Source organism: Strix uralensis, chromosome 5 (assembly GCF_047716275.1).
Source record: "Strix uralensis isolate ZFMK-TIS-50842 chromosome 5, bStrUra1, whole genome shotgun sequence".
NCBI classification, from domain to species: domain Eukaryota; kingdom Metazoa; phylum Chordata; class Aves; order Strigiformes; family Strigidae; genus Strix; species Strix uralensis.
Window position 1 is genome coordinate 24962416 of NC_133976.1, and position 144179 is coordinate 25106594.

The window sequence follows — 144179 nt, forward strand, 5'->3', positions numbered from 1 at the left end:
AGAAAGGTTGGACCAGATGATCCTTGAGGTCCCTTCCAGCCTGGGATTCTATGATTCTATGATTCATCTTAAAATTCAGCAACTGTCCATTCAAATGTAATACAGGCTGCACAGAAAACATGCCCAACTGCTTTAAACGCACAACAGACAGAACAAGACAGCTCTGAACACCTCCAGAGAGCAGTTTAGAAAGCCCAAATGAGGAGTTTGCATCTCTCAACTTCTCAGTGTACACAAAGACTCAAAGTGCCACTTGTCCCTACACGGCTGAGCAGGCAGCCAGCTAGAACCAATCAATAGCAAGAATTAAGCACAGGCCCTCAGCCCTTCTCTTACCATATGAAATGCAGCAGTGCCACTGTCTGTCCTCCTGCATGGCAGCCTACTGCCCAGGGACCCTTGCCAAGCAAAGGCAAGCCCTGAATCTGGACTGCTCACAGTCTGGAAGAGTTTCTGCCTGAGCTCCCTGGTCTGGAGAGGGTACCCACACATTGGAAGATGAGGCATTCATGGTAGGAATACTCCTCTGCCTCCCTGCTCAGTCCAGACTACTATAAAGCTGGGGAACATGAGGCTTGGGCTGAGAGAATGGCAGCTTCAGAAAGTCTGATTTTTACCTAGAGAATTATACTTTTAGAAGACAGCAGTGTCATGTGATGTCTTGCACTCTGTGTTATTTCTGATTTTGTCCTACAGATGTCAGATCCTTAAATACTCTTACGGGTGGGTATGACTGACCTGCAAGCGTATGCATGAAGTAACCCTATGCATCCAATTGCTTCTGCCCGGTCATTGGTAACATGACTTTCTTTGACATATAACATTACTTCATTGGTTGTATATTTGCAGTATCTGGGTCTGTGTGTCTAAAGATCTTTGTTTATGCTGTGGTACAGCAAGACCAGTAAGGGCATAAAGATCTGATGGCACTACAGAAACCTTTGCTTTGCAAGCAACAGTAGATGAGGTAAAGGCCCTCTATTGCATGACTTTAAATTTTGCTATATTAGCAGCTATTATGAAAATAGTGGATGGAGACACTGTTTTTCCTCTCCTGAACATTGTGGTTCTCCTGCTGAAGGGATTACCCCAATAGATGGAAACATAAAGGAAACCAACACTTGGTTCCTTTTTTTTCCAGACTACTGTAGCATTGTTTTCTTCCCTTTACCACACAGCAGAGAGCAATTCATCTCTTTCAGAGGCTATATTGGTTTTGTTTTCTTTTTTACACACTGTATTGTCGCAGGACTTCAGTTTTAGCAGAGGATGCTCCCTGTTTAACCGGTAGCCATAACACCTCTCTGGAAATATTTCCTTCATGCAACAGAGTGTTTGACTTGCATTTTTAGAAGCTCCACTGAAGATGGAATTGTAAAGAAAGCCACTTTGATAAAATAAACAGTTACTTTCTCATGATCACTGCCATTAAACAGAGAAAAAAACAGCTGTGACTATTGCAGAAGAGCACAGATAGATAACCAGCCATTCCTTAAAAAGTAAAGATGAAAAGTAAAACATACTGGGCCAATTGAACATGAATTGAAAAGGAATCTGGTTGCTTTTCAAAGCAAAGTCAGTACACCTTAACTTGGGGGTTAATATGTATCTATATTTAGAATTCTACAGAATGGCAAAAAACTTACCAGAGAGCCTACCTGATTTTTTTACTGATAAAAAAATATATTCATAAGTTAATAACCACTTGATTAATATAATAAGACTGGAGAACTTCATTTATCCTGTACATCTTTCTCCTGTCATGGGAAACTTTATCTCAAAAGTTACTGCATGCTTCATGCAGTATGGTTCACTTAGTCTAGTTCTTTGATGATATTAGTTTACATAATGGCAAAACTGTGAACTTCGGTGCATACCTTTTTGAAATGAGATTTGTCCCCTCTTGCAACATTAACTTAGTGTCACTGACTTCTCAGCAAAGGCAGAAAAGTTAATTCCTCACTCACAGGACTTTAAAATATCCTCTTCTGTCTGTTGGTACTTCACTGTCAGTTCATCTGGACCAAAAATAACACAGTGGTATATACTGTATTTTCTGGATTGGAGCTTAAGTTATTGGAAACCTGGGAAGACTCAAATCCTATCTGCTAACGTTAATTATTCTGTAAAATATCTTGCTATAATATTAGATTATATGAATTAATTCTGAACAGCAGTTTAGGTTTCGCTTCACTGCACACAACCTGATGTACAGATTAATGAAAAAGGGTGCATGATGATACTTCAATATAAGTCAAAATTTCAGCAGTATTTCTGGCACTGATAGGCTAGCTGATTTTATCTCATAGGCTGATCACTGGATATAACCACCAGTAGAAATTTTTTTTCCCCCAGTTAATTAGCTGTATAAAACAGGAAACATATTTTTTAATATATATGAAAGACTAACTGAAGATGTTTCCCAGATGGAAGCTTCTCAAATTCTCTGATGTCTCTTAGTTATTGGCAACTTGTCCATTTTCCATTTTAGAACAATTTCATGTCTTCCCACCCACAGCAAAGAACTGATCTCATTTTGCCACAGATTATTAAAGATGTTGTGGATGAAATCCTGGCTTTATGGAAGTCAGCAGGCATTTTGCCAGTGATTTAAGCAGAGTCAGGATATTACCTGCCTGTCTATAATGTCTGGAGCTTTATAGCAAAACTAAAGTTGTTCATTTCTCCCATCAGAGATAAATCTGCTCCCCTACTCAACAGTCCAGGTCTTTGAACCATGCAGTAACTTTTGAGATAAAGCTTCCCATGACAGGAGAGAGATATACAGGTTTTTAAGGGCCCTTCCACATACAACGTTAGTTTGTGGAACTTAACCTTACAAGGCTTTGCTGAAATTAAGGAACTTACTGAATAATTATGAAGTCAATATGAATGTCCATAATAATTTTAATTAAATAAGAAAAGTGTGGAAGAATCGAAGCTTTCAGGCTGTGGATTACAAAGAATATTGGCAAGGGTTATTTGATCACAGTATAATGCTGGGTTTCATTGCATCTTCTTGAGAATCTGCACAACTGGGAGGATTGTAAGTAATTGAAAAAAGTACTAGAATTTAAATCTACAACAATTATTCACCTATATCCCTATTGTTCTTACTTACCCCTTTGAGGTTTAATATCCTTCACTGGTTTCTTGAAACAACACACTGGAAACACACAGATTTGAAATACGTACTGGTCTCCTGAAACATGATAATGACACAGTTGCCATTACTATTCCTAATAATATATTTTTTACTTCTAATAAAAACATAAGGAGATGCAAAAGCTCTTGGCCTGTAGGGGAGATTGTCAGGTAGAGGGGGTTGGAAAATGGTTGACTAAAGCAACAAAAGAAATATGCCTAAAACAGCTGAGTTTCCTCCCTTCTTCAGTCTCCATGCAGGGTTTATGTGGCAGGGTTTTTGGTAGCAGGGGAGGGGGCTACAGTGGTGGCTCCCTGTGAGAAACTTCTTGAAGTTCCTTCGGCTCCATGCCGGACCCTCTCTGGCCAAGGCTGAGCCGATTATCGATGGTGGCTGTGCCTCTGTGATAATGTATCTAAGAAGGGGAATCTGGGAGGGGGTTGGGAGTTGTGAGGAGGAGTTGCAAGGAGGACATGCATACAAACACTGAAATCAATGGAAGGAAGGAGGAGGAAGGGGGGAAGTGCACCGGAGCAGAGACTCCCTGTATCCCATGGTGAGACAGCAGGGCCACCAATCCCAGCCACCCATGGAGATCACCGGTGGAGCAGAGATCCGCCTGTGGCCTGTGGAGGACTCCACACTGGAACAGGCAGCTGCACCCAAAGAAAGCCAGGATCCTATGGGAAGAAAGCCCTGCTGTTGTAGCTCGGCGCTGGGAGGACTGCAGCACGTGGGGGTGACCCATGCCAGAGCATCTCGGGAAGAGCTGAAGCCTGCGGGGAGGACTTACAACAGAGAAAGTTTGTGGAGAACTGTCTCCCGTGAGAGGGACACCATGCAGAGCAGGGAGAAGAATGCAGAAGAGTGCTTCCCCCCTGAGGTGGAAGAAGCAGCAGACTGACTGCACGCCTCATCCCCTGCCCCCTGCGCCACTGGGAGAAGGAAGTAGAGATATCAGGAATAAAACTGAGCCCAGGAAGAAGGAGGGGTAGAGGGGAGGTGTTTTTAAGATGTAGTAACACCTCCCACTGTCCCATTCTGTCTGTTAAGTGGTGTTGTTAGTGTTTTGAATTAAAGTGATGTTCTTTTTTTAATTCCCCTAATTAGTCTGTCTTTTGCCCATGACCATAATGGGTGAGGCATCCCTCTCTGTCCTTATCTCAATTCCTGAGCCTTTTTCTTCATTTTCTCCTTCCCAGCCCCAGGGAAAAAGATTGAGTGAACGGCTGCATGGTACTCAGTTGCCCTCTGGACTCAAACCATGACAGTCTCTGAATAAAACAACGATCCCTAGGAGAAGACTTGTAGAAAGAGACACTGAGGCCAGGCTCCCATGACCAGGTAACTTTCAAGAATGTCTGAATATAAATTGGTATTTCCCTCTATCATGTTAACATCAGTTAACCTGGCTCAGGGTGCCTATTATGCTAGACATCATATACACAGATAAGAGAATGCTAATGCTCTCTTTCGATATAAAGCTGAATGCCTGCTTGGAATGGTCACCAGGACACATTAATCAGTACCAGAATGGCTGTTCATCCCATCTAGCATCTTACATGTAATTCCATGGCCATACTCACTCTGGTGCATCTCAGAAGCGGCTGCTGCACATGAACAGATAAATCACCCCATTCGCTCCATCTGTGCAGGCAGACAGTTGTTGCTATGCCATATGTTCAAAGACTCTGACTGGATTTTACTGTGGATGTTGCATAACCATCCTGTGCACATATAGGGTACCTATCTGGGATGATGGAGACCTCTCCAGAAGTATTGTGCCCAGGGCCTCCAAAATCCTGAATGCAGTCCTGACAGCTATTCAGAGAATCTACAGCTCTCTGTGCGTAGTCAAAAAAAAAAAAAAAAAAAAAAAAAAGATGATATGATGGGGTAGGGAGCTGAAATTTTTAAAAAAGCAATGGAATTTAACAGAAAAATGAATCTTTGTCCAACTTGTTTCCAAGTAAAGGATGCCAATTTTAACATGATACAACAGGTGGAGGGAAGGTTGTTAGCTTGAATACATTGGTGACTATTGTCTGCAAAATGGCAATAAAGAAGATACCCAACACTTTTTATTTGTGTTTATCCAAAATGTGTTAGAGGTATTCTAAATAAATTATTAACTGCTTTGTCTGACACAGCGTGAGCAGAGACAGTATTGATCCATCCCAAACCTGTGGGCTTTTTCATCCCATTATGCCTGAAGCACCAGCAGGATCAGCCTGGTACCTGCTCTATAAAGTCTGTCTCACAATCAGTTACATCCTACACCAAACTTGTGTGTTGCTCTCACACTGCAAACAAAGCCAGCTCTATTGAAAGCTATTCTCTTTCCCTTTTGTGGGATGATCCTAGTTAGTGTTGCAAGAAGGGACATCTTGCATTTTATAAAGGTATTTCCTAAAAGCCACCATTCTAAGATCACGTATCAAAAAAAATCTATTTTCATGGAATTGTGAAGAACTAACAAAGTCCTTGTTTTCACTGCTTTTATCCAATTCAGTTAAGAGAGAAATAGACTTTCCATAGAGTGAAGAGTTAAAATTTTTCTCTGTTTTTTCCAAAATTTTAAACACAGGACTACAGAATGCTGGTTCCTGTTCTTTTCTCTGAAGAGGCAGCATTTCAGTAAACTTACTGGTCTGTCCAATGTTGGACATAACGTACACTCTAACAAACTGCCAAGCAGAGTCCAGGAAAGCCTACAGAAAAAAAAAAAACACCACCTAGCCCCCAGTCTTACCACAGATTTATGTTGTTTTAAATAGATTTATCTTGTTGCAGTACCTGAAATTCAGCTCAGGGTCTTTCACAAACACAAAAGCAGTGGCAAATCTCACTATTAGTCTCAGGGAAGAACAATGAAGGTACATCATCTGGTGGTGAACAGAACAAGTGAATAATTCTCGATAACCAGTTTATCTTTCTGCCACTCAACCCTTCTAGCTTGCAAATATATAGCTGTTGTATCCATTCTCAATGCTGACTGTATTATCAAGAGCAGGATGAAATTTCTTTTGGCACCTATATATATATGTATCTCTCAAAACACCTTAGATTATTCTCCTCCTGAAAGAAGAACAGGGCACACATTGTATTGCTACTGGTTTTGGTATAGTGCATTTATCAGGAGAATTTCTTCAGATTACGTTTTGCATTACATTTTTCAAATATTCAGCTTCTAATAGAAAGTGGAAAATAAAAACAAGCAATAACACTAGCAGTCATTGACTTAAAAGGCAAATTTCATTTCTCTGTGACTGCAAAATAATATCTACTGAGTTTTCTTTGATCTGCTGTCTCTACGTGTAACCCCAGCTAGAGCAAATGAGTGCTAAAAAATATCTTTGGTACATATCCCCTTGTTACCCCAAATCTATCTATTTCAGTAATATCTAGGCCATCAGTTTAATAAACACAGCAGGACATAAATGTCTCTAGGTGCCAATGAAAATAAGTTTCTCCAACAGACAGAAAAGAGTTCTTCTTGGCTATATCAGCTCCATGTTATATGCATGTTGAAAGGATTATCACTTGTTGAAAAAGAGACTAAGTGGATAATATTCATGGGACTGTCAGATAACAACCCAAATGTATAAATAACAGCTTATGTTGAGTTGCTGAAGCTTCCAAAGCCAAACAATTATTTGATTGTAAAAAGCATGTGTAATTTATGCACATTTTGGTTTTGTAATCTGCAGATTCTGAAGTCTTTTTTCCTTGAGGTAGACGTCCCAAGGACGCAGGTAAATGTTTTTCCAGACATGCAGATTGTTAATGTTTCTGTTTCTAGGAGAAAAAACTGTGAATTTGTTGAGATTAATGACAGAGATCTTTTTTCTGTGGACGGGTGGGTTGGTTTTTTTTGCACCCACTCAGTATTTACAGAAGTCTTTGCAAAGAGAGTGGACACAAGTCCATAGAAGAGTTTGGAGGTCTTTACTGTAGACCATGGCAACATTCGCTTAAAATATTTTTCACATTCCCAAATCTTTTGTGAACATGGACAAACTCTTGAAGTTTTTTCAATAGAGGATTTCACAAGCCTTCTCGAACATCTAGTGGTATGATTGCCACAATACCTTGAAAACTCTTGCACTTTACATGCATGCCTCACACACTGCTATAGGTCAGCCAGCTTCCTTATGCTCTGCCCGTGACAGGAAGACACATCTAACTGTTGGATTTCCACATCAGTAATTTTCAAACCAACCTATGCAGCTAATATGAAAACATGTCCATCATTCTTAAACACTTCCCAATCTGGAGTAATGCTCTGAGGAGTCAGGGAGTTAGGTTTCCCAGTCTCCTACTTCAAAAGGCGGTAACATACACAGGGAAGGGATGGCTCGACATTTGAAAGTGACCTTAAAAACAGCTTTATCTCATGGCAGGCTAAGGTGAAAGCAAGTAAAAGTGCTTATTTGCTGAACACAAAGCAGAAAACACCATTTGCAAAATACAAAGCCACAAATGTACAGAAATTAAAATAAATGTGCACTTATTTGTAAGTTATCCCATATTTGAGTAAGGAATTTAGCAAGTTATCTAATTATGATGTTTTTCACCTGTGGCAGATGCATCCGCCCAGTGAAAACAGAGCTTCCTGGCTGTTGAAACGTGGCAGCTTTTGGCTGTCTTTGTTTTCAGGGTCTCGCGGTAGCTGAGACCTTTTGACCAATGGGAGCCGCTATTGACTACAGGTCAGATTCGGCCTGGGTATAAACGGAGTCCCCTGGGGGAGCCATTTTGAGCTCGTCCCCTGGAGCTGCACGCTGCGGTCAGAGGACTCTCCCCTTGGGTCAGGACGCTGCCCAAGGAAACTCCTCGAGGTACTTTGGGTCGGGACGCTGCCCTGAGCAGGTCCTCGAGGTTGAGAGCCCTCACTTTCTAGGTGAGTGATAGAGCGTTCTGGGTTGTCGTTAAACCCTAGGTAGTGAAGTTTTGTTTACGTTTGTGGTTGTCGTTAAACCCCTAGGCTGTGAAGCTTTGTTTTACGTTTTGGGTTCTCGTTAAACCCACGAAGTGAAGTTTTCGTTTGGGGTTGTCGTTAAACCCCTGGGGTGTGAGGCTTTGTTTTACGTTTCGGGTTCCCGTTAAACCCCAGGAAGTGAAGTTTTCGTTTGGGGTTGTCGTTAAACCCCCGGGGAGTGGGGCTTTGTAAAGTATTTCGGGTTATTGTTAAACCCCAGAAAGTTATTCTGTTCTCCTCTTGTGGACATCCGGATCTGTAATCTATGGAGAGCTGACTGGTGGTTTTATGGAAAAAATAAATCTATTTATTTTTTTAAATTGGTGGTGGGTTGCTTATTTGGAAGCCTCCGTAACATCACCATAACAGCTCTTCACACTGTGCTGTGAATAGCTCAAACTTCAGGCAGAAGTTAACTAATACATTATATATTATATTTAAATAAAAAGTGCATCAACTATCATACTATATATATGTGTGTGCATGTGTGTGTGTGTGTGTGCCTGCACATGTATTTTTTACGTATGTTCTGCCGCTTTAGATTAAGAGCAGATAGGACAGTAACCAATCACTTTGGAACAACATTTGGGGTGAGCTGTCCCTGAACCCCGTCTGAGTGGCAAGGGGACAGTCCTCAGTTCTTTTCCCTTTCCCTCCCTTCTGCTTCATTCTTTTCTCAAACAGGCCCGGCTCAGTATCATTATCTTCAGAAAAATCCACCATCCATCTCACTTCATCAAGTAGGCTGCCTGTTGCCAACTGCCTCTCATACTCAGGGAGTAGCTGATGGTACCATTCCCGGAAGGAAAGAAAAAGCTCTAGAATTAAAAACTCTCCAGTTAAGTGCAGAAAACACATCTTCTGTGACATACTTATTATCTCACAACATTCAAAAAGGCTAACATCCTGCACTATAAATGGAAACCCAGGAGCTCTATTCTAAGAAGCTGGAATCTCTTTTCAGATGCAGTAGAGAGGAGATGATTGGGAAGGACTGTAAGAAGGAAGATGGAAGTAGAGAAAGGTGATCACATCATTTCTCGGCAGAGATTTGTGTACAATGTGGCAGGACAGAAGTGAGGGCTTGACCCATGTTTTGATCAAGTGGATCTCTTTATTCTTTGTAATTATCACAGCAGAATTGAGTCTTGTGGATAATGTAAAGCCAATGTCCTGTTTTCATTAAAAGCAGTAGGAATCTTCCCGCTGATCTCCATAGACTTGGGCTGAAGCTTCATCATCTTGGCTCTGCCTCACCATTTCTGTCAGGTTTAAGCCTGGAAGGCAGAGGCTAGCCAAAGAGGCAGTAAAACAGTTCACCGATGTCTCAGTCACCTCACATCCTGGTACATTAACTTAAATTGCCGCCCATTTCTGTTGAAGGCAACATCGAGACTGGCAGAGCAGTGGCATGAAGAGATGGGCAAAAGACCTTCCTCAGCTGCAAAAGCTCAACTGCCATCAAAAAAAAAAACCAGTGGGCATTGAGAATGAGAGGCCAGGAAGGGGTAGCCCTGTGTGAGCCTGGCATACAGGAGCGGCATCGGGGGAAGGGCAGGCAGTGGTAAGCGAAGCAGACAAATGAGCATCATTAGGGAACTGTACATATAAAGGAAGCCAGATGAAAGGGATGAGGGAAACAGTGACATAAATCTTCACCCCCTTTGTGTATCATATTAATTTGCATGGTTGTTATTTTTGTGAGGAGATATTTTTTTCCTCGAGGAGTATTCTGTCAGTTTCCATTAGCCCCTGGACCAGCAAACCTCAGCCAGCAATGATGACCTTCAGTTCTCCTCCCCGAAAAGTGCCATTCCCACACTTCAGGTTTTACGCAGCATGTTTTGTTGTTTACACTGTCTCATAGACCAGATTGGCTGCACTTAACACAAAATAAGGGACTTGAGCCTCAAACAGTATATCTATGACTCCAGTGAGTTCAGTGGTGTTTCACTGATTTATAACAACTTGGCATCAGGCATTGTATTGCATTAAAAACTAATGGCAAAGATTTTACTGTGCCCATTAAAAATCCTCTGTTAAAGGCTTAAAGTACAACAATTAAATGTAATTAAAACTATCCACTACATCAATGCGTTTTGTTCTGTACAGTGTGTAAATATCTCTTGTTGTCCCCTCATCTTTCATCTCTTGTTTTAAAGACATTGATTTATTAGTTTACAGCTTCAGTAAACTGAGAAAGCCTGATGCTCAGACATCTTACATGTGACTCCTAAGCCTCATTTCTCAAATGTACTGCATAGTTTTTTTGACAGTTTTGCTAGATTTAATCAGGAATCAGTTTTCCAACAGTTATGCAACATTATTTTGTTAGTGTTTCCCTTTTCTATGCTGAGTTCAACATAGACTGAACTACAACTTTGAATTTTGTTTTGGTACACGTAAGGCAGTGTGACAGCTTTGACTTTATTCTCAATAAAAAACAATTAATATGCATTAGTAAGAAAATTCTTAGAAAAACAAAGTCTTTTTGAATTATAAACCCTCCCCTCAATAAAGTCTTCCTTGTTCCCTAATTAATTTAATTCTTCTTCTTCACAGAGACCTATAAAGATACTTGTAAAATATTTCATGATGATCATATAAACATAAAGGCAAAAAGAGCTGTAATGACCTTACTATAACTTGACTTCAAACAAATAACTCAAAAGGAAGTTTATAAGCAACAAAATTGCAAATGTGTGTAGGATTAATTGCTAATCTCTTTAGTAGTATCTTTAAAATGTAAGTCATAAACGTATTCCACGCTCTTTGTCCATTCCTGCACCCTCGGTAAGTTTGCAGATGACACCAAGTTGGGTGGGAGTGTTGATCTGCTCGAGGGTAGGGAGGCTCTGCAGAGAGATCTGGACAGGCTGGAGCGATGGGCTAAGGCCAACTGTAGGAGTTTCAATAAGGCCAAATGCCGGGTGCTGCACTTCGGCCACAACAACCCCCAGCAGCGCTACAGGCTTGGGGAGGAGTGGCTGGAGAGCTGCCAGTCAGAGAGGGACCTGGGGGTGTTGATTGACAGCCGGATGAACATGAGCCAGCAGTGTGCCCAGGTGGCCAAGAAGGCCAATGGCATCCTGTCTTGTATCAGAAATAGCGTGGCCAGCAGGGACAGGGAAGTGATCTCACCCCTGTACTTGGCACTGGTGAGGCCGCACCTCGATTCCTGTGTTCAGTTTTGGGCCCCTCACTACAAAAAGGACATTGAATTACTCGAGCGTGTCCAAAGAAGGTCAACGAAGCTGGTGAAGGGTCTGGAGCACATGTCGTACGAGGAGCGGCTGAGGGAACTGGGGTTGTTTAATCTGGAGAAGAGGAGGCTGAGGGGAGACTTCATCGCCCTCTACAACTACCTGAAAGGAGGTTGGAGAGAGCTGGGGATGAGTGTCTTTAACCAAGTAACAAGCGATAGGACAAGAGGTAATGGCCTCAAGTTGTACCAGGGAAGGTTTAGACTGGATATTAGGAAGCATTTCTTTACAGAACAGGTTGTCAGGCGTTGGAATGGGCTGCCCAGGGCAGTGGTGGAGTCCCCATCCCTGGAGGTGTTTAAGAGTTGGGTTGACATAGCGCTGAGGGATATGGTGTAGTTGGGAACTGTCAGTGTTAGGTTAATGTTTGGACTAGATGATCTTCAAGGTCTTTTCCAACCTAGATGATTCTGTGATTCTGTGAAAGTAGCTGCATAGGAGTTTGGAGTTGTGCCTGGATCAAGATCTAGTGTGTGGATTTGGGTTAAAGGTTTAAAAATAAACGTAAAATCTAAGTCTTCAAACCCCAGTTTGCTTCTCTCTTGAGACTGAAAGTAAATTATTGTTTTCCTAAAGGTATCTTTTTGGCTATATTTTGAAGAATCCACTTACATATTGACCAACAGACATCAAGAAATCCTTTTTGCCTATAACTGATCTACATTCTGTCACATCATGCACTTGTATATACCCTTCTGTGCTGCCTTCTGAACTGAAGAGGCATCATATCAGTTCTTCATTAGCCAGAAAATTGTGTTTCTGGGTACAGAAGCAGCTCTTTATGTGAAATGTACTTACTCCTAGGATTTCTGTGTCCATATGCAAGTAAAAAAGGGGAAGAAAAGCAAGCACACAGTATCTCTCCACTAGGCTTCACCATACCTGTCAAAACCAAAATGCAGCTACTTGACTGTTTTAAAACTTTCCATTCAAGTCCTACTGCCATAAACTTGAGGGAGAAGGTGGCAGCTGAAGGAAGGTACAAGATGCTGCATCAAGGCTTGACTGCCTTGGGATCTACTCCAGTCTTCTACAGATTGGAGGACAACCCCTCCGTAGCATGTAAGGGAAAGAACCTTGCTTAGGAATTACTTGTAATGCTATCAGAATTAGGGTGGACAGTCTGATTCAAAACATGGAAACTCTTTTATCCTTGAATCTCTGTAACAAGGCCTTGGTCCAATATGGCTGTACTGTGAAGCCTCCAAATAAAGTGACATGCTGGAAACTTGCATTCCTTGTCCTTTAATTGATAAATAACTTTAAATATCGGCAGTGCATGTGTCTGCTTTTACAGTGAAGGATGGGTTAGGAAAATGTATTGACTTGTTTTCCACATCAGTAAAAACACTTTCCACACAATCTGTAGATAACAGTGAGCAGAGTCTGGAAATGCTGCTTAACAAACCCACTTACTTTAAGTGCACTTATCTGTAAATACTTTATTCCTGTTAAAGTATACTGCCTACATAGATGTATCACAGTGCTTCAATTTTTGAAACTGGAAGGCAGATGAGCTACCCTCCTTAGGGACCATTTTGTAAAATTATGTGCAGTAGGTGCAATCTGGTCCACTCAGTCAAAAAACAAAAGCATTTTCTAAATGCCTGTCTGTGAGCCCCAGGGATGACTTGTCTCTGGCAACAAGTATTAGGTATTCAGAGAAGACAGAGAAATCATCTCTCTCTTTCTTCAACTCATGAGCGTGGAGCTTTGACTCCATCACAGGACGTGCTGGACCCCGCGGCACAGCCCATGAAAAGCAGAATCATGCAAAGCAGCAGTTCTCAAATGAAGGCTTAGGTGCCTGAAGAAATATTTGAATTGATACAAGGTCTCATACCCTGTCTACACTATCATGGCCTTGGAGAGCCACCGAGAAAATCTATGCAGAGGCAGTTAACGCTTCTGATTTTTTCAATGCAAATTATAACGCTTATGCTGACACAGCCGCCTCTGGAGGGGCCAAGGGCACAGACCACAACCAACAGCAGCAGGGAAAAGCCTGTACCACTGGATACCACAGGACTGTTTGACCACCCCCTTAAAATCTGTGCTTCTGCAAAATCTCTCAGACACAAGCAGTGGTCCCAGACCTTTCCTTCACCAGCTTGAGCATGCTCCCATGCCAGCAACAGGCACCTGCAAGATTACCAAACCATGCCATGAAGAGCCTGGTACCCGTCTCACCCCAGGGGAGACTATATATCAGGGCAATAGCCTTCCTCATCCTGCTCCCTTTTTCCCTCCCAAGTGAAGAGCAGAGACCCACAGATGGCTGCCATGAGCTCCGCATCTCCTGACCTTTTGCCTTTTCAAGCCAGCAGGCCTGAAAGTCTCAGCAAGCCTTAAGCCTTTGTCCTGGTTTAACCAGGATAGGGTTGTTTCCCCAGCAGTTGGGGGGGGGAGCTCTAGCCGGGTTATTCAGATACCATGCGGACATCACATCCTGGGTACGTCACATTTCCTGGCGCGGGAGCGCGGTGCACTCGTGGTTTTGTACATCTGCTCCTCTCACTGCTGTATTTGGTAGCTATTTTGCTCTGTTCATTGCTATCACTATTACTGTTATTGTTGTTGTTTGTTGTGTTGCTATTGCATTATTGTATTAAACCTTTCCTTATTTCAGTCTTGGGGCTTTGTATTTCACTCCCTTTGTGGGGGAGGGGTAGTGGCCGGGCTAAACCACCACAGCCTTGAAGGGCCAGCTGGCCCCAGTCCTCTTAGCTGTCATATGGCTGTGGTGGCATCAGCCTCCTTCCCTTTCCCACTGACCAGAAGACACCTGCTCAGCAGGCACAACTGGAAAGGCAAGAGAGGCAGCATTTGCCAGAGCCAGTTGGCACAGAAGACACAATCACACAGGTAAAGAAAAGGCTAAGAGAAGTGGTGGGTTTGGACACTGTATGCAGCACACAGGAGCTGCTATTGCCTGCTGCTTGGCTTTGCCCCAGCTCTCAGTCTGTTCTTCCCACCCTGCTCCCACTGTTCTCCTCCAGGCCAAAGTTGCTGACATGCTGGGCACTGGCTACAAAGACCATGACCATGAACAACCCCCACAGAAGTGCTCTGTTTCCAGTCCAGTTTCAGACCACATCAGAAAGAGAGGGCAGAACAGTTCAGGTCATCAGTGGATGGCTTTATGTCCCTTTTAGAGGAACTCAAGGGATGGGAGCCAGCATAAGACACCTCTTCACCTCAAACATTCTGCCTGCTGCCTTGCACCTACCTCCCCCCTGGCTTATCCCAGGCTGATTTATGAGAGTCTTCCTCCACAGAAAGTCCACTTTCTAAGAAACATTTGGCTACTCAGCTTGAAAATGCTCATACTGCATGAATAGCTCTTGAAATGCATCTTCTTGTTCAACTGATCATGCTGACCAAGTCAAAGGAGACAAAGAAGTGCTCTGTATTCAGGCTGAGAACATCCATAATCATCAGTTCATGCCATGGGTCAGCTGTGTTTCTCTTGCTTACCCATTCTGAGATTGCTGTGACAAAATAGTGCTACTAAAACAGATCTGTCGCCTGCCCAATCTTCACATTCTTCTATGGTAGATGTATCTGCAAAATACTCATGTAATAACCTTTCCAGCATAATGCTCACGTTCTGGAAGAGAGCTAAATTGCTGCAGGCCATGTCATGAAGTACATCAATAGTCTTCGCAGAACTGAGGGCCTTAAAGAAGTGGGACATGACGTTTTCTTTCAAGGAGACGTTAGTGCTGAGAAGACTCTGTGGACTATGCTCATTTTGCCAGGAAATAGTTAAGTGCAGAGAGAATGAGAACAACAGAACAGACTGTTCATTTTGCGCAAAAACCACACCAAAATGAGTCCAAGACCTTCCCAGACCTACCTTGGAATTGACTAAGTCTGAATCTGGCTCTCACATGTGAAATGTGCTAGATCCTGCTAGTGCTGCAAACAGCTCCTGAACAAGGGTTAAAGTCAGAATGAACAAATATGAGGTCACTTGCCTGAGTTGCAAGAGAAGATGGCTGTCTTGGCAGGGGGCTAATCAAGAAAGGCAGAGCTCAGTATTTTTGAGGGTAACACCATTGCCAGTAGGTCACAAGTAATCTGGAAAGGCTTCTGTTGAAAGCTGAAAACAGGACAGCATCCAGTCTGTCCAGACTTGACATGGAGTCCATGAGAAGCTTCATCTTTCATGGAGACTTTGTGTCTGTGCTGAGGAAGCAGTGTGTGACTCCTCACAGATGTCCCCTTTCAGTGTCTTCTACAGTGGAGGAAGAAAGTTTTTCTACCCTGTCCCATGACCTGATGGCTTTCAGATGACCAAAGCTTCCAAGAATCTGGAATACTGTTTTCTTCTTGTTTACCAATGATGGTCAGTCTATGCATCCAGCCTGACTGCATGATGACGTGAATCATTTGATTTGGACCATAATGCAACACCACCTCTTGTCAGGGACAAAATTTGATCATATCACATTTGATGACACATGATGTTGTTCTCATTCATTGCCCCACAGATCTTAAAACTATCCTTCCCCATAAGTAAGGAGGATGTAAAGACATCTCTCCTCATACTTCTTTGCTTTCAACAGCCTGTCCTGCAACACTCTACACCCATGACCTCTGGCTCTAGGCCAGGTTTGCAGGCACTCCCTGTAAGAGAGTGTGTCAGTGTCTTAGGTCCCAAGCACAAAAATATAATGGAGAGATACCACGTCTCCTGTCAGTGTACCCCAGGATCTTTGAAGGGAAAAGTATAAATGTGTCTTGCTCTTTTGAAGGCATTTGAGTAAGACAAATTCATGGAAGAAGTGCTGCACAGACATACTGTATAGACTGCCACATATTTACTCCAAGGCACGGACTGGCCTGGAAACCATGGTGCAGAAAACTAACAGCCAAAACCCAGTCCTTCACCCATATCCCACTTTCCTCACATGCTTTTAAGCCACTACTTTATGGCCTGAGCTAGGCAGAGTTTGTTAGGCAGGCCCTTGCAGGATCACAGTGTGCATGCTACAAAACAGACTGGGTCATAGCAAGAGGTAGATGAACCTTGCTGGAGACGCCAGCCAAGGGTACAATCTGTTCTGTTTCACAAGCTTTAAAATTTTGGAGTCACTATACACAATTCTTGTATATGTTCCATCAGTCTACTCAAAAGTCCCGTGACAGCCGGTATGTACACCCTGTCCTAAAGCATGGAACAGAGGCATTCCATTTAGTATGCTGCACAGGTGACTGAAGTACCAGCATTTTACAAAATAGCTTATTCAGGAAAAAATTATGTATGTGTCACTGCTCTCTGCAATAAATGTAGAAAGTTTTATAGTGCATTTGATAAAAAACTTGACTTTGATTTGGGTTCTTTTATATAATTTAACTAAACTCTTATGTTTGTGATTGCTTTTTACAATACATAATGCAAATGGAAAAGAAATATGGGGAAAATTAAATTGCTAGCAGAAAAAAAATTAATAAATAAATTACGCTGGAAGTAAAACAGATGGTTGGCACCTGGTGGTTCTGTATAGCCCTGGGTGACAGCTAAGCTGTTCCTATGCTTGGAGAAGGAAAAAAGGGAAGGGAAACATATCTGTATCACTGTTGCACTCATGCTATTTTATGCCTCTTGACGTTGGAGAGTCTGGGGTTACAAGCTGTGCCTAAACTGAAGGTTAGTCTTAGAGTTCTAGTTCCTCCACTGTCCACGTGCCCCAACACTGCTGTCTTCCCATAGCCTGGAGGATGTGGTGCACATAGGCCAGATTACCACCATCACAGGTGCCTCGGGATCAGGGCGGCTGAGCACACCATTGCACTTGCCACCTCCCAGCAAAGCCAGAGCACAACAGCAGCCTTTGCTGCTCTGTCCTGCAGTCAGCTTCTCAGGGGTCCTGAGAAGAAGAAAACAATCACAGTGTGGTCACTCCACTTATCTCCATGCCCTCCCTGCTTCTGAAACACATCTAATGTGAATCCATGCAAGGCACTGCACTATATATTGCTGTCTGAGCAAGGGGACGCTCCCTGCACAAGAGGCTCCTCTGCAGAGAAAATCTGTGTCCTCTCCAAATAACGTTGCTGCAATACTGTCTCCAGAGGACAAGGCTTCTGTAATGCTTATGGCCATATGGAGTCTCAGAAATAGGACGTTGGAGTTGTCAGTCAGCTACAATTCATCTTTCCCACAAAGCTATTGAGTGTGACAGTAAACACTCATCTTCAGCTAAGCCTGTTTTGAAAAATTACTTGAAGGCAAGCTGTTGAAAAACAGGCTGTTTCAAATGGGAACAGTGAGGCCAATGCCTGTGCTGATTTGCCTTAGGTTTGGATACAAGGTCACATAGTAGGAGAAACAAGGAGAAAAAGCAGAATATGCTGTATAATGGAATAATTTTAATAACAAAATTGCTCATTCTCATCTCTTATTCACATAGATTCATTCAGCCAACCTGGAACCTAACCTCCTCCCTCCACAGCTTGTCTTTAGCTTGCATTGGTATTTGGTGATGTGTATACCACATACATGAAGTTAACTTTTCTGGCTGTCTCCCAGTCAGCCTGCAAAGAGGCTGCATCCACCCCCACAAACTGCCTGCAGCAAAGGTGCAGGAGAGGTCCAGGTTAGGAGTGATGAAGTAAGATTTAATATGGAGCTCCTATGTCAGAAGCATGACCGTGCATGCCATGATAGTAGGTTGGAAGGATTGAGGCCCTACTGTCAAAAAGTACAACTGCAGGAAGGACATTGAGACCACTGGTACAGAAGTGGCTCCTCTCTTGTGTTGTATGCATAACGATTGCAATTCCAGTAGCTTTTACAATGGCTTTACTACTTCAGAAGTGAGCAAGAACAGTGTTCAAAATTCATCACCTTAGCCATCTAATACTGTTTTTTCCGCATAAAAAAATGTCACTAGATGGATTGTCAGATTTTGGAAGAACATTTCCAACATCTCAGTTCAGGAACATCCACTATTTACTTATTTACTGAGCACTCAGCACTTAACACAATCAGATTATTTTCATGTACCCACAGAAAAATTAGCCCCTCTAGCTTGACTTCTGTAGGTGATACTGAAAACACTTATGAATAAGTGCTATGACCTGAGACTATCATCCTTGTAGTAGCATTCCCGTGACTCTTGAGAAAGATTTTACTGTGTCTGTTCAGCATGTTTTAAGCAGCTTACCAGAGCCACTAGCCGAAAAGCATCCTCAGACTTGACAAAAAATGTTGCTATCTTTATAGTTCACATACTTAGTTGCTAGAACTGCATAAACTACTTATAACTTTCTTAATACTATAGCAATCAGTTCATTTACCATAGCTTTAGACCAGCATCCCAGAACTTCTCCCTCCTAGATCTGCAAACGTCCTTGAAACACTTGGCCACTAAGCATCTATTCTGCATAAGTTTTAAGTCTCTCTACTATTTCTTGACATGAACTTTTGATATTTAATAGAATTTCCAAACTCTCAGAAGAATTCCCATCAGAGTGTTTCTAAGTGAAGCACTTGGAAGCAGCTATCTGTAAGATGTTAGCAATGCATCAAAATTTAAAAAGTGAATTGCTCCTTTAATCTGTTTCAAAAGAATTAATCCTACTTCAGAGTTCAGCTATATTAGGCTGCACACTCAAAAATTCTGAAGGTTCAGGAATGGAAGTAGTCCAGAAGCACCATGAAAATTATTTCATTCACAAAAATACTTAGGAAATCCATGAATTTTGGGGGTAATAATGTCAGAAAGGATGCACATGTTCTCACCTGCTCTCTCTCTGTATTTCCCTCTCTGTTTAAGAGAGAAAAACATCCACTACAATTCCAGACTCTTTCCTCTCCCAACAGAGAAGGACAGGATTGTCTAGAATTTGTTTTATTTTTGAATTCCCAAAGAATATTCATATAAATTATTTACATTAGTGACTAGAAATACTAGGTAACTACAGATACATGACTTTGGAAATAACTTCTCACCAACCAGAATATTTGAAAGTGTTGTGGTTAACAGCATTTTGTTCAAACAAGATGCTTTTATAATTATGGTTTTAATTGACTATTGATAATTAACTATTGGTGTTTACAGGGAAAACATTCTGTATGAAAAATTATATGATACGTGCAAAAAAACCAGTCATATCCATTTCCACTGTGCAGTTTATTCAGTTTCAAATTAGAAAAAAAAAAAGTACTAAGTATTTGACAATTCACATGCATAAACTCAAACATTTCAGCCCAAAAAAGAGTATTGATTTCTTTCAGTCTTGTATTAAGGCATTCAGGAATTTCACCTAGGCAGACAAGTATCGGAATTTTTAAAAAAAGAACCAAGATAGAGGGACAAGCTATAACTTAGTTTTACTTCTGTTAACAAATACAATCAAAGTGAGTCCTGGTAGTATGCCGCTGCATTCTTTATCTTTTCACACTTGTGTATAGCTGATAGGAGTCAAAGTGATTGGGAAAGAGTTATCTTCAGCAAAAGTTTTCTTCAACAGTGTCTTGATTTGGAGTGCTGAATAAGCCATTGTAGTGTTATGTCTGCCAGGATAGATAAAACAAAATTAAAAACTCAACAGGCTATTTGCAGAGTGTAAAGGGACAACAGACCAGCAGGTTAATACAAATAAAAACCCTCAAACAAACACAACCCAGAAACCACAGGTTCTCACACCTAATTAAAAATTCAGTACTTGAGACTCCAAGCGGGCTTTTTTTCCTGTTGTTTTTTGTTGTTTTTAAATTATGTGCATTTTGTATCCTTGAAATATGATGACTGACATCAAATTCTCTAAGCCACAGATGAAGAACTGTTGGAAGAGCAATGATTTAAGATGACCATAAAATGAACTGTAAAATCCAGACTGGAATCAAATGCAGTGTGAGAACAAAGGCAGAAATACCGACCAGAAGGAAAAAGAAGGACAAACATCTGACAAAGCATTAAGAAGCTGTTTAGGTAGGTTGTAGGGAGTCCAAGGTCTCTGAAAGACATGCAACACTAGACTAAAATTTGGTAGCTGTAATTGGTACCCCTCCTGATACAATCTAATGCATTGGGCTGAAAACTGCAGCACTTCACAAACTGATTCATGAGCAGATTAGATGCTTTTGCCTCAAGCCAGTAACATCTGTCAGGGAGGTAGGAAGGTTGTCAGGGGGCAGCAATAGCTCTAGCCCTCAAATTTAAATTTGTTGCCACATTTATCCTAAGTTCAAGACGGCACTTCGATGAGTATCTTGGCAGACCAGCTAAGGCACTGAGACAAAAGTAGGATGCAGACAAAAGCATTCCACAGCATCTAAAGCAAAGCTAATAACTATATGCTAATCTTCCACAGTTTCTCAAGACACAGAAACTGACAACCTTACACCTACACCTCCTGGTGAGACCAGTTAGCTGGGCTGTGGTTTGCACTGAAAAATGACTATCATTTCGTTCAACTGCATTGACATCAATCAAAAATGCAAAGAAGACAGCTCCCAGTCTTCTCCTTAACAGCCTAGTAGTTTCATCACTTTAATAAGCTAAATATATTTTCATTATAGTTTTTCATTATAAATTATATTTTCCAGTCCTTTGATCTCCCTAGGTTCTTGCCCAACTTCTTTTTAGTTTCTCAAGGTCCTCCTCAAAATATGGCACACAGTGCTCTAGTAATGCCCACACAGTGCCAAACACATGTGATATACACAGTCTGTTCCCATTTGTTATTTCTTTGGGCAAACATTCAGGAACCAGGTTACCCTTTCTAGGCACAATGTTACACTGGAAGATACTTGACTGATTCTCAAGTTAGGATTTGAGTCTTTTTCATCACTACTCCCAGGACTTCTACAAGGCAAGTGATCTACATGGTTCTGCATTAGTGATCATTCTTTTCATTATTTTCCCATTTGCAAATTTTAGCATGCTTTTTCTGCATGCCTTTTTCCTCCAGGCCATCCACACAAATGAACCAGGATCAAAACCTACTTTCTCCAGGATTCTTCCAGAAATTAAGCTGGTTTTACCAGTTTCTAGTTATAACATCACTTTTGAGATGCTCCACTGCCGATTTGATGAGAATCAAGCACTGCATTTCTAAAACCTCAATCACCTTCATTGCCCTTCACCTACACAGATTATCCTGACTATGTTGTCTTCCTCAGTCCTTATACCCCAGTCTGATCTTCCCCAGTATTTCCCTCACTCAGAAATAATTGCTGCACTCCAAGCTGCAGCAAACTTAGGTCTGGCCTCCTTCAAAGCAACATACCCAAATGCTGTACACCATTTCTAAGAGAAGCCCTCACTGCCTAACACATCCCTGCACACAGCTGACATCTCCTCCAGCCTCCTGAAGCCCAGGTGTAACGGTATAGTCTCCTCACCACCTCCCCTACCTGGTCCTCTCAGCCTGGGATGGAAATTTCCCCTGCTGCTGGGAGAAACTGGCTTTCCTCCCATCCCCTCACACTGTCTCTCATTCAGCTGAGCCCTACAGAGCTATCTAGCTCTTCTAATGAGTCTGACTTCCTCAAGAAGCAGCTATAAATATCTACCCAGGCTGTACCCCTCCTATTCAGCACCCCTTGTCTTAGCAGTGTGCAGGGAAGAAGGGTGGCACAGAGGCAGCATGTCCCCAGGCAACTGCTGCTGCTGGCTCAGCCTGTGCATTACCCCTTTCTCCTGCCCTGTGGAGGGAATGGAAGGGGAGAACATGTTAGAGGAAAGGGACGGGAAAGTGAAAGAAAGAGGGGACAGAGAGGAAAGGGCAAAAAGCAAAGACAGATGGCAGACAATTCCATAGGTCCTCACTGACTACAGGATACACTCTGTGCATCTCCAGTATCTCCCGCATCTCCAGCAAAACACTTAGCAAAATTTTTTAAGTATCACCTAATAATTGGAAGGCCTTCCTATTCAGTTACTATTTTTTTCAGAAGTAACACAGTTTTTGTGAGGGATTCCTTTATTTTAGGTTTTAAATATGCTTTTCCAAGGCCCCAAAGAATTAATTACTTAACTTCTCATGGAACTAAATAATTCTACAAGTGATTTTTAAATCACCTATAATTCTATATTAAAACAAATATTATTGCATGCAATATTTGCAACAAAAACTTACAACGTAAATTGAGATTTCCAGTTATATGTTAGAGTTAGATATTCAAACCTCATTAAAATTTTTAACATCTGATCTAAAGTACGAAGTATACATTGATGATGCTGTAAGAAAAAGCAGCTTACCGATGTTATCCTTCTCTTTACAAGAAATAGAATAGCAACAGATTTCTCTGTCTTGAATAGCCGAAAGGTTTCTACAGAAAACAAACAAACAAAAAAGTAGTGTTACAACTCCCCAAAAACTGACAACAGAAATTTCCATTAAATTACATCTTCTCTGCTTTTTACTCAGTGGGTTCAATTCTATCCTCAGATATTGAATTTTTAAAATATGCTTTCTACTGCACACAAAAAAACCCACGTTTCTTAAACTATAAGGATTATAAAGCCATTTCACAAAAATTAGAATTTCTCATTAAGTCATAGTAATGTGTAATAGTGAATAATAAGACCAAAGAAATCCATGAGCTGAAAATAACATTTTGTAGTGACAACCAAGTAACATTACCATGTCTTAGCATTCACCTTTTACTCTTTTCACTTAGAATTCACTTGGAATTCTTATAATCAAATAACAGTATTCAAATGATCACAGCATTAATCTTCAGGATTTTTATTATATCATACTTAAATACACCAGATCTCATTCCTACTGAAAGGACACCTCTACATTTAGAAAGAAACTGATTCTTAATTAACTTCTGTTTCTTTCTGGGAATTTTCCTATCCCCCTCAGAGTTTCTGAGCACTTTGTTTTTTCATTTATTCATCCTCCCACAAGTGACACAGACATGCGGGAGACAGATTACGTTCCTGGAGCAGATGGGGAGAGGAGGCAATGAGAAGGAAAGAGTCCTGAGGTCACATAAGAGACTCTAATATAAAGAAGGGAACTAAATAGTGACCTCCCTGGACTTCAGGAGAGCAGGGCTTCCTTCAGGGATCTGAAGGGAGAGTACCATGGGATAAGGCTCTGTAGCAAAGAAGGGCCCAAGAAAGCTAGTTAATAATCAAAGATCATCTCCAAGCTCAAGAGCAGCCCATCCTAACAAGTCTGGAAAAAAAGCCAGGAGGCATAAGTGGATGAATGACAAGCTCCTGATAAAACCAGTCTGAAAAAGGAAGCATACAGAAGGTAGAAGCAGGGACAGGTAACCTGGGAGTAGTACAGAAACACTGTCCAAGCATGCAGAGACACAGGTAGGACAGCCAAAGCCCAACTAAAATTGGATCTCTTGAGGGATGTCAAAGGCAACAAGAAGGGCTTCTATAAATACGTGACAAATGGAAGACAAGGGAAAATGGGGGCCCACTGCTCAATGAGATGGAGGACCTGGTTACAGAGGACATTTCCATACACATGGAAGAGGCAGATGTACTGAATGCTGCCTTTGCCTCCATCTTCACTAGCAAGGTTAGCCTTCAGGAATCCCAGGCCCCAGAGACCAGGGGTAAAGTCTTGAGCAAGGAAGTGGCACCTTTGAGGGAAGAGGATCAGGTCAGGGATACATAAGCAAACTGGACATAGAGAATTTCATGGGTGCTGATGGGATGCACCTACAAGTGATGAGGGAGCTGGCTGATGTCATTGTGAGACCATTCTTGATAACCTTTGAACGATCATGGTCATTGGGAGAACGATCATGGCCTGAAGAGTGGAGGAAAGCAAACCACTCCTATCTTCAGAAAGAACAGGAATAAGAACCCAGGGCCTCACCCTGGCCCCTGGGAAGGTGATAGCGAAACCAATCCTGGAAACCATTTCTATGCATGTGATGGACAAGAAGGTGATCAGTAGTCAGCATGGATTCACAAAGGGGAAATCATGCTTGACCAACTCAATAACCTTCTACAACAAAATCTACAGCTTGGTAGATGAGAGGAGAGCAGTGGATATTGTGTACCTTGACTTCAGTGAGGTTTTTGACACTGTCTCCCATAATATCCTCATAGATAAGTTGAGGAAATATGGGTTGGATGAGCAGTGATGTGGATTGAAAACTGGTTGAACAGTCAGTCCCAGAGGGTGGTGATCAGTGGCACGAAGGCCAGTTGGGAGGCCAGTAACTAGCAGTGTATCCCAGGGATCAATACTGGGTCCAATCCTGTTCAACATCTTCATCATGAATGAAGACCAGTATAAAGGTATTTCTAATGAATATATCAATATCTTCATAATGATCTGGATGATGGGGCAGACCGTACCCTCAGCATGTTTGCTGATGACATAAAACTGGGAGGAGTGGCTGATAGACCAGAGGCTGCGCTGCCATCCAGAGGGACCTCCACAGGCTGTAGAAATGGCTTGACAGGAACCTCATCCAGTTCAACACAGGGAAATGCAAAGGCCTGCCCCCGGGGAGGAACACCAGTACATGCTGGGGGCTGACCGTCTGGGGAAGCAGCTTTGCAGAAAAGGACCTGGGGGTCCTCGTGGACACCAAGTTGAACATGATCTAGCAGTGTGGCAAAAAAGGCTAATGGTATCCTGGTCTGCATTAGAAGGAGTGTTGCCAGCCAGTTGAGGGAGGTGATCCTTCCCCTCTACTCAGCCCTGGTGAGGCCATACCTGGAGTGCTGTGTCCACTTCTGGGCTCCTAGTACAAGAGGGATGTGGAGCTACTGGAGAGAGTCCAGTGAAGAGCCACTAAAATGATTAGGGGACTGGAAAATCTCACATATTAGGAAAGACTGAAAGCGCTGGGACTGTTTAGCCTAGAGAAGAAAAGGCTCAGGGGGGATGTTATTAATGTGTACAAATATCTGAAGGGAGGCTGTAAAGAAGATGGAGCCCAGTGACAGGACAAGAGGCAATGGGCACAAACTGAAACCTAGGAGGCCCCCTCTGGACATAAAGAAACACCTTTTACCTCTGAGGGTGACTGAGCACTAGCACAGGTTGCCCAGAGTGATTGCAGAGTCTCCATCCTAGGAGATACTCAAAAGTCGTCTGGACATGATCCAGGGCAATGAACTCTAGGTGGTTCTGCCTGAGCAGGTGGGTGACAAGATGACCTCCACAGGTCCCTTCCAACTTCAGCCGTTCTGCAATTCTGTGTTTCCTAAGTCCCGGTTTAAATGCTTAGCCTTTGGACCATCCTTCTACACTGAAACCTCACTTCACTTCACTTGCACCTCCTACTGATTAAAATTATGTGATTTGCGACAAAGAATCCTATTCTGCAAAATTATTGCTATACTGGCCATTTTTACAAAATTGTGTATTTTCTTTACAACTACCCTCACAATGCATCAACTTAAGTTAGTTTCAGTAACCTATAAATATATGCTTTGGATATATGCCAAAAATATCTGAATTGCTTAAATTTACAGACAGTAGTTTGAAATGGTTCTGTTCTAATATCATTCGAGCATTTAACTGCCACTACAATGTATTCTGAAATATGTAAGTGAGCCTATTGCTGTCTATAGTAGTTGGATCTTCATTGATGGGAAAACAGGATTATCTGAAACAACTTTATACAACTGAAATAATAATCAAGAGAAATTCAAATCTACTGCAGTCAGTTATCAGCCTAGATTACTATTTCAACTGTCAGCATAGCTTGAAGTGGAGTATCTGAGAATGTAAAATGGAATCTGTTATAGCTGGTTATTGCCATAGGCTACCAACGATTTTCTCTTACATATCGATTTTTACAGTGTTTCAGCTTTTTACACAGGCCAGCTACTTACAATTTCTCAATTAACTGTTTTTCATCCAGTGCACCTGGGAGGTCTCTTTTATTTCCAAGGACTAACACCTGAAAGAAATGATTCATATTCATGTTAAATCCAGTAGCAATAAAAGTTTATTTTTGTCTTTAACCATTTGTTGGCATTATTTTGGATCTTGCAAACAAGTATTCAGAATGCAATAGCAGACATATTCAAAATGACCAATGATGAAATTCCACTCCTACCTAGGGTCAGATGCTGGATGCACACCCTCTGAAAACTGGATCAAATTATTTCTGAGTGTATCAGCATCAGAAGTCTCCTCTGGAAGTGAATCTCTCCATTCCGGATGGCATTATGGGATGGTGTCAGACTGCACTAAGTGGATTCCTTTTTCATGCAACTAAACCTAGAGGACAGCATGCACCAGGTGCCCTAAAGTCACCAACAGACATTCAATTCATAGGACCAGACTAACGTTAATCAAAAGTAGGCCCCAGAAGTAGAGGCTCAGTCCTCAAGATCCAGACATGCTTCTCTCTACAGTTTTGCTTCCCTGCTTCTTAACGTTGACATACTAAACAGCCAGGCATCCAAAACATATATCACCCAACCACCAGCCAAATGGTTGATTCCTCTCCCTCGCCTTTGAACATCCCTGGTGGAAATCAGAAGGGCAGCCATTAGGAATTAAGTCTGAGAAATGCAGAAAATTTAATGAATAGATGCTGGAACTTAAGAGTTCCTACGCAATACTTAAGGCTTAAAGTGTAAATTGAGATGAATGGGTTGAGCACATTCTAACATAAAGTAAGCAATGGAAGGTTTTTCTAATTATGACTGCATTATTGTTTTCCAGATGCACTACAATTCTGAGTCAAGATTGTCCCATTATTTCCCGTGACTCTGGAACACATTAAAACTCATTACTTGCAGTCTCAGATTAATAAAGCTACCTTAAAATCTATAATGCCAAAGCCTGAGTACAATAAATTGAAGGAAGATCAATAGTAGTTACTACCTATGAAATAAAAATAAGTAAAAAATACATTACTGCACCTTGGAAATTACTCTGCTGGTCAGGCTGAGCAATTGGAATGTGATATTATAACATATAAAAGGAAAGGAACTCAATTAAATACTTCTGAAGATATGAGCGACCTATCATTTCAGGAAGGAAAAGTGCAAAGTAAAACAGGATATGAAGACAGTACAAAGGACAGACAATATCACTTGCTGTGAATAGTGTGACTGTAGATTTCCATAGGATTTGTTCAACATGTACTTAAAAAAATACAACAGCAAACCTTATAAAAAAGGAGAGTCACTTGAAAAATTTTCCTTCGAGAATGCATCTCTGAGAACTTTATTCTCACAATGATTTCATGTTGGCTGTCTGTCTACTCATCCTCAGATGACTTTGATCACTTACACTGGCCAAACGTCCAAATATCTGCTTATAAAAAAAGGGGCCAAGCAAGAGCCATCAAGTTGTGAGTAACTTCCTCCTAGTTTGTATATATCATTGTTTTCTTTCTTATGATCAAAGATACATACTCTTGCTTGGTGATCTCAGCATCAAAGATCAATGCTAACTCGATTGATTCCTGCTAGCTCTAAATTGGCAGATTACATTTAATTAAACAACATTAGTCTCCTACTCCATAATTCTGCGCTAGATTTTCAGCAGAATATACTGTTCTTTGACACTTCCTACTGGAGAACAGATGTGTATTTATGTTTTTTCCATACAGTTTAGTTTGAAAAACTAAAAAGTCAAGAAAAAGAAAAAGTCAGGACACAGAAAAAGTCAAGCTCCTCCACAATCTCTGGAAGCAGAGGACACTACTTGATGTTAGTGTTCTGACAGCCTTCAGAAAGACAAATCTCACATGCCTTAAGATACTGACAGAAACAGATCTAGGTCACTGGTTCAAACCCAGTCAACAAGGGGACTGACTGGAAGTAATTACTGTCTGATAATGCCACATGTGAAAATTATTTTTTTCCAAATCTATTCTGACCTTTAGACTAGAAAACATACAAACACACTGAAGCACTAATAAGATGTTGAGTACTCTGAAAAAATGTCACAATAATTTTTGCAAGAGAGCTCAATGTATCAAGGCTGCATCATATTAAAACTAGTATTTTCAAGAGTCCAGAGGAACAAATTCATGAGGATTTAGGCTACACTGTCTACATTCAGGTAAGAATAATAATCAAAATACTTACTGGAATTCCATGCAATTGTGGCTTATCTATCAAACTGTGTAGCTCATTCTTTGAAGCTTCGACTTTCTCTAAGTCTGCTGCATCTACCATGTAACTGCAATGGGAATATAGTTATTTATGGTATTGTCTATTACTTGCAGAAAGTTGCATTAAAACATCTGAAATGTGAAAAATGTGTTCACATTGATAACAGCATTAAAACAGTCCTGAGTTGTATAAGCCCTGCATTTATTAATACAGGAAGATACACAATTAAATACAGGCAGTGGGGAAAAAGTGGCCTGGAACATGTAATTACTTAGATACCTGAGTTGCTGGATGTGTAAAACACACTACTTTTATTGTGCTGCATCTTCTTATGTGATGCAGATGGACAGAAAGAAAAGCATATCTATATTAATAATACATATTTTAAAATACATTTTCTATGGGCATACACGAGAAAACTTACACAACTGCATTGACTCCTCTGCAATAACGCTCCCACATGCTTCGAAACCTTGGCTGCCCTCCAATGTCCCATACCTGGAAAAGGTAAGAACACCCCAATCCCAAAACATTTTTGAACTACACAGTACTAACAGAACAGAACAAAAGAACTCTTACATGCAGCATGCAGGTTGTGTTGACAATGCCTAAATGTAGGCAGTTTTTAAAGTGACCTTCCTCAAAAGACTGGTCTTCTCAGCCCCTTCCAGTCAATGGAGGGGGAAAGGCATATTCACAGAGCAAGTCAGTCCTGTGTCCTTAGCAGCTGCAAATGTCCATTTGGAGAACTGTACCCTTTCCCACTCACTGCAAGAAAAGCCTCACTCAGATACCAAAGTGAATTCTGCAAAAACACAGTCTAAAACCCAGAAAGAATAGCATCATTGTATGAAAAGTTATGAAGCTGCATTTTTTATAGGGCTAGGGAGCCCTGAGTTAAGAATGCATCAGGCCTTCAGCTGGATAAAGATGGCTATTAAGTAAACAAAGAGTTGGTCAGAGAGCAGACTGAGTCCATGTAAAGACTTATATACTCTAGGGAGCTCCAATACCTCCACAGCTCTCCCATTTGTTCATCAAATGTGCCTTAAAAGCCACATGGATTAAATGATCAGAACCAGAAAGGAAACAACAGTGTAGGGTAGGCCTGAAGTGATTAATCAGTGAATCTTAAGGAAAGGAAACTCAAATTCTGCTTGGGATTTTATAAAGCTCCAATCCTGCAAATATTTATGCATGCTATTAGTGTCCGGCAATTCCACTGAATTCCTTATCGTTAAAAGGCTGACACATTATTTCTCTGTATAGGAGTTACTTGCTCTGCTTTGCTTGCAAAAAATTCAGTATTTTTGGTGGATGACAATAATCTTGTTTCAAAACTGTTTACAAGATCAAAATACCAGGGAAAGGATCTAAAATATGCAGGCAAGGGCCCTGTGATGATGTAGCTCTTGCAGCTACATCTAAAGACAGTTGTGTTACAAGTAACACACCTATTAAAATAGTGATGAACACTGAAAAATAGAAGGAACTGATTTGTTCTTATGTCAAAGACAAAGAGAAGTAATTATTTCTTATTTTAATCTCATTTAGCTGTCAAAACAATAGGTACTGTATACCAAGATCTAGGAGGCATATCCATTACAGCACAAACTAAATTTGGAATTAACATATACAGAAGCAAAATTTTCTTAAGAGTTGTTTTCATTTTTGTAAATCCAAACATATTAAACCTGCTGTGGCAACAAAGACTTGCACAAAAGAGCAAGACTTATAGACCCTTGGGATAAGGCCTTTTTCAACTAATGTGGACTATATTTTTAATTCCACAAGCCATAAATCATATTTATGTATCAATTTCTCTATCATTTTCAACACCTTTTGTTAATATTTTAGAAATAAATATTTCCCAATTCACCATTAAAATCAAGCTCTGATTGATATCTTACTGTTCCTTCTGCCATAAAATTACTATATCACCTAGATGTAGATTGCTTTTGATCCCCTTTAGAAGATCAAGAATTTTACACATTAAAGACAGTTGAGTGAACTACTGACCATGAACTGGGTATCAATTATTATCTGCACTGACATTCGAAGAGCTGTTTCAAAAGTCTTAATAAAATAAACCTTTTATTTTAAAAGCTTGAAAGAGATGAGTAGACAGTTCAGTATTATAGTTAGATGACAAACCTCACACCAACACTAATTATTCCAATAACTCATCAGGACCTTGAAACTATCAGTAACCATCTGGTGCACATCTGTGTGTCTGGAAAAAGAAACCAAATTATTTTCTTGGTAGATCAGAGAAGAAAGAAGGGGAAAGAAGACAGGGAAGGCCAATAGTAAGGTTAGATTTTTGGAGACTAACAACAATTATTCCTGGTAGCCAGAAAAACCTACAAGATGATGTAGCCTGGACTAATCACAAAATAAGTAATACAAGATAAAGAAATACTGGTTTTGTCCTTGTTTGATGATATACTATATCTATACTATATTAAATTGCACTGCAGAACAAGTATTATTCTCATTAGCAGAATCACCTTGAAACAATGGAAAGATAAGTCATTTCCAGTCAGTTTCTCTAATAAGGATTACAGCTATTCATTAAAGTACAGCACAAAGGACACAAGATAGACTAGGTGTTTTTAATAGTGCTTGGGAACACAGTTTACATCAATATATTAAGTTATAATTATCTGAAACAGGGAAAGAAAATAAATGCATTAAATAAAAAAAATCTTCACCTCTTTGCCTATGAAATTAAAATGATGCTAGTAGTAACTTTCTAATACTCTTTATTATATTGAAAAGCCAATGACAAAGTTAACTACTTTATCCAAAACACAAATCTCTGCCCCAATCCATTTGTGCTGTAAATAACTGAACAGAGAGAACTGCGAGAATACAAGAGGCACCCAGGAAGGAAAGCAGAGAGGTCTTAGCATTAAGGAAGTTTTCTTGCCTTCCATGTTTTGTACATCACCTATTTTTGTACCTCAGTATTTAATACACAGGTAAACAGTATATTCTGGGTGTGAACTGGGAGAGGCAGGAGACTAAACCTTAACAGCAGAATATACAGCTAGCTATAAAAAGTTTGCTTTGTCTGGGTGTTTTTAAAAAGAGACTGGACTTCAAATTGCTCTCATGGCTTTTGCTGCTCCCTCAGGAATAAAATTTTTTAGTATTTAAGTGGTAATTTTATCTCCAGAAGACCAGCTGATCTTAAGAATCAGAAAATGCATACAGAATGACCAAACCAGAGAAAGTTTTTTAGATGTACAGTACCATTGCCTCAGAGATTAAAATCTCAAGGAGCTGTTGTTTAGGCTCAATTTCAAAGGCATGCATCTTATTCCTCCTGCATTTTATAAATCACTGTTTTATTTGTTCCTCTCTAGCCCTATAGAGTAGTAATTCTTATCATGCTTGCCCATCCACACTCACATGAAACAATGCAATGTTTTAATTTGTAAACTAGATTAATCACTATACTTTGGAATCATCATTTATCATACCTGTTAAATCAAATTCTTCTAAAACAAGAATCTCTCTGGATATGTCTCTTGTGCAATTTTCATACTTCATGTGGCTCTAAGGGTCCTTCTTTAGACTGCAGCTATCAGCTATGTTTAAGGAGCAAATCTTTTTCTTTTGCACAGAGGTATCATGACAGTTGAGCAAAAATGCAGCTGGGGAATACGTTCAAAGGTCTTCAAAAGCTTTCAGTTACAGGAAGGCTCATTAACACTCTAGTTGCATTTCTTTTAATTAGCTTATATTGTGGGAGGGCTTGACAGTAAGAAAGCTGCAGGAAGGGAAAAGTAGTATTTTCTAGATGTCAGTTTTACATGGGGTTTTTTTCAGACATGCTGGGTAGGATATTTCTTGTGGACAGAGATGTGTACAATGACACATTTGTATCTCAATGTCAATGCATGGGTGCAGTACCTAAGATCTCACCATAGTCAGTGAAGCCTAAACAGCTATTCAGCTGACCAGATATAACATCTTCTTTAGGATGACAGCATTATCCTCTAGGCTTGATGGTATGGACTAGAGCTCCTCTGACTGTTATTAAAGAAGTTTAACCCTCACTGCAGACATATAGCTGTTTACATTTAAGCATCTTAACTTGCAAGCAAAATCCAACACTACAAATACCTGGACTCAGAAATATATCTTTCTGGTTAGAAATATTCAGAAAATACCAACCATAAAACCTAACCTGAACAAACACATGAGGAAATTCTAAATACAGAAAAATATCTGGGCAGAATAAGGCAGCACCAGCAACGTCCAACACCATGTTCTACACAGACAAGTCTACATACACTGAGATATGACTAACAAGCTCATGCATACACAGCAAGCACAGTCATAGCATTCATAGCCAACTCAATCTGTAATGACAGGGAGTAACTGGAAAGCATGGGATTTATTTCCCTCAACTTCAGCCACCTAAAATGCAGGCATCTGATCCAAGTGATTAAAATTTCTCTGTGGCTACTGAAGAGCTCAGAGGGCACCCACAGCAGGAAATAATTCCATCTGTCTTACCCACCTTGTCTACCAGGTGAACCATTCTTGCAAAGCACGCACTGCTCTCCACCGAATTCAGACAACTGGCTCAGGCTGGCTTCCTCATTTTCACCTTGCTAAGCTCAGGGGAGACAAATCCTAAGTAGTCACCTATTCTAGACTGGAATCTTCAACCACTAATGTTCTGCTTCCCCATCTAATAAACTGGAATAATAAAAAGCGCTAAATCAAATAACCTTACATTTTTTAATAAACTGCCCTGTGGATACAAAACTATAGAGCCTTACTTGTAGTACCAGTCATGTAACCTATTATGGAAGTCAGAAAACCTTACTACCTTAGAATACTTACTACCTATCTTTATCCTATATTTTGGAAATGGCTTTACAGTTGCTCTTAAAGCTGAAAAAAATATGCCATATGGCTAAATTTTCTGCAGGTAATACTTCCCAGATCACTATGTTCTTTGAAATCAGTCTTTGTCCTTTAAAGAACCTGTTGTTACCCCTTACTGGTGATAAAGTCCAACTTTCAAACATTTTTGCAACTAGGTATATTATTTTAGACATGACAGACAAAAAAAAATACTATATGCACACTTCACCGTTTATAATTATTTAATTTAATCATAGAACTTTCCCTGAAGAACAGGAAATGGACTTAGATGTGCAACACAAAATGGCTGAGTATCTTCAACTCCCAAAAACAAGCCCAGAGGCTTTTTAATGGGAGGGGTTATTTCTCAATGACCAGGGTATACCTGTCATTTTGTCAGAGACACAAGGTACAATGTTGAAAGGATCAACACGTGGATTTTAAACATGACACAAAAGCAAAGTCTGCTCTCAGAAACCATTTTCTGAACCTTGTGCTGCTTACCTCCACATTGTGTTCTAAGGCAGAAGAGTACCAGGGAACCCATCCTTCAGTTGAGACATAACACACCTCTAAACAGAAGAAGCCAATCTACCCTAGCCTCAATATTGTGTCCTCCCCAAAGTAGAATGCTCTGATTCTTCATGACCACGTGCAATCCTCTGTACTCTCTTTTCATATGATCATGAATCAGTCTCTAGACATCAAAATCCAAGAGATTCTGGTGAAAGCAGGTATATAGAAGTTGTAGGCAGAACTTGCATTTGGAAGACTGAAGGCAAAGAGACAGAGGCAAGGACACTGATAGTTCAAAACAGACAATCAATAACTGTAGTGATTACTAATTTTGCTTGTCCTTGAAGAACATATAACCTTGAAAGCAAAAATTAGTATTTGCTCAATAGCAGAGAAAAGCCAGGAGGATGTGCAACAGTGTGTATGCTGGGAAAAAAAAATCTAATACTGGTAGATTAGACAAGAAAAGGACATTCTCCCATGACAGATTTAACCCCACAGAGCAGCTCCCTGGCATTCTTCCCATGTGTCCCCCTTGGCCTCTACCTCTCAAGTCTGGGCAATCCTGACAGATTCCCAGTATGTATCAATGAGGCAATGCTGCTGAGGACAGAGCTACCCAGGGGCAGCATTTATGGTTCCCAGGTGGCCCAACAGGATATTGGAATAGAACATATGTTTATATAAGCTGCAGATAACTTCAAGCTAGGAGTGGATAAAAAGAAAAGATCAGAATCCTGAAGTATCTAGACCAACTAGAGGGATGGTCTGAAATAAGGCAGCTGAAATTTAACACACCCAAGTTCAGAATGCTACATTTGGATAGAGGGAGCCAAATGCATTAGCACAAAACGGATAATAACCAGGTGGAGATGCAGGACAAAAAACATGAGCAGTTCACAGACTAAATATGTGTTTCAACAGTGCTGCATATCTTAAATCAGTATGTACTAGCAGAAGCATCTTATGTACTATTCCGGAAGTATTGTACTGCCCTGTCCTCAATGTTAGGGAGGCTCCTACATTGGTTTTGAGCATTACTCTAGAGAACAGACACAGGCAAATCTGAAAAAGTCCAGATGAGAAAAGAGAGGGTGAGATGTTTAAAATATGACCTATAAAGAGGGGAGAGGGGAGAAAAACCATGTTTCCCAGGAAATGGCTGCGAGATATAGAAGAGAAAAAAAAAAAGCATCTCAATTTGTGATGACAGCAACTCATGTCAGATATTAGGAAAAAAGCTTTCTAACACTTAGAGTGAAAGAACAATGTACAAAACAAGGGATATTGTAAAACCTTCTTCATGGAAAAACAAATTTTAAAAAACAATTACCCAAGATATTTGGGTAAATATCTGATTCACCTCAGAGCACAAGTTTGGTTTAGACGACTCCTTGAGATCAACTCCTGGGCCTCATTTTTAGGAGTCCCAAGAGTTACTCCGAATGACCAGTGAGACACTCAGCACTGACTGTTCTGACTGAGGACACTGGCTTCTGGTCCCATGTTTTTGGCCTGACCGCTGTAGAGGTTCCTATCTAATGCACGATCCTTACACTGCAGCACACAACTCCCAGCACAGATACAGTCTCCAAGGCTTCTCTTCCCAAGCTATCAGATGGGAGAGTGCTTTCATACTTTTCCTTCTTAGTTAATCATTGGTAATTCTGAGTATGCTCCATACTTACTCTCTGAGCCACTTTGTAACCCCAATTTAACTCCTTTTCACAGAATCACAGAACCACTGAGGCTAGCAGGGGCCTTTGGAGTTGCATAGTCCAACTCACACTGCTCAAAGCTGGGTCACCTAGAGCAGACTGTGCCAAGGATTGAGACTCCAGAACCTGCCTGGTCAATCTGTTCCAATGTTCAATCACCCTCACAATAAAAACAGTTTTTCTTATGGTTTAAATAGAACTTCTCATATTTCAGTTTGTGCCCATTGCCACTTGTCCTGTCACTGGGCACCAGTGAGAAAAGTTTGGCTACATCTTCTGGCTACGTTGATGAGCTCCCTGAGCCTTCTTTTCTCTCAGCTAAACAGTCTCAGATATCTCAGCATCTCCTCATATCAGAGATGCTCCAGTACCTTAATCATCTTCATGGCCCTTCACTGGACTCTCTCCAGTTGCTCCACACCCCTCTTGACTGGGGAGCCTAGAACTGGACACAGTACTCCAGGTATGGCCCTACTAGTGCTGAGTAAAAGGGAGGGATCACCTCCCTTGACTTGGTGTCGGAGCTCTTCATAATGCAGCTCAGGATGCCATTGGTCTCTCTGCTGCACAGGTACACTGTTCACCAACAGTCAACTTGGTGTCCACAAGGACCCCCAGGTCCTTTTCTGCAAAGCTGCTTTCCAGCCAGTCAGCCTGCGGTGGTGCCTGGGGTTGATTCTTCTCAGGTGTGGGACTTCGTACTTACCTTTCTTTAACTTCATACAGGTCCTGTCAGCCTGTTTCTCCAGTCTGTCAAGGTCCCTCTGGATGGCAGCATAATCCCCTGCTGTATCACAGCCACTCCTCCCAGTTTTGTATTATCAGCAAACTTGTTGAGGGCGCACCCTGTCTCATCATCCAGGTCACTAATGAGGATGCTAAACAATCCCTGGGGTATATCACCAGTAACTGGACTTCCTGCTGTGGATCACAGCCCTTTTGAATACAGCAGTACAGCTTTTCCTTACAGACAACTATCATAAATTACTTGGACATCCCACAAAAATTCTTCTTTATAGAAATAATCACTTTGACTTGAAGTCCAGATACGGCACAGCCTTTTCAGAGTGAACCAAGCCATATGGACTACCCAGTACTTGCTGAAACACTGCTGGAGCTATAGAGGCCATACAGAAAGAGGCTTGTATTGCTGCACGACACATGAGATGACATGACAGGTAGGATGGTTTTTAATTGCTGCTGAATGGCAGGATGAAGCATTACAAAGCAGGAGATTTCTGATTCTATGCCGATGTTTGGAGACTTGGAAACTCTACTGTCCAGAGGAGGGAGGAGTGCTGCAACGAAGGAAGCTGGAAGAGGAACGCAAGAGCCGGGATCCTCCTTCTCGCTCTCTGCCACATCAGAGCAAATAGCAATTAGCTCGGCTTCGCCCCCCCGGCAGACTGGCCTGCGCTGGCCGGGCCGCAGCTCCCGTGGAGGGACGCTGGCCTCTAGTGGTGACAGTCGGGGTGACCGCAGTCCGACCTCGGCAGCTCCAGCCCCAGAGCTGCTCCCTCCGGACTGCAATATCCAGGGGGGTGCACAAACTGGCCGGCGGGACTATTTTAGGAAAACGAAGTGCAAGAGCAACGAAAACGGAGCTGCTGCATTGCCTGTGCATATGCGTGTCTTGTGTTGCTCTGTTGCTTTTTTATACCTGAGACTATCCTAAAACCATCACTGCAAGTATCAAAGGTTGATTAGTTGGAGCTTCACAATCATTTAAAATAACAGTTGGCGATGCAGGTCTTCGGAGGCTCTCAAAGTCTGGTTTGTTAAAAATAAATTTTTTAGCGACTGTCTTAACTTTCCTAACAGTAAATCTCGCTAAAGCAAGACAACTACCAATACTGAGCTGGATCCAAAAATAGAGAAATTCCATCAAAATCAAATCACTCAGCAAACAACAAAACTTGCTTGGAATTAAACCCCCAAATTAATTCAGTCATAGATTTTTTTGCCAGAAAAAAAGTGATAGCCATCAGTTTTGTTATGAACTTCATCAATATAGTTTTAACAGATCCCTAAGTTGTAGTACATTAGATATTTTGATGCTGGAAATCATACTGTAATTTAATACCTCAACCACAACCTCTAAATCCATAAAGCTTCCTGTTTAGATTTCAAATACTGCCTGGTAAAATCTTTCCTCTTTGCCTCCTCTTTTTTTGGAAATAACAGGTGACAGGTTTTATTAAATACATTGACAAGCCAAATTTGACAATTCATGGTTAAAGCTTTACATTTCTGATCATGCTCAACTTCAGTTAAAGAGCATGTGAAATCATCATCTTCCTACAAAATGTTTTGGCTTCCATAAATCAGTGTTTTTCTTTCAGAGTGGTTCAGACAAATATTCATACACACAGGCATGCCAGTAACCATACTTTTACACACTAGGATTAGAGACTAAACATGAGAATAAATCCACTGGCTTCTGGAAATGACTGCCAAAATTGGAAGATAGTAAAGAAGACTGTGGGATCCTCAGTTCTTGTTGCCTTCTCGAATTGTATGGAATCTAGAGATAGAACTGTAGTAAAGAAACCAGGTGGTGATGCTGCACTAGCATAGTACCTTCTTCTCAGCGGCCTACTCCAAAATACAGAAAAAAACAGATAAAGGATTAGTATCACCTACTTCCTGTTGTAACTTAGTATGCCTAAGGTCATCAGTCTTATACTTCTGGAATTCTGTTTTCTCACTTGATGACTTTTTGATCCAGATGGTTTCTCAGCCTCGCTCTACTAGTAAGTTTAACCAATTCTGTTTCACAGCGTCCTCTGAGACCTTTGAAAAAGGTCAGACACAAGACCTATCTGCTTAATATGAAGATCATTCCTGCCATGTTTGAAGGACTTCACAGGTTCAGTAATATAACACTTTATCCAGGAATTTTAATAACAGCTGACAGTTGGATATCATATATTTCTATGATAAAGGTAACCTGCTTTGTTGGATAGAAAGGTTAAAGAAAATTTCTCTCTAAATCCTTTTTGACTAGGCTGCAAATAATCATCAAAGGATTCTAGCCAGAGGCATCCACTTCACCACTCTTCAGTCATCAATGTGTCAACAAATGATGTCATTCTTCCCACAGTAAAATAATTTTGGAAACTTTACCTAGAAATTAGGCTGTAAGATTTTAACAGCTTACCTTCAGGAATAGTGACATACAAGTATTTCATCTTGACAAGCTTTTAAGGGAATAAGCATCTATACATAAGAGCCACATTCCCCTACACCTCTTACTTTCACTGTATGCTGTTGTAGCAGAGAGACCATGAGAACTGGTTAAGATAAATTATCTTCCCGTGCAGACTGGCTTCCAAACCAAGTATCATTTTTGAAACTAATAAACATACTAATAATGTTAGCATTATCCCCTTATTCTTAACAACTCTGTTGTAACTAGAGTATAACATGACTTTTGAGATCAAAGCATAAAACATGGCACAGTTCCACAGAAACTCACACACCTCCTCCCTGCATGAACTCGATCTTGCAGTATCATTTGTGCAGACAACTCCAGTACAAACTTATTAGTAATTTCCTTCACCTACTTGAACTATCCCGGCTCAAAAAGTACTTTTGAAGACTCTGTCTACTTGCAAATGACTTTTGTTTGTCTAGGTGAATGAACCATCAATAGCTTTCTCATTTTCTTCCACATCTGAAAATTCTGGAGCAACATCAGTATAGCACTCCAACTATCCTTATGACTTCTCTATATATAGTCTAAATCATGGCCTCATTGTTTCTATGCAAAAGACAGAAAACAAGGGAACTGAAAGGTAGTTCCTATTCCTGTGGATTATTTATGAACTGTGGTTGAATGTAGTAACTTTTTTATTGCCTGTGGCATTGTCCTGGGTTTGGCTGGGATAGAGTTAATTTTCACAAGAAGTTGGGAGGAAGCACAGCCAGGGCAGCTGCCCCAAACTAACCAAGGGGATGTTTGGTACCATATGACGTCATGCTCAGTATATATCTGGGGGAGCTGGCCAGGGATTGTGGCTCGGGAACAACAGGCTGGGCATTGCATTCCAGGTGGTGAGCAATTGCATTGTGCATCACTCACCTGATATATTCTTTTACTAGCATTATTGTTATTATTATTTCTTCACTCCTTGTGTTGTCCTAATAAACTTAACTCATTTTTTTCTTCTGATTCTCCTCCCCTGCCCACCAGGGCAGGGAGGACTGAGAGAGCGGGCTGCATGGTGCTTAGTTGCCGGCTGGGCTTACACCACGACAGGCATCTATGGACTTCTTTGATCAGTAGTAAACTAAGGCAGATGCAATGAAAAGTGAAGTTTAGGAGTAACTACAATAGAATCCTCTCCTGTATAAATTAGGAAGCATTGCTAAAGCTCAAGTGGAAGGTACTGCTTCAGTACAAATGTACTCTTCTGAAAGAGAAGGGAAAGCTCAGGCAGGAGGACACAGAACACCTGCATGCTGAAATAACAATAAGAAAAAAATACCCATTTGCATAAGTGAAAACTTACGACAGTTTGACTATTTAAACTGAAACAAACAGCTTTTGCTTGTGAGTCTGCATTTGCTGCTTCATAACACAATGGTAATCACAATTTTGTCACTGGTCCTGTTCTACACACCTACCATTGATGTATCAGAGGTCAAGAAAGCATGGGATAGCCTTAGGATGCATTTACACTTGCAAGGCAGTACCTCTGATGTCCTTGTGGTAAATAAACTATTTGATTTGCTGTCACAGCTAGTGTACATGTTAATTTCGGTATAATAAACAGAATCTTGGGGGAGAAAATCTATACAATTAGCACATCAATCAGACTGTTCCAGTATCAATGCCTATTGACTTCTCCATAAATTCTCTTTCATAACTAATATCAATCATGAATTAATCATAAAGGCTAGAAAACTTAACACCATCCAAAGTTCATAAATCCTAATAATATAGCATTAAACATTTATTGTTTTTAAATATTGTCACTGGTCCATCCGAATCTAAAAGCAGCCTATGTGTGCATACTGAACACGTAATTCTGGCAGCCCTCTAGCAACAGGCAAGGGTAGTTGTGCTTAAAAGTTTGCAGCTACCAGAGTGGAAGGATGAAGGAAACTTTTTTTTTCATCAAATAGAGACTGCTTACTTCCTGGCCAGATTCTGTCCTCTAAATACAGTGTTTTGTAGCTAAGTCAATCTACCCAGGCTTCCCCCAAAATGCATCATTTTGCCTGTGTCTGTATCCTGCTTTCCCACACTGTGGTGGCACCTGCAATCACACAGCTGTTTTGGGAGCACACTGCTTAGGTAATTTGACTGGGGAGAAACTATCATGGGGGCAGGTTTGGTTTGGTTGGTTGCTGGGTTTTTTTAAGAGGATGCTTTCATCTAGATTGGCTGGCTGATCTGACCACCACTTTGCCATGGGATCACTGGCGCTGACGGAAAAGGGGTGCACGGGTGCACAGCCAGGCTTAAAGCAGACTGTAAAACCTCGCACCATGATCTACTTAAGCTGACTGTAAAAGCTGATCTTTAATCTCTGCCACCCTCACTAGGATGACCTGATTCCCTCTCAGGTTTTCCAGAACTTAAGTCTAGTTTGCCCCTAGCATGAGGAACATCATATTGAGGTTTAGAAGTGCTACCATGGGCAGTTTTGGGTTTTTTTTAAGAGGGGCTGGTTTTATTTCCCTTTACAAGAAAGATTCTGTTTGGAAAGCAGAATTTGGACCCCAAAGAAAAAAAATATTCAGAAATTCTGATTTTGATTAAAAAGGCACTCTTTTGGAAGAAGATAAACAGGCATGTACCAAGCTACTGCCAGGGTGAAGTATGTCCTTTCTATAGCGGAGTTCAGCTCTTTGCTCAGCCACATATGGATGACTGTTGAGACACATTCAAGAGAGGGACCCAAGACTAGAATTTCTTTTTTTTTTTCCTCATTCACTGGCAAACTCACTCCTGTACTAAGCAAGGACATTTGTTGCTTCCTCTTTAAGGGACAGGAGTGGGTATTTTGAGGAATGAGGTGTTCAAGGTTTGGCCTTTGTGTGTATATGCAAATGGATGAGGCACAAAGAAACTTCGCAGTGGAAGAGGGGACGCAGTGGAAGAGGGGAACGAAGAGGAGAGGCTATGGGCATGAGGAGAGTTGGAGGGAAACTCTATAGCAAGGAAAGAGAGGAAACAGATCTCTGTTCATCAGTATACCTTCTTGTTATGCAGCATGAATACTGCCCTATGGCAATCAAAGCAGATGTTCTCATAAATTCAGATTTCCCCTAACCAGCCTTACCTTATATGTAGTGGACACACTACCACAAGCAGAGCTGGACACGGAGAAATGAACCAGCAGAGATGAGGGAGAGCTTGGATGATCTTGTATATACTGAGAAAAGAGGTGAAGAGGGGCCACGACCAGAAGTGAAACCTCATCATCAATGAAACTGTGTTTTTTCACCAGTTTCAAACATCGCACTCATAAGAACTAACAGAGAGCATCATGAAATAACAGTCTCCATTTACAAGAAAAAGCTGCGTAACTGTTACTCAGCAGAATATGCACCTTGTGTGCTACTTTGGTCTCCCGAAAGACCACTGCAGTTACCTTTTACTCTTTCTGATTCCTGGGTCTCCAAAATAAACTGAGCATACAGAGTTGGCTGAAAGAATTAATGCTGACAGGCTTTTGATTCTGGTCACCTACATTTTTTCCTGGATAAAGTCCAACTGATGCAGGCTTACTAATATTGCCATATAAATTCGTCTGTATTTTCAGAAAGCTGCCCACTGTGTAAAGCAATGCTAGTCTTGACTTTTTACTTCAAAGAAGAGTTCAGACATGTTGCATTGAGTATTGCAGTGATCATCATGTGACAGTTTGGTTTTTTAAACACACACACACCTTCTACACTGAAAAGTTTAGGCTTCTATCAAACAATTACTTCTCAGGAAATGTGTGAATTAAAAACGCGATATGATGCTACTTTGTCTTCTTGCTCATCTGCTCTGTGATAAGAGGTCAGATTCTCTCCCGAAGTAGGCTCTAATCATATACAGAATCACAGAATCATCTAGGTTGGAAAAGACCTTGAAGATCATCTAGTCCAACAATTAACCTAACACTGACAGTTCCCAACTACACCATATCCCTCAGCACTATGTCGACTCTACTCTTAAACACCTCCAGGGATGGGGACTCCACCACCTCCCTGGGCAGCCCATTCCAACGCCTAACGACCCATTCTGTAAAGAAATACTTCCTAATATCTAGTCTAAACCTTCCCTGGTACAACTTGAGGCCATTCCCTCTTGTCCTATCGCTTGTTACTTGGTTAAAGAGACTCATCCCCAGCTCTCTGCAACCTCCTTTCAGGTAGTTGTAGAGGGTGATGAGGTCTCCCCTCAGCCTCCTCTTCTCCAGACTAAACAACCCCAGTTCCCTCAGCCACTCCTCCTACGACATGTGCTCCAGACCCTTCACCAGCTTCGTTGCCCTTCTCTGGACACGCTTGAGTAATTCAATGTCCTTTTTGTAGTGAGGGGCCCAAAACTGAACACAGGAATCGAGGTGTGGCCTCACCAGTGCTGAGTACAGGGGTGAGATCACTTCCCTGTCCCTGCTAGCCATGCTATTTCTGATGCAAGTCAGGATGCCATTGGCCTTCTTGCCCACGTGGGCACACTGCTGGCTCATGTTCAGCCGGCTGATCCCTCTCTGACTGGCAGCTCTCCAGCCACTCCTCCCCAAGCCTGTAGCACTGCTGGGGGTTGTTGTGGCCCAAGTGCAGCACCCAGCATTTGGCCTTATTGAAACTCATCCAGTTGGCCTTAGCCCATCGCTCCAGCCTGTCCAGATCTCTCTGCAGAGCCTCCCTACCCTCGAGCAGATCAACACTCCCACCCAACTTGGTGTCATCTGCAAACTTACTGAGGGTGCACTCGATCCCCTTGTCTAGATCATCAATAAAGATGTTAAACAGGAGTGGCCCCAAAATCAAGCCCTGGTCGACACCACTCATGACCGGCTGCCAACTGGATTTAACTCCATTCACCACAACTCTTTGGGCCCGGCCATCCAGCCAGTTTTTTACCCAGTAAAGTGTGTGCCCATCCAAGCCGTGAGCAGCCAGTTTCGCCAGAAGAATGCTGTGGGAAATGGTGTCAAAGGCCTTACTGAAGTCAAGGTAAACAACATCCACAGCCTTTTCTTCATCCAATAAGCAGGTCACCCTGTCATAGAAGGAGATCAGGTTTGTCAAGCAGGACCTGCCTTTCATATACCCATGCTGACTGGGCCTGATCATCTGGTTGTCCATTATATGACTTTTAATGGCACTAGAGATGACCTGCTCCATGACCTTCTCTGGCACCGAGGTCAGACTGACAGGTCTATAGTTTCCTGGATCCTCCTTTCTGCTTTTCTTGTAGATGGGTGTCACATTTGCCACCCTCCAGTCCAATGGGACCTCCCCACTTAGCCATGACTTCAGGTAAATTATGGAAAGCAGCTTGGCGAGCACATCTGCCAACTCTTTCAGCACCCTTGGGTGTAACCCATCCGGTCCCACAGACTTGTGTGCATCCAAGTGGTGTAGCAGGTCTCTGACCACCTCCTCTTCAACTGTGCTGACCTCAATCTGCTTCCCCTTCCCATCTCCCAGCTCATGGGGCTGGGTGTCCAGGGAACGGCCAGTTCCACTGCTAAAGACTGAGGCAAAGTAGGCATTGAGCACCTCAGCCTTTTCCTCATCCTTAGTTACCATGTTTCCCTCTGCATCCAGTAAAGGAGGGAGATTTTCCCTAATCCTCCTTTTGTTGTTAACGAATTTATAGAAACATTTTTTATTATCCTTAACAGCTGTAGCCAAGTTGAGCTCTAGCTGTCCTTTGGCTCTCCTAATGTTCTCCCTGCATAACTTCACTACATCTTTATAGTATTCATGAGAGACCTGGCCCCTCTTCCAGAGGCAATAGATTCTCCTTTTGTTCTTGAGATCCAGCCAAAGGTCCCTGTTTAGCCAGGCCGGTCTCCTTCCCCACCTGCTTGTTTTTCGGCACACGGGAACAGCCTGGTCCTGTGCCTTTAAGACTTCTCTCTTGAAGTATGAAGCCTTCCTGGTCTCCCATACCCTTCAAGGCAGCCTCCCAAGGGATTTTGTTAATCAGTCCTTTGAACAGGTCAAAGTTTGCCCTCTGGAAGTCTAAGGTGGCAGTTTTACTAACCCCTCCCTTTGTTTCTCCAAGGATCGAAAACTCAATCATCTCATGATCACTGCACCCTAGACAGCCTCCAACCTTTACTTCCCCCACAAGCTCTTCCCTGTTCACAAGAAGCAGGTCCAGGAGGGCACCTTCCCTGGTCGGCTCACTCACCAGCTGTGTGAGGAAGTTATCCTCCACACATTCCAGGAACTTCCTGGAAATATAAATGATCATGCACAAAGTCACAAAGCTGAGGTTACCAAGGAAAGAATAATTCTCCTCCACTTTACTTCTACTCCATTTTACATTTTATTCCATCTTCCTTTTAAGCCTTTTACAGTCTTTACCGTAGACCTAGTTTTAAGATACTCACCATCATTTATTTTTGGCAATGTGCCAAAATTTCCTGGGAAACTAAAATCAGACCAAATCATGGGTAATGTCAAGAGTTTTTATTTCAGCCAAACCTGACATGAATTTCAAGAGGGTATACAGGAAGGAGGGTTGGGGTGATGAGAGGAAATAGTTGGGTGACATTAGACTTTCCATTTCAATAGATTTCAAAAGACTGGTTTATTAGGCACTGTAACATATAAGTAGTTGTAGAGGAACCTACTGATTATTCTGCAAGTTTAGAACACAGAAGTAGATACACAACTGAAACATACAGCTGAAGGCCCTATAGTCATGTGGAATTTTGAGAAAGTATAGGAAGATACTAAGACCAGAAACAAACAGGCAGTCATAGTATTTATACCGCTGTGGTCATTTTAGGTTTAGGGTTTTTTAGTCCAGCTTTAACATCTCCCAACCAACAGAAGTCAAGTATCCCTTTTACCACCCCTTACCTGCTCACTGTTTAGAGAGAATAGGTAGACTGTTAACAACTGCTTATATTCACATTACAGGTAATTTCAGATAATCCTCCCTAGGTTTAGGAGTCACACCAAAGCAGAGGAAAAAAATATCTTTAGAACTAAGGCAGAAAGGAGAGAAAATGAAGGAAAAGGAGGGAAAAGTCAAGATAAAGGCAAAAACCTATATTCCCTTCACCTAATTTTAGATAAAGTTATGAATTCAATTTAGACTAATCAACCAGGCTCCCTTCATAATCAAACAACAGAGAGACCTTTAACAGCACTGGAGTGATTTATCTCCATTTTGATGACTACGGAAAGAATCACAACCAAACTGGCATCATCTATATTTCTCTATAGGCCTAAGAGACAGTTCCCTGACTACTGATTTACATTAGCTGTTCTATTTCCGTATAGCTAACATTATGCCAGCTAAACCGCACTCTCTGCTGAGATAAGTAAGTTAGTAGTGACATTACCTCAGATTTCACTTACAGTTGTGAGGGAGAGAGAGAGAAGAGAGGCACCTCCAGGAGTCAACTCAGCTCCCTTAATACCTCAGAATTTTATGACCTTTCTAACCCAAAAAAAGTGCAACAAAGCTTCTGCTTGGTATGGATCTAACGAAATCAAATAGATTAATGTAACAGAGAAATACATGACTATATGCTTTTAAAAAGTTATTTTTGAGCTAGAAAAACAGATAAATGATCCTATCATCTTAAAAGAAATTACCTACACTTTTACATTCCAAGTTAAAATCACTTTGTCTACTCCGTATTAATTCAAACATGCATACCTACCTTTATGGTAACGTTTCCTTTTGTTATTTTTCTCATATTGAAGCCTACTGTAGGAATCATATCTTCTGTGAACTGCCCTGACTAGAATACAAAAAAAAAAAAAAAAAAAAATTATAAAGTAGTTGATACACAGCAGATAAGTTTCTCAATTGCAATCTTTATTTTTGTTTTTTATTTTACAACACTAAAATATCACATTAATTTTCTGCAAGAGCACTGGTCAGCACTTCAACTAAGGAAGACCATTTCAGCCCCTTTAAACAATCTTTTATTCTCCTCCGTGACAAAGATCACCCCAGAAAACACGAGACTTTGGACAATTCTTCATGTGATCCTTCAGCAAACCAGAAAGCAGCAGTCAAAATACAGAATCATAGAATGGTTTGGTTTGGAAGGGACCTTTAAAGGTCATTTAGTCCAACTCCCAATATGACTGTATAAGAATTTTTCACTGTAGTTTCTCACTATCATTATCAGTGGTTTAACTACAAATATAATAAACAGTGAAGGAGTACGCATGTAGAGAGTGTTACGTGCAGACCCTTTCCTTCTGAGTAGGTGACTGCACAGAAGTCTCACTGTGGAAGCTTAGAGAACGCCATGAAGACAGAAAAATACAAGGTACTAACTCAACACACCATAAACCCAAAACATAAAACCAAAGTGCTGACTCCTCCCCTAGTTCACAGAAATAGTTTTACAAGACAGACACTTGTCATCATGCCAGTGGGAACCTTACACACATCTACCCACTACAGAAGACAGCTTTTGAGGAGAAAGGTGAAACTCAGATCCAAGTAGATAACTCATTATTCATTCTTCATTTTCAAAATGTATTATTTATAAGGAATTGTGTCTCCTAGATGTGGTGCATTAAGACAGGCAGATGGCTACTTAACAGTTATGTCTACACAGAGGCCCAGGCACTCTCTGCAACATATACAGTAGTCCTGGTTTTCCAGTCACCCAGAAAGGAGAGCAGGACCTTCCGTATCTATCTGCCCGTATTCCCTTCACCCACCTCATCATCCCATGTGCCCTGTGGTTTCTTTGGAAGAAAATATGGGTGTGTGGACAAGGAGGGAAGCAGCCATGCTCCAATAGGTCCCTCCCATCTGAGAAGTGGATGATCAGAGCTGCAGGGTGCACTGGAGCAGCTACATGCCTCACAGTGCACACACTGCCACCAGCTATCCCTAGTGCTATCATTTGTACATTTTCTGCAACTTTTCTCTTCGCTGTTCATGACAGAGTGAGAATACACTATGGCCTCCAGTTTGTGTTCACAAACTAAGATTAATTATTTTTAATCTGGGACTTTAAAAGCTGTATAATCTTTGACATTTACTATATCCTCTCACAGGATTTGGGGGTTTGGAATTAGATCCTTCAGGCAAGAAACATCTTCCATCAATTACCTGTTCAACTTCACCTATGGGAACCTACTTGCTAAATTCTGTACTATACAACTTCCCCATCTTTTGTTTCTGAAAGTCTTTTTTTCCCCTCTTCTTTCCTTGCTTCAGTGACTTGTCAACAGCAGTAGGAAAAAACAGTGAAGACAAATGCACCTGCAGTCTCACACAGATACATGTACCCAGCAGTGACAGAAGTTTTTAATTTGATGGAGTAAGACAAAGCCAATCCATAATGATCTCCTGTAGCAGGTCCTGGCCTAATTTGTTAAAATATATAGTACATTTATTTGTGAAGGACAGACATATAAACACATAGGAACACATAAATCTTGAGAATGCAGCATCATTACTCAAGCACGTGAATGCCTGGAAAACCAGCCAGACAACTCAGGAGGCTATTGTTTAAACAAACTCACAGAAAGTCAGGATTCCACTTTTGCCAACAAAGTATATACTATATGCAATATGCTCAACTGGAAGACAGAAATAAAAAAACCCAACACCATAATTGCTCTGGTATTGGGGATAGAACAATCAGCACTCCCTTTATTGTTCTTCAGTCATTTCCTCTAAAAATTTTCCATTCTCCTTGAACAGAATCAGCTACAAAGAAAGCATTATGTTTACAGCTCTTTATTTTCCTACACAATGAAGAAAAGAAAGTAATATGTTGAATCTTTTGCCCACATTCATCCAAAAGCTCCGATTACTCTGGTTTAAGTGCTGTAAGCACCATAAAGTAAAAAAATCTGTTCCATTTTGCTTGCTAAAGAAGTTTACATGACAAATTGCCTATTTTTGTGAATATACAAGATGTACAACAAGTTTATTGTTGCATCTCAGTAAAAAAGAGATTACATCCTGACACAGATGAAAATAACTGATGCGAAGGAGTCTGTAATGCCCTCTTTAAATGATGCTGAATATTGAGCTGACAATGAATACTGTCATTACCCCCTACCATATCAACAACCATGGGCCAGATTCTACTTTATTACATCAGTGCACATCCATAGTAAAAGGCCATTATCTAAGGTTTCCACTGTTAACAGAGGACTAAATGTGGCTTAAACTCTTCAAGGAAGAGACTGTCTCAAAGGGTGTTTAATCAGTGTTAGCATGATAGGATCTCTGAATACTACTGCAAAGTGGAAAAAAATACTAATTTCCTACCATTTGTTTTTACGATCCATTACAGTTTGCATTTTAAGTAGCCCCTATTTTGCAACCGTTATTTTCATCTTGTTACAGTCTAGCCACATACACACAAACGAACCTAGAGTTCCCAATCTATTTGCCAGCCTGGTATCAACTGTATTCAAGAGCAAGATATAATCCATTGCCTTACCCTACATTGTTTACTCCCAAATTCTCCAACCACCCTTCTTTGGTAATTATCATGGCGTGTCATCTCCAGACTGAAAGATCCAAAAGCTACAAAACCTGCAATGTGTGCCACTCCCCAAGTCAGAAAACATGGATGCCTTGCAGAACATTCTTAAGCAACACATTTGCTGGCAAAATCAAACCTGCAGTTAACAGCAGTGCTCTGGTATTCAAGATATTAGCATGAGAGACAAACACATATGATGCCATTCCACTGGTGGTGTAGTATAAGCGAGTGGACAGTTACACGGACAAAGTCTAATACCACACACTACTGTTACTGAGGTCTCTGAACTGCTGCGTTCTTTACTCCATTTATGAATCCAAGAATCGATATAATTTGAAGATTCAATCAATAACCCAAGCACCATGCCATGCCTTTTCCCCCTTCCTCAGCAAAGCTCGCCTGTGGGAGAGGAACACTTCCAATGGGCCTGAGGAGTGCTGAGGCCCGTGTTACCAAGACCGCCCGAGTGCCAACGAACTAAACTACCAGTCCCAGGTATTTTCTGTTTATTAATTGCTGATGTCCCCCAAAACATACTTTCATTGTACACTTTCCCCACCCCATTCCTTTTTCTCCTGCTCTCCCTCCACCTCTTCACTCACACTAATTCACAATCTCCTATTTTCCCCTTAATCCACAACTGTATGCAAAAGCAAGTAATGAATACTATGTACCCATGTCATCATTGCCTCAATCTCTTTGACTTTAGGCCATACGCCTCCCAGTCTGGTGTTGATTTGTGATCTAGTTAACTTTTCAGGATAAGGACTCAAGAACATCAGGAAACCTTTATCTTGTGGCAGGTGAAGCTGCAATACATCTCACAACAGCACTCACCTTACACAAAAGGGTATGCACTAGGCTTTATGATTAGCAGCAACCACATTTACAACACATTGTTTTCATCTTCCGATGGGAAGTAAATCTTTGGGATCCACCCAAATGCAGAAGGCATAGCAAACAAGGATGAGGAACATAACTCAGCATGGCGACAAAATGGAAAACGTCACGGTAGGTGTTAGCGTTACAGAGGTACAAGGCTGCAAGGCCATCACCCCAGTGGGAAGGGAATGCCAAAATCAGCCTTGAATTCTGGGAAAGAGCTATCAAGGAATTGTGGGAGGCATTGACATTGATGCAACTGATGGGAGGGCAGAATTCAGCGACAGAGGAGTTGTGGCCTTGGAGGATGGACAATCTATTCCGAGTTATTTTGGGATACGTTGGCCGTGAAAAGCCAACTCTGAATCACGGGCGAGAGCCCATGCCCAGGAATCTGCTTCGAGATGGGCACGCTTTGCAGTCAGACACGGGAGACATTTTCCTTCTCCCTCTTCAAACAGTTTCACACCCACCTGAGCCTGCTGTGAAATTCTCGAGGTTGCAAAAGATACAAGAGCTGCCTGCCTCATGCCCCCGCCCGCCACCCTCCCTCCCTCCCTCCCTGACTCCGCAGCGCACCGCCGCGCCGCGGGACCTCATAACAAGAGGCGGATTCGCCGCAGGCCCCGGAGGCAAAGCCCGCACTTGTTGCCGGGGGAGCTGCCGGCTCGGGACGGACGGCCGCCTCCAGCCCAGCCTGACTGCCGGGCCGCCGCCCGCCGCCTCACCGCCCGCCGCGAAGCCCTCGCCCGCGGGCCGCCGCCCTGGGCGCCCCCCACCCCGCCCCGCCCTGCCCCTGCCCCTGGCCGGCCGGGCGGCGGCAGCGTACCGCCAGCACGGTGAGCAGCGTGGTCTTGCCCGAGTACTGCAGCCCCACCAGGGTGAGCTCCATCTCCTCCTTCCAGAACAGCGAGCGCAGCCACTCCAACAGCCGCGCCACCAGCGCCAGCATCCCGGCCAGCGCCCCCGACCTGCGGCAGGCGCCCAGCCCCAGCGGCACCGCCTCGCTGCTGGGCATGGGAGCGCGGGGCGCGGCGAGGCGGCGGCGGCGGGGCTCGGGACGGGGCCGGCGGCGGCGAGGCTGCGCGGGGAGCCGAGCGCCAGGCAGGGCCCTCACGTGATGGCGCCGCCGCCGCCCTTCTGCCGCTGCCACTTGCTGCAGACAGGGGAGGGGTTTGGGCTGGCTTGGCGCGGCCCGGGGCGGGGGAGCGGCGGGGGCGCCCGGCGCGGGGCCCGGGCGGGCGACCGTGAGTCGGGGCCGGGGCGAGCGGCGAGGCGTCTGCGGGGGAGGTGACGGAGCCGCGTCCGCAGCGGGGGGCGGGCGGGGCGGCTCCCACATGAAATGGCGGGCGGGGCCGGGGCGGACTAGGGCCCGGGGCGGCAGGCGAAGGGCCTCCCTCCAGTCCCGCGGGCCTGAGGTGGCCGCTTGGAGGCACCGCACGCCCCAGGGAGCAGCAGGGCGGTGCCGGGCACCGCGACGGACAGGTCGGGCACCGCGGGGATCGCCTGAGGTGAACTGCTGGTCCCTGGCGGAGTGTGGCAGGAGGGGGCGGCCCGGCGTCGGTCTGCCGCCCTGGGCTGGCTGCCTAGCACCCCGCGCCCGGCAAGGGGTGGCCCAGGGCCGCATTTGCGGCACTGGCTTGTGAGAGTTGGTGGACTTAAGTCTCCTTGACAGGATCGATTTTGTAGGTCCTTCACCTCCAGTGATGGCGGTTCTCATGCCCCTAGAACCTCACTCCTCTCTTCTTGAATGTTCATCTCTTTTTTTCAGATCCAGGGCTTACCGTGGTTTTATTTGGGTTCTTCTTTGGCAGTTTTTGGAGAGTCTCCCTTGGCATGCTTCCTCGCCTCAACAGGAGATGCTTGTGACAGTGGTTTTCTATGGTGAGCACTGACAGGACATGCCGCTTCACCAGGAATCATCCTCTGCCTGCACTGGATAAGCAACATTTAGCATACAGTCTTGCCACAGCACATTAGAGAAAGGCTTGTTTTCCCCATAAATACAGAGTTAACGCTTAACCTGGATCTATCTACCATCTACGTCTCTGAAGTTGTCACTGAAATTATACATGATGCTCTAGAAGGTTGCAGTGTTGGTGGTATTGATTGATGCAGGACTTTCACACAGGTATAACCCAGGCACTTCAAAAATTTAGTATGGCTACTTCTACTACCGAAACATAGCAAATTCATCAAAACATTTTGAAATTTGTTTTTCATGCTCTTTTTAGAAACATAATTCAGCATTTTAGAGAATGCAATTTGTGACAAATCTCACTGGCTATGTCAGTCATACCACAAAAACTGGAAGGTCTTGTGAGTTTGCTGTCAAGAGCGATTGGTTCTGGGCTAGCTGTAGTGAAAAAGTTTATGCTTTTTCATGTCCTGGTTGTAGATACAGTCAAAATGACTCATAGTGTAATTCTAAGATTTTTTTTTTACAGATACTAATTTATTTACTCATGTAAATTTAATTGAACATTTCCAGAAGGAAATTGAATGCTGGAGCTGGCCCTGCTACACAATGGTAACATTAGGGAATTAGTTTTTGGTGCTTCTCTTAAGATAAAATCTGGAGGAAAGAGACAAATGTAAGTGGTGAGTTCCAAACAGGCACCTCCCACCCCCCCACCCACCCACCCCACCCCCAATAGCATAAGGTGCTTCCCTTGATACAGGTAGTCCCTTTGTCCTAATGCTATTCCCTAGCGTTGGTATTTTGGGTTAGAATCGGAATTTTGGATGCCACTCTGAGGCAATGATGGTGTCTTCAGCAGTTTCAGAGCATGGTACAGCTCTCGAAGTTTCTTGAAAATTGGTGGCACAGTGAAAGAGGAACTTCATGAGATCCTGCATTGAGGTAGAGTGTACCAGAACTCTGCTGTTCTGTTTGCCTCTTAGTAGCAGCCAGATGGCCATTCAGTACATATGTAAAGCCTTGCCTCAGCCAGCAGTCACAAATTTACCAGCCAGTTACCATTTACGCTAAACGTAACTAGTGGAATCACTGGAGACATGGGTGTAAAGTAGACATTGAGGAACTGGGTTGTTCAGGTTGAATGGGTCATAGGACCAGGAAATAATTCACAGGCAAAACACGATTCTTTATTTTTCTGCTATGTATCTTGTTATTTTTAAAAACTGGTTTAAGCCAAAGCAATTATCAAATTTTGAGTGAATAGGTGAAATGTTTCTGACTGCCTTAAAACTGAAAAATGTAAGAATTTCTCCCGTTACCACATATCACCCAGCTGGTGATGTGTGGAATAGAGACAGCCCATTTGTGAGAGTGGTTTCTGGGAATAAAGTGGTTCTGATTACTGCATGGGGGAAAACTCACATAAAATTGAGCAGTCTCTATTTTTGCAAGAATTTTTGAATTCTGCAGTAGCACTTAAGGCTCATAGTGTTGGAAGCTTAAAGAAACAATGCATTGCAGATACAGTAACTTATTCTGAAGAAATACATTTCAGTCATATCCTCCTAAAAGGCCAGCAGGTAAGTTCTAAAACATTAGTTCAGCTGTATGCTGACTGAAGTATTTTACAGTGTCTAGGGGGTCAAAATACAGTGTATGAAAAAGTCTTGGAGGGTTTGTCCAAGTTCAAAGATCTGTTACATTGTTCTAAAATCTGTTATATGTTTTGTGCAACTGTATGATTATGAAAGGCAATTCTTTATTTTGCAGACAGTTTGCTAATAGAATATTGTATGTAAAAGTATTGCTACCTTGCTACAATTAGCAGCTCAGAGGACATTTGTTCTTGCAGCTAAAAGCCTGAGTTGCGGCACAGAAGGCCACAATTCATTATCCCGTGTGGCTGTAGACAAGCCACTTAATCTTTCTGGGAAACATTTAACCACTGATAAAGTATTTCACTTTTCTGTCTTGTCTATTGAGATTTACACACTTCAGGACCAGTTTAGCATTTAGCAGTATTACGGGGCCGTGCAGCACGTAGCACATTGAGTCTCTGAAGTGACAATAAAGCAGCTTACTCCATTGCAGAGACTTATTTGTGCTATAAAAATTTATAACAGTGGATCTTAAGTTTCAGATTACGATGGTGGTGATGCTATAAATGGTCAGCAAAGCTTGACCTGAACTAACACTGCATATCCAGATATTTCCACATTTGGGAAGAAACAAGCTGTTTGGGACCCACAGCTCTAGTTCAGAGTACTACCAAAGAGCTCAGATCACATTATCTGTAGTTTAAGCATGGATTTTAGTGATAGCTGAAGATCTTAATGAGAAGAAACCTTCAGCTGAGTGAAATCTCTAGAGAGGAGAGCATGAGAATAGATGATGTCTCTCTCTGGTATTTTCAGATTTGTCCTGATATACCAGATGTTTGGAAAAAAAACCCTGTAGAATAAGCCGTACATCTTCTCTGCTAATGAGGTACCACATTAGTGAGAGACTGGTCGTCTTTTCTGTTTGTAGGCCAGAGTTAAGCAGCTGCTTTGCTAAAGAGAATAGAAAGACTGTATTGAACTTTTCAGTGAAAGCATTGTAATGTACCCGCCAGTGGCTGTGTGCGTCATCCGTGCCCTCTGCTGGCTGGTGCATCAGAGACTCTTTAGTATGTAGCTTAAATTTTTGTCACGCTCCAGTGAGAGAAGAGGTAAAAAAGGATTTCTGTAAGGATTGTTACACTGGCAGAGTGGGGGAGACTAAGAACTCTGTGCTTTGGATACCTACATTTGGTATATGCAGCATGTACTGCAACAATGCAGAGGATTTACAGACAGCCTAAGTCTATTATTAGTCCAGTGCCCTTAATTACTAGCTGTCCCAGCAGTAAGGTACTTCGTACTTTGTTGTGACATTAACAATATTATTGTTATGGGACTGCAGGGTGCCCTTAGCCTCCCTTTAAATGGCTGGTTGTTAGGTCCCTGCCTCAGGAAATCATCACTTGACACTGTCAAGCTATCATCTTGTCTCAACCTGCTAGTAGCCTGAGGGAGCAGTGCACACCAGAAGGAGACTGCTAACATATGGTATATTTCTTCTGCAGGATCTTGAAGTTCTGTTGAATAAATATATTTTCTGAGATGAAAACAAAGGCAGAGAAGGGTAACTGCATATTGTCTGATGTCTATATATATATATGCTGCTGAACACGACACTTTGGATTTGTGTGGACAGAAACAAAATGTGTCTGAATGGATAAAGTAGTGATTCACATTAATTTTCATACTGTCTGTTTGTGTCAATTACTAATCAGTAAATACCTTATCAGTTATAAACTAACGGTTATACACACATACACTGAAAAATATCTAATTACTACTGGTCAAGGAGAACTATAACCAGTATACCATGATGGTAGTAACACATTAGTGAACATAATGGAATCCAAAGTTGCTCCCTTAAGGATGCTAATATTGATAGGTGCCCTTTAGGTCTTTACCCTTTACTTTCTGATACGTAACAAGGGGACAACAAACAGGCAAATTTTGCAGTCCTGAGTACTACTGATAGGAAAGAGAAAAGTAACTGTGAAAGGTTCAGAACTCCTACATGAAAGAATGTTCTCTAAAGACTCTGATCCTTGACTGGTATACATAAACACTTAGGATTGATCTTGAATACTGCATGTTTACAGGACTATCAGCATAAAGAAAAATACCGTGATTCTGGGTGAAATTTCCATGGAGTCTTTGCAGAAAAACAGACAGAAGGGTCTGGAATAGCCACACACTGGGAAACATCTAGAAGTGTTAAGCGATGAAGTTAGACTAATAAGCTTTTTGAATCTGTTTCCAGCCACCTGTACAATGGTTTTCAGTGGGAAAGGAAAAAAAACTGCCAAGAAATAACAACAAAAAATAATTTCTTTAAGAAAGATGAAATTGTTAAATAAGGCTGTAATTTATTTTTTTTAAGCCATGCAATAAACATTGTTTTGTATCGATGTTATTCTTTAGAATTAAACTCGTGACTGTCTTGAAATCTCAGACCCTAATTTTGCAGGCTGTTTTGCTTTGGCAGAACGGGTATCTGCCAATGCCAAGGGGCTTGCACAAGCACACTGTGAAAAACCTTCCAAGTTTTAAGTATGTATTCTTGAAGGATGGAATTTACTTGTCTTCTTAAAAAGGTCATCAATGCTCCATAACTGAATATGTTTTAAAATTATGTAACTGTCTTTGCTGTCTTGTTGTTTGTATTGAAAAGTGATGGATAGGTACATGTACAAATCCAATCTGTGTCTGGGAGTTGTCTGGTGCATATTGCACAGGTATGAAATCTTCCACGCAATTCCTTGTTGATATATATACAACAGGGTGTCCCAGTGTGATGCAGGGATCAAAGCATATATTGCTGGACTCCTTGGGATGCTAGTCACATCCTAGGCTGTCTACAAAGTGGTCTTATTGACCTGCCTCTCAAAATCTCTCTCCATGTTGTCATATTTAATACAGAGAAGCAAGAAACTGCAAGGCAGGGACTAGACTATGATTTCACTTCTGTTCAGATTCTGTAAGTGCCAAAAGGCATCTCTCTTTAAAGTACCAGTATCTTTGGGTGACCCAGAATAAACAACTCAATAAACCAGGTCCAGATTCTGCAGATAGAGAAGCAGAATTTCAATTGAAATTTTAGCAAACTTTCTAGACATTGAAGAAGGGCACTCAAGGTAGTTAAATGACTTTCATTTAGATCATTTCATCACACCCATTTTAGTATTTCCCAGGCCCTGAGTATTGCCAGCCTGAATTCTGCCTAGAAGGGAGAAGTACAAAATAATGTCAAAGCGAAATCAACGTTCCTCTACTATTTAATCTTTTGGAAAAATACAAGAACATAAGAAACTGAAACTGTAAGGCTACAGAGACAACTAATGTTTATAGGAAATGAAGTGAATGCAAGGTGAATTTTTCGGGGGGGGGGGATAGGGGGGATCTGCTTTAGGAGAATACAGGCTTGGCTTTGAACATAAGATAGTCACCAGCAATGCAAGGCATAGAACCCCTTTTCCTTCTTTTCTCTTTTCTTACTCCATGAAGACTGGCTGACTCCATGGTGACTCTTTAGCGTAGAATATAGGCAAGACAAATACAATACAGAGCAAAATAATGTATTTGGAAAATAGTGTAATTTTACACAGCACGTAGCTGGCCTGAATCTCACTCTGGCAAGAAGTTTGTAGGATTTAAAGTATGAATTCCAGATACATGCAGGTAATATAAGTATCTCAAATGAGCACTCGAAAGGTGGTTGGTAAAGCATTATGCATCAGAGCACAAAATAGATAGCTATTCAGGTGTGCAGCTTAGGAAGACACATTTCTGTGGAAAGTTTATTGCAAGAGTGCTTTCCTCTCACCTTCCTTTTACTTTTCTGATCCCGGGCCGCTCTCAAGAAAAAAAGAGATCGGATCGGATGGATAGGTCTAATCTAACATATCAGTTACTGTGTTCCTTTATCTTTACAGTGGGCCTCAGGGAAGGGTTGTTGATATTAAATGCCAGGTAGATAAAAACTGTTGAATGGGAAGAGACTGGTCTGTCCACATTCCCCACTGCTTCACACTTCCTCTGCATCCACTGGGAGGTCCTGGGTGTTCTGTCTCAACTCTTCTGTGATTTTAAACTTCTCATTCCTCCTTTTCTGGTGATTCCATGCTTTCCCCATCACAAATGCTCTGCCTGCTATTACTTGACTGATAGTCAAAAACATTTATGGCAAGACTTCTAGATTTTGTGAACCTGTGAGCTCTCATATCACAAAGTGCTACAGATCCAGTGTCTGAATTTCAGGGCACTAGATACAAACAAGCAAACCTCTGGAAACTTTGCCAAACATTTAATAAAGCAGTGTAGCCTTTGACCTGGAACTCTATGTGCCAATGTAAAATTTTAGCTGTGTGTCCTGGTTTAGCCAGGATAGGGTTAAGTTTCCCCAGCAGTGGGGGGGAGCTCTAGCCGGGTTATTCAGATACCATGCAGATGTCACATCCTGGCACCGAAGCGGGACAGTCGGTTACCGCGTGTACTGTGGGATTTGCTCTGTTCTCACTGCTGTATTGGTAGATATTTTGCTCTGTTCATTGTTATTACTGTTATTGTTATTGTTGTTGTTTGTTGTGTTGCACTGTTGTATTAAACCTGTCCTTATCTCAGCCTCGGGGCTTTGTATCTCACTCCCTTTGTGGGGGAGGGGCAGCGGCCGCATGGTCTCAGACCCTGGCAGGGACTAAACCACCACACCGTGTTAAAATGTTCTGCTGAAAAAAATAAAACTTCATGTAAGTCATACAACATATGCTAAGGCATTACCAGTGATGTTTCCAGTTTTTAGAAACTCTTTGACAGGTATCACAACTGCAGTGTGAAAGGGAGGGACCTCAGGTACAGGAATTATGATACCATGGCTTTTGCTTACACAAGATCAAATAACCAATATCAAAGCTGCAGTTAAAAAACCATGTTTTTACAGAGGTGATCAAAACCAGCTGGATTCTTCTGTGCCGGACAGTCTGCTACATACTTATTTTTTATTCATGATTCTACTTGGAACATTAATGGCAGAAATAGCTTTGACTTATGGACTCAACACCGTAACTGCAATGAGAAAATTGTCACTTCCTCTTGATAACTTGCTTTCCAAAAGCCATAAAACATTATTTCTCCATGTTAAGTCTAAAGGCTTCATCTATTTTTCTGCATGTCTGCTATGACTGACAACCTGAAAATTCAAAGGCAATGGATATAATATGTTTTCTGCTAGATTAAGACAAGAACTTTTCATAAATAAAGGGCTACTATATTGAAATCCCAGGTATTTCCATTAGTGAGGCGGGTTGTATCTGTGGGAGGTGGTGATTTATTTATGTAGATCATGTCTAGCTCTAGGGAGGCTTTTTTAATGTATCCATGCCAGCAGCCACTCTTCACCCATCAGAAGCCCAACTGTCTATTAAGCATCTGACATAATAATTTGAGAAGGTTATTTTATCAAATAAACTGCAGTTAATTGCTTCTAAATGCTTAAACTGACTATATGTAAATCATTACTAGAATCCTGATATGATACTGGGAGTAGTTTTCTTCTGGGGTATTCTGCTACTTTCACACCGCTTTTGGCAATGGAATAATATTAAGCAAATAGTGTTAGTTTTGTCAGCAGACTGGATCAAAAAGGTGGTCCTGAGATTGGGGATCACAGGCACTGTAAGTGAAGAAAGGGACTCCCAAGTCCTCAGTGCCACTCATTTGCAGCCTCTACTGCTGGGTCTCCCTGAGGAGCAAACTGATTTTCACCAAAGAGATTGCTCAGGAAATAGTCAGGCATAGTGAAAGTCCCACACTCACAGACTTTTGTCCAAATGGCACGGACAGCCCTATACAGGGCTGGCTGGATGGAGAAACTAGTACTGGTGACCAGTGCCAGTAGGGAGTACAGAGGCAGATCAGATGAGTTGTGAGTATTGTCCAGACAAAACATCTGAAAGCGAAGGAGGGGACATCTGAAATAAGGGGGAGGGCTTGGGAGAAGTAGGAAAGAAGGATAAATCACTGCAGCTCAAATTTTAAATAATGAAGCTGTAATATTTGAAGTCAACATTTACATTAAAGTTAGAACCTTCTGAAGAGTTGTGAATATATTTAATTAAAAGAAAAACCACAGTGTCCCTGAAGATTTTGTGGAAATAGAGAAACATTACATCAATCAGATAAATGTTATGCTGTGAAGTCCCACAGATCAAAAGTTAAGCCAAATATTTTTAAGAGCTAATTTTCATATGGAATTAAATTAATTTCTGCATAGAGCATCAAACCTGTTGAGTGCTGAGACTCGATGAAATCCAGGTTGAGATGTATTTAACTGGCTTAACTTGAAGAATACAAAATGGTATTATCAACATTTTTTTTTCCCCAGATATAACTGTTAAAAATGTAAACTGTAAAAAAAAGTTTCTTATTCTGGACTATCCTTTTGTATGATATAACCAGTATATACAGACCACTATATCTTTGGCACAAATAGTTTACAGAACTAAACTGAAGAAATACGTTCAAGCTGAAGTGTCACCTATGGAATAGAAAAGGTTACCTGATACAGATAAGGCCACATGCCTTTCAGGAATGATTTTTCTTTGTAAATAAAATCTTTAGAATTTCAGACAAAGCCAGGGAGAAGAATATTCTCACTTTCATGGGTCACTTGTATTAAGGTTCTCAAAATTAGAATTAAACAAAACAGATTAAACATCCTTACTGTATAGGATGAAGAACAACTGAAAGTACGAGTATCATTTGCTTCTAAATCATATCTAGTGGCAGCTGTGTCAGTGTTATATTCTGCAGTTGTTATGTTAAGTTTATTATTTCCAAAGGTAGATGGGAAATCTTCTATTTCAGTATGTGTAGGTGTCACCTTACTCTGAGAGGTAAATGAAAATACAGTTCTGTTAGACAGGATCTTTTCTTCAGAGGCTTCTATATTAGAAAGTGAATTTGAGGATATCTGAATGCAAATATCTTCTGAAATGCAAACATGGAGGTAATGGATGTCATTTATATCAGCTCTAGGTTCACAACTGTGCCCTTCATAACAGTGGCAATCAAATTTTTCTATGAAAGTTTGCAGATCCTGAAATGCTGGTTGCCCTTGTAGAGTGTATTTTCCATCCTTTGTCATTTGAATGACAATATTCTCAGGATTCAGGTGAAGATAGTCACTGGAATTCCATTTTTTCCGTGCGCAAGCACCAGAGTCTTGGCATAACACTTGGCTACAGATTCTGGCTGCCATCGTGACATTGATGAGGTATGGGGTCAAAGTCTTCCGAAGATAGTTGTCCAGAGCTCTACAGGTGTTCTGCGAAAAGAACATCATACCTGCATAATTTAGTTTTTAATTAGTAATTAATTTTAATTTTAATTTAGGTTTTGGGTTTTTTTTAATTTTAAAATGCTGTCATTGTAATAACAGTACCGTAGTGGGTATCTATGAATGTTTCTCCTATGGTTTTGATAATAATTATAACTGGTTGTTGGAAGCAAGTTTACCTGAGAAGTTGCTATGTAGTTCAAGGATCACAGAAAATTTATGTTGGGTAGTTGCTGGAGATGTTATGAAAAGCACTTATATCAGAAAGCAGACAACTTTCAGCTTTCATTTTATCTGTATATTTCATTTCGAATCAGATGCATCTAAACAAGTTGCATGAAGGATTGAAGTTCCTTTTTGTCTTGAATGTTTTGAAGGGATCTTGGAAAAAAAGCTCACTTCTTCAGCCTGAACAAAGAATTTTTCTATCAAATCATCTGTGTGAGACTTCAATTTTCCCCTGACCTAAATAGCTAGGCTGCAGGCATAGGGAACTTTCACAGCATTTTTGAATGGAAACCATTTTGGGAGGATGATCAAATTGAAAATATACTAAGAGAATTGACCATTCTAATTGATCATGAATTTGGCATATGTTGTGTGTGTGCTTGGCGCAGTTTATTAACCAGAGGCTTTGGGAACTCTTTCTTTGCTTCTGATGCTATGTCTCCTTAGGGCATTTGCCTAATACCGTGTGTAGATACAGCTAATATTTACACCCGTGGAGATCACTTTGGTGAATCTGAGGTATATGTTTTTCTTTTAGGTATATATAAAAACCCACCTAGAAATTTTGGTTGATGCAATTCTCACAGAAGTGAGGCTCACAGTAATATTTCATTGCTGAAAGGCTACTGACTGTGATAGCTGTAAAAAACAAAAGGTGCAATTAATGCACATAGTCTGACTGGGCTGTGGAAACTTTTATTTGCTCACACAAATCTCAAAATTCAAGCAATAAAAGTTTTTGCTCATCTATGTTCTGGTATTGGGGTAATGAGCAAAAAAGCTTCATGTGCAATTGATATCCTTTCTCAAAGGCAGGCACATACAAAAAGTGGGATGCTTTTGGGAATTTGACCCTTACAGAGCTGTGAAGGTTTATTTGGCCATGCTTTCTGTGAAAGCAGGCCCAGCAGTGCTGAAGAGTTTCAGTTCTTTGCTCTTAGAAGACTTCAGAAAGGTCTTCCCATACAGTAGTTTATTAGATCTAGTTTGCCTGGGTATGAATGAGCTAGTTTGAAAGATTTATTTGAACATCCTTGTAACAATGTTTCTCAAACTATGTATTTGACCTTCCTAAAACAAATTGGATTTTTTTTCCTCTTCTGACTCAGATCTTTCTTAAAATGAAATCAATCAAATTACTACTTACAACACACAGAACACGCTAGAGCTGAAATTTCAGACTGACTCCTCCTAGTGCTTTAAATATTATTGCTAAGTGCCCCACTTTAAAAAGCAGAAAGGTCTTTTAAAAATTGTTCTGGACAAGCACAAGTAATTTTTTCTGTAGCTCATGACTGGAATGTAATGAAGGTATAGGAATTCTTTCCTTAAATTAACTAAACAAGTGCTAACTTGCCTACAGTTATCATGGTAGCTTGTCCAGTTACTCAGAGCCAACACTGATACTTTGAAAGATTGAACTCTTATTCTGTGTAGTCAATTACAATCTTCATAAGCCTCAAATAAGTAATCAGAATGCTTTATATCCTTTTCATTTTATTGCTCTTTAAAAATGTCATGTAATAATTAATCTGGCATACCTTATTTTGCGTTAAATTCATATCACCCCAGATCACAATTCCAGAAGCACCCAGTGCAGCAGATTCCCCAATGGTATTTACCAGATCATCCTGAGGGGAAATGGGCAAAGAATCATACTAATGTAAGTAAGCTATAACATAAGGGCAAAAGGTATAATGCATATAGTAAATTACATATCCAAAAAACCTGCTTTGAAGACAGCAAGCAATTATACACATTGCAAACATTCTGGTTTCAATTACACTTTTATTCTGGGATTGGGTTGCACAGGTGATGCCAGAAAATGTTGCCAACTATATGCAATTTATATGTCATCTGGTTAGAAAAACAAGGCTGTAAAACTGAGCCAGTGGTTAGGCATATGACATACAGTCCTCCAACCATTTTAAGTTTTTATTTGCTGCATTGCCTCCTGGTTGCTCAGAGTTGGTAGTAACCAGCTTCAGTAACGCTGCCTGAAGCAGAGAAGCAGAGGCTGGAAAGCACAGCTATTTTATTTTTTTTTTTAATTTAATTACAGTTACCAGAAAGCGCTAAAGCAGAAAAGTACCAAGAGAAAGAGCTTTCACCAACAGGAATCTCTTTTCTCCAGAGAATGGCTCTGACCTTTTACAGAGATTGATTTGGGAAATTTGTTTCTGTTCAGTTCTCCTTTTAGGGTCAGCTATTAGCCCAGCCCTAACAAAATCTTAATGCCCATCTGGAATGTGAGAGAACAATGGGTAGAAAAAGAACAAGGGAAAAACAATTTACTGCAGGGCACAACACATGAAAAGGAAGAATGTAAGGATTACAGAATTTAAATTATTACCTAGAAACCCAACAGGGACCTTGACAGCACCCTTTGCTCCTTGAAGGTATCCACGGAGCTGAGAGCAATGCCTGGTGGTGCTCTATCCAGAATGTGAGAAGACACCAGGCACAATGCAGTCACCAGGACCACAACCTGTAACTTCCTCTTCCTCATGTCCTAGATGACCAGGAAAAGATTCCCGAGATTGGTGGTATCTCTGATAGGGTGGGTGTATATAAAACTGTGAAGGGAAAAGTGTATCCAGAACTGCAATAAGATGATCATCTTTACTGATGATCTTGATAAGGACATAGAGTGTATTATCAGTAAGTTCGCAGATGACACCAAGTTAAGCGGGAGTGTCGATCTGCATGAAGATAGGGAGGCTCTACAGAGAGACTTGGATAGATTGGATCGGTGGGCCAACGTTAACGGGATGAGCTTCAACAAGGCCAAGTGACAGGTCCTGCGCTTGGGCCACAACAACCCCATGCATCACCACAGGCTTGGGGAGGTGTGGCTGGAGAGCTGTCTGGAAGAGAAGGATCTGGGGGTTCTAACTGACAAGCAGCTGAACATGAGCCAGCAGTGTGCCCGGATGGCCAAGAAAGCCAACGGCATCCTGGCTTGTATTAGAACTAGTGTGACCAGCAGAAGTAGGGAGGTGATAGTCCCCCTGTACTCTGCACTGGTGAGGCCACACCTGGAGTATTGTGTCCAGTTTTGGGCACCTCAATACGAGAGAGATATCGAGGTGCTGGAGCGAGTGCAGAGGAGGGCAACGAAGCTGGTGAAGGGCCTGGAGAACAGATCCTATGAGGAGAGATTGAGGGAGCTGGGACTGTTCAGTTTGAGGAAGAGAGGGCTAAGGGGAGACCTTATCACTCTCTGCCTGAAAGGACATTGTAGGGAGGTTGGTGCTGGTCTCTTCTCACAGGTAATTAGCGATAGAACAAGAGGGAATGGCTTTAAACTGCAACAGAAGAGGTTTATACTGAACATTATGAAAAAAATTTTCACAGAAAGAGTGGTCAGACAGTGGAATAGGCTGCCCAGGGAGGTGGTGAAGTCACCATCCCTGGATGTGTTTAAGGGTCGTTTAGATGAGATGTTTGGGAATATGGTGTAGGGGAGAACTTTGTAGAGTAGGGCTGATGGTTGGACTTGATGATCCCAAGGGTCTTTTCCAGCCTGAATGATTCTGTGATTCTGTGATTCGACCTTAATTAGAGCCTAGCCTTGACTACCCCATGAGATGCTGAAATACCATTTAGAAAGCTACTTGAGTACAACTAAGGACAGAATTTTCTCACTAACTCTTAAACCCTTTTTTTAAGGAAAAGAAAGACTTCCTTTTATTGTTTTTCCTTATAACCTAAAAAGCAGACATTAAGCCAGCCTAGTTTTACTAAATCTCTTTGGAAGAAGTTACTCATACTTCTTTCTTCTGACCTGATGTACTAAATATGCTTTCTAGTTTTGCGATATTTTGCTACATGTGAGGACTACTCAGAGAATAAAACACTATTTGATAAATATCATGAGGAAGGTTTGACAATGTGTTCTGTTTGGTGAAATTTCTTTGGTGGATTAATTTAATATTTTAGACAAAATCTACACACTTTTTTTCTGATACAAGTTAGCATATTTGCTAAATAAGTGTCACCTGGTAATCTCTTTCCACTTAAATGTGAAATATTTAAGGTCTAGCTCCACTCACCTGGGAGAGATACTCCTCATAGACATCTGTGAATACTGGACGTGTATATACAAAAACTGGAAGGGGATGAGTAGAGTTAGAGACATATGAAATTCTAATGGCTTCTTGAACTCTGTTGCGAACAAAGAGCTGGGCATTTCTGGAAGATCTTAAGGCTGTCTCTAGATAGACAGATGGATAAAGTGCTGTGCTTTTCTCCCACAACCAATTAAGCTCATTATTTCTTTCTATTTCAATAGCTAAACAGGTTCCTGTATAATTATGTGGGTTTTGTTTGTAATCATAGTTATAACAGTCTGGATAAAGGTAATATCCCCACAGACGATTTGGCTTCATTTCTATGCCCAGCTTTAAAGATTCCAACATAATTGATTTTGCTGCAGCTTCAAATTCCATTTTAGCTATAGTCCTGGCTTCAGCTTCTGATAGACTCAGGTCTCTCTGCTGAACCAGTTCAATGGATTCCTGTCTATAAATGTCTTTTGATCCCCAGTTCCTTATCCACACAGGTCTCCAGTTTTCCCAGTCAATGACAGCTAATCCAAACTGTTCATCTGAAGGAATATAGAACTGGATGTCCTCTTTGGCTTTTTTTAAATGATTCTCCAGCAGTGAAAGTTGAGGGAGTCCTCCATTGAATGCCTCTCCTGTGACTTCATTTTTGTAAGGATAGTAGCCAAGCCTGTCTGGATAGAAAAGAGTGATGTTTTGCCCAATGGATGTCTTCAGTGTGCTTCCAATGAGAGAAAAAAATTTCATGTCCAGCTGCACTCCAGTCCTTTCAGTACAAAGTTCTGTAGGAGCATTCCAGATAGAAAGGAAAGGTGAATTAGAAACAAGTGGACGAGCTCTTATGTTCAGAGATGAGCAGCAAGAAACTAGAAGAGTGGCGAACACCATACTGGATGCTATAGGATATGTACAGGTAATACACATACCAAAACTTCGTATTTGTCTTAGAGTTTTCATTGTAGCATGTGCAGTGACATTAGGTGCTTCTGATCAGACAAAAATTGAATAATCTCTGGGTGTCCAGAAGGTTGGTAGTCTGTCAAAAGCTTTACTATACAATATATTTCTTCAGATTAATACCTATTAAGCAATATTCCTTAGGTCTAAAATAGGGATGTCCTTTATACGGGGTTCTCTCTCATTTCAGGCTGCAGGAAACCTTTCAACAACTTCTGAGACCTAATACAGAAAAAGAGGCAAAGTAGATAAAGTAAGAGATGATAAATATTTCATTTCTAACCATGAAACAAATACCATTTGTGATTTTGAATATATTGTAATCTTCGAATAAAATTCTCCTTTGAAGGAAAACCACAATGTACAATCATAAAGGAAATAAACTGTATATAAAATTGTATATATATATAAGACAAATAAAAAACTGATAGCAGAACGGTATCCAGTGACTCACGGATCAGAATGAGTATGCCCTGTAGTAGTCTGGGTGCCAGTGACTGATGTCTGTAAACATGAGCAGTCTCACAATGTTTTCTCTTAATCAACAAAAATCTATATGTAATATTTCTCACCTATCTCAGAATAAAGTTCTAGGTCTTAATTCATTAATTTTGTAGAGCACTTAAGGGAAGATGCAAGATAACACAAAATTGGAACCCAGACTGTTGTACACACACAAGAAAACAATCCATGTATACTCATTTAACTCAGTGAGATATCTGAAATATTATAGGCACTCTATCTTCTGTCCAGAGCTCTTTTAAACAGTCTCAGAAGCTGAATATCATCTTCGTATATAGCTATCTGTATGTGGGTGGACGCCATTTGAGACAGGTTAAATGACCCCAAGTCTAAGTCTCCCCAGGTGTGTAATTCTTTAGGAAAGCTGAGGTGGTCCATACACCCTCAGTGAGCAGTCACATCTTTTTTTTCCAAGAACATCATGGTAGTGGTGGTAGTCATGGTGCGGTCATCAGCTTTTACATAGTAGCACAGTAGCTAAAGCATTCCTCTGTGCAGTAACTCACCTGAATCCACTTTCCTCCTGGTTTTGAAAGGGTTCAAACCTGGATCTGTCACTTTTCATAGAGGCCTCATGATAAGGCTGTAGGGTATCTAAGGAGTATATAAGAGTGTGCATGAAAATACAGGAGTCACCATGAAGTGGGCCACAGGGTGTCTGGCAATGTAAAATCTCTAAGCACAGAGATTTTGGGTTGTATTTACTGAATTCAGCTAGGACTGGAAACTGCAAATCTCTGGTCCCTACCCCTTGAACTATCTCTCTCCCTCTGTCTTTTCCATGACTACTTAGTGTAAAATTTATTAGCTGTATGGGCACAGAATCATAAATCTCTTTTTCCCAGCAGTGCATACAGACAACAGGTTGCAGTTATTACCCATTTTCATTTTTTTCATCATCCTTCTGGCTGCATGATTATATTTTTAATTTGTTTCAATAAAATGGCAAAACACTTCCATCCATCAAATTGTTGCATACCCAGAAAAGTTTGACAGTATAATGAGAGGTTGATGGAGACTTTAACCTTCCTAAATCGAGCCTCAAACCAGATTCACAGCAGAGACTGTTGTAGTAGTAGTACAATGAGATTCCCTGTGTATGTTCACATAGTTTCATCATTTTTGAATCTACCGAAAACTCCAGATTTGCTATGACTGTGGGAGAAAACCATGTGTGAAAGGAACTGTCATGGGCAAGAGGGGAGACAGAGCAGCGTGACTGAAATCTAGGCCTTAGGGGGATCAAAACAATGAAGGAACCTATGTCAACAAATGGACTAGATCCTGCCCCTGGTCACAGACATCACAGTCTCTAGAGGTGATTCTGGGATTCTTCACTTGAACATGACAGAGGGTAATTTGCCTCTTCTGAAAACTAGGAGGAAGTAAAGGACAAATGCAAAAGTTGTACTGAAGGAGGAGATCTCTAGGACTTGAGTTGCCCAGAGGAGGGGTTTTGCATTACAGGGATCTTTAAGAAATGCCAGCACCTAGACATTTAGGTTCCCAGATTAGCAAGTCTATTTTGCAGACCCCACTTTGCTTCTTCTGCATCCATCATTTCTGATGCCAACAGGCAGTAGGGATATTTTCCCTTTTATTCTTTTCCTTCCTGGGCATGCTGCCAGCTCTTGGTCATTGTGTCAGTGGAGAAGCATAGAGCTGCTAGCCATTCTTTTTGCCGGGTGCCCAACCTACCTGAGGAGGGAACAAGAGCCAGTTCAGTTTTCTTTGCTTAGAGGTGACAGCACATGTGAGTGAAACCAACTACTTAAAGACACAAGCGTGCACAGCTGAAAGACTGGCAAACAAGCACCAATAGCAAGGACTCCTCAAAGAGGGTTTGGCTGTACAGGTGGAATTTTTTTTCAAAACAGAAGCTTATGCTCCTGGAGTAGGAAGTGCAAGTAGAAGGGGCAGAAAGTACACCCATGCAATATCAGACATCCCTTCAGAACTCATCTGCAGGTATATGAAAGACAGGTAAGGAAGGGAAGTAAAATGTAGAATAGGCGGTGAGGTGCAATGTACAGCAGAGCTAGAACTGCAACAGCTTCCTCCCACCAGCCATGACAGCACCTCTGTCTTCTCAGTGGCACTGCCACCAAGTCTCTAGGGCCCAGTTTCTGACTATAAGTTAAGGGACTTAAAAGCACATTCTATGTTCTCTACCAGGAATGTCATCAGCACCTTTCTTCAACAGACCAGCACAAACTTTCAGCTAGGATTTTGGCCCTGTCATCCTCTTTCCCTCAACATAATGCAAATGGGTTTTGCGCCACACTGAGTGTCCACAGTGCTATGCACATACCTGCAAAGAGTTGTCCGTGTCCTTTCACGAATAGCTGAGCTCTGCTCAGATGTAGTTCTGCACTTTTTTCTTTAGTTTAACTATTTTTTTTCTCCTTTACAGGAAAGCTTTTAATTCTTTCTTCAATGGACAAGTTTTCATCAACATTTTGGAAGAAATGGAAACCAATGGTTTCAAAGCTAAACTACCAGTCAGAAAGGCCAGCCAGAAAGGAGAAGTGAAACCACAGATACCTGAGACCCTGGAATCAAGAGGTATATATGATGACTGCTTATTGCTTTCATATTAATTTTTTTTAAAAAAAAAAAAAAGTTGGATTCCCTTTCATGATCAAGCTCTTTGGTTTTCTTGGGATGATGAACAAGCAGCAGTAGACAGAAGTTCTAACAGTTCTGATTTGGATTCCCTCAACTAGTCTTCAATTGTCCATTTCACTTTTATCTTACAAAAACCTTATCAATCACAGGAGGCAAACAAGTTCTTAGTATAGAAGCACCAGATGGACTGAAGTCTAAACATCCATACAGATATTTCATCATTTCACAGCTGCCAATGTGATAACTAAAGAAACCCTGCCAAGAAGCAGTTTCATAAGCTAGACTTAGATCATAGATCCAATCACCAGGAAAAAAGGTATGGCTCTGTTCATTTAAAATGCGCTAAGAGCAGTACCTCATTTGCATGGCATCTGCTTGATGGGACTTGTAGAAAAGAGGGCTTCATGCACTTGCCCAACTGCCTAGAGTTGACAGCAGGAAAAAGCCATCTCTCTTCTGAGCTAAACAATCTCAGTTCTCTCAGCCTCTCCTTATATGACAAATGCTATAATCCCTTATCATTGTGGCAATTTGCTGGACTTGCTCCAGTATGTCCATTTCTTTCTTGAACTGGGGAGCCCAGGGGTGGACACAGCACTCCAGGTGTGGCATCACCAGTGCTAAATAGAGGGGAATAAACACATTCCTTGACCTGTTGGTGACAGACACTCTTGTTAATGCCACCCAGGAGGCTGTTGGTTTTCATTGCTGCAAAGACGCATTGCTCACTCTAGTCAACTTGGTGTCCACCATGACCTTCTAGAGCCTTTTTTGCAACTGCTTTCCAGCCAGTTGGCTCACAAGCCTGTACATGGGGTTATTTCTTTCCAGGTGTGAGACTTTGCATTTGCTTTTGTTGAACTTCATGAGGTTCCTGTCAGCCTGTTTTTCCAGCCTGTGGAGGCCCCTCTAAATGGCTTATCATCCTCTGGCATATCAGCCACTCCTTCCAAGTCTGCATTGTTTGCAAACTTGCCAAGGGAGCGCTCTGTCCCATTGTTCAGGTAATCAATCAAGATGTTAAATAGTATTGGACCCAGTATGAACCCTTAGTGTACATCACTAGAAACAGGCTTCCAGCTGGACTTTGATGGGCCTCCAGCTGGACTTCCTGGCACTGATCACAACCCTTTGAGCCTGGCAGTTCAACCAGTTTTCAGTTTCACTGTCCATTTATCTAGCTTGTACTTAATCAGTGACACTGTTACGGGAGCCAATGTTGAAAGCCTCACTAAAATCAAGATCAACAATATTCACTGCTCTCCCATTGTCCACCAAGCCAGTCATCCCTTTGTAGAAAACTGTCAGATTGGGCAGGCATGATTTCCTCTTTGTTAATCCATGTGGACTACTTCCAATCACATTCTTGTCCTTAATGTTTGGAAATGTTTTCCAGAATTATTTGCTTTGTCAGCGTCCCAGGGATTGAGATGTGGCTGTGCTGACCAGCCTATAGATCCTTGGATCTTCTTTTTTTTACCTTTTTTAAGACAGAAGTGACTTTTGCTTTCTTCTAATCCTCAGAACCCTCCCCCAGTCACCATGATCTTTCAAAGACTATCAAGAGTGACCTTACAATGACATCAGCCAGCTTCTTCAGCACATACATTGTGCCCCATAGACTTTTGTATGTCCAGTTTCTTTAAATGCTCCCTAAACTGATTCTTCTCCATTGAAGGTAAGTCTTCCTCCTTCCAGTCTTTCCCATGGGTCTTAGGAGCCTGGGATCCCAAAAAGCTGGTCTTTCCAATACAGACTGAGGTGGAAAAGCGATTGAGTACTTCTGCCTCTTCCATATCCTTTGGCACTGGATCTCCTGCCTGCCTCATTCAGCACTGGGCCCACATTTTCCCTCATCTTCTGCTGCTAATAGACCTGTAGAAGCTCTTCATGTTGCCCTTCACATTTCTTGCCGGATTCAACCCCAAGTGTGCTTTGGCTTTTTGAACCCCATCCTTACACCTCAGACAGTGTCTCTGTATTCCTCCCAGTTCACTTATCCCTGCTTCCACCTCATGTGCTTCCTTTTTATGTCTGGGTTTTGTCAGGAGCTCCTCCTGCCTTTTTTTTTTTATTTCCTGCATATGGAGATGGACCATTTCTGAGCTTGAAAAAAGTGATTCTTGAAAATCAACCAGCTCCTGGATCCATCTTCTCTCCAGGGCTGTCTTCCATGGGATTCTTTCAAGCTGATGCCTGAAGATGCCAGTGTGTGCTCTGCTGAAGTCAGTGGTTGTGATCCTGCCATTTGCCTCATTCCCTCTTTTCAGGATCCTGAACTCCACCATCTCATAGTCACTGCAGCCAACGCTGCCCCCAGCCTTCACCCTCCTTGTTTGTAACTATGAGTCCAACAGACCATCTCCCCCTCCTGGCTCCTACATTATCCAGAGTGACATTTCCTAAGATGGTACAGACTGAGATTTCCAGGGCAAACTAAAAGAATTCCATACAGAAATGCTGGGGGAAAATACTTTCCACTTATGCAAATACAGCTTATTAAAATTAAATAAAATTATTGTACATAAAGAGCTGAGATGCACTAGCATTTGCCAGGACAGTGATCCTTTATGTAATTGATTTTGTAATAACAAAGTGAGATCACCTCAGAAACGAGCTGTAGGAGTAGTTCAGCTTTTACTGTGCCTCTGGCTCTAGTTATGAAAGATTTCTTGCCCCCATCAAAGTCAGAAAACTACAGGACACAAATGTTATTCTTTGTTCCTGTAAGCTTTTTTTATAAGTGGATTTCAGTAATAGGCTGATTTGATGTAGAGGGAAAGAGGAAAGCAGTGTTTTGAATACTACATTTACTGTTTTAGCTTGAACTCATTTATTATTGGCTAATCTTTCAAAGTTTGATTTAACTGATTGTTGGGAAATGGTTCTCCAAATTTTGCTGTAATGTACTCTGCTGGGTATAAGTTAATAGATTATTTTATGTGATAGTTTCCAGTTAAAACGATCGCCTTTGGCCCAACCTAACGATGACAGCTCTGATAAATGTTACTCTTTTCAGTCTCCTTGAATGTAAGTCTAAGTGAGCTGAGTCATAAAGCTGCCCTTGTCTTTGTCAAAAAGTCAATATCTTTACAATATATTAACACTAATTGCTCTGGGACTACCTGACTAGAAGTACATACTGATGGTTCTAAATGCCCTTAGTCTAGGGAAATAGCTTCTGCTTTAGATTTTCCCAAATTTGGCATTTGTAAAGGTTAAATATTAGAGGAAATCATAAGGATCTTCTTAGTTTAATTATTTCATCATTTTTTCACAGCATACACTGGACTACAGAAACACACATGTTTGAAAATGCAAGTATGTTCCTGTATTTTGGTAGCTACATGGTCACAGATCTGGGCCATGCCATGTGACCCTGAAAAAAAATGCTCCACTTGGCCAAAGACAGTTAGAAAATAAAAGGGAGAGGAGTACTGTACGTACCCTTGAACTTCACACAGATGTTATGCACCACAGCCAGATGATGTGTCCCATCAAAAATCATCTATTACGCCATTTGGCTTATATTCAGGAAGTGCCACTAAATGTTAGAAGAATTCAGCTTGGGATTTTTTATGAAAATTAGACATGAGAGTCCATATTTAGCCTTGAAATAATTAGACATCACTTAGGCAAGTCAGATCTGCTAACATTAAAAATAAACTTAAGCTAATAAGCACAACCAGTATCTGACATTCTTATGTTAATAGTCTTAACCACACTTCTCAAATTTCAAGCAAAAGTCCATAAAATCTCACACTTTCCCTGTTTTAGTTTGTACACCGAGAAAGCAGGGGTACTCTTTATGATTTCTAAGGGAGAAGATGAGTGTTACTGAGCTGCGGTATCTGGTTAAAACACTTCCAAGCCTGAGATCATCAATATAATTACCATTTTAGATTACAGATGACATAGTTTTCAAGTGTTTATTAACTGTTTCTTGCATTGCAAACAGCGTGTGTGTTACTGCCTATTAATTAATGACATAAAATAATAAGAGAAAATACTGATGTGAAAATTGATTGGTCTTTTCCCTGTGCTGAGGAAAATACGGATACAGAAGTTTGCACGTGGAACTGCTTTTTTTGAAGCAGCAGAAGAATCTAACTCTTTAAACCTATACATTCAAGTCTTTAAATCCCTGTAAAGCTGTGGTGTAAGATACATGGTCAAATACGCAGTTGAGACCAGAATATTGAGGACTTAGTCCCTATTCTTTCATTTTCATATAAACACTAGCTACGTTAGTGTAAAAATAACTCCCAACATTGCAGACAAAATATGGTACTAGACAGTGTAACTTTATAAGTTCTTGAAACGAGTTGCTTTGTATCTTCCTATATCTGAAGGCTATGAAAATACAAAGTTGTGAAAGATGTCTAAAGACTCAACTCCAGCTTCTGTGAAGAGATCAGCACTGATTCATTTCTAAGGAGAAATAGAATAGACTCCTAAGGAGCAGAGGAACGGACTAAGGATATGTTTAAGTGTTAACATATTTAAACTTGGAACCTGAAGCAGAATCCAAAGGGGTTTTTTTTTAAAAAGGTATCAGCAATACTGATACAGTCCATAGACTTAGTTTCTCTGAATGGGATCAAAGCAGCCCGCACTGCTAGGAGAGAGCTGTCTGAGGTCAACGTTTATATTTTTCATGAGTCAGTGGAAAATACTTAATGTGTGTGACATCCCCCTGCCCTGTCCTTGGGTGGTGCTGTTGTGAGAAATGGCCCCATTCTCTTCCATTCTGTTCTGAAGGGGTCCTTCTTCTGAATGAAGGGAACAGCATCACTGCTGGAACTTCAATTTAGAGAGGATTTAAACCCTCCTGTTCTTTTTAGAGAGGAATGTCCTGGGCTAGAGGCTGTTTGTTCATTACAAACTGGTGTCAGAGTCATGAAACAGCCACAGAAGAAAGGGAAGAATAAGCTTGTACTTATATTGCATTCCCCCTTGGGTCATTTTTGCATTTCTAAAAGAGAAGGCAAAGATAGTCAATTAACAAAACACACATGGGTGTTGTGAGGATAACATTAACACTTGTGAGGAATAGGAAGCTCCTCAGAAAGAAGGTCCACCTCTGGAAGTATGGACCATCTGTGCTGCACAGCTCATGGCAAGTTTAACCTGACCAGACATCAAGTGTGAAGGATGGTCTTTGCGTAGTAGGATGTAGCCTCGTTGTTATGAATGTGTTAAACTGCACTTGCCTGTAAAGTCAGAATTTGGCAAGCACTTATTTTGGCAGGGGTTTCTAAAACTCCACCCTTACTTGAGTATAATCTTCTCAATTGGGCTAGGGCAACTGTTTATGAGGCCACATAATGAGTTGTTCAGGTTAAAAATACCTCAGCCAAAAGAAAAGAGAGGAAGGGCTTTTTTATGACTAAGGACATGAACCAGCGAAACTGGCTAGTTTAGCCAGCCTGTCTGACTTAAGAAATGCTTGTCAAACAACACCCCAGTGCTGTGGCTGTTCTTATCGTCAAGAACTGCCAAACCATCTCTTTCATCATTGCTTACTCCCATTCTTGAGTTCTGTTTCTGAGTACAGGGCAATGAGTGCATGAGGACCTGAAGCCTGAGAAAAACTCCAAACAAATTTCTGTGCTAGCATTCCTGATGGTTGCCTGTGGAGGAAATCAAAATATGCCAATGATGGTCAGGAACTGAGCATCCAGGTTGTAGACAGCCCCCCTTAAAAAGATGTATACAAAAGATTTAGTCAAACTACTGTTCAGTTATTTAAATGTGAGTCCACTATATGTTTTTACTAATATGTCCCAATTATTTTTTTATAGTCTTATGATGACTACTGCAATGTTCCGATGTTCCATGACTAATTTCAAGTGTTAGGAAAACCTCTATCATCTTCATTCTCATTTTTTTCTCTTGCAAGTTCTAATTCTCAATTTTATAAAAATTCTTAATATCCTAACAGCCTGTTTATTGATGTTCTATTTTGTTTTTTAGCAAGTTAACCAAATAAACTGTCTGAACACATTTCCAAGAGTATTTGGAAAATTTCCTTTGCTGTATTGTGTATAATTAGGCTTGGCAGAACTCAGATTCCGTAATGACAATTTCCATTGCAGAGGAATCAGGGACAAGATAAAGAGCCCATCACACGTCACTTTGCAGAGTATTCCATCTTGCTAAGATTTTTCTGCAGAATGTTCACTGTCTGCTGAATCTCTAGTGCTTTATGGCAAAACAAGTCCAAACATTCTCTATAGCAAGAAATATGCATTACTAGTCAATATAATATTAGAAAAATATAATCCTATATCTACCACTAATATTAATTAATATACAGCTAATTAAATCACATACCAATTCGGGAGTATATGTGGATCACATTTCTGTACTGCACTACTACTGCCCTAATGTAGAATATTGGGCAAATCACAGCCCATTTTTTAAAAGCAACTAATTGTTTTCTTTGGTTTGTTTTTAGTTAAATACTTTTCACTGTATTATACTGAACCCTCTTGAATAATTCTAATTAGAAGCCTTAAAAAAATCCCAAAAAACAACCCTGATTTTCTTTGGTTCAGCCTGTATATTCAACCTGTTCTTTCTTCTGACTACTTGACAAAGTTGTAGATAAAATTTTCATAGAATGGTTTGGGTTGGGAGGGACCTTTAAAGGTCATTTAGTCCAAACCCCAACTGGGGACATCAAGTGATTAAATAATCACCCCAAATTATCTTTGAATAGTTTCATCAAGGTAATGCTTTGAAATTCCACCTAAGATGCCCAATGTCAGCTTTTTTGCAGCAATATCTTGTATTCCAGTATCATTTTAAACTCTTTTGGACACCAGTTTTTACAAAGGACTGTAGTGCAGATCACTGTACACTTGGAGTTGCAGTACAAGACCAGGCTTCCTAAGCAGTTTACTAGATCTCCTCAGTTAAGCTCTTCCAAACAAGACATTGTTATACCTACAAGTGTATAAACAGTATCAAAGGAAGCCCATAAAATGATTATAAATATGCTATTAATAAACAAGTATGATCATCATCTCCCATAGGAATATTATTTTGAAAACCAGAAGTTTGAAGTCAACATAAAAATATACAATATTCTTTCTTTCTAAACCTTCATGCAGCACCGAAATAACTGCAATACATTTTTGGACAAAGCAGGTGGCATTTGTCATCTGTGTTAAAAAATACATTTTTCCCCCAGCAAATCATTACCCTAGTCTAGGGATAAATATGAAAAAGTGATCTACACTGTACAAAAGTAGCTGTGCCTTTGGAAAAGGTGAGATTGCTCCGGAGAACATCTGCAGAAGAGACAGAACAGGCTTTTACTTAATCCTTGGAAGTAATGCAGTGTTAAAATTAACACAGCAACCAGTTCTGAACATGAAACATTTCAGTCACAAAATTATGTCCTCTTTTTTTGAAAAAATGGGATCTTTCAAGAAAGATGATTGTGGCATTCCTTTTAAAAGTAGGGGAGCAGGTATACCCCAGGAGTAAACCCAACATGCATGGATGAAATTATTCCTGGATTTTCAGTAGCAATGCTTCATAGCTAGAGCAACAGGAGGCGGAGGTTGGGGGAGGGTCCTCAAAGGGAATTATCCTTGGAAATAAATATGTATTATTAACCTCAGTACCAGATTATATATTAACATCTGTCTTCACAGTATGTGGTTTCAAGTTCTCTTGTGCTATACCTGAATGCTCTTTTAAACTTCCTCCCCTGGGACTGTAATTCTTTCCGTATTCCTTTCTTCCACATGACTATATATAAATAAATACAATCTGAGGAAAATATGAAACTGCAGTAAAGAAATGAACCTTCCCTCAAGAATAATTTCTCTTTCCTGCCGTGTTCCTTTTCACCTGCTGTTTCTTCACAATCCTCATAGTCTTTTGTTATTTTGATAAACCTACTAATACCGAGGAGCCGGTGTAATTGCCACCCATCCCTGGAGATAAGTGAGAGAGATGGGTAAGCAGATGTCAAAGTCTCAAAACAAAGGTGAATACAAAGCTATGCAGAACACTGGTGATTTATAAAGGAGACATTAGCATTATCGAGCACTGTTTTGGGAAACAGTTATGCAAAGAATCAACAGTTTCAACTGAAAAGAAGAAAGGAGCTCAGTTGGACCTTCCTGAGCAAGCATATTAGCATAACCCTTTGAGTAAGCCTAAGGAAAAGGATTTACAGTAAGAGAGCTGAAAGCAGAGGCTTGCAGCTCTGAGCAAACAGCAATTTCTGTTTGTTTGGACGTGCCACTGCTAGGGAGGCAAAGCTGGTGTAGTCCTTGCGAACAAACAGCCAGGATACCTGACCTCATCACATGTCTTCTTACTGAAATAACCTGCAAACCCTCACAAATTTTGACTAAACAGCAAAGCTGAGAGACACAATGAAGTCATCAAGTTTTAAGGATAAGAGACCTTAACATCTAGTGTGTTGAGAGAGTGAGTTTGGACCACCTGCCATGGGAGCTGGGACTCACACAGCATGTGCCATTCAGGCCTGGCTCTCACTGCCCACACCCTCACCCTCTCTCAGATTTCTCCTCCTTGGAGGATTCAGTAGAGACCCATGCCAACCCACACTTGTGCAGTGACTGCCCAGCACGCACTCGATTGTTTATAAGCAACTCTGACTCAAACCTCTTGCCTCAGATATTTTGTGGATTGCCTTGCCCATCTGTGGCTTCATATAAAAAATAACTATTACACTGCAACATATCGTTTACCTGAGTTGAAAGGTTGAAATCAATCAGGTATCTTTTCTTTCATCCTGACTAAAAGCATTCACTAGGTACAAATAAGTTATTAAACTTCCCCAAGTATAAGTTTATTCCAATAGACTCCTAAAGAAACAAAAATCCCTATTAGCCTACTCTTACCTGTAAATGCAGACTATTCCCACCTCCCTAGAAGAGTTGCCTAGATTAACAACTTAACCTAAAAAGCTTGAAACAAGTCTTATTTAAAGTGAGATTGTTTTAGCAATTTTATTAGTATGGAGACACAGATTTTACTCAATACCTGTGACAGCTGTGTATTTGCAGTTTATAAGTAATCTTTTGTGTGTGCAATAGTTCAATGAATCACTTGCCTTTGAAAAAAAAAAACCATGCTGAGAGAGAAGAGTGATAGTATCACACATGGTTCATAACAGCGGTTGTTACACCTCATGATTCCTGACAATCTTTCTGGAAAGTCCTACCAAAATTTACCTTCCCTCTCTGAGATTTAAATTTCAAAATAGTAAAAATTTAAGCAACATAAAAATAAGCAGTAAATACTTACCTACATGAATCCACAGGTCAGGGCTTGCTGGAGTGAATGAACGGGTGAGTGGACAAAATAATTAGCCTTGTCTGGAAAGGCAGGGCTCCGGCCCGGCCAATTGGGATTTGTCATTTGGTTAAAACTTTAGCATAATTATAGGGTAGCTGACGAAAGGTGTCTCCTGTCACAGCTGATTGCAGTAAGTAGTATAACAACACATTACCTGTCAGAGGTCTTACACCATGTTTTATAGTCTACTGAACAAATGCTTTGAAAGAGTTTTTTTCTTAAGTAAGAAATATTTTATAGTTTGACTTAATTTTGCTTTTTGATGCAGCAGTGGTTTGACCAATGGAGATAAAAGTTATTTTCATGGCTGTGCAGAAATGGGGTAAGGGGAAGCAAAACTGCGTTCTGTGTTGCCGGAACGTAGAGTACCCCCAGGCGGTGCATCCACGCTGGGCAGGAAACAAGGCCGCAGGAGGAGATAGATCCTCCACTGGCAAGCAGATGCTGAGGTTGTTGTGCATGGAGACCACTGAACTAAGCACCACATTTGGCCCTCTGACTGCTCTCACAGAGACTAGGGCAGGACCGTTGGAGCATCCCTAGTGGATGCTGATGTAGGGTATGTTAACACCCACATAAAGATAATTAAACAATCTTCCACTAACTGCCATTAAACTCCTAGCTCTAATTATGCTCACACAGCACTTTGGGTTCAGGGCTTTCCACAGTAGTGGGATGGCAGGCAGTGCCACAGGTTAGAGCTGTTTGGAGCTGTGGACACTCTGTTATACTTGAAAAGTGGCAATTTAAAAATTGTTTCTTTTCTCCCTCAGCATAAAAACAATTTTGTCTTTGGAATCAATTTCAGTTTCAAGACTTTCATTTCAATATTGAAATGTTTTTGTCAAATGTCATACATCATGTTTTCTTTGTGTAATATTTTTACTAAGTTTTTGGTATTCCGTGACTTATCCTTCTTAAATGTATATAGTGATAAATCCCCAAAATGACAAAATAGTCAAAATATTATCCTATTTTTTAAGGTCAGCTGTAGAACAATGATTTTAAATTATTTAGAATAAAAAATTAGGAAAAAAATGATTTTAAAAATAATAGTTTATAAAACTATTCTAAAATTATGAGAAAAAATACTCTAATGCAGTTTGCTATGATAAAGAAGATGGAATAGAATTTTTCAAAAAATGTATTTTCGCATTATCATTCCTCAGTAGTACACTACTGTATGTTACTCTTTTTTTACATAAGAATTTTAATACAATATTGATTAGTAAAAGTCTAGAAAAAATGAAAATAAAGCTTTGGAATTTGAAATGTTAATGCTAAAATTTGTTTTGCCTGGACTGAATTCTTCCACCTGCTATTTTTGTAAAAGAAAATACTGTCCTTCTTCATGGAAAATATGGAACCAGCTCTCTGTGTCAGAAGAACAGGAAAATCAGATGAACAATAATGAGACTACGTAGGTCAAATTACTGTTGAGAGACTTATGGTAGCAAAGGCCATTGCTGTTTCAGCCCAAGTTAGACGACAAGGCTTTTCCACTTCACCTGTAGAGCGGTTTTCTCTCCTGTAGCATTGCATCTTTATGGTGCAGGATCCACTCCACAGGACTCTTGGAGACAGAATCCCACCTGGCATCTTTACCACTCAGTTTGTGGTCTAGCATTCAATTCCCTAGTCAAATAGGAATTTCCTTCCAGAATAAGCCAGCTCTTGCTAGCTGCAGTATTAAATAAGTGAAATAATTCTCAATGTTTGAAGGAAGCATTACTGTGCTTGGTGGAAGTGATGGCATGGAATAGAATGAAATCAAGGAGCCTCAGGAGATATGAAAATGAGTCTGCAGTGGTATGGGAAACAAAAGAAAAAGAAGAGGTGCAGAGAACTATGACCAAACCATTCTTCACACCTCATTAACCTACTAATTTGTCTCAGACGTCTAGCAACATCCCCTCTGGCTTCTATCATCAAACTATTTTTTCAAAACAAGACTTGCAGTCACTGGTACAGAAGGTTTCCATCCCCAGAACAACCCCAACAGGGGGGTGGTCTGCAAATTATTCACTCCAGTACTCTTAGGCATCTCTGTGGGCACTGCTCAGTGTTAAGAGGCGGCTCACTGCCTGCTGAATGTGTCCCCTGCTGAGGCTGCCAGAAAAAGCGTTAATTTTGTGTTTTTAGGATGTGGACATCTGTCCATTAGCAACTGGAGAACAGCCACCAGTGTCACACCCCACAGCTGCCAGCCCATCAGCAGACAGAAACAATTTCCAGTTGCTACTGAATGAGCTGGATTCAACCCAATAACCTGGTGCTAAATGTTTCTGTGCTCCTCCAAATCTTAAGAGTATGGCTGTTGGGTGGCTCCGGATTTCACTTTGATATAACACAAATCGGAAGATGTTCCTGCTGGCTGTGGGGCAACAGGAGAAGATGAAAAAATAGAAAAGCCACATCTGGCAGTTAATAAGAGAGGAGATGTCTTCCCAGCTGGGAAGAGAAGCTGTTAAAGATATGCAAATACCACTCAGTTTATATCACTGAACACTACAAATAAAAAAAATAAGGGTGTGTAACGTGCAAAGGCAGAGGTGGCCCAAAGCTCCTAAGCAGTGTAGGCAAAAATTGAATTCTGCTCTCCCAAGAATAAAGCATGGAAGAATTGATCCCATTATGGCAAAAGTCAACGCTGTGATTTTGGCAGAACCGGTGGCAAGGCTAAGGGCACCCGCTAGAGTGTAGGCAGGCAGAGGGCTGAGTTGAGGGTGTGGTATCTCCCTTCCCTTCTCTCCACACATCCCCTGCTCTCCTGCCGCTCTGATTCCACTGAGATGAATCCCGCCTCCCTGGCACTTCTCCGTCTCTCAGCAGAGCAAGGCATTAAGGCACCTGTAGCCTGTTTCTCAGCAGCTGTCCTCTAAGCCTCAATCATGTGTGTCAGATCCTACCCTGCACACACCATATCCCCTTCTCTAAGCCCAAGAGAAAAGAGTTCTTTTTCTCTTCCTCAATTCCAGCAGAGTTCGGGACACCCCCACCTCCAACCTTCATTTCTCCGAAGTGCCCATCTTAACCTCCACATCGCCTAGGCAGAAGGACCTAGTCTATAGTACACTCACCCACCATGTCTATGGGACAGAGCCTGTCCTCCAATTTACATCCCTCAGGATGCTCTGTTCCTTCAGCCCTTCACAATAGGGGGCTGACTCCCCTCACTCCCAGGATTCTTGATGTTGGTGTGCACTGCCCTCACTGGTAGCCACAATATCCCTTGCAGGTAAGCTATGGGAGCTCAGGCCGCACTGATAGTTTTGGTTAGCACCATGTATGTTTGGCATGCCCTGTGTGCATCTGGGAATTGCTTTCCCCATTTAGACATGACTTTGTCATGTGCCTTTGTCACGACTTGCTTCATTCTCTTCAGTCAAGATTTTCTACATATATTCCACAGTACTTTGTCAGCTCCAGCCTAAAGAATTCAAACTGCTTTTTGGAGAACTGTGGCTTAACTCCACCCAGCCCCTCCATCTGGTACAGGATTCAGCTACCCACAGAGGTGGACCATCATAAGCAACTATCACCTGTGTCCTCTTTTGCTTGAAGGAGCTATTCTAGGTGCGAGTGAAGCTATAAGTCTTACTTTTTCTAGGACTGAGATCCTAGATCAACAAGTATGTGCTATGGACATCCTCAAATCTTGCTCTCTGAGCATCTGTGGCAGGGATCTGACCTGAATTCACATGGTTTCATTCTGGTCTTTGTCACCAGGTTTCCCTACAGTAGAAACCAGGGCACTGGGGAAGAGATGTGGAAATCAGTGCACTCCCATGCCTGCCCTCAGGATTCAGGTTAAGCGTGTAACAGACCCGGGGAACTTGGGAGGATACTGTCATTTAACTTGAGAGAATATTTTCCATCCTATATGTTCATAAACTTTCTAGGTGAAAGTATTTCCTGAATGCACCAGAGTCCTGTATTGTACTAGAGCAGTTCAAGTCACTCTGAAAACTACCACTGTCCACTGTGGCACTTGACTTCTCAGTGGGTATGTCTGTATCATGTAATGGAGCCGAGTTTCCTCTTATTTCCAAATAAGGCAGTTTACCAGCACGGTACAATGAAATGCAGAGACACCAGCCTGGATCTTGAAAGTGATAAAGCATGAAAAATTGCAGCGTATTTATTCAGCACAGAACATTTTTAGTTCGCCTGGACTACTTTTAGGGCCCGAGCTGGTCTCTGTGGATAGTTCTGCACTGCACCTTCTAAGCCTAAAAGCCCACATGGATCAAACAGGCAGGTTTCAGTCCCACACTCAGTTCTGCAGAGCAGCTATGCTGTTGCTGTCTCTGCAGAGCTTTTCGTTTGGACACAACACCACACTCCTGCTGTTATGATTTTTCCTGTTCTGGCACGTTTGCTTATGCAAGGCTACCTCTGCCTTGTGCTCCTCCGTGAAAGCTAAAGAAACCCTACGATGGGCAGCATAGCTCTCCCCTGGGAAGCTTCCTACAATGTGGCTTGCACTCAGTGCCTTTCAGGACTCAGATCTAAGCTTTTAAAGGCAACATAGAAGGCTCTTTTGACTTTTTTTTTTTTCCCCTACCATTTTGAATAACTAACTCATTTTAGTTTTGAGAATGACAGATCTAATTTACATTTAAATCTTTTGAATCCCTTGCCAAGCTGCATGACAATAGGCACTGCAAAAATTAGTACATAAGAATTTTCTTATTTACCTGATTGCCTTTCATGTCTCATTGTCTTTTATGTCAATCTATGCCAAAGCACTTTCAAGTTATATCTTCAAATGTGAAAGCTAAAAGCAATCTGAGCGAAATGGCTTTATGTCAAGAAAGATATATTCTGGCGTGTCATGTGTACACATTGAAAGCAGCAGCTTTAATAAAGGAGAGACACCCTTCCCTCACCCAGACCAAGTACAAAAAGATTTGGGAAACTAAACTCCAGCTTAAACCAACAGCAATAGCACAGGATGCTTCTGAAGCTTATCTAGTCCCAGATTCTCACCAGTGAAAATCCATACAGTGCAGGTAGCTCTGGTGCATCTATGAAAATTTATACCAATGAGCCTACATTCATTAATCTAGTGGACATTTGGGATTGTGCCTTTAGCAAGAGTAAGTCCACTGGCCTATGCATGTGCACTGATGTGGATGTCTAGAAAAGGATCCTTTCCACAGGGACAGGTTCGAAGCACACATCCTCGCCACAGCAGCATAGAAAGGAACTAAACCACCCTGCATCCTCACCATTGTAAATACTGGAGAGTACAAGGAGCACTTACCAGTCTTCCCTGTACTCCTAAATTCTTGCCTTTTAGGATACCAGGACCACTGGATCTCAGCAAATCCCGCTTCTTGTTCTCAGCTGCCAGACTTCACTTTTTTGTGCCAGAATGTGTCTTATGAGCCAGAAGCTTTCTTTTCTGTTATGGAAATATAATCCACCTGAACATTATTCATGTGGTAGACATGCAAAATCCATGCTAATGTTCTCCACCCAATTAGTATTTTTGAAAATACTATTATTTTTATTAACCATAGTCACTGAGAATAGTATGGGGTAGAAAATATGACATATAATACTAACGATCTAAAAATACTAACGATACTAAAGAATAAACGATCTTTAGTAAATAATCTTGAGCTTCACCCCAAACACAGAGACACATCACTGCCCCAAGCAACAACATGCAAGGCTCATGAGGGAGGAGGCTTTGTTTCCTGGCTGTTGCTTTGCGACAGGTTGCGTACGTGTGTAAAAGCAGGCAGACAAGGGAGCAGGAGAGGAGGAAGGAGGGTTCCTGGAAATAAGCTTTCACAGCTCTGGCTGGGGTGACTGAAGGTCTTACAGTCACCTCCTGCCCTCCTGTCTCTGAGCTGGAAGCTCTCTACCTGTGCAGTGGAGACAGGTGACACAGCTGTGGGCAGCACTCCTTGGCCAAAACCACCTTCAGTTCGATCTTACCCCACACAGCAGGCCCTGGACTGCAGCAGCCAGGAGCAGGCATGCAGTGCCTCTTCTGCTGCAGGTACACGTTTCCAACTATGAAAAACAGTACTTGACTAGTCAAAGTGGACTTACTTGAATTTATTTGAGAAGCCTATATTCCCTGCTAGTTTCTGTTTGTTCCTCTGCTTTTCCTTTTTTTTTTTCTTTTCCCTTTTTTAAAACCAATTGGCATTTTCTGTCAAAAAAATAGTTTTATCAAACAGTTCCCATCCAACAATACTTTACAATGCATTTGATTGATAGGTTTTTGTTCTCCTCACCTCTGCATGTTTTGAACTTGATTTGGACTTTGATCTCAAGGATTTTCTTCTGAGACCTTCATGCAATTAAATTAGCTCTTTCTCCTGAGCATTCAAAACTTCTCTGCTGAGTTTGCTTTTTTCTTCCCCCCACACCGCTTGTTAAGTCAACAAGAGTAAAAAATCATTACAGCTTTGCCATAACTATTTGTACACTGGAAGGAAGTTCTAAAATGTAGGTACTTGAAGGTTACGATCAATCTTTGCCATTTTACAAGAAATTCAAGGGCTCCGGAGGGTTCTCTCAGGTTTTTTTTTTTATTTACCTGTTGCTGGCTTACATATCAATTCTGCAGAAATCAGAAATAGATTAGTATCTATTTCTAACTAGATCTATCTAGAAATAGCCTGTCCATCTTGTACAAGCTATCAGAGTGTATTCCTTATTTGTTTCTGCCAGAGTGATAGGGGAATGAGACCCGGGGAATTTTGCTTGTGATTTCCATATTAAGAACAATAATACAAATAACTGTAAATCCACTTGAACAAAGTCTTTATGGACTTCTAAAATATCTTTGAAAAAATTCATTATTTAAATAAATAGGAACCTCAGTTTATTAGAATTCTTGAAGAAACAGATCCTACTATCTGTTACCTTCAAAAAATGAGTCCAATTTATTAAGCCTACAGAGAAAAGTGCTAATTAAAGTAGGTCATAAACATTCTGTGTGAAGGTGACTACCTGAATTTGAATTAAAACCAAAAAAAGTCAATACTTTGCACAGTAGCTGGGGTAGGCAGTTGCTTACCAGCTAGCTCCCATACCAGTGAGTTTCAACACCTAACACAGCTGGAATGTGGCCTCAAGGAAAATCTGCATTATAAACTGCCTCTGAACTGCTTCACCTGCTTGTGAAACGAATTTAAATATCTTCTGAAAGCTGCAGAGGTAGCAGTTAATTTGGATTGCAAAGCAGCATAGAAAAGGTAAGTGTCTTCCCAGGCTAGCAATCTACATATTAAAGACATAAAAAGAACTACTTGGAGTCATAAAGACCAGTGCCAAAATAAATTCAGGAAGACCCATGGCAAGTGAAATCATGATTCTGGGCAGCAGCGTCAGTATTCATGGGTTATTTATCTCACATAGTCTTAAAATGTTGTTGTACATTATAAAAATTACACTATGTTTCAACATGGCATTACCCAATATTTTTAGGCCCTAAAGGAATAGCTTTGGGAAATGACAATTTCCATGACAATTTCATATCTAAAGTACATTTGATTTTCAACAGTTTAATTCTTTGCAATATAGGAATAGAATTTCTGGAGGGTATTTTTTTATACTCTTCAACTAGTCATTTGAGAACCATTACACTTACTTCTGTGCTTGACTCTACTTGGAAACTGTCTATATAAAGATGATATATGAACTTCTGGAACACCCATATAAAAGAAAGTGAATTATTTATTTCTGATTCTATCTTTCAGACCCCAACTACAAGTATTTGAACTTGCTAACAAAACCACCTGTGATCAGTTCATTATGAAACAAATAGAATGTGAGAGCAAGACAGAGATTTAAAAAATGCAATTTTTTATGTAGGATTGCTTTAGATGGTGGGGGGTTTTTGCTTTTTTCTTGCTTCTATGTTGAGCAAACAGTAAATCATCTAGGACAGGTGTTTCTCTGAACATAAAGGAAACTATTAGTTTAATGAAAAAGGGGAAAGCTCTTGCAAGCTGGGGAGATCCTGCAAATGTAGGAATTCCACTCTGAGTATTATATCAGCAATGAAAAAATGTTAAGAAGCATCTCTTTCTCTCCTGATATATTACTTCTGAATTCACATGCTCCCAGATAAAAGAGAAACCTAATAATGAATTAGATACTAGTTAGTCTCCTATTTCTTAAATGGCGATTTTATCATACTTATTATTTAAGGAAATCTGAGAGAAATAATAATTGATTTTCAAAATCAATTTTCAAAGAAGTCAATCACTTCCAGTTACCACAGGATACACAACCATTTTGCAACCATATTTAGTAGATCATCTTTTATTTGCCACTTCAAGCAGCTTTATAATGTGTAATTATCTATAAAGCACTGCCAGGTATCTCAGGAATAGGTTGAGAGTCAATTAATATACATATTCCTCTGATCCCGCTCTAAATGCCTGCTGCACCTTCACACAGGAGGAAGTGTTTATGTGATTAATCCTAAAGCATATAGCATCTATCCATAGCAGAGGGAGAAAGCTGAGTCTTGCTCATGGCCATTTTATAAGAACTTGTCCAGAGCTACTGATTTACTTTTTGTAGACTCAGTCTGTGTCACCATCTTTGGGCCAGAGTAATTGCCATGAATCCAAAACATGTCACTCATTTGAATGACGAGATTATTCATTTTTATCTTTCCTTTGGCATAAAACAGCTGCTTCTTGCTTGTAAATATTTCCATAGTGGTTAGATATGAGCAGAAAGATTATGCTGAAGTAATTTGTTACCAAGAGGGTACAGAAAAATTATCAGGAAAACATACTAGTGTAAAAAAAGATGTAAAAAAGCCCCCAAATGGTAACTTTTGTTTGCTAGAGGCATGTAGCAATGTGACTCTTCATTAGTGTGACATGTACACATGTGCCTCACAGGTAAAACTGCAGAAAGTTGTACATATTTATATGTGTGTGTGTTGATGTGCACTAAAATTATGTGCCAGCTCAGCATGCACAACCTCTTCAAAATCCTACTAGAGTCTTATCTCTATCTTTAGACAGGTGGTTTTTTTTTGCTTAGCACGGCCTATTACATGGATGGCCTACAGATCTGCCAGAAGTATGGCCTGGGATGAAAAAAAAAAAATTCATATTGAAGGAATTACAGGAAAAAGTTGGATTCAACCTGGTAGAGACATATGCAAAAATTTATACTGAGGTAAAAGAAATCAACTGAGTAGAATACTAAAGATGCAGCAGAACACAGAAATCAATAGAAACCTAGGAAATACAGCATGGTAGGACTGAAAGAAAGAAGGACATTTCTTTAAAGGAGATTATTAGGAAAATAGATTTTTATAGGCATGAAATGGGAAAAGGATTAAAAGGGTTGAAGGAATGCTTACATTCTCCATGTCCACTAGGGGTTGGACAAGGACTAATGAATCTCATTAACAAAGACTTAAATTGAATATTAGAAAACTTTGTAGTAGTAAGAGCAGATATAGAGTAGAAAACTGTGTCTAGGAGAGTTGGGAAATCTTTCAGGGAAGACATAGGTATAATTAATCCTAACTTTGAAAAGCAAGGGATAATTAGATGATCTCCAGAGGACCCTTTCAGGATTGTATTCTTTGAATTCTGCAGTATTCAAATGTCTCTTTGACTTAGAATTATTTTCTTTAGTTTGGTTGATACATAATATGTAATAATTTTTGGCTGCAGATATGTCAGACAACATTATAATTCAAGAGATGAGACACATTGCAGGATTGTTTGCTAGATAAAACCTTTAAAGGCTGCTCACGTTTTCACTCCAAACCAGTGTAGAAATATGAGAACCAAAGTAATTTTGAAAACTCCTTCCAGCTTCTGGTGCCACATATTTGTCTCCAGAGGCATTAAAAGCTCCTTACACTGCCTTAGCCAATGTAAGGCTAATTCAGAAATTTTAACTCATAAAGCCTCAACATAGTTACCTAGACATTGCACCACTCAAGATTAATGACTATGATTAAAAATATGGGCCCTTTTTTTTTTTTTTTCCAGTTGCTCAGATGAAAAAAAATCAGGTTTAGGCTCATTTATTTCTTCCTTGAGCAAAACCAAACTTTGAATTTCTGTACACTGCAGCCAGTAACACTAGAATAAGTTAAACTTCAGCCTCACACTTGATCTTGCTTCTGCACTGCAGAACTCATCCAAGACCACACAAGCCAATACTAAGAAACTTGTCCAAGGCTGGTCTTTGTAGCCTTGCGAGGAATTTTTCAGTGTAGCAGCCAGTTGTTCACACTTGCATGCAATATGATTACAGAATTATTAGAATTTTTCAAGGATTTTAAACTCTAGAAACATAAGATATAAAAAACCCACTAAAAATTCATTGCAGGCATTGTTATCAAAAATAGGTGATCAGGACTTGAGAACATTAAAATCTTCCTGAAACCTACAATGTTTATTCCATACTTAAACAATACTGGTCTTTTCTCCATTCCTCTCTTAATGAATTCTAAGTATCTACAGTAAAATCTGGGTTTTTTTTTTTCCCTCTATCATGGCATCAGAACTAAGTTGAAAGTTCAGTTCCAATCTATCCAGTTAGTATCTTGGCTACCTGCTGCATTCACATAAAATTGGTATAGTGACTGTTCAGACCTCTGTCGTAAAATTTGCAGTACGTCTGAAAGTAACTGAGTTAATGGCCATGAAGACTAAGCTATTTTCCAACTCTTCAGGCAAATCAGAGCCTAATAACCTTGAATGATACTCACAGAATGTTACAGGGAACTTTGCATCCTGCTGCCTATTTTATCCTACTGGATAACCTAAATATAACTACTAAGCTGCCAAACTGATATTTCCTTTATCACTTAGGATGGAATTTCTTTCATCTGTCTAAAAGTCAGGTCCCTGCTCCAAGGTAGTTATTCGAGACACGTTTTATCATTGACAGAAAAAGACATAAACCCCTAGAGCATGACTCATCCCATCTATGTACAACATCTATCTAGTAGAGTTATCCTTGGCAGGAAATACCTTCTGCCTCTGTTGACTGAGTAAATCATGGACACATAGCTGTGTCCACAGACCTACCACCTGAATGGTTACAGTTGTAAGCATTGAATGTCATGGTACAGTTTACCCAGATAACTTCAGGCATTTAGCTGAGGTGCCTACTTTAGGAATGCAGTTGTCATAGACTCGCTCTGCAGGAACCTCTCAAGTTCATCTCAAGTCCTGAACGGTGGGTGAGGGAGGAGGAACCACCCTGCAGAAGTGCCTGTCTCTCTCCATTGTCTGCAGATGGTACCTAATGAGAGCAGGCCTCTAATTAGTGCGTGAAAGGTAAGGTATGTAGATGAATTCAAGACCTAACTAGTCAGTTATTCACACAGAAAATGAAAAGTAATTTCTCTCCCTAGGAGCTGGAAGCACTTTCTGCACTATATTGCACTACTCAGGATGTGATAAAGGACAATGTGAATATCATAATACAAAATTACTCAATTTGAAAGTCAGTGAACAGTCTGAAGGCATGCTAGGGACACACTGGGGCAGCAGCTCTCTGGTTTAGAGGCTTATCTACATTTTCTCCAAGATACTGCATAACTGAATGCTTGATGTTTAGCCTAATTTTCAATAAAATTATATAAAGATAAATTCTAACAATTAGCTACTTAAAAGGAAAAAAAAGACAAAAAGTAAAACATGGATATCAATAACTTTTCCAAAGAGCATTCAGCATTAGACAGTTTAATCAAAGCATTACCTGGACCAAGTTAGCTCTAAAGATGCCCACTGTATAAACAATTCTTATCAAATTGCCGCAGTAATACACTGGAAAAGTTATTTTTATAAAGAACAAATATAGGACATCACTACGGTTACCAATAGGGTCTGAGCAGCAACCGGGGCAGATTCAATAATGGTGTCTCAAAGAAAATGAATGGAGACACCAGTAGCTGAAGGAGTTCATACGTACAAGCACACACACATTCAAACCCTTTGGTTTTATGAGTTACAACAGGGGGGCTACAAATATAATGTTAGAACATCAGGAATGTTAACAGATCCTGAGTGCTTCATGAGTGCCATCACCAAGCACTCCCCATAACATAAACAAAAGAAACGGCTAAAAATTAATTTTTATTACAGATTAATTACCCAAAGATTGGCCTAAAATACTTTGCAAGCAGAGGAACCACCCTCTTAAATTAATTTGCTTTCAAAAACAGGTGTTAAAGCAAGCCAAAGTAAAGGAATTGCCCTGTAGAAACCCAGTATAAGATACTGTCCTATTCTACGTGGGGTGGCTGCCCTTCCAGGTGACATGTGAATGAATGCATGTTGTATCAGCCAGCCATAAAGCAGGAGGGGGATGAAAAGAGCTGGCATTTCTTCAGTCCCTTCTCTGCATCACCGTAGGTAAAAGTGTGCCTGGGAAAAATCACCCTAGTGTACTGCCCATGCCTTTTCAGCAGCACTTGAAAACACAAAATACATTTGCTGTGAGATACATTGCATATCAAAATGAAAGAATATATCTGCAAAACAGGAAGAAAAATTGCCCTTTTTTTTTTAATTCAGCTAAATTATAAATTGCCATCTGGAAGCAGGATTCATGAAATGTAGCAAAATAGGTAGTGACAATAGACAACCTCAGGAAGAAAAATTGTTTGCACCATCCTCACCACTGCTCCCAGGCTGGGTTCCATATCCCAGCAATGTGTCTGGGAGCTGTGGGAGCAGGCACAACTCTCTTACAGCAACTTCTTCCTTTAAAAATTAACTCACTATCCTGGATTAACAGTTGGCACTTAGCAAATAGTGTCTATGCTCTACTGATTTTACCTCCTTTATAGCTTTCTCTGTGACTGCCCTTGAGTTAATGGTTACATCATGTATTGCTAGGGTAGTGATCGTCATTCATTTCCCAACACAGTGAGCATTGTCACATGCTGGATCCTAAACAGGTCTAAACCAGCCTAAATCCTGTGTAATTAACTTTGGCCCAGCACATGGAAGCATGTTTGACAATGAGCATCATTCTCCCCATCGGTTCTGCAAAGGGAGGATGGGAGAATTCAGCTGGACGGTATTAAACAACGTGGCACCTTTTTGAAGAGAATAGTGCTAGGGTTGCAAGCGAGTGTCTCTGCATTGCACTGCAGGGATTGGAAATCTGCAGAATGAGTTGTGATGGCCTATAGTGCTTCAGTTCTTTTAGTTATCACCCAAAATAATTCAGGCAGTGATAATTTACATAATAAATATTTTATATTTTTCTGATACAAGGTGCCAGATTAACTTCTTTTATTGAAAATATCAATGATATTGAGTTTGATCTCATTCTCTGAATATAGCTGTCAGAATCTTCCAGGTGATCTAAAGTTTAATAGTTCACTTGGATTGTTCTTGAAAAATATATGTATATCCCCTATTTTACATATTCTTTCAAATACTTTCCATAGAACAAAATAATCTTACAAGTTTAATTTTACCCTAATATTCACTAGACTTTCCCTCTTTTCCTAGGTTTAATCCATTGTTTTTATTTATACCCTTTGACATCAGACAAGGTAGATTCCCCCCTTTTATTGTATCACAGCAATTTTTATTATGGCCTATGATTTTGTCTTCTTTTACCAGGAATAATTGTGTAATTAGTCTTTTTTTTTTTTTTTTAAGTGTATATAGTGGTCTCTTCAGTTCCTGTTCATGTTCTTTTTCCCTAAATTGCTTATAATGCTTAACATATTTCTGAGGTAGGGTCCTGCTCAGATCAATGTGCAATATTGCAAATGCAGGGATACTGCTTCAGGATGTCCCACCACTACATAAAATTTAATTGGTATTTTTTTGCAGTTAGCTGAAGCCACTAGTTTGTCAGCCACTGATATTTATTATTCCCTTTTAGCATTTCTTTTCCTAGATACAACTCTTTCACTGAACAAATGCTTTATATTACTTTTCTTCAACTATCTTTCTTTCCTTGAGGGAGAAAGATTTTTCCTTCTCTGATTGTTACTACTAAGTTTACCCTATGCCCACTGGCCTGTGAAACTTGAGCAATTTACCACAACTAATTCCCTGAGAACTGCTACTAACTCAGAAAATGTACTTTTGTTCCCAGTGAATACAATTTACTTATTCAGTGGCTCTTCTTGTCTCTGAGGGAAAATCAAGCAGAGATAGTTCTTTTCTTGCTTTTACTTGTGAATAATTCTGAGTTTGTTCATGCAAGATAAAACTAAAACACTGCAGAATGGAAATACAGGTTGAAAAGAATCAACACTATCTTACACAACAAATTTTCTTAAGAAAGGGGAGAAAGGAAGAGGACTTGGCCTAACATGAGAGAATTAAGAAGCAATTCAGAAATAGGATGGAAGGGTAAAAAAGGCAACCAAATGCTAAAAAATTATAGGTTGCTAATAGAAAGGAACAAAGAAAAGAGAATAAATGTATATTGGCTGAGGAGGTCAAGTAAATATATTTACTGCATACATTTGCAGTTCTAAACAAAAAGCTGATTAAATGCCTTGCCTAAGGATGTGATCCTGTGCCATCAAAATGAATGTACTTTTTTTTTTTTTTTTTTCATTGACTGTACTATGAGTAGGACCAGGCTCTAGAGTTACCTAAAGATTTAGAATGGAAAGAGTTTAGTGGAATAGGACTGTTAAATTGCCATGAGCTGAGAGAGAGGATTACTTTGTAAATGCATCACACACAGGAACAACTGCTCTGCAGTGATGCATTTCTATGGTGAAACTTGGAGTGAAAATGTTTTCAGGAGCCACAGGAAGGCAGTGTGTAACAACTTCATTGTAGTTTTGAAAGCTTCATGTTCGATATCTGAGGAAAGGATGTATGATATCTATCAATCGTACTATGTAAACTCAGCTTAGAGCTGGTCGAATATTTTTCAGTGGTACATTATTTACAGGCAGAAAATGCTGACTTTTGACCTTTTACTTAATTCTGACCTTATCGTTTTGATTGCTATAATGTAAATGACTGATAAAATGTAAATCTGCATGTAAATAATCACAGGGGTGTTTGACATTTATAACATTTCCATCTTCAAAGTGGAGTCAGCCTTCTGTGAATGCCCTGAAGCGACTGCAAAAACCTGAATTTAGGTCAGTAAAAGATGAGATGTGGCAAGCAGCAAAATGCCTAAAGCCACAAACATTCAACTGTATTTCACAGTCCACCCTGGCCAGCTGCCCCTGGGTGGGGAGACAGGATGCTCTTTGAAGTTTCTTTACCGCAAGGAGGCCACCCAGGACCCAGGAGTACCAATTTCAGAGACAACTAATGCAGGCAGTAGGCAAAGAGCCCCTCACTCTCCTTTTTGGCTGCCATGTTTTAATGGCCCAGATGCTCAGATCAGGTAGCCAGGGTAAACGGTGCAACCCAACCTGTAATTGCATTTCTTCGTGTCCCTTCAGAGGAACTGACAGGCAGAGGGCGTAAACCCACACCTCCTCACATGTTAACATACAAAAGGGCTGCAGTCAAAATCCCTGCTCTTTCAGGGTCCAAAGTGTAAGATATGAAGGGAATCACTCCAAACCTGCTTGAACTCCTCTTTTCTGGTTCCACTCCTCCTCTAATCTTGTCATTATTCCATCTTTGTCCTTGTGGACAATTGCAAGAGTAATAGCAACTATTAAACCACTGGTGAATAGTGTGTGAATTACATTTATGAAGGGAAGTGATGGGATACTGGTGTATAAAATCCCTCAAATATAGGTACTGAGTGGCTGTCATGTCCTGGTGCAAGGGACTAATCTAGTTGTCCTGTCCCCAGTGCTCACTCTGTGCTTTCTCCATCTTTAGAAATCTGGCCCTACCAGCCTGCGGTCCTGTGTAAGCTGAATTCCCTGCACAGTTGATAACCATGTTTCTGACATGTCTGTATGGAAAATAAAAGTTTAAAGATTTCTTCACAAATCGTTCACAATATTACTGGATTCACTGTAAAATTTTCCTAACATTTGACCGACATTTTTCTTTTGGATCCCTACCTTTAGCTCATACTCGGCCTTTTTGGCAATAAAATGATCATATGAACCTTCCACATATTTTACTATTTTCCAAAGGGAAGAATGTATTTTCTTTCAAAGATCATTTTTCAAGTTAATTAGTTAACATTAATACAGATTTTTCATTATGCAAATCACTTACAAGCCCGTTAGCTATTGGGGCTGTTGTTGGTATTCTTATCTAGCTTAGTCCTGCAGGACGATGTGAAACAGACTCACGCAAAGGTTTTGCTACAAGAAAGAAAAACTTATTATCCCTCTCACCTCACAGGGATATATTTCAGCAAAGCAGAATTTCAGAAGCAGCTGTGTTTGCCAATGGGTGAATGTCTATCATTGAACTTGGATGGATATAACCTCCTGATAGGGGATATAGGGAATTCGTCCAGAAGTAAAGCAGAAATTTGAGGAGGAAGAATAGTTTTGCTGAAGCAATAGCAAATACAACAGTAGCAGAGGATAGCAATGTTTTGTTGAGCTTTGCAGCTTGTATGTGGTAGAAAGGAACAGCTGCCTTGTGACCCTTAGAGGAGAAGTTTTTTGAGGTATTTGCTCTTTGCAGTGTGCAAACCTAACAACATTCAAGACCCAAAGGGGAGAACCTTCAATTCTGCCCAAAGCCAGTAAACTCGGTGTCTGGTTTTGTGACCTTTTTACATGCTAGACTTTCTATGTTGCCTAAATTGTTGGTTATAATATAAAATCTGATGTTCATATACATAACTATAAATATTAAAAACAATGTTTTCATAAATAAGAGGAAATTCAGAGACCTGAATATTCAGAAGCTTTGTTCAGCTTACAAAAAGCTGTCCAGCTGAAACTCATCTAAGTTTCCTGAACCAGGCAACTTTCCTAGGTGACGTTTTATAATGCAACTACCAGTAATTTATCTGTTCTTGATTTTGGTAGGACCATCAGAGCAGGATATGTTCTTGCATTTTTTTGCTATTTCTATTTCCATTAAAAAAAAAAAAAAAAATTATTGCAAGGAGCATGGACTGTGAAAGAAAACTCTCTTTTTTTTTCCTAAGAGTTCAAACTTAGTTTTCTTTAGGTTTTGGGGTAAGGCTCACTGAAAGGTGCAGGTGACTGTTACTAAACCTGCTTCTTTAGCTCCAGTTCTCACTCAAATTTGGGTCATATTTCTTGTTCCTATTTTCAGTGGTGTAATCCCTGAATTACCAATATCAATATAAATTAAACAAGAGGGAGTAAGTTTTAAGCCCACTGAACCCTTAAGCATTTAAAGGATTTCAAAGCCTGAATTCTATTTAAATCAGTTGGAGCTGGTTGGTAAAATACGTTCTTAAACACAGATCATAGAGTTCGAAGTGTAAATGTTAGAAGAAATATCTCCATCGTGTTTATTTGCATTCTAAACATCTCTGGCTTTGAGATGTTAAAGACCCCCTGCATGGGTGGAAATGACCAAATGATATGTAGCATTCTGCAGAATGCATTGAGCAAATGTTTTAAAGAGTAGTTTGACTTTAGTATTTAAAGTGCATGAGGTAGATATGCTAGAAAAGCTGGTTTGCATTAAAAAGAACACTACTTTTAATTAAGCATATTTCTGAGACTCTTTAAATTGTTTACTTTTTCTCCAACATAAACTCTCAGTAAAAAAGGGAAAGTTGTAACAATATAAAAATATTCTGGAAAAAAAAAAGTTTGTCATTTCAAATTATTTTTTATTTTCATTTTGATTTTATTTTTACTTATAAGTTAAAAAGCTGAAGGCAAAATCATTTGCTGAAAATGAAACAGCTATAAAAGGATTTTTTCATTTCCTGACTGAAAAAAATTTTGAGTCTTTAAAGTGATAGCCAGAGAAGCATCTGGGTTGTATTATCTGAATCTCTTGGAAATAAGAGAACATAACTGCTGGAAAATGCAGACGAAAATTAAGATCTCTCACAGTCATTCCAAATATTTTCTTTTTTCCCCCAAGCCTTGTCTTTTGCCTGCAGGTTACTTTCGGAAGCCCTGATGCTGCCCTGGCTCTGAGGGTCAAACCTGGCCCAGGGCACCGGCACCTCACCCTTAGCAGAAGGAGGATGAACTCCTCCTCTGGGTTACTCCTCTACAGCTGGTGGGTGTCCTGAGCTGGGGTCATGCCATGGCCAGAGCCTTTCACTTCAGGGCAATAATCCAGGGGAAAAGAGATAGAATTCCTGACCCATTGCCTGCATTTCTACCTTACCTGTTGCACTTTTTTCTTTTTTCTACGTATCTCCCTAGGAAAAGGAGAAGATGTATTTTGATAAGTGACATTTTATTTATGATTTAATAAAAAAACAAAACAAAACAAAACCTTGCATTCTTATTTCTAAAATCTTGTTTTGTTGATTTGTCTTATGGGCTGCTTTGTGCTGTTGAAGTAATGGTAAAAACAGATTTATCATAACCTACGCGCCCCGCCAATGTATTGATAAACAGAAAGACAGCAGGCCCTGCTCAGGCTGTAACATGTTTTCTTATGTCAAAAACATGTTTTAACAGCTGAAAAACTATTCTATTTCATACATTGCTCAACTGCATAAAAGATGATTGTATTACCTTGATATAAATACTTCCAAATGACAGCACTTTCTTTATTGCCATTAGCATGTGCAAACACAATGAGCTGGCAAAGATTAACAGGCTCTACCATTTTGTACCAACAGAGTTTGTCTACCTGCCAGCATCATGTTCTTTCATTAATTGTGTCTCTCTAGGAGAAGAACATGACTTTTTGAAATCTCGCTACCGTTACTATTGTCATTAATTTAGTAGAAAGACACCATCTTGACTATGCGTCAATTCTGAGAGTTATTTTTGGTATTGTATCCCCTACTTATGGTCTCTTAAATAGATACTTTAATGCATACAGTGCCAGACTGGTGGGAATTAATGTACACAATAAAACTCTAACACAGTGTTGTTATCAACACTAACACTGTTAAGAGCAGTAACCAATGCTGTAACGTTTATAGCAGGCCTGTCTGTGTACTTTTAAGTAAATTTGACAGACTAAGCAATATATTTGTGAAATGATGCTCAGTATCCTCCAGAACATCTTTTAGTAGATATTCCTCACATAGTTCAGCTATTTTTTTCCCAAAAGAAACAATTTATTTTCAGTTGCTTGCTATATCTGTGCATAAAGCTCTTGATTTTGATTAGAAGCTTTGTGCTAAAATGTGCTAAAATGAGGGGACTGTACATAAACAAATGCAATTTCATGGTTTTTAGATGCTAAGTGATTTGGAGGGGTTTCCAAACTTGTCAGCAGAGAATCTGTGTGGTAGAGCTACTCTTTTCCTTCATTTCGCTTGTTACTGAAGGAACCATCAAATCTGTTTTCATTTTCCTTGTACTTCTATTTCTCTACATTCCTGACCTCTCTCTGTGCAATCCTAAGGTTAAATGAGGCAGACAATGCTTTAATAAATATGTAAATTCCAGTCAGAAAAATAAATTGTATTAGGAGTAATTGGTGCTAATATTTCCAAAGCAGATCTTATGAAGATGATGAGTTAAGAACATTTTTGAAGGTGAAAAACAATCATAGACTTTTGTATGGCCACAAAATATGTTAAGGACCGAAGCTGTTTCCAAGATGTTTTAATCCAACACTTCATCCATGGCCTGCAGAGCTCTCACCTTACAGGGAGGGACCTGGTTTTAAATTTACTACTTGTAAGCTTCAAAAAAACTCTCTTGCCCTGCCTTTCTTAAAATAAACACCCAGCTAGGGCACACTGCTGGGAGTTCAGGGAATTTGAGCCTTTTTCCTGCTGCACCAAAGTGTTAGGAAAAGTACCTATGTCACAGTGTTCAAAGCTTCTCATGGATATGGCTCATCTCATGCCTGGAGCCCTTATCTTCCACGTTTTGGTGATTGTTCGACAAAAGGGGTTCAAACAGATCTCTGTCATGGCCCAGAAGGCACTGATGGCCTTTCTATCCCTGCTCAGCCTCCCCTGGGGCCTCCGTCCACCCCAGCCTATGGCCCAGGAGCCCCATTTCAGCTCAGCCTGGGGCTCTTGGCCCTTCCCCCAGAGATGTTGCAGGGGTTCCCAGCTCTAGCCCTGTTTCTGGCCCTGTCTCCTGGGTCTAAAGATTCACCTAGCTTTGTTAGAAGATGCAGGAGGCCTGGGTTTAAGTCTCTGCTCCCAAACAGGATCACCAAAAGGTCTTTCAGACACATTTCCTACAATACTAGCCTGTTGAATAAAATGAGATAGAGTTGGGGTTTATCAGTATTAGCTGACTCTCCCTCAGATGTCCTGGAGATACGCTTTAAGGACACTTATCAAATCACCGTTTGGCAGTCAGACAGATGAGACTTCCAGAGAATCCCACCAAGACGCAAGTGTGAAATAGGTCTCCAGGTAACCAGGCTGCAAGAGGGGTCAGGTGATGATGATACATTACTAGGAAAGCCTCATGGGCTGAAGGAATGTAGAGGTCTATAGAGAGCTAGGAAATACCTGAGCAGAGGTTTTTTAGGAGTTCAGTAATATCTGCATGCTAAATGTAAGCATCTTAGCACACTGTGGTTGCTACCAGTGCACATCTATTAATAAGCATAGCAAAACAAACCACCTTTGTGAGTGTCCCTATGCATTAGGACATACATTTATTTTCTAAATGCAAATTTATGGAGACTAAACCCCCCCAAAACCAGTGGAAACACTTGGTGATGTTTCACTTGTTTATATATAGTACATTATAACTGCCCTGTTCTTTCACAGGTATCTCCATGGGGTTGACAGGTATGACACAGGATGCACAGGAGTCCCATGTCCCTCTGGGACAGCAGCTGGAGGCCATGTGGGATATACCTGAATCCCACCCTTAGCTTAGGAATGACCCAGCTCAAATAGTAGCAGGCTTAAACCAAAATAAGCAAATTCATACAGAGTTTTTTTACCTGGTTCTGATGAGATCTGCTGCTTACAAGGCTCTACAGGACACAGCTACCAGAACTGCCTGTTCCCAGGCTACCTTACCTTTATACTGGCTGGCAGAAATCCAGTTCGTCCAGTCCTTCCCTAAGTGGCACAGAGTGAAGTTTGTGGCACACCACTTATGCCCACATTCACTTGTTACAGCATGTACTCTTTGGCACGGTAAACAAAGCGATCCCAACCTCCTCCCAGTGTTTGAAATCAGGAGGGGTGAGGGCTCTTGGTATGCAGGCGGAAGCATTCAGTGCTTTGTAAAAACTCAAGTCCCTGATCAGGTGTAAAGAGATGTAAAGAGAATGAAAACAGGCCACTGGAAAAGCTGCAAGCTTCTGAAACGTTGGCATGTGTCAGAAGTGTGACAGACAGCTGGAGGCCTGAAGTGAGTGTGTTTGTACCTTTCACTGGACTCTTCTTGAACCAGTGCACCAGGCCTCCTCAGCCAAGCAAGACATAGCTCACTAGTAAGCAATGATATGTAACAGCAGGCTATGGGGATGCTTGGGCAGCCCTAGCACATTTATGAAAGCCCTGCCCGAATGCCAGTGTGCTGCTGCAGACCCAGAAATGTTCTTTTCTGGTTACTCTGAAACCCCGTCCAGCAGAAGCAGGGCAAAGCTGCAAAGGACCTGTACAAATCCTGCTCCTCACAAGCAGGAGTGAAGCAAACGGATGCCCACATCTGCCAGTGTAAATGGCCTGCATTTCTGATTCCCTTGCCCTGTGTGGCCAGGCTAATCGCATGGAGGAGTTTGTTGACCCTGTTGCTGTGTGGCTTCACCAGCTGCCCAGGCTTTGCTCACAGCATTGCAGCACAGGAAGGGACTTGGAACCATCCAGAAAGCAGAGCCCTGGAAACCAGAAATGGGACACAGAGTTAGCAAGGCAAATACAGTCAGAAAACATCTTTTTTTTTTTTTCCTATCTCTTGAGTCATCCTGGAAAAAGATTTGGATTGCTTTGTCTAAAAATACATACTCAATAACAAAGTCTGGAATAAGGAAAGGTGATGTCACTCTTCTATTTTCAATCACCAGAAAGGTTTGCCTTATTTTGGAAGTGGTCCTTTCCCAGGAAATAATATGAAAAAGTCATAACTCTCGCTATATTTGTTCATTTCTACACCATCAAATCTTCTGCTGAGCAAAGAGAAGATTAGAAATGTTATCTTGCCATGTTTTTCAAAGCAATGAATTGATCAGTGCTACAAAGTCTATTTGAGAAACTAGGTAATCACATTCCTCTAGGCAGATTTCAATAGATATGTGACTCTGTTCATGACCCTTTTTTGTCTGTTTCCAATTAATATTTTAATGAGCAAGTTTTCTTTGAACAACCTCTTGAGGAAACCACAAATTTTATTTGAAAGGAGAGAAAATTTCTAAAAAGTAAATTTTACATTTTTGCCCATTAACACTTGCCTTGAAGCTTGATTGAAAGAATTTGATTGATCTGGTCAGAGAGATCAGGTCACTCAGATAACATGATAAAACTGTGGCTATTATTCATTAACCTATCCCAAAAAAGGACAGAACATAAAAATGTAAAGATTTTAATGTAAAATTCAGGTACTGCATTGTATTCAAGAAGTAGGCAAACCATGTAAATAAAGCTAATCTACTACAGCTAAAGGAGATTTCTATTTCATAGGTTTGGTGGCAATATAAAGAAATACCTTTTCACAGACTGTAGTTCCTTTATGTTGAATTCTGTATATGCAATAACATTTTCAGCAAGTAGACAAGACAGTTCTCAGAGTGCTTACATGTCTGTAACTCATGTTTTAATACTGTGAACGAAATAAACATTAACCAGACACCACACGGGAGGTTCACAGCTCTCCTCCCAGTGGTGCCATACTCCCGAAGGTGTGTGCCCAGGGAGGTTTTGTTCCCACCGCTGGCGAGCGGGCTGTACAAGATCAGTGCTGGTCCGTGAACAGGCTGTGGCAGTGAGACTGGTCACCAGAGCTGCTCACTTTACAGACATTTTAGAGACGCTTTTCAGTTGAGTTCCTTCTTGCTTTCTAGATCTTGAGCCTGGGGACCATCTTTTGCAGCTTGCTTCCACAGGCTCAGGATTTAGTAATTTAGGACTTTTCTATTCAGCAGCTGGAACTGGGAGCAGGCAGATGGGGAGAGCTGGGAATGGTGCTGTGAACTAGGCAAAGGTGTGCATTTAAAGTGAGTGGGACTGACTATATTAAAACCCTCATGTAGCACTTCTATTCAAAAGTAAGGGGCCCTTGCTCAAGTTGCTTTAAGAGTAAAGGGAGACAGGATGAATTAAAGCTACTTTTACAAATTAAAAAGCATTTAAGAAAGGATATGATGTTTATTTAAACCAGTTAAGACAGATAAACTGCTCAGAGCTTCACTTGGCAAACTCTGAAAAGCCCTGCTGATTGGAATTCACATTTTTCGTTCTTTTTATTCAAGTCTGTTTGTGATTTTTTTTTTTTTTTAATGAATGAAAGCACCAAGGAGAGATAGACCATAGGTCGTTTTTAGTACCATTCCTCATGTTTACCTGCTTTTGCTGGGAACAGATAGGATCAGGAGTTCAAGAGATGTACGCTGCCATAACTGCACTGACTTGGCAAGAACTATGCCAGTGATTTTAACCACAAGCACTGAAAAAAGCATGAGAAAGACCCCAGAGGAAACATAGATTTCTGAGGCAAAGAAAGGACCACTTGTCCATTGGGGCCTCCCTGTGCTGTTCTCGGGGATGTCTTCTTTTGCAGGACATACAGTTGCAATAGTTTGTGGTAAGGTGGGATCCTGTTCATCCTTTGGCTTTGGGGGTAGCACATTCATTTGGCATCCAGGGGCTCTTGTCCTGTTCTTGGCTCAGACATCAGCCAGCTGCAAGACTGTCTCTTTGGACTACAGTTTGACTACCTGTAACTATGGTTGTTTATGACCTTTGTAAAGCATTTCAAGATTCATAGGCTGGACATGGTATAAAAGAGCAGGTATTTATTGTAATAATTATGCGAGTGACTTAAAAGCCTACAACTATTACAAACAATAGGCATTAAACTCTTACTGACATTTGGCTTTATGAGTTTTCAGTCATTTCTCCACACCACATAGGTTAAACCTTGTGTGGCTTGAGCAGTGGTCCAGCACTTCTAGGAGATGTTTGCTTTCTGGGGCAAAAGTTTTGTAGCTGATCTGCAGAGAACTTCTACTCTGTCTGAGATAGATACATTGGATCTGCAGCATGCACAGAATAGACATGTTGTTTCTTGACAGGGTCAGATTCAACGCTCAAATGTTACTTATCTGATCTCATCTGTAGCCATGAACATGAATAGAAATGCCAGACAAAATTTTCAGTCAGAAAACGTGGGCATGCCTGGAGAAACCAATCTACAAGCTAACCCCAGCCAAATGCTCTCCTTCAGAAATGAAAACCATTATTTCTTCTGAACTCTATATTTTGCCAGCCAGCACTGGAGAAAATCCTTCGGGTATTGAAAAGCAGTGATAAATGTGCAGGGGTTAGTTAGCAATGCTGGCCAAGCCAAGGAGTTATCTGATGGCAACCAACAAGTAGCCCAGTAACTCACCTGCCAGTGCTTCACCCCACTGCAGAGCACATGCAGCCCTAGAGCCCAGAAGCCACATCTCACCCTCACCTTCCCCTTTCCTCCAGAGCTTTGCACTGTTCAGACATTCCATCTGGACACAGCTCGGATGCATGTCATGGCCATTCCTTTCCCTGCCCAGGAGATCACTGACATGTGGAGGGTGGCAATGTCGTGGGCCAGGGTGCAGGCAGCCCAGGGTGCAGGCAGCCCCAGAGAACGTGACCTGCTTGCAGCACTGCACCCAGGGCCTGACTCCACAGTGATGTTTGTCACTGCCCTTGCTGATCTGCCTTCAAATCCCACCACAGAGTACAGTCCCAGCACTACAAAGCTGAGAAGTGAATGTGTTCCTCTAAAACTCTGTCTGCCATCATTGCACAGGGCCAGTCATGCTGATAGTTCATTATGAAGCTCTAATATGTATTTAATGACACCAAATTTTGTGCAATGCCGGTTGGTATTTTAATATCCTTAATAATAGCACATATTAGTAGCATTATTACTTGCTTGTGTAACACTCCACCTTCACTGTGCTATGCCAGCAGTAACTAAAGTATGCACATTCTAGGAAATTCATCCACCTGAAGCTGATTTTTCTGACTAAAGCTTTAACTTCAGGGAAATAGGATGTGAGCTCAGTGTGGGAGTGGGTATAAGAGAGATTTCATGATCTTTTGGAGTTACAGACCAGCTTCCAATTTCTGCTAATGCAGAAATCAGTTTAAAAATAGATAATTCCACCTGGGCCATTTGTGTGCCTGCTGCTCCAGACCCAGCCAAGAACAGCAGACCCATTGCACAAGCCAAGATGCCAAGAGGTAGGAATCCAAGATGGGGAGATGCCAATGTACCATCTTTCAAACAGTCTTCTCCATCCATCCTCCACATGACTAAAAAATTATTAGCAAGAACAGATGAAATGAACAATATTTCTGGGTTACTAGATCAGTTTTGGGGTGTCTGATGAGAGCAGCTCACCAGCAGCCTCATATATGCAGACACTGGGGAAAAGTAGAAAACCAGGCCTAAGATTATTTTAGGTCTTCTGTTTGGCCTTGAATGTTCTGCTTTACCCAAAATACCATGCAATCATAGGCCTAATCTATCAAGTCAGAAAGATAAAAAGTTAGGACTACAGCCAACAGAAGCAAGAAGAAAGCTAAATTCTACAGCTTTCTACTGAAATTGGCCCCAGCCCCTGGGCAAATGCTGTAACTATTTATAGCAAATGCTACAAATGCTTTTGAGGCGATTACTCAAAAGGTGGTTGGCAGCACTTCTGATAGAAGCCTGTACTCGGATGGTGCTGTGGACCCTCAGTGGGGGCAGATGTTGGCCAGACTTGTGCTGAGTACTTGTCCAGGTTGGGTATTTGACTTTTGCTATCTTTTATATACTTGGTCCACACACTGAGCATCAATACCTTGACATCCTACACAGATCATCTTTTACTGGCACCACCCTTCTTCCTGTGCCTATTTAGGAATCTGGTTAGCATCAGAGAGCTGGTGCTAATTTTAGACACACTGTTATGCTAAGCAGGACCTGTGTTGTCTCATAGCAGCTCCCAGGATGACGTGTATGGGATATCAGTTTGACACAGTCACCTGGGCTCCTTCCTTTGGCTCCACATTGATAGCCAATCCTTTGCCTTTCCCTGCCCATGTGCTGAGAGAAATGATTCCAGCACACAAGTCCCATATGGCTGTATTCCCATTTCTCCCCCTTTCACATCCTTCCTGGCTACTTCCCTCCCTGCCCCAAAAGCATGTGAGGCCATAGCAGCTGCTTTGAGAAGAACCTGTAACTGCTACCTGGGCAGCCACTAAAAAAGTTAAGACAATTTTCTTTGCAAAAAGGACCTACCAGAAAAGCCAGGGACTGAACTGCCAGTTGAATGTTTTTTTTCACATACTGACTGAAAGTTTTTCCTATTGATTGGCAATTAGCCTGTTCTAAAAGACTCAGGGTCAAATTCCCAGCTGGTGTAAATCAGAGAAGTGTCACTGAAGTCTCTGATTTATTTTCCAAATAGTTTAAAAATTCAGCAGGAGCTTTAAACTGCCAATGTTATACATCAAACAGCTGGCTAAAATTCAGAAAGACAGCATATTTTCTGTAATGCTCTTTGACGTTAAGTATTCCTAATGGACCAGATATAATCAATATAAGTGCTAGAGCAAACATTTTGAAGGTTTAAAAAATCAAACAAACAAAAAACTGTGGACCTGAGCAACATAAGTTTTAGGAATAAGAGTTAAAATGTGGTATAAAATTTTGCATTTTGAGCCTTTGCTAGCCTTTACAGATGTATGTTAGTTATCATAATGAATAAAACTTAAGTTTTAAGAGTCCCACACTTCTCTTGGATGGAAGTTTGACACTCCTGTCAAAGTGAGTGGAAGGATTTTACTAGCTTTTGGTGGGAGTGGATTGCATCCCTTGTGAAGCCCAGTTCCCCAGCAGGTGTAGATATTGCCTATGTGCATAGCACAGTTGTTGCATTTTTGTTTCCTTTCTCTTTTCAGTTCTACTTTTCAAAACATTTAACGTGTTGCTGTTCCAGACAAAAGTTCTAATGAAACTAAAGGCCTGGGATCTGAAAGGCCTTGGGAGAATTAGGCAAAAAAAGGCAAAGGAAGCTGCAGAATCTGCCTTTTATCTGGTAACAGACAAAAACTTTGTCTTAGGCGATAATAAATATTGCCTGGACTTGTTTCATAACTTCTGGGAAGTCTAATGTCAAGCCTGCCTCTAACATCTATATATTTTAGGAAACTTTTGTGAACCTGGTAATTCTGACTGCAATTTGTTTCCTTCAGTTGCCTGACGAAAGAGAACTGGTTTGGGGCTACTGTTCTTCAGTGTACACATCTTATTTCTGGACATGAGTACAGCCATACTAAGTTTTCTCCATCTGCTCCACATTGCTGTTCAAGCAAGCTGCTGCTACTGAAGTCTATATTGTATCAAGATAAGATCATGATGTATGTGATATAGGGTGGTGATATTTCATTTTACCAGACAGAAACTCTAATAACCATTTAGATAAAGGCAAGACTAGGCTGTAAATTACACATTTTTTTATCCTGTATTTATTTAAAACATAACCAAAGTGTTTTCTGACTATAATAGAATCAGATCCTTTTTTATATTTAAATACAATAAATTACAATGCAGAATACAAAAATGTGTAAGGAAATGTGTGTTATTAAAATAAAAGCAATATACTCAGAAAGTGGAGAAAATTATTTTTATCACCTATAGAAATCCCCACTTCTTCCCTCCCAGCAATTACAAGTAAATTTTTGTATTCATGTTGCCTTAACTGAATGCTAGTTAAGTCTGTGTTGCTTTCTGATAAAGAGTGAATTTCTTGGTAGTAGAGGTGTGTAGTAGTCTTTATTTCAGAAAGCCAGTCTTTTAATCAAAGGACTTTTCCCTAAATGCTCAGCTGCAATCCCTTCTCCCACTCTCTGGAAGAAACAAGCCAGAGTCCTGTTTGTTTAAAGTAGATGGCTCTGATAGATACAGCCATGATGACTAGGAAAGCCTTTGCCTTCAGTACTGTGATCGTTTCAATGACCTGTGCCTGAAGATTTGGAAAAAGGCTAGGCTTTTCTTTGCCAAAAGCAAATTCCCCACGTAGCAGGAAACTGCAGAGCTGCTCCAGCTCTAAACAAATCTTCAAAGAATCAGTGGTCAAGCCTTCGCCGACCACATCCAGTGAGGGTTAAAGAAAGAGCCACATTTTCTGCAGTCGCATCTAAGGTGTAACTGCAGCCAGACCCAGCAGATTTCAACATAATCTTGCTTGTCCGCTGAGACAGAAACTTTACAGAAACACGGATTTCAGGAAGAGCTAATAAGATCCTGCTTTCAAGAACTACTGTTTACCCAGAATCCTACCAGAAAATAGATTCATTGCCATCATTAAGGCATATGGTTATACTATCCTTGGAATAGCAGAGTGTTGACTTTCTGTTCAGGAGGCTTACCTTTACTTTAGAGAAGCATGGGCTGAATCTTGTTTGAATAAGGATCTGAAACATCTTTTTTGGATAGGATGGTGTTGTGACACTTCTGTCAAAACAAGGACATAACTTGAATCCAAATCTCCTGCTACATGTTAATAGGTGATTATCAGCTGTTTTAGTTCATACTGTATTCCTCCTTTCCCACTCTCTCAAAACATTTGTAGACAAAACACATACACAAATTCTCAAAGAATCAGAAGAACAGAAAAGTCTGTAACAACAGCTAATATCTCACTTTTAAATACTGAGAAAGCCAAGTGTAGCTGAGACTTCATTTTCTGTAGGGAGTTTGTAGGGTATACCAGTCTGTGAACAGTGATCTGAGTAAGGAATCTCGCTGGCTAAGTTCACATAGCAGAGGAAAGCCACAACACCTCTGAACATTTTTTCAAAGACAGACCTGTTCAGAAATCCTGCATTAAAGTGGGAGCCCAGTAGAAAATTCAGGTACTAATTCAACTGGTTAGGATTCAAGATAAATAAATATTTAACTGTAATTCTGAAATTTTCAGAAAATTACATAACCAAACTTTCACCAGTGGAGCACAAGGTGGAAGTATATGTAACAAGATACAAGAGATCTGTAATTTGTTCTACTATTCTCAATACAATGACAGTGATGATTAAATTATTCAATATAAGCATAAAATAATCTGTCATAACTGAGAGTACTAGGGCTCAGATAGGTAGTTACTCTTTAGTGCTGTCTACATGGAAATGAGAATAGAAACAAACTCCTAACTACTAATCTGACTCATTAAGTGTATTTAGGAGCCATATTCCCATCAATTTCAGTACAGAATACAATTAAAAATGAATGTGCAATGCAATCTGTACAATGTTTAAAATGCTGTATTTAACAGTGATATTGCTGAGTTTAGCCATCATTTGAGGGAGCTATGCACCTGAATTATGCCAAGGCAAATCTATTTTGCACTTGACTGTCAAACTGATTTGCAGCAAAGCCCAAGCCTGGGATTAAGATCAACAGCCAGACATCTGGAACTGGTTGAGTGATAGAGAAAAATCCCTGTCTGTAAGACCAAGCAGCAGAAATGGGCAAGAAGGTGCAGCATTACCCTTCAGCTGCCTCAAGGCTAATGGGAGGAAAATAGTTTAGTACTGAATAAGTTAGGATGACTGGGACAAGGACTGCCTATACCAGATCAGAATTTCTGGTTTCATTTGAAACACTACTTTAACCTTGCTGTCACTTGGATCTGTACCTCCTAACCAGCTACACATGCAGATGGGGTTTGCCTGATTGGATCTAGATGAAGGAACAAGGCCACGAATTTTACTGCCACTTCATGGTATGACTACAACCAGGTGCCAGCTTCAAACATCTGTCCTTTACCAGGATGACAGTAAATAGAAGCAAAAAGAGAAGATATCTTTGTCAACATAAAGCCAGTGGGAAATGTGGTAAAATATGCCAATGCCAGAGAATTACTACAAATGGAAGTTCCAAATAACCTGAAATCCAGAATTAGTACCAGTTTTCCCATTTCAAAGTGACTCATAAAAGAGCCTAGGAGGGAGATCAGCAGGTAATAATGTCAGAGCAGTTTTCTGTTTGTCCTGTTCTCATTCACAGCTGAAAACCCATTTCAATAACCTTGTGGCTTCTGCTAAAAGACTAAATGTACTGAAAATTGTACATGGTTTCAATTATTAGTGAGATACATGCAGATATTTAGCTGACAATCTTTTGGCTAGGCAAAAGAACAGCTAAAGTTATTCTCATGCCTTATACCAATAACTGTTGTTAAATACCAAATCACATAGGATATTTATTGGTTACCTAAATGCTTAGTACCTTATAAAAACCTTTAACAAATTAGATAATAAACTCTATTAGATGCTCTTTAGATATCTTTTGTATTTAGGTGCTTCTTCAAAATTTGTTTTTGCTTGTATTGCGTGCCTTCTGATCTATTTTAGGAATGTTCTAGCATGGAAGACACACCTATCAAGGTCTCAAGACCCTTGTGGTGTAATTCCCTGGGAGGCACCCCAGCTTGATGCAAGGCCTACTGAAACCAAGGGAAGCTTACCATTGATTTCATATGGCTTTGGGTCAGACCATCAAAAGCACTGACTAAAATATTTCTGTGCTTGTCATCTGTCCTCTGATTTTTATTTTCATATATTATTATTTTCACATGATATTACTAAGAAATGTTTAGCCTCATAAAACATGAAAGGGAGAATCACAATTTGTACTATAATAAGAGAAAATATGTTTATTATAATTAAAAGCATCCATTCTCAGGGATGTACAGAGATTAGTTCATTTTATCACTACCAGTTAGTAGGTATAATAACATAAATTGAACTTTAATCCTCTGCAGAGAAAAAGCCTGCATCTAGAGTAAGTTTTTCAACCATCATTTTTATTATGACATACTGCATTACATTCTACATACCACATGCAACAGTTTTAACCATGCAGCTGCTGAGAGTCCAGGTGCAGATTTTCAGGCCTGTTTAGGTGTCTAACTGCTACTGAAATCTGTAAAATAATTTAGTCCCCATAATGCTCAGTTTTGGCATACCTAAATCTTAAGGGTATGGACACTGAGAGGAACCCACAGTCTGAAGTTTAAGCAGTTTGATTCTTTATGGGAAGCTCTATGACAGTTAGATCCCAGGAAAGACATTTGCAAATACCAGCACATCAGTCGAGGATTGCAAAATATAGTCAACAGGAAACACAAAGAGAAGAAAACAGAAATCCAAAAAGTCATAAAACTGGAAATCAGAAGTGCTCCTCACAGAAGAGAACAAAGTGGTCTGATCTTAGAGGTGCAGCTAATACAAATTTATACCAGATCTCACAATGCCTGAGTGTCCAGCCTCGAAAGGAGAGGGATGTTAGCAGAGGAGTCAGAAGGAACACCTGGCTCATCTTTCCCCATGAAAACAGACTGTGTATGTGGGGTACCCTGATGTGGGGTTGACCTGCTGTGGTTGGGAAGTATCTCCTCACTGTACTGTCCTGCAGGTTATTGCTGCCGGTCTTGGCTACTTGAACCTCACAGAATCATCTGGCCTGCCAATACTGCTGAGAGAGATGCCATCTCCAACAACAGCTGCCCAAGGGCTACTTACCTCAAAACCAGCTAAACCCCACTGCACCTGAATTGGTCCTCAGGTGGTGCCCTTCCCCCTGGCGGGTTAGCTTCTAATTTAGTTGTCTCACTTCAGTGAATATATTGGGTGGGAGAAATCCGGGCCTGTGTACCCTGATGCATGTTTGGATACCAAGGAATATCATAACATTTATATAAAAAGCATTAATGTATTACACACAGTTGCTAATTTAACACATTCACAGAAGAGATTTAAATTTGATTTTATAAAACACTGTTTCTCTTTCTCATTGTTTAGTTGCTATGAGCAGTAGGATATGACCTTAATGAAGACAGCAACAAGAGTCAAAGCTAACATCTGATCCAATGCTGCTCAGAAAACACTGACATTTTGTTTCCAATTAGTATGTACTTCAGTCCTACAGCACAAGCAGAATATCAAATGAATCATTTTTACACCTTTTCCTTAAAAAATCCACCACAATCAGCACTTTGATTTTAACAAACTGCATTTTTCTGAGAAAACTGTTCCATAAAAAAAAAAAAAAATCAATCAAAATATCTCTAGTTTTCTTCACTATAAAAATATGCTTTAGAAGATTTTTAGTGGATCTCCTGCATTTATTTTTTTAAAAAAATAGCCTGCATTTCATTTATATTTTGTTCTTTTAAAGAAGGATCATTCTAAACCCAGTTTATTTCTTATTGATTGGCTGTGGTTTAGTCACAGTCTCCCCTAACTTAAATGGAATTTAAAATATTTCTTTCTACAATGAAATTCTGTCATAAAAATTAATGAAAGTTCTTCTCACTTGCCTTCAAGAGCTCTATTAACATAGTGTTTGTTCACCTTACAATTGTTTGTTTAACATAGTTATTATGGCAATAACTCACTGAGGTTAGATATGAGGATAATAGCATATGTTTGAAGAATGAAAAGCTGCTAAGAGGTGCAAAATCACAAAGGTCTAAGCCTGATGGGATCGTTAAGGTTCTGGTACAAAAGGAATAATGGAGGCCAGTGGGAGTTGGATAGTATGTTTCAAATGTTTGCCTCAGTCAAATAGAAAGAAAACAGGGAACTCAGCATAGGTCTCAGAGATTCCTTATGGCTATTTGTGTATTCTTTTTCCAGCTATAGAGGATCTAATATAAAAACACAATTATTTCACATATATGTTATATGTGTGCATATGCATCTTTTCATGTATATTATTAATAACCAAATAGTTTGTAATTGTCTTCATTCAAGTAAATTCTCTTTCAAGAATACTTAACCCCTGGGAAGCTGGGAAGCTGAGAAGCTGGAGGTTCAAAGAGTGCCTGGAGCCATGCCAGTTATGCTTTCTGCTTATGGTCATCTCTAGAACATTCTTGTCCCTGATGACAGGAAGAAGAGCCCCGGGAGCTTTTCTACCCCCTCCAGAGGACAGATCTTACAATGGCATTTGGGACATAAATAAGTTTCTTGTCAAAGATGGTAAACTTGCCTGATCCTTGTTGATTGCATCTCTATAATAGCCATGAGGTGCTTTCATTAGCTTTAAATTTAAAAGTCATTGGAATATTATGATAGATTTGGGATGGAAATAGACCTGGCTGAGATGAGTTGCTGCTCCCAGCATTATTTATTAATTTTATTTTGAATTGTCATGGCATTAAAAAAACACAGGGAGACCCTTTGGTGTTGGATTACAATATATACATTCTTTCTCATTAAATATACTAATCAGCAGATTGTGGCTTGTCTTTTTCTTCCTGATCTCCTGACTCTTTTATTCCTTTCTACCTCATGGGGGGCTCAAAGTATGAACTTGGGACGTGAAAGAGGAAAACGGGCGCTTGAATTCACTCAAATGGAAAAGAAACTAGAAACCTCCCCTCATCTTTAATTTTCTGGGAGGATGCTCTATCCAGTATGCCATCCAGTATGAGGCAGATATGGGTAGACTTTTTCTCTCTTTGCAAAGGGAGAAAGCGAACCTCACACTATTTTTTTCAGTAGTAGCAGGCTTCTGCTGTCCTGGTTGTGGCTGTCAGATGGGCAAAAACCTGGCTTCTAGCCTCCTAAACAGCCTAATCTCAGAAGATGGGATTGAGGGCCAGACATATTCCTATGACTTGTATGGTTTTGACTCAGCCTTCAAGATGCCCCACCCTCTCCATGCCTTATAGGCATTAAAGTTTGGGGTACAGCTGCAGGGTTTGGATTACGTCTGGGACCATGACATGTCCAGTCCCCAGATGCAGAACATGTGAGACTTTTTGTTGGATCCACTCTACCATCCCTCTCGACTGACTGAAACCAGCTATTTGACTAAGCAGTAGTTAGAGAAGACTCATCAAAGGCAAAGGAAGCAGTCAGATTGCTGCAAATCTCCTGGGTGAGACAGAGTCTGCAGAGTTCACTGGATGGTCATCAGCAAGTTTAACTTTGCCACAATCAGTTCCTTCATAACCCTGTTAACAATGTCAGACAAGTGTCTCTGCCATTATTTCCAGATGGTCCTCCAAGGCATCTATCCAGAAGCTCTTAGGCTTCAAATGTAGATCTGTCAAGGCTCTCCAGGTTCTTTGCACATGTCATCCATTATCCTGACAAAGATGCCTGCTGCACACCTCAGCTGCTGCTGTGACATTGATAATGTAGGGCCTTAATTCAGAATCAGCAAATTCTTGCACTTCTGTGCAGTTGCCCTGTTAATGGGAGAAAAGAAATTTTAGCTCAGGTGAAACTAACCTCTCTATTTTTTCCTTTTACCTCATGAAAAATATGCAATATGTAAGCAGCCTGCATTAATGAATTCATTCAGGATAACTTAAATTTGACTAATTTAAAGGATTATTAGCAAGTTTTAAACAGAAAATATAACCCAATTAAGGCACAAAGAGTTTTAACAACTTGTACTCCCCAGAAAACACCACAGTCTGTAGATCTACAAAGAAGCCATGATGTACGCTAGAAACGCAGGTGATGACAGCGTGGTTGTGTGACAAGACTGTGGGGGTCTAGAGCTGATGGAGATGCTCCAGGGCTTGCCTTTGTCACTTGACCGAGTTGGAAGGAAGTTCACCCTGCTATTCACATTGACTCTGACAGAAACCACAGCCGAATACTTACAAAAATTGGCTGAAGTAATTGAATTTGCTGGGGACAACTGAACACTTATTTCAGCCATTCATTCTCATGCTGGCTGTGTTTTCTATACTGTCTGCCAGGAGAAAGACAGCCCAGAACACTCATTTCACAGAGCTTTAAGGACAAAGTCTTTTCTCATGACAAAGTTTGATGTGCGGCTTTCTGAAAGTTCCAGGACATGACAGAACCTCAGAAATCAATCTTTGATTGTAATGTGACTAGGTCTGATATCACATAATACAAAGCCTCTCCATTTGCTCTCAACAGCCTGCTTCATTTTGCTTGCCCACACAGAGACACAAATAGAGTTCCCATAACCTGACAAATTGCTGGGCACCATGGGTACACCCAATCTGGCCTGACTGATGTGCTAATCAGGCTCTAGATGCTTTCCTAGTGTTTTATTCAGCTGGAAAGGAATCTGACCAGGATGATAACTATTGAGGATAACTATTCTTCCAAAATGACTGGTGTTAGCCATTGGCTTCCTTCCTTACCACTGGTTGCCTGTAAGTCTCACAGGATCTTGCTGAGCCAGGAAGAATTGACCATATTCCATCATCCTGACTGGGGACAGCAAAGACTGGTTAAGCAGTCAGCTCTGCTGGTATTGAGTACTCAGGACTGGTGCAGTCAGACAGTGTCTATTAATAGGGTAAAATGAGGATTTTACACATTGCATTTAAATCAGGCACAGGCTTACCTTTGAAGAAGTTAAATTCATATCTCACCAAATAACAATGCTTGCAGTTCCCTGGCCACTCTCTCCAATAATGTTAATAAGATCTTGTTATATTGAAAAGAGTAAAGACATCACTATCAGGCTAATTCAGCATTTTGCAACATTTCTAAAGTAATCCAATGGTTTGTTATGTAGTCTGGCCCTCAGACTACATTTTCTTTTCATTCTGGTCCCTATGAACTATATTTTATTGTGGCTAAAGGTTTGCTGTCAAGAGTACAAAGACTATTAAACAAAAGTTACCACGTTAGGTACTGCGTGAGATGTTGGTAATAAGCAAGTGAACAAACACTGGGAAAAAATGCATTTTAATTTACTTTGAAGCAAAATTTAATTATAGGTATTTTAAATCTCATCAATTACTAGAAGCAACTAAAATCTTTTCATTAAAGTGGGATTTTTAACATGAAAATTCCCCAGAGCATTCCCTCAGTTCTGTTTTTGTTGATAAGGGGAAGGAGAGAGCCATTCTGCTATGTCAATCAGCTGTTTTCCACTCCCTCTCCTATTTGAAAGCTGTGATTCCAAAGACATGCATTGTTCTAGCTGCTTTCCCTAGGAGCTCAGTCAGATTCTTATAAAAATGTTAGAAAAAGTGACTGTAAATAGGCACACACTATAAGAGGCAGAATGTTGGCATTGTGCAACCTTAAATGAAAGAGAAAATGCAACACTTGGCAAACCTTAAGAATGTCAGTTTCAACTTTCATGCTCTTTCTAGGTTTGTTTCAGAGAGATGTCTTTCACTGTGCCTTTTCCTCACATCACAGACTGTAAGGAGAGAGTATTTGGTCCTTGGATGTTTATCCTTAATTTGAGCAGTGATTAAGGATCAGCAACAAGTGAATTATTATGCCACAAGCACTGAAGATGAAAGACCATTGATATGCAAGTAACTCCCTAGACAACATCATCGATCTAAGGGAGATTGAGGGCCACAGCACATCAAGAATCAATGTAGAAAAACTTCACAAGAATTAGTTGCCTGAAGGGGAAAAGAGGCAGAAACTGGGCATAAAACGGCAAAGGGAATGCACACCAGCTTGCAGCAGTTACTGATGTCCACCTATGCTCTTGCAAAGCTAAGGAAGGGCAATCTGGATAAAACCACCAAAGCAGGTGTCTGCACCTCCTTTAATGCCTAAGAATAGGCATTTGCCTTCAAGATGGAGAGAAGTGCAGCTCCTTACTGGGAAGTGTAGTGAGTGATGGCAGTGCTAGGGGAGTAGTGGGACCTAATAAGAGAGAGAGCTCCTTCCCAGACAAGGTGCCAGCTTCAGACTCTATACCTGGGCTGAAAGACTAAACATAGACTTTAATAAGTGAATGCAGCTCACTTGCTAAACTCTGAAACAGAAATTGAGACCTGCTGGTCGTGCAGTCACTGTCTACAGGGGAGAATGAAGCCAGGGTTGTGACAGATAAGTTATGTTGTTTTTTCACAGGAAACCTACTGTCTTCATCCAGTTTCTGTGAGGATGTCCAAAGTCACATAAAGAAGGACTAGGGTAAGACACTTATCTTGAAAATACTTCTTTGTGTGTGTGTTCAGCTGATGCGAACAGTACTCCTCAGTTCTGGTGCACCTTTTGCTTGCTCCAAGGGAGGTATGGGACTAAATTAAATGTTTTTGAGATGGATGCATGCAGAAAGACCACTGGTTTCAATTTCCGATTCTGAGGTAACACAGAGCATGTTGCTAACATCTCTGCCTCAGTTTCCCTTCTATAGAAGGGGCAGCTATGTGGGGATTAGTTAGTGATTGCATACCTGAGCAGAAGAAAGTACATCAGGGAGGACTAATGTATTAACTGCCTCCTATGTACTACCTCAAATTGCTGAAATGCTTTTAATCCATTCAAATGCATGTTGGAGTATAGCTTAGTGATGAATTAAGGCAAAAAAACAAGTATTTGAGGCTGCCTTTTTTCTTCAGAACATTGAGCTCTTTAAAGCATGTGGACAATTAACATGAACCAGGAGAGTTGGCCAAGTAGGAGGTTTTGCATCCTGATGCACCATCTGCAAGAATGGTTAAAGCATAAATGCAGCCCACATTGTTCCAGCAAAAGCTTACCATAGAGAGAAATAGTAAAGGTTCATCTCTATAACCTAGTCAAGTATACACAAATATGGGCAAATAATCTTAGGATGTCATGGAAGAAATCCTTATGGATTCATTCAACCTAAACTGAGAAAAGTGCAAAATGTTTTTGACTGTTTCCAAGGGGTTTCTTAATGCCAGTGGGAGGATACAGGGCTACACGGATATCCCAGAGGCAGGAAAGATCATTGTTCCTCAAAGCTTCACTTTTGGGGCAGGAACCAGTGTAGTTCTGATCACAGAAATTGTAATTATGACAGTCAGGGTATAAATAGTATCCCCACAGGCCCTTTGGTCTGCTTTTCATTCCTAATGCAATTGTTTCCTTCATGAAAGCTTTTGCACTTTCTTCAAAGGAAACTCTGGGTAAATGTTCAATATCATTTACTGAAATATTCCCTTCCATTTCAGTTATGAGTTTTCTGGACTTTCTTCTGTAGACATCTTTTGCATCCCAGTTGTGGTCCCACTGAGGTCTCCAGTGTTCCCAGGCTATGAGAGCTAACCCACTGAAGTGCTCACCTAGGATGTAATAGTTAATGTCATAGCCATATTTTTCCAGATGAGTTTGCAAACTGAAGTTCTAGGGTAGACCACCATTAACAAGGACTTCCTGTGATGTGTACCAGGATAATAGCTGAGCCTATTAAAATAAAACATGGTCACATTGTGCCCTCTTACTTTAGCTAATGGGCTTCCAATCATATGGAACATTTTCAGGTCCAGTACAGTGCCGTACCTCTCAAGGATCACAGGTCTGTCAGTCATTCCAGGTGGCTATGAAAGCCTTCCTCTCCCAAACTGGTGTTTGGGCTGGTTTCATAGCAAGGGGAGTCCAGATGAGTTCTATGTGCAGCCATGCCAGGGGCTGAAAGGTGAACAATGCATAACAGTGTCCCATTTTCAGGCAGTACTTTCACGATTAAGAGAAAACATTAGGCAGCTCTCCCAGTCTGTCTGCAGAATGTAACAGAAGAGGAATTAGCACTTATTTCATATATAGCTATATGAATTGGTATCAACCACTTCTAAGGCATCTATCATGCTAACACTGAAGAAACAAAGTCGGCACAATCTAACCCAAAAGGCAGGAGGAAAATTCCCAGCTGAAGTAAATCAGTGGAAGTCTGTGGAAGTCAGCGTAACCACAGTTTCTTGTCTCATCAATCCAGGCCTGACTGAAATCACCAAGGATGTTCCCATCACTTCAGTGGGCCCCAGGGTGTCTTAGTGGCTGTGGCTGTTGCAGTTGGAAAGGTTGATGAAGAAATGGTTTCCTTACTCTCAAGCTTTCTCAATAATAACAGAGGTAACTATAAAATCCAACCTTGGCTTTTATCACCATCGTCACAGCTTCATGAACATCCCTGACCTGTCTAGTACAGTGCCAGCCAGAGATAGTCCAAATAGCTCTAAACAAGAACATGTATTTCACTGTCATTGTGCAGTACCATAAAGGGATACAAGTTCAAACCCCTGACAGCAATAAAGCAGATCCATGAAAGCTTGCTCTGAACTATTTATTAGACTGGCTGCACTATCACATAGCGCTAGTGCCTTCCAGACCAGCTTCAATAGCTCTGCACAGCACTGTATTGTGCAACGTGGACTTTGATGCTAAGGCCTGTGGCCACTGCTATGAGCAAAATCATTAGTTACAAGGTCCCTGCCGATTATGTGTGTATTAAGCAGAAAAGAAACAATATATACAGCAAAACCTACATACTTATATGTAAGAGAGAGAGTCTTAACCATCTTCCAACTTCAGGCTGCCCCCTGCATTCAAAACCCTGGGGAAATCCCACACAGCTGTACGATCAACCATCAGGGATGGTCATGGATTTGTATTTGAGTCCTACTTGTTCTTCTTCCTCAGTTCTTACTTATTTATCTCTCCTGGGATTGTGACCTGCTGGAGATGAGGATCATGGGTGTCATACGGGCAGCCAGACCGTTACATATACTAATGGGAATAGCGCATCTATGTTATCCTTCCTTTCTCTCAAAACAGAATTGTCAAGAATATCTATGCACCTGAGGTACTTTTATGGACCTCCCCACTCCCCCATTTCTTTGCTATTTTAGGGTAGGACTAGCATGGCCTAATTTCAAGTACATGCAGTAAAAAAATCAACATCCAAGGTAGCCAATCTAGGTACTTTTAATAAGACATGGATGCTTTTAGGATACAGTAATCTGATAGTTTGAGACACCAGAGTACTCTGAAGTGTCCAAGATGTGCCCATTCCTCCTGCTGACCAGGCAGGCAGTCCACAGGACCAATGCAGTATGGTGTAGACACTAGAGAACTCAACATTTCATCAGAGAAATCTCACCCCATGAGACTCACAATACTTTGTGTTTAGTGAAGAGGAGGCCCAGGTTTTCAGAACTACTATCCACATATCCATAAGTTCCATATTGGCATTAATGGGCCTTTTAGAAAATGGTGTTAATGAAAATTAGCCTGATTTGCTGAATATCTCTCAGAAAGCATATACCATACCAAGAAATCAAACTCAGCAAAACCACTCAGGGCTTGTCAGCATTAGTGGCCAAACTGAATTTTCTCACTAGAAGACTGTACAGCTGAAGCTGGAAGATGGTCGACTTGCTCTTGTGAGGAGACCACCAAGGAAAGGACCAGCTTTAGAGTCAGGCTTGCTGCCCCGTTGCCCCAGAGAGATGGAGAGAAGGGACAGGACACTCCTTCCAGCTCAGCAGCTCTGCCCCTGACACCAGCCCTGCCTGGGATCAGCATGTGCTTTCCAGGAGGGCTGCAGGGAGGCTGCAGCAGTGGTGCCCAGCAGTTTGCTCTGCTTTGCTGACAACCAACTGGAAAATGCAGAGACCTTGCTGTGCTGGAGGATCATCACTGAGCACTGCTCTTGCAGTTCACAGAGAATCAGAGTTGTAAGAAAATCCTGCCAGAGGGCAGCAAATCCCTACATCTTTATTTTTATTTTTTATATTGCAGAATGTGATTTTAAATTGTGGCATGTTGTGTTCCCCCTGTGAGAGCTGTACCACCATCCTGCCTCTCTGCTCCTGTGCCTGTCACAGTCTGGTACAGGGAGGTGTCACTCGCTGGGCTGGGCACATCCCTCGGGTGACTTACCCCAGGTTTCAGGGAGCACTTCCCACACAGGACCTATGTCACTTGGCACAAGCATGACAGTGGCATGCACCTCTGGCCACCCATGCCCTGGGGCACCTCACGGTATCGAACCCTGGGGCAGGCAGGGCCAGCACTGTCCGTCTAAGTCTGTACCAAAATCCATGGGTCTTGCCAGATGCTGCTCTCACTGGGGTCTGCCTGCTGGTGAGAAGTGGTGTGAAGAAGGTGAGAAGCTCATCACTGCCATGGATCTGCGTGTCCCTCCTCAGGCAGGGCTGGGGTGTAATTAGCCCTACGCTTTACTGCATACTGGATATACTGATTTGCTGCACCAAGGCCCTCTGATCTGACACATGGAAAAGGCAGTATCAGCAAGCTGAAAATAGTAATAATAATAATAACAACTACTAACAATATCAACAACAACAATAATATTACTATAGGTTATTGATGACTGCAGGGAAGTGGCAGACCACCCTGCCCCCTGAGAAAAACTTGTCATGGGGGACTTAACGCAGAAAGGTATTTGTAGTTGCTCTATTGTTAAGGAGGAAACAGTTACCATTTTATATTCTGTGTGAGGGCAAATCACTAAGGTTTCCTGACTTCTGATTTTATTCTATTTGATGTATTTAGCCACCACACAAACACAAACATGCTCCAAGTGGGAACAGGCTCTGAAGTCACTTATTTGCAGTGTGAAGAAAGGATGTCCTGTGCCCAAGCTCTGCTCAATATTTTTCCCTTTCCTCAGGTTTTTCAAATTTGCTTTCCGTTGTGCAGGATTGTACTATACTAAAAAAATCTCCCCCTCTTTTTGCTAGGTATTTCTTTCATTTGTACCTGTCATAGTTGACAAAAACCAGAATGGATGTATTCAGTTATACCCCTCTCGCTAATTATATATTTCACTGTAAACCAAGGCAACAGAGAGACAGCCCATCTTGGTGTCCAGCTGACAGCGAAAATGCACAGTGGGCAGCAGTTCCCCACAGAGAGAAAGTAGAAACTATCTTTATTAGACAGCAAACAACTCGAGCTAAGACTAAGCAAAATCAGCTTAAAACAGGTAGTTCTGAATTGAATAAACATAGAGAGAAGTACCTGAACCAGATCACAGGATACTGCTGAAACAAATAGCTGGCTAAATTATAAGAAAATGACTAAGCATTTACCAGATGGTATAAACCCTGTCTCCCTCTCCCCCAAATAATCTAGAGCTGAGGAACGCACTTTCAAGCTTTGTCATTTATCTTGTAACAAAAATCCTACTCCAGTGACGTTACACTAGTCATATCAAAGGATTAGAAAAATTACAAATGATGAATAAAGACAATGATCTTTTCTCCTTTCTGGTTAACATTGTTACAACAGTATGACACTGATGCAGCACAACCTTGATGGGCTTAAACCAGGCTGTCTCAACAGGCAAGCTGATCGCTAGATACCCTTATCAAAGACATGCATGGTTTTTGAAACAAGAATTTTCACACCCACAGAGATCCAATAAAATCCCTGGATTTTTACAGAATAATCCTTTTGTTGACTTTTTATCAGCAAAGCTAAAGCTGATACACATGGAAGTCTGATGGGCTGGAACAAGTTTTGTCCGGTTGCAGTCATGCTGTTAGCAGCGAATCTTGCTCTTTGTGCCAGATCTAGATTTGGAGGCAATATGGTTGGAGTCTGGTGACAGAGAAGACCCTGAGAGCCACAGGGCTTGCAGAAGCCTCAGGGAGGACAGTATGGGAGTATGTATTGTTGCTGTCCTTTACCTTTACCTTCCCTCACATAGATGGAGGCTTATTAGACCAGGGCATCTTTTCATGATTTGCCTCAATGAGATTCTGCAAAGTATCTCTCTTATGTTAGTAAATGCAGGGGACTGAATATGCAGCATGATGAATAATAAAAATGGAGCAGGACATCACCTCACAATTATCTGACTGACCCAGTGACATTGAGGGCTTATTATAGTCAAGATTCAAACCCCTTTAATACAGTGCTTCACTGATACTGATGAAGGTGCTAGGAATCCTGCGCATCATGAACTGCCAAGGGACATTTCAAATTTAGGGCAGGGCACCCTCAAAATGCTAGAAATTAAAGCATGAAATTGGTGCAGCAGAGCTATTTCACATAGCACCTGGAAGGAATAAACTGAATAAAGCATCAAAAGCTATAATTCAGAATTTTAACACACATATGGCAGGTTGGAAGGCAGGTACTGATAGCAATTTTGTAGTAAAATTTAACTTATTATGATGAAAAATTCAGACTGCTGAACAGAGGAGAGCAGATTTTAGCAGATGAGCTACAAGTCTGTGTGGAGTTAATCAGGACAGTCATCTGGCATCTATAATCTCAGCTCCTTTTGTCATCATAATGGACTTTTCTTATTTTGTGTGTGAGAACACTTGCATTCTAGTGGCCCACTAGATAGCTGGACTCCTGAATATGGAAAATGAAGAAAATTGATCAAGTGTCCTTACGCTATTTACTTCTCCTCTACTTCATGCTGCATAGATGTCTCTCATCTGTAGACAATTACACCTGACAGTGGTCCAGCCTGGAAAATTGGGCTCATGCTTAGTCCTAGCAAAAAGGTGGTTTGATGGGTTGATTTAATGGTCCACAGAAAAATCCATAAAATCAGTCTTTATGCTTAACTTGTACTTCCTTGATGCTTTTGATGCCAGTGACTGGGTCATTTTCTGGCTTACATTGAAATAATCACAAAGCTTCTTTGACCTATGTCCAGCCTGAGAAGGTTCTCAGTGTTCCATACCACAATTTTCCCCTTTTTAAGCTTAAAGGTTTTACAGTACCCTCCTTTTCCAAAGAGGGTAGCCTTTGCACTAGGAGCTATATTTTGGATGCTTATACTATAGAATCAACATAATGGCCTGAATCCTGGAATAGCATGAGTGGTCCACATTGCTACCACATTGTCTACATGTGATAGCATATTAGAAAATTAAATGAATTATACCATGTGCAAAGCAAGAAGATTCACATTCTTTGAGGGTATGTCAGCCTCAAGATATGAAGACTGCATTCTGGAGTGGGTTTAAACTGACTCCCAGGATACCCAGGTTTCCCGCCACACTGCTCATTTACCTGTAGTTCAAAATACCCACACTGCAAAGAGCCATGTTTGGGATGTGCTTAGAGGACCACAATACAGTGCAGACAGCCACTTGACTTCAGGCTGCATTAGAAAAGAGTTGGAGGCCATTTTAAGGTATCAGAATTGCTTGGGCTTCCCTTCTCCAGGGAGCTCCTGAGCACATGGTGCATCTATCCAGCATAGATGGAGCACATTTTTGGACCAGAAAGGACTTCATGCCATGCCATTACACCCTTTTCTTCCTGAATTTCTGAGGCTGAAGGAAAAAACAAACACCAACAGATTCGTGCTGACTAGCTTCTATTCTTCATAGCATTTTAAATTGCATTGAACTGATTCTTTTAAGAAGTAGCTTTCCTCTCTGTCCACTTTCCTGATTCAATTGTATGGTAAATCCTAACTGAAAACTGAATAAGTGATATTTGATATTCTGAGCATATTCTTCTCACAGAAATTAAACAAAAGTTTAGCCCTGCACAATAGAAAGGAGCTGACTCTCCTCCCACTAACTTTACTGGGAGTCCAGCAGAGTTACTTTGTGTTTGCACTAGGGTAAGATTGTGCCCCCAGACTGTGCAGAACAAACACCCCCACGCACACTGGAGTGATTACAGCTTGCACCCAGCACCAGCAGATTCGGGTGACATTCCTTTCTTCCTACTCCTACAGAACTTCTGTAACACAACAACAAAAAAGAATTTGATTTCACCCCCCCACCAGCTGAGTATTACATTAGAACTAAATGTTATTGTTGGAGGAAATACAACAATTCAGTGTTGTCAGTCTAAGGGATTATTGCAATTATTTTAAGCCAGGAGTCATGTAAACCTTGGTCAGCCTCGTGTATGGATGGAGACTTTGAACAAACCTAATGAGCCTTGCTCAGTGGCTATGCCCCAGTATGGCCTCTCTGTCTAGCTCTTGTCAGCTGTCATAGGACCTGCTGCTTCGCTGGGGGAACAAAGGGGATATTTTGAGGAACTGCTGCTGACTGTCCTTGCAGCAGCTGTTGAGTGCTGGGAACTAATGGACTAATGCCAGCCTAAAAGGAAAAAATCCAAGGGTGAACAAAGCAAACATGAATATTTCATGCCTGCTTTTCAGCTACTGCAAATCAATAGATGCACCATTTTACATCAGATGAGGTTGTGCCCCTTTAAGAGCAGAGAAATCACAACAAAATTAAAATAGGAGATTGTATTCTGGAAAATCAGAAATCAAGTGCTTTAAGTCAAAAGTGAGGTAACTCTACCACTCAAATCAGCATCTCCACTGTGATCAGGTCTGTTTATTATTGGGTTTTAATCCAAGTATACTCAGAGCTGAGTATTGCTGCTGAGATATGAATGAAGCAATGGTGCTTACACATCACTACTCATTCTAAATCAAGGAGCATCAGTACCGACAGTTCCTACAGAGGCCCAGGGAGAGCCTGTCTTGTTCCTTCCTACTTCTAGGTTTAGAAAAACTTTTATTTGTCCAAACTCCACAAAATAAAGTTTGATGCTGAGACTTAAGAAAAGAGTACTTGTCCATGGAGCAGTCCAAAGTTTCTGAAGGGCTTTAGATCATGCTTGTGTTAATTAACGCCATGTATTCAGCATCATTTACCATTGTAGGTACTCAAGGACTTTGTGGGATCGTTGTTCATGATTCGGTTTCACCAAGCTTGAAGAAGTTCCTTTGATAGAGCAGCGCAGTGACACGCACTGGCCCTGCCTCCATCCTGTCCCTCACAAGGCCAACTTGCATCTCACCTGGAGGCAGTACTCCCCCATCCTCTGGTCTCACTGTAGTACACTAAGGGTGAGGAGGGGCAGGAAGAAGATCAGCATCGCCACCAGGGCCTGTGCTCTCACCTGTACCAAACAGCCCCTGCCAGTGCCTCCGGTCCTCCCCGCACCTGCGGAGCCAAGGCAGCCCAGCACAGGGGAAGCAATACCTGTTATGAGCCTGTTTTAACATCCCCTTTGGGACCCCTGTGCAGAAATGGAGAGCCAGATTCACTGAGTGTTAAAATACTCATATTGAAGCTCACTTCCCCTCCCTATGGGGGGGAGGCACAAGCAGCCATACTCACAGGGCAAGGGTAACAACACAAGGTGAACACAAGTGTCACCTTATGAAAACCCAGCTGCCCTCTGTGTCCACGACCCGCTGCCCACAGCACAGTCCAGTCAAAGAGTGAGGCACCAGTCCCATAGGGTTTCCATAGCGCATAGGGCAAGTGGACACAAAGACAAGGTAAGGAATAGCTTTAGTAAAGGGAAAAACAAAATGCTTTTTGTTTTGCCCTGGAAATCCATCATCTGAAGAAGCAATATAAAAAATGCTCATAATAATCTGCTGTCTCATTGATGGAGAAGGTTATTACTAGCATGAAACCAAACATAATTTTTCCAAAAGCTGCCCACAAATGTCAGACCGCTTGACTGTCTGAGGAGAAAAAGCAGGACTAATACTCTGGGCTGCTTTGCTTCTCGCAGATATTGGAGAGCACCTTAACTAAAAGCCAAGAGAGTTCTTGCTGTAATGGAAAAATGAGAAAGGAGCTCTGACTCTCTCTGAGAAAACAGGCTGCCAGCATGTTAAAATATCATCCTGGTCAAAAAACAAATAAAATGTCTGAAGAGGCCACATTTATTGTTGAAATAGGAGCAGCCACATGAGAGAAATTTAAAATATTGTCCTTTGAAATTATAGAAGTCTGCTTATTTTTAGCTTGTTAGATGCTGTTAGCTTCCTGTATAAATGTGGTTACATAATAGACATAATCTGCACGGCAGCAGAGGCTATACATGCCAAGCTATAAGGTTACGCAACTGCCTCTGAGCTTGCTCCCATCAGGCAGAATACAAAGCCTCACGCCCCTCATAACTGTTCTGTTGCTTCTGGATCAAACTTAGAGACACATGTATTACAATATACACATGCATATGCTCATTCATATATACACGTACATGTAGATATGTGGATTAACAGACACACATATCCCTTTGTTTTCTTATTACAGCTTAAACAAGATATTCAGTGGATCAGAAAAATACTACCTTGGAATTACTCTGGTGACTCTGGTACCAAAACAGTTCTCCCCTCTTTTCTAGTGTGACCTCTAACTGCTCCTTACTGCTGCATGCTGTGATATGTGAGAAGCATGCAGTGCCATTGCTGAATAAGAACAACTTACAGGCTTTAATTTCATGAAGCAGTGTGTGACAGCATTGTTTTTCCTTGGTTTTTTTGAAGGATCAAACTTTTGTCTCTGAGAATCTGTACCGTTCCCAGCCAGTATCATTCTTCGATGTGTACAGAACTATCATTTCCAACTTATTTTTAGAGTAACCTGTGTTTGCAAATACTCCCACTTTTTGAGTCTGGCTCAGATTGACAGGAAATTACTTTTCCTGAAACGTGCACAAGAAAGAGGTTGTGGCTGCCTCAGAGTCTTAAGCATATCAAAGTTTCTTTTGTAAAAAACTTTCATATGTCTTCTTATTATGCATGATTTGTAATTTGAATTCACTATCTACAACAAATGCTTTCAGTGCAAAACCAAAGTAATTTTTAATTTAAGCAATATTTTTTAACTTAACAAGGAGTTTTAACAGAAGAAATGTACACATGCATATTTGTACACAGTGTTACAAATCCAAAATTGTCCGAGATTTGATTCTGTTGGTTTTATCTGTGAGGGCTGTTAGCACTTATTTTCATAACAGTATCATTCCAATTTTTACAAAGCCTCTGACCCTACCAGAGAACATTGCATTTGGGAAAAGCTGATGAAACACAAAAATGCCAGAATGTTTATGTTCAGCCAGTGAGCCTTTCTCATCTTTTTTCACTTTAAAGACTCAGTGGCAAAAGGGGACTCAGAAAACATTTTAAATATCCACGTCCCCGAGTTGGACCACTCCAGACAAGCTCTACCTACCCCAACTTTGGCATCTGGGGAGGCACCAAGGTCTGGGCTGGTAACCACAAGGAGCCCTCAGTGTTGGGGGAGCCCAGCGGGTGCCCTGGCACAGCAGTACCCCCCATCCTTGGACTAATGTGCTGCCCGCTGTCCCCCATGGAAGCACGGAGGAGGGCAGAAGCTGCTGGATGCTGCCTCTCCACTGTCACAGAGACCTGAGGGATGGGTTGGGTGAGCCATGACTGATGCTGCCAACTACATACCAAGGCTGCTTACTCATGATGTATTGCCTTGAGTGGCAAGACTCAACTTACAACTTTGTTACCACTTCCCTATGGGTTTTTCCCACTTCCTTACCCTGGCTCAGCTGTGTGAGCAGCACGATGTGAGTCAGATAGAGGAATTATCACAGAATCACAGAATCATCTAGGTTGGAAAAGACCTTGAAGATCATCTAGTCCAACCATTAACCTAACACTGACAGTTCTCAACTACACCATATCCCTCAGCGCTATGTCAACTTTACTCTTAAACACCTCCAGGGATGGGGACTCCACCACCTCCCTGGGCAGCACATTCCAATGCCTAACAACCCGTTCTGTAAAGAAATGCTTCCTAATATCCAGTCTAAACCTTCCCTGACGCAACTTGAGGCCATTACCACTTGTCCTATCGCTTGTTACTTGGTTAAAGAGGCTCATCCCCAGTTCTCTGCAACCTCCTTTCAGGTAGTTGTAGAGGGCGATGAGCTCTCCCCTCAGTCTCCTCTTCTCCAGACTAAACAACCCCAGTTCCCTCAGCCGTTCCTCATACGACATGTGCTCCAGACACTTCACCAGCTTCGTTGCCCTTCTCTGGACACGCTCGAGTAATTCAATGTCCTTTTTGTAGTGAGGGGCCCAAAACTGAAACAGGAATCGAGGTGCGGCCTCACCAGTGCTGAGTACAGGGGTGAGATCACTTCCCTGTCCCTGCTGGCCACGCTATTTCTGATACAAGCCAGGATGCCATTGGCCTTCTTGGCCACCTGGGCACACTGCTGGCTCATGTTCAGCCGGCTGTCAATCAACACCCCCAGGTCCCTCTCTGACTGGCAGCTCTCCAGCCACTCCTCCCCAAGCCTGTAGCGCTGCTGGGGGTTGTTGTGGCCCAAGTGCAACACCCGGCATTTGGCCTTATTGAAACTCCTACAGTTGGCCTTAGCCCATCGCTCCAGCCTGTCCAGATCTCTCTGCAGAGCCTCCCTACCCTCGAGCAGATCAACACTCCCACCCAACTTGGTGTCATCTGCAAACTTACTGAGGGTGCACTCAATCCCCTCATCTAGATCATCAATAAAGATGTTAAACAGGAGTGGCCCCAAAACCAAGCCCTGGGGGACACCACTTGTGACCGGCTGCCAACCAGATTTAACTCCATTCACCACAACTCTTTGGGCCCGGCCATCCAGCCAGTTTTTTACCCAGCAAAGCGTGTGCCCATCCAACCGCGAGCAGCCAGTTTCACCAGGAGAATGCTGTGGGAATAGTGCCAAAGGCCTTACTGAATTCAAGGTAAACAACATCCACAGCCTTTCCCTCATCCAATAAGCGGGTCGTCCTGTCGTAGAAGGAGATCAGGTTTGTTAAGCAGGACCTGCCTTTCATAAACCCATGCTGACTGGGCCTGATCATCTGGTTGTCCCACATGTGTTGTGTGATGGTACTCAAGATGAGCTGCTTCATCAGCTTCCCGGGCACTGAAGTCAAGCTGACAGGCCTGTAATTTCCCGGATCATCCTTCTGACTTTAGAAAAAAAGCATCGGAGGGAGGCACCTTTTTTTAACAAGGGAACTTTCAACCTGCATGGTTTCCCCATTCAGATCAATGCAAGCACACCTGAACAGCCATGCCAGCACAAGGAGGAGACAGCACACCACAGTACAGGGATGGGAGTGAGAGGAAAGTTTGGGAGTAGCACCAGAAGCTGGTCAAACTGGGACCACAGCCCCACACATCTACCTGTTGGACTGGAACAAAGTGAGTCCCAGCCTTTCCATACATTTATGAGTTGCTCAGAACATACAACATTTTAAGTGCAACACCCAGCAGTGGTGAGAGAAAAAAAGGCAATGATCATGACTTTGCCCCAAATTTCAAAGTTTTGGAATGCTAAATCAGCAAATCTGAGAAAAGTTGGAAGCCTATCAGTTGTGCTTCTGTTGGTATTGTTTACCCTCTGACAAAAAGCAGAGGATTCGAGCATTCTACAGCTCAGCATTTAGCAAGAGTAAAGATATGGGATCTGAGTCTATTATCATCTTGAAGCAGAGGTGGTTCAGATGAAATACAGCAAATCCTTGTTCCTATTACCTCTGGAAACCAGTGCCCACTTCCCAGGATCAGCTATGTTTTAAGAACTGGTTCTAGCTAAGGACATCATCATAAAGGTTATAGCATGGTTCTCTGCTGCTTCAAACTCTCCCTCGTCCAGATAATTCTACCATACATAGAAACTAGATCATGTGTCTCCAAAGACTGGACCATATAACCTGCCTGTGAGGATCAATGAAAAAAAAAAAAAAAACAAACAGAAAATATGTATTTTCCCTGTCTTCAAGTTAGTTGGGCTTTTCAAGAAAGCCTATTCACTTGAATTTAATTTCAGTATTGAGACCTGGATTAAGTGAATCAGTTATTTCATTGCTTATTTTGAAGACCGGTATTAATTTAATGGTAACAAAAGGTAAAAAATGCTCATTTCCAAGGTTTTGACTATATTTCACATTTCTCCACAGGGAAGAGAAAAAAAACCCAAAACACCAGGATACCAGTAAGCCCTCCACTGGAGGGGTGCTGAGTCTCCCAATGAGGGCAAAGCACCCACAAAAGAAGGGAAAGGAGCAGAGGAGCCTTTGGCCTCCTTTGCTTTCATGGCAGCTGGCCAGCTGGCCCTGAAGGCTGGTGCATGCTCCTGCTGAGCATCAGGCTCAAGACAACCTTGCATGATCCCATCCTGCATCCACCCTGGTACAGGGCACTGATGCAACATCACATTGTGACCCTATCCTGATAGGTGACCTAGGGCATAGTCACCTGTGGAGATAAGGGGATCAAATGCAACCTGATTTTAGTACTGGTTGGGGGAGTTAGTGGTCCCACATGGGAGCACACAAGATGTGGGAGCCCTTACATTCATCTGTGCAAGCTCTGCCTGCCCTCAGTCAGCAGCATAGCTGCCTCCAACCCCACCACTGGCAGCTATAGTTGTAAAGAACTTCCAGGGACATTGTCTAACAGTTAATCTTATTTTCTTTGCAAAAGAAAGGCCTCTAACTAGCTGAAATAGAAAGAAGTCTGTAAAATTTCATTCGCTTAGGTACTTGGTTTCTTCAGTAATTATTAAGAAGCCCAGACCAAATTCTGGTTTTGGCCTTCTACCTAAGACAACCTGGTGATGAGCATGCAGAACTCTGCTTGTGGTTCTTCACAGAAATATATGAACAAAATTAAAAAACCTTTGTTTCCAGGCGGATGTACTACCACAGACACTCATACATTCTTCTGTGTGAAGTGGTAACCTAGACTAAAGATCCATTGGGCAAATTTACACCTGACATAAACTGACAGAGCCCTATGGACTTTAATAGGGCTCTACCAGTGTATCTGATAGAGAATATACATCACAGACTGAATCAGGAATATTGCCACTTCAACTACAGCATTTGTATAGTTTGTATACACTTCCCACAAAGTACCAGAACTTTAGCTGATGAAGACCTTATGTCAGTTTATTTGAATTATGCTATCCAAATAAATTGTGTATATAAGTCACAACACAGTTTATTCTTACAAGCCTACAGAAATAATGGAAACACTTTACAAAGAGACACACATTTTAAAAACACATTTCACTGACACAGTGCATGAGGATTACAGCATGAGAATTCACATCACCTCTGGTTTCAGAACACAAGACAGCATTACACAAAGCAGGAGTATCCAGTTTAAATACAGACTTGCACTGGTGACAGGTGTTTAGCAAAACTGGGCTAATAGTTTCTATGGTCTCAATACCCTAAAGTATGTGTAACTTCCCCCTGAAGTTTAGCAAACTCTGAACTGAATAAAGGAGCTAATGAAGAATGTATATAATCAATAAAAAAATATCTGAAAAGGTAAAAACCCTAGCTGCAGTCTCAAGGCATAGTTCTTAACAACTGTCAGTTTTTCTAAACTTTAATTTTAATCCTTTCTCTCCAACACCAAAGTAATGAAGTTTTTTACCTTCACCTTTGCTGTCATCCATTGCTGTTTCACACTACAAAGAAAAAGGTCAGCAGCAAAGTTCTCCTGTATCTTCCCAGCACAACATATCAATACAGAGTGACTCACTATAACTAGCACTAAGTCTCTATTCAGCTGAAGTCAGTCCCATTTCAGTGTCTAGGTTTAAAGGGATCATTGCAGCCTTCACATATCCACTGCAGATCTGTTATGAGCTGGGTTTTTGGCTCAAGTGAATCTGAGCATCACAGTTCACACCAGCTGTGAATCTGGTCCTGGCAAACCAAAGAAAGTTTTTTGGAGGGGTTACCATGAAGAAAAGTTCAGAGATAACAGGACATTGCAGAGAACATAGGAGACCCCAGCAGATTATAATGCATAGAGGCATGTTAATATTTAAAGTAATTTAGGGCAGTATCAAGAAGGTGGCCTGACTAAGGGCCAAATTCAGACTTCCTTACTCAGTTGAGTATCCTCTCCACACAGCGTGGCTGATTTTAACCAAACTGCTACTGTGTAATGTGAGCAATGAAGTCTGGTCATAAATAATCAATACAGACACTAGTCAGGGTAAAAAAAAAGTCTTAGACCCACATGTGGGTTTCTTTCTAATTTCTGTGTCCATGCTCTGGAATGGTGCTCAGTTCAATCCATCATACAAAAGCCTCAAAAGAAAATTATTCTAGTATCTTCCTTAAGTCAGAGAGATGTAGGGAATTTCTTGGGTTTGTCTTCAGTTCAATGAAGGCATTCATTGTTACATTGAAAGGCTGTGGGAAAGATAGATAGGTCTTTGATGAAATATGTTTGTTCACACATGAACATGGACCAATGAATAACTGCAAATGGACATGCCACAGCCTGACAGGATGGCATGTTGTGGATGCTAAATTAACCAGTAACCAGTAGTTCATAAAGCTATACCACCTCCCCATCTGAAGCCAAAGGCTGCAAGCCAAAACGTTGCCAGTGAGTAGAGTTCCTCATCTCCTCCCCTGCACAAGGGAGATGCACACTGGCACTGGGATCTGTCAGCCTGTTCCCATTTCCCAGTTGCTGAGTGACTGCTCAAGAGCAGTAAGAGAGCAGAGTTACCAGACCCATGTAGTTAGAAGAGCAGAAAGCAGAGACCCCCAGTGGCCCCAAAGGCAGCCATGATGCCAAGCAGCAAGGCTGCCTGCTTCCCAAGGGGTTGGAGCAAGAGGAGAAGTGCTCTCCCATTGCCTGCCCGGGAAGGAGCACTGCAGGGTGCCAGCTGCCAGCACTGCTCTCAGAGCTCAGGGCCCCTCATCTAAACATATATATGTTCTAATGTTTGGCTGGTGTGGTGGGAAAATGAACATTTGACACAATGACTGGCAATTGCAGAGATTTTCAGTCAGACAGTACCTTTGAAACTGATGACACAAAATTACCACTGGAAATACTGATACCTCTAGAAGTAACATGAATCCAGTTAGGCCTTGAAATACTGAAATATACATTTTTTTACAGTGTGCACTGATGTATAACTCTATACTCTTCACATCGCCCATGAAGCAGGAGGATCAGTGAGTTGCAGTGGGTGTGGCTCTGGGCACGGTGCTGCTGCTCACACAAAATGCCATTTGACTTCAGCAAGAGCTGCAGTGAATGGTTTGTGATCCCTGGTCCACCTGAAGAATTTCCTCATCACTATATGTTACATCATCCAGCCCTGAAACAAAGAGGCTGTGTCCTTTTTTAAGCCTCTGCATGGATGAATCCTTGTACAAGTTTATTCAACTTTTTTACTCAGGTAAAGCTTCCACTGTCACAGCAGAAACTTTATCTGTTGAACATACAAGTAAAACACAAGTTAAGAGTAAAGGAACTTGTAAAAAAGAAGGGGGCTGCTTTCAAAATGTTTAATGTCTGAAGCCATTCCAGGAGTGGGAAGATGAAGAAAATGGAATAGAACTATTTAATCAACAATGTCTTTTCCCTGTGCAATTAAAACTTGCTAAGGAACAGAACTCTTAGTGGCACCATTTCTTATCTCCTTGCACTGCCTCAGAAGACTTTAGTGTGTGCTACAAAGCAGAAGAATCTGCACAGCTCCTAAGAGTAAGACATAAAGCTTTTGTTTTCTTGATCTACTGAACAAAACGTGAACCCAGTGCTCCATTATCCTTTGGTCAGGCAATTCACAAAATATTCCTGTCCAGCCCTGGTAACACTGACACATGAATCTCTGTCTCATGACTTCAATACTCTCCAGACTGGGTTCACCAGTGGCCTGGAACATGGGGCCCCTCTCTGAGTGACTGGCTTGGATCTTAAAATTAGTGGGTGACAAATGGAGGTAAGCAGAAGAGTCACTGTTTTTGCGGATGCATCTTCCATTCTTCTTGCACAGGACTTTGCTACAGAGTTTGGCTGCCGAGGTCACATTAATGACGTAATGTCCTAAGGGTCCATCAATGTACCGTTTCACAGTTGAACAGCTTTCCTGTAGATAATAAAAGGCCATGACACATTTCTCAGTGACTAGCATTATGTCCATATTTATTATATATAAGAAGATATTAGCACAAAACTCTTCTTGGCTGGAGTAACCTGTTGAGATAAATCTTGTTAGATTTATATACTGGAGTAATCTATTGGGTTTAAGTGAGTTTACTTCCATGGGTAAGATTAGCAAAATATTAACATTTACTTTATTGTCTATTTGGGTGCCTGGTAGAAACATACAGTGTTAGACTAGAGAGGAGTCCTAGTAAACAGAAAGAGACTTTATATGCTGATCTGAGACTAACTAGTTCCTTAAGAAGAGATTTCTGGTAACTGCTTACAAGGAGCAGGGCATGGGACTAATAGGTTTTAAAGCACATATTGAGTCACGACTTTGGTCCTGATCTTTCTGACTCCTTCAGTTTACAAGGAGACACAGAATTTTCAGAAACCAGAACAGAAGTTGTTGTAATTGTGGCTAGAAAGTTTCAGTTCAGAGTTCCCTCTTCCTTTGCCCAAGTCAGTGGTGCTTTGCCAGAGGCTTCAGGAGGAGGAGAGCAGGCTGCATGAAAAGAAGAGTGGGCACCAAAGCCCAGCCCAGGTTTAGGAGAGGGCTAGCCTGCTGTGTCTCCTGTGAAACCTCAGTGCAGCCTCCTGACTCCTCCATCACTTCAAGAAGGATTATTTGTGAAAGCCTGAAGAACCTGGGAGGAAGGACTAGTCCTTTTCTTGTAGTAACATTATTTTTCATGTGTCATTTCAACACTAGTGACCAGAGAAAATGACCCCACTCCAGACTCCATTGTTTCTCTGTGGATCTGTACAAACTGCCACAGCTACAAAGTAGAACACAATAACACAAGCTGTGCTTATGTTTTTATGTTACTGCTTCAAAACATGCCTCTTCTAACCTGGATTAATTATTCCACAATACTACAAATGACCTACCCAAAGCAATGTGCTCTGAAGAAACAGGACTTCTCAGCCTAATGAAAGTATAGAACTAACAAGACCTGAAATTAATACTAAGCCATCATCCTCAGTCGCTGGCTGATGACATCAATAAAGATAGATGGATGCTGTGGAGGGTGTGGTGTCAGAGAAAGAGGTATTGAGGTGATTCCTAAATACTAATAAACCGATATGACCTACCTTTGAGCTGGCGTATTGCATACTGCCCCAGAGGACAACTCCAGCTGCTCCCAAAGCTGCACTTTCACCAATGGTACTGACCAGATCTGTCTGAAAAAGAGGGCCAAAACCAGACATCAGGAAACTAAAGATATAAAAATAAAAGTAAAAAAGGACTAGGATATAGGCATCTTTTTTTTTTACCCCCAGAGGAGACACCAGTCCTGTGGTATATTCTTCACAATAAAATTGCTATTTAGTTTAGAAAGCTCTTCTGTGTATCTCCAAAGGTTTGCACAGGTTGCATTCATGGGTGTGACTAATAAATAATGAAATCGTTATAGTTTATTCACAAGGTGTCCTCCAGCCAAGCTGGTCGAGTAAGAATTGAATGATCTGTTTTATCTATCAGTCTTTGAATGATTACTATACCTACGTAGGCACAATTTTTGGCAAGTGATTATAAGTATGATCCCATGTCATTGGATCACCCTTACAGTGTCTAATTGCAGTTGATAGGCTTTAGGCAGGGGTCTAACTTGTGATGATTTAGCCATGCCAATACTGTTACAGAGCTACTGTTCTTACTAGCATGAATACTGTTATTCCAGGAAACATATCTTTGAAAAACAAGCCTCTCCCGGTGATAGATAGTGCCAAATGAGAAAAAAAGTGCACATTAGCATACTGACTTAACCACATCCACTTTTAGAGCTGCACCAATAAGCAGTCAAGTTGTAGAGACAGCAGCATCACAGCTCTACTAGAGCACAGACCGTGTGTAGAACAGGAGTCACTGGTGCTTTGCCAACAACATAGCAATGTATCCTGCAAGTGTTTTAAAGCCATTCCCTAAGACTGTGAATATTGTGTCTAGAGTAATGCAATTAAATCTTAGAAAATATGGAGGAAGAATCTTCTTCCACCCCTAAATTTCAAGACACGATCAAACACATCTAAAACCATTTCCATCTACAATATCTGATTGAAAAGTAATTCCTGATCAGTGTTTGTAATGACAGATATTACAATATGTCTCAATGTGATGAAGACACAACAAATTCCTTTAAAAACTCAGTGGTAGTCTTTGATACAGTCTTTTCAGCTCTTTTAGGAGAAAACAATCCAAAAGACCAGCCAAATTATCACAGTATGATGGTGTCACCTTAGAAATGCAAAATGATAGTGGAAGAACCATATTATTATTGTTAATTACTACTAAATAATTTATTTCACTGTGTAAGTGGTCCTGTTGGTTTACCAATGCATAGTTAAGGAGTTCCCATTCATGAAACATTTATGGCCCAAGAGATATAAAAGAAGCACAGATAAATGCTTTGAAAAAGGGAGAATCCACTGAAGAGTTGAAGACAATTACAGAGAAGTCAGAGTGAGCAGTGACTTTGACCCTTAACTAAAGGTTGGACAAAGCAGTGCAGGAAAACCTGCAGAAGTCTGAAAGAGTAGAGCTTGCCTACTGGCTCTTAGTGTAGGGTTCAGAGTGATATAAAGTATAATTGGTCTCACCTGAAGTTTGTGTTTCTGCTGATCATCCAGGCAGTCTTTTAGAGAATGTCATTACTCTTACAAGTATATAGTCTGTTGCTAATTTTATAAAAGGATAGTGGTGTGGGCTGAAGGTGTTACTTTCATGTGGGAAACGGTGAGGGTTTTTTTTCCTATGGGAATTAATTTATCAGTAAAAAATAAAAAACAGTATGTGAATTAAAGATCAAAATACCAAATGTTAAGAGAACTACAGCCTGACCTCTTGGTAATCAGGATTCCCAGGCTTTCCTCATCTGCAAAGCATTTTAAGAAGATTACCCAGATACAAAGGCTAGACTGTAGTTCTACATTATCCACATGATGACTGAGTGATTTACCACTAACACAGTTCAGATCTCATTAATAAATTGACACATTTTCAGACAGCCGATATAAACAATCAATAGATATTTAACATTGCTGGATGAATTAAGACCTGAGCAAACCCTGAAATACAGATTTTGGTAAGTAATATGTTTTAGGAGTTAGTGTGCTTGACCAAGAGTCAGTAAATCTAGTTTTTATTCCCTCATATCCCACACCTTTTTTTTGTTACTTTTAGAAGTCATTTAGATTCAGATCCACAAAGGGATTTCAGAACTTCACATCTAGTTCATATGGATATAAAATAATCAAAACCAAGAGCATCACCCTTAAAATTCACCTAGTCCTCTGGGTGTGTGAAGACCAATGGCACTGATAATTTCACAACTGAAGCTCCCAAGGCACCTACGCTTCCACTTTCCCACACACCTAGAATTACCACCTTAGCAATGCTGAGAAACCCAGCACTTTTCTCAGGCTAAGGCCAAAATCTGGCATTTGATTGGAAAGTATAGTACTCTAGGGCTGCTTAAGGGACTCTAATAACACCTGCACAGGTGTTGGATGCTGGTGAAAACAGCAGTTCACTGCAAAAAAAAAAATGTATGTGACTTCATTTAAACAATCTCCTTCTACCTTACATTTCCTCTTTTTGTATTCTTTAAAACAAACGTGGAGTGTTGAGTCCTCCCCAGGAAGAAAGAGAATTAGAAAGACACGGGCTGAATTTTTCTCTCTTCTCCCATGATTAGAAGATACATCAGCTCCAGCTAATCCTGGAGTGGGTTACCTTCATCATGAGGTTACAGACCACATTTAGAGGGGTGACATTTCTGTTTCTGATGCCATTTCACTTTGCACCAATTCAATGAAGATTCAAAGAAGAGCAAGAGAAACAAGTGGGAACCTGACTACACCTTATGATGACTTCAGCTTAATAATTGGGTAACTTACTCACAAGGAAAGAAGTAAGATTTCTGACTGTCATTTCTAGGCATAGTTCCATCTTTTACCGAATGACTGACTCATGTTCAGTACCTCAAAAGCCATCAGCATAGAAGGGCTCTTCCCTGAATAACCTATGAACAGAAGGTTGCACCCTCTCTATTTTTGCTCTCTCATACACTTGTTCTTTTTGATCTGGTGATTACCTAACTCCTTCCTGGTGTCTAACACAGGGTGCTGGATTCATCCTGAGCAGGCTAGGAAGAGAACTGAGCCAAGAACTCCCACACCAGAGGTGGGTGCTCTGACCACCAGTCACACAAAGAGGGAGGCGGTACCACCACCCTCCCCTGCCACAGACAGGGTTAGAAAATAAGTTTCACCCCCCATCTAGGTATTTTGAGAAAAGGAAAGATAAGTGCCTCTCATAATGGCTGAGAGTGGCAAATCAGGAACAGAGATAGGGAGCTGCCTCCCTGAAGCCCTGAGTGAGGCATGAGCTCCACCAGTGGCCTCAGACACAGCAGTCCTGGTTTTGGGACTGAACCTAGTGCTGCTTCTCACATAGCACAGCGTGGCATTAGTGGGGGCTCACTGTCATGACTCTTCTGTGTGAGTCTAAGAAGTACCTCATATGGAAGAAAACATGTAAGTTTAAAAAATTTTAGGTATCATTTTAAATATGAGCATCTTGGCATTTGTCTATGTGGGGAATTCTATTTTACTCCTTGTATCAGACCCTCATCCTTCCATGTTAGAGGACTGTCCTGAAGAGGCAACTTTAAGGGTCAGCTGACACTTAGGCTTCTGGTATTTCTCAAAGTGATAAACAAGTCAACAAAGCCTCTTCCCTTCTGATGCTCATTCTCATTCAAGCTTTTGGGGGCAGTGTGAGACAACCAAAGATCCTCAAGATTATGCTGGACTATTTCCGAGTAGACAGCTGATTTGACAGGGAGGAGGAGGCTCTAGTTTCTATCGATGCTCCTCCATATTTCGATCAGCCAAGTCACTGCACTGGACACTAAAAAAAATAGGAGGTTGAGCTAAGCCATTTCAGTTTTGTAGCTTGAGAGGAAACAGGACAGTCAGTTCTAATTACATGTTGAGGAAAGAAAAATAAGTACATCTGTAATCTTTCCTTTAAATTTTGAACAGTCTTAATTACAGACATGCTTTTTCTGTATTTAGGAATGATAGTGCAAGCCTGGCATGGTTGTAGAGAATGGTCTCTGTACACATACACACCTGGTCATCAGATAAAACTATCTATAGGTGAATGGGAGAATTGTTATCCATTATTCATCATTTGTTAGTTGTCCTCCTGCTTTATTAATGACTTCAGCCATCTAGTCAGGAAGCACAGATGCTACTGTGTAACTTCGCTCTCCCACACACTTAGTAGTGAATTGTCAAGGCAGATAGTTTTTAAATACCCAACAGATGGCAAACTGCTTACACGCATTTCCAGCAAATATAGAAACCTTTCATAATGATTGGGATCCCAATTCAGAATTTATAAATTGTTTCCAAGAAAAAAAGCAGGATTAATTTCTCAGATACCTTATGCACAACTCACCTGATTTCCAGGTGCAGTCAGGGTGAAAGGTATAGCATACATAGCTACAGCATCCATTTGGGACCTGGGTCTTTTGTCTTTCTGAAGGTCTGCTAGACCTGTGTCTCTACCTCAGTGACTGACTGACAACGATTCTTTCTATTTTCTTCCACTGTGATATTTACTGTGTACAGAAGGGCTTACACACTAGGCTGGGATGTGTCAGCAATTATTTCTGTGGGACCAGAATGTCACAGCTTTTGCACAGCTTGATGGAGCAGGACAGCGGTTCTCCTGGTCCAGTCCCTGTCAGAGCTCAGGTATCTATTGGCCTACTATGTCAATTTTTCTACAGCCATTTAGCCTGGATGTCATTGTGCTACACTGGCTCCTTTCCTTGTCACAGTCATGCACATTGTTGCTGGAGCCCAGAGGTTTCATGCCTTGTTTGAAGGTTTGGAAGCATCACTTAAGGGCATGTCATGGGTCAAGTGAGAAGCTCCAGTGTAGTCTAAAATCTGAACACACAAAACCATATTTAAAATATCTTGGTGGTTCTGGGCTATGAAGGAAAACAAGAACATTATTTTCTTGATCATTCCTATTTACAGTTTTCTTAAGTGCAACCCTGCAAGTTCCTGGTAGTCCCCAAGCTGTCTGCACAAATGATGTGTATAGTCTGGAGACACGTCAAGCCCTGTCCCCATGGCTGCCTGCAGAGCTGGCTACTGTTCTTATTAGAAAATATGTAGTGGAGCATAACCCAAAGATGTTTTTCTGGCTGTGCAGGGATCTTACCTGGCTGCAGAATTGTAAAGTGATCTTTAAAGTATCCAAAAGTAAATGGCTACATGCAATTGAAAAACAAGACAGTGAGTTAAAGAGTGTAACTTAAGAGGAATGTCACTCCAAACTACCACTGTACTTAAGCTGAAAATAGCTTAAGATAAAACAGTAACTATACTGGCACAGATTTTGATCTCGTGCATAATTGCTAACAACATGTTAGTTTTCATAGCTTTCAGTAACATTCATGGCATTTTTATATCAATCAAGGGATTAATTTCTATTATAAAAATGTATTATTGCATCCTGCATTTGAAAAGTGCTCATTTATTTCATAGCCTGAGTTCTTCAGTGAAGGTGTTCTGGGTGAAATCCTGCCTGTATTGACCTCAGTGGCTCCTTGCCTTCAGTGGGACCTGGCCTTGCTTATTTGTCTGCAATTTCTGAGTCAGCTAGGACCTGCAGTTTCCACATCACACAGAAAACAGCTGCAAAGAGTCCCTGATTACTAAAAACGAGGCAGACAGGATTCATGATTGCTTCTGTGTACCATTTGCTTCCTGGGGGCAGCCTGAAACACTTCTCAGGATGTCAAGGCTCCACTGCACCTCCCCAGCCCCAGCTCCAGGCTGAAGCCACATGTAGTCTGTGGTTTGCTGGACTGACCATTACCTTTTCCCTTGCCCCTTCTCTCCCTTTTTCTGTTCTGGTTTGAGTCAAGAACTTGTCTCTGGCAGCAGCAGAAGTGAGCTGTCATGCAGCTCTCTGTAAACCAAAAAGAGAGAGCAGCCCCAGACACCCTTAGCCGTTGAGGGATTGTTTCCATGAGCTCCCTGCCCCAGATTTCCTCCCCTCCCATGGAATTGATAGTGATCAAAGAAAAACTTCTGTCACTTGGGACAACTGCTGGAGAAATGAATAAGCATGTGTACCTCTCTATTATGTGCATAAACAAAAAGTCAGAGCCACAATCGTCATTCCATATCAAAGAAAGTCTGGGATTTGTACACATATATGTTTGCCATCAATGTTGTGGCCACTATATATTTATTGCACTTGATCACTGGTTGAAGGAACACTGCATGACTCAAAAGCTTGGTTTCTTTATTAAAGGAATTCCACAGTGTCAGCACTAAATGTTGGATCATGAAGATATATGAACTTGTTGCACCTCTGAAAAGTGAGATGGCCAGTGCTCATCTTGCAGGAGTTGGGAACTCCAAGCCAGACTAGTTTACTTGACTGGTTTATTTCTATGCTGAATGAATTTACATTTGGGTAAAGAAACAAAAAAGCCCTGAGGCTCCTTTCTCATGAAAGTTTATCTTTCCATTACACTAATTAGTTCTAAACTTCACAAAAATTTGTCAAGTTCCTTTCACAAGCTGTCCTGAAGAATTAAAATATCAGAATGAATCACTTCCTTAAGGAAATTATTTCTTTGTACTTTCTTTCTAAATTACCCTCATTAAAAATATACAATGTTATCCTACAAAAGTAGACCAAAGCACTGCAATATTAACTCTTGAATGGTGCATAGTTTTGCACTTTCACTACAGTACTTCCTTTTACAGGGGCTGCCTTAAACATGAAAAAAAAAAAAAATGCATAAGTGCTTTTATACAAGGAAGACTTTTAGACAGCATTTTTTCTAAGAGGCTGCTTCTAATCTCTAAATTTCTAAAGTCTCTCTGCTTACCTCTGTTAAAACATGAAAAGTATAGGCATAAAATGGTCTGGAGTAAACAAACACAGGCAAAACGTAGTCTTTTCTAGCAATTGAGGCAACACGTATTGCCTCCTTAACCCGATAGTGAACAAATTTTAGTGCATTTGGACTTGACTTCAGTATATAATCCAGGTATATAGAAGGGTAGAGAGCAGTGCTTTCCTTCCACAGCCAAAGCAGGAGGTCATTGCGGGAAGACTCAATGGCTGGGCATTTCCCTGTGTATGTTTGCGGGTGTTCTTTGTAATCATAATTGTAGCAGTCTGGATAAAGATAGTAACCCCACAAACCATTTGGCCTCATATGCTCAGCCAGAAGGATGGTGTTGTTCATAAAACTCTTGCCAGCATTTTCAAATTCCTCTTTAGCCACTTTCCTTACTTTGTCCTCTGACCATTGCGGATGCCGTCTCCTAACCATCTCAAGAGATTTATTTCTATAAATGCTTTTATTGCCCCAGTTCCTATCCCACTGGGGTCTCCAGTTTTCCCAGTCAATGACTGCAAGTCCCTGAAATTTCTTCATGGGTATGCAATAGTCTATGTCAGACTTTGCTTTATTAAGGTGTTTGATAAGACTTTCATTCTGGGGCACCCCTCCATTGACAGGATCTCCATTATCTGAGTAGTAGGGATAGTATCCCAAATGAGTGTGATAGAAGATTGTCACATTGGACCCACTCAAAGTCTCATTGGTGTTGGATACAATGTCAAAAACACTGAGATCCAGGTCCACCTTGTACCGCAGCCTGCACTGCTCGGTCGGTGCATTCCAAACAACCATGAAAGGCTTGTGCAGAACCAGAGGTGCCCGTGCCGGCTTCAGCAGCTGAGCATCAACTGTAGTAAGCAACGCCATCACTGCTAACCATTTGACCCAAACATCCATGGTAAGTTTTTTTCTAGGAAATTGTTATGATGTGTCCTTGAAAACAAAAATGAGAGAAGATATGTTAGAAGGTCAGTAGCCACCCTGGAGGCAGATAGGATGACAAAGGGATGTCTTTTGGTTGCTTTTGTTAACATTATACCCAGCGCAAACAGAGAAAAATGCAAAACTGTGATCTCGTAAAAATTAAGTCTAATTTCAAATGCTTTGAAAGACTTTTTGGTAGACTTTGCTGCCCAGAAGTATGTTCTGATGCTCAGCTTTTTTTTGCTTTCCTTCTCACTCAGACACCTCCCACGGTTGATTCAGACCTTTCCTTAACACTTATTTGCTCTCCGATGTCTACAAAAAAATGAGTTAATAAAAGAATAACCTAAAACAACAGTATAAAAAAGAATCTGCTGCTCATTTGAGTTTTCAGCTTCCAAGCATGTTCTGCTATGGTCAGTCTGACTTGCCTAGAACATCATCACAGTGGGACTAATGCCTTCTTTACTATTTGTATATGCTAATGGTTACAATACAAAAGGTAATTTAAACAAAAAGTGGACACTTCTATCTCGCACAGATTAACCACGAGAACTCAGAAACACTGCAATTTTCAGCATATCTGAAAAAAGTATATTGTTATCTACCCCTGAATTTAATTTTAATATTCTAAATGAATAGATGCAAGAGTGATAATTAATCTGCAGGCTAGAAGGGTGATATTATTAATAACTTAATGGTTTAAGCTACTTATTATACTGAAAGCAAATTAGATATCAATATGTTAAAGAAAATTAATTACATTAAGTGGATCTGAACTAGCTGGAAAAGCATGCTGTATCTTTGAAAAAAGGGACCTAGTCTGTAGAAGTGGGGGTTTATTAGTATTATTTTTTCTTTTAAGGTCTGATGTTTTCCCTGGCAGTCACACTGGCTTGGGGATAATACTACTCTGGGAGCCATCAGAGCTGCAGGGCTGCTGGCATCCCGGGCACCCACATCCCCACTTTGCACCCCGTGGGGCAGCTATTCACCTGCTGCCCACAGTTGGCTGCTCTGGAATTTGCCCCTGCTACTACCTCTTTCCCAAGAAGCACAGCTCAAGTCTGTCCTGGGTTTGTCATTCAGGTCTCTTTGCTGGGGAATACAGTACCTATTGTTGGTGCTGATGAGCAAACACTACATGGTGGGGTCCAACTGATATATCAGCTTGAATCCAGAGATCAAAAAAATTGTTTGCTTTATGAACATTACTGCATCTATAATATGACATGGTTTATCCTCTCAGTTGTTATCTTTTATCATTCATCTATCAAGTTTCTCCATTTTAGTCACATGTTAAATCACTGCAATCACTGTCTGCATTGCAGGTTCAATTCATGCACTATCCATGTGAATTTTAAATGTCCTGAAACTGGATATTTCCCTATTCTTACATCCATTTTTAATGATTTCTTTCCTTACCTGTAAAGTTAGACCCAAGTTATCATATTGTAATTAGCCTAGATTCACCTGGCCCTGGTATTTTCTCACTCAGTTAACATCAGTTAATCACTTAACTCCCTTCCTAGACAAGGAGAACTCTTCACCTGTATCAATCCATTAGTTCACATCTAGGATCCCTTAGGTTCCTTGCTTTCCAAAACAGTACAGTCAACACACCACTCTAAATACTAGATTTTGTAATACTCCTTGGATATTACCTTTTAATCTGTAATGGGATGCCAAATCTACAGGATGGCTACACGTACCCCTATCCAAATCTGCCAGCAGGCTTATTAAAGAAAAAAAACTTTTCCACTGTTTGAAAATTTGCTGGCTCTCATAAGTGATATAATCCAGGATTTCTCTCCCTGTCATTTGTCCTTCCTTGACATTCTTCCATCCTCTGGGATGCTTGATGTTTCTTTTCCTATCTGCCAATGCTGTCCTGATTTTCGGCCTTTCCCTTAAGTCTCTACTTTGTCTTTTTATCTCCTACAGAACAGCCTTTCTCTC

At 41.0% G+C, this 144179-nt stretch overlaps 4 protein-coding genes across 5 annotated transcripts in view; all 4 read right to left on the reverse strand.

Moving 5' to 3' along the window:
- Positions 1–19514: 19514 nt before the first annotated feature.
- On the reverse strand, positions 19515–51314 carry LOC141943682 (ADP-ribosylation factor-like protein 8B). Of its 2 annotated transcripts, XM_074869337.1 has the most exons (7): positions 50931–51302; positions 46409–46489; positions 28850–28923; positions 28399–28492; positions 26182–26249; positions 22609–22679; positions 19515–19916 (listed from the first exon to the last, which is right to left on the reverse strand). In XM_074869337.1, the coding sequence occupies exons 1-7, from the start codon at positions 51117–51119 to the stop codon at positions 19867–19869; spliced, it is 627 nt and encodes a 208-aa protein (XP_074725438.1). In that variant the 5' UTR covers positions 51120–51302; the 3' UTR covers positions 19515–19866. The 2 variants fall into 2 exon arrangements, with proteins under 2 accessions (XP_074725438.1, XP_074725439.1); XM_074869338.1 differs by lacking the exon at positions 22609–22679 and having other exon boundaries at positions 50931–51314.
- Positions 51315–59642: 8328 nt separating this feature from the next.
- SPAM1 (sperm adhesion molecule 1) lies at positions 59643–78667 on the reverse strand. The gene is made up of 4 exons (XM_074869339.1): positions 78653–78667; positions 65237–66427; positions 62723–62812; positions 59643–60941 (listed from the first exon to the last, which is right to left on the reverse strand). Exons 2-4 carry the CDS (start codon positions 66203–66205, stop codon positions 60240–60242), a joined length of 1761 nt encoding a protein of 586 aa, XP_074725440.1. The 5' UTR covers positions 66206–66427; positions 78653–78667; the 3' UTR covers positions 59643–60239.
- Positions 78668–112758: 34091 nt separating this feature from the next.
- Positions 112759–117283, reverse strand: HYAL4 (hyaluronidase 4). The gene is given in 6 exon segments (XM_074870239.1): positions 112759–113094; positions 114240–114328; positions 116358–116490; positions 116492–117012; positions 117015–117148; positions 117150–117283. Coding segments are annotated over 6 exon segments (1347 nt in total).
- A 15570-nt stretch (positions 117284–132853) lies between these two features.
- Positions 132854–144179, reverse strand: part of LOC141943684 (hyaluronidase-1-like) — a 20053-nt gene continuing 8727 nt past the window's right edge. Inside the window, exons 2-4 of the mRNA XM_074869340.1 lie at positions 141276–142229; positions 134437–134526; positions 132854–133282 (exon numbers count right to left, since the gene is read on the reverse strand). Coding sequence (XP_074725441.1) covers positions 132854–133282; positions 134437–134526; positions 141276–142193 — 1437 coding nt within the window. The 5' untranslated portion in view covers positions 142194–142229. The remainder of the gene's footprint in view (positions 133283–134436; positions 134527–141275; positions 142230–144179) is intronic.

Bases quoted from the DNA above. Each gene is read 5' to 3' on its own strand.
- LOC141943682 (XM_074869337.1), bottom strand. From the start codon at position 51,119: ATGCCCAGCAGCGAGGCGGTGCCGCTGGGGCTGGGCGCCTGCCGCAGG. The intron at 22,680-26,181 runs GTAAGTAGCTGG...TGTTTTCTGTAG, and splicing joins AAACAGTTAATTGAGAAATT to AAACCTTTCGGCTATTCAAG. The intron at 19,917-22,608 runs GTAAGCTGCTTT...CTATCCTGGCAG, and splicing joins TAAAGAGAAGGATAACATCG to ACATAACACTACAATGGCTT.
- SPAM1 (XM_074869339.1), bottom strand. From the start codon at position 66,205: ATGAAAACTCTAAGACAAATACGAAGTTTTGGTATGTGTATTACCTGT. The intron at 62,813-65,236 runs GTGAGTGGAGCT...ATTTCCCCTCAG, and splicing joins ATGAGGAGTATCTCTCCCAG to GATGATCTGGTAAATACCAT. The intron at 60,942-62,722 runs GTATGCCAGATT...TTCTTTTCGCAG, and splicing joins TGAATTTAACGCAAAATAAG to AACACCTGTAGAGCTCTGGA.